The sequence below is a fragment of the Pelodiscus sinensis genome, chromosome 4 (genome assembly GCF_049634645.1).
Source record: "Pelodiscus sinensis isolate JC-2024 chromosome 4, ASM4963464v1, whole genome shotgun sequence".
NCBI lineage: Eukaryota > Metazoa > Chordata > Testudines > Trionychidae > Pelodiscus > Pelodiscus sinensis.
This window is the reverse complement of record NC_134714.1, coordinates 44205893-44327788: the sequence shown is the minus strand read 5'-3', so window position 1 is coordinate 44327788 and position 121896 is coordinate 44205893. Positions and strand designations below refer to the sequence as shown.

The 121896-nt window shown below is 44.7% G+C and overlaps 3 protein-coding genes across 4 annotated transcripts in view; 2 read left to right on the top strand and 1 right to left on the bottom strand.

The window, feature by feature from the left end:
• The first annotated feature begins 216 nt into the window (after positions 1 to 216).
• Positions 217 to 92150, top strand: YLPM1 (YLP motif containing 1). 2 transcript variants are annotated; one of them, XM_014570825.3, is made up of 21 exons: positions 217 to 1415; positions 9314 to 9559; positions 10915 to 11109; positions 19575 to 20464; positions 22866 to 25514; positions 29696 to 29816; positions 33468 to 33930; positions 41214 to 41306; positions 41430 to 41613; positions 42692 to 42837; positions 46064 to 46218; positions 47010 to 47072; positions 47485 to 47604; positions 47929 to 48105; positions 48362 to 48445; positions 48716 to 48799; positions 50359 to 50445; positions 54320 to 54371; positions 59776 to 59906; positions 64586 to 64766; positions 65360 to 92150. In XM_014570825.3, exons 1-20 carry the CDS (start codon positions 417 to 419, stop codon positions 64730 to 64732), a joined length of 7086 nt encoding a protein of 2361 aa, XP_014426311.2. In that variant the 5' UTR covers positions 217 to 416; the 3' UTR covers positions 64733 to 64766; positions 65360 to 92150. The 2 variants fall into 2 exon arrangements, with proteins under 2 accessions (XP_014426311.2, XP_075782982.1); XM_075926867.1 differs by lacking the exons at positions 54320 to 54371; positions 65360 to 92150 and having other exon boundaries at positions 64586 to 64724.
• A 10569-nt stretch (positions 92151 to 102719) lies between these two features.
• On the bottom strand, positions 102720 to 115542 carry PROX2 (prospero homeobox 2). Its single transcript, XM_075926871.1, has 5 exons — positions 115355 to 115542; positions 107926 to 109556; positions 106429 to 106538; positions 105287 to 105481; positions 102720 to 103773 (listed from the first exon to the last, which is right to left on the bottom strand). Exons 2-5 carry the CDS (start codon positions 109397 to 109399, stop codon positions 103588 to 103590), a joined length of 1965 nt encoding a protein of 654 aa, XP_075782986.1. The 5' UTR covers positions 109400 to 109556; positions 115355 to 115542; the 3' UTR covers positions 102720 to 103587.
• Positions 115543 to 120385: 4843 nt separating this feature from the next.
• Positions 120386 to 121896, top strand: part of DLST (dihydrolipoamide S-succinyltransferase) — a 20420-nt gene continuing 18909 nt past the window's right edge. The window contains exon 1 of the mRNA XM_075926865.1: positions 120386 to 120542. Coding sequence (XP_075782980.1) covers positions 120474 to 120542 — 69 coding nt within the window. The 5' untranslated portion in view covers positions 120386 to 120473. The remainder of the gene's footprint in view (positions 120543 to 121896) is intronic.

The window sequence follows — 121896 nt, the reverse complement described above, 5'->3', positions numbered from 1 at the left end:
CTTCCGGCCCACCGCAAAAACAAGATGGAGGCCGATAGCCTTTCTCTGAGCGGCGCTCTAGCTCCCCTTTTCTCCCCTCTTTTGTCCAAGCCGACATGAGAGCAGGAGAGACCACGGTATCAGCGACGCTCTAGTTTCAGACAGTGCTCCTCTCTATGGCCCATGTTTTTCCGCAAGCGTCCGGCCAGTCTATAGCCCTAGATGTCCGGCGGGTGGCGCTCTAACTTCAGCGAGCCCCTCTCCATGGTCCAGGCTGCAGGCACTCTAGCTTTCTACATGCCACTCTTCTATCCTGGAGGTCCAAACGAGCCCCACTACGCAGGCGCCGTGTGTCGCACGCGCTGCTGTCGACGTTCGCCGCGGCCTGTGGAAGCTCCGCTCTCCGCTCGGACTGCCGCCTCAGACCCGGCCCCGCCATGTACCCGGCCTGGGGCATGTACGGGGCGGCGGGGCACTACCCGCCGCCCCCCACCTCGATACCGCCTCCGCCGCTGCCCGTGCCCCCTCCCGTGATGCCCCCCACCGTCCCGCCGCCCAACTACCCGCCCCCGGGGCCCGGCGTGGCCCCCGCGCCTGGCGCCTCGGGCTTCCTTAGCCTGCAAGAGCAGCACCTGGCTCAGCTGCAGCAACTGCAGCAAATGCACCAGAAGCAACTGCAGTCGGTGCTTCTGGGGGGTCCCCCGCCCGGGCCACCACCCCCGGGCCTGCCCCCTCCACCTCTCCCCGGCTCCTTCACCGACTGGCCGCCGCCAGTGCCACCCCCCGTCCGTAGCTACCAGAAGCAATTCAAGCACCGGGAGCCGCCCCCGCCACCCCCACCCCGGGACTCCCAAGTCTGCAAGCCCCCACTTCCCCGAGAGCATGAACCTCTCCAGCCGTCACAGCCCCAGAGCGACTGGGAGCACCTGCCTTCTTCTCCAGTGCCCATGGACATGGAGCTGTCTTCTCCACCACAGTCGCCCGCACCTGCTGACCAGGCCTATCCGACCCCTTCGCAGGCCTATATCCCTCCAGCCCACTCTGAACCCTATATCCCTCTGGCCCAGCCACCACCTTCCCAGTCCTCTCCGTCCCAGTCTTATTTGTCCCATTCTCAGCTTTCTCAGCCACCCCCGCCATCCTTTTTGGAGCCCCCTCCATCAGTCCCTCCGGTCTATTTCCCCCCTTCCCAATCCTATCTGACACATTCTCAGTCTTACTTGTCTCCTTCCCAATCGTCCACTTCCCAACCAGTGCAATCTAGTTTGACCCCATCCATTTCCAAGTCTAAAACTCACTTTACTGCATCCCAGTCGTCCTTACCTCCTGCCACTCCTGCCCAGCAAGAAACAGTGCAGAGTGCTGCCAAGGATACTGGTGATAATTCTGATCAGCACAGCACTCAACAACCAGACCCATCCACTATGACCCCTCAGGTAAGAGCTAAGTGCCCAACGTGAGCATTGCCGCAGAATGTGGCTGCAGATTGGAAAAAGATAGATGGGAACAGATAATTTATGGATATATTGTGAGTTGTAAAGATGCTCAACTAAAGATAGATAAAATAGAGATACCATAAATGAATTATGTTTAAATTAAACAAAATATTTGATTTCAGTTCACAAAAGCCAGGAACGATACAAATAAGATTAAAATTTCATAAAACTTCCACTGAATGTATGTTTTGTGTCCTGTAGGTGTTGTGGTTCAAGAGCCAGCAGATCCCAACCACAATGGGATGCATAAAGAATAAAATTTCAGCCTTGACTGAACCTTATCTGATTGGTGGATTTTTCAGAGTTTCAAAGTTGTGATCTTGCAAATTGTGTTGTGCAGATGAACTACATGGAACTCCACTGAATGAATACTTTGGGCATTCCATATTGATGCAGCAGTCTGCAGGCACATTGCAGGATTGTTTCCTAATTAGTTTAATTTTTTTCAGTTTACCAACAGAAAAGATATAACAGTACCACAGTTGTTGCTTGGCCACACCTGCGGTAGTTAAGGTTACGAAAGTACTTCTGTTAAAGGCCCTAGATGCCTTATTTGTACAGTTTTCAGAATTTGGCCTAAATGTGTTCCGGCTTGATCTTTTCCTAAAGGTGAACTTTTATGAAACACTTGAGGAAAGTCTTTTCAAAAGTTTATGAAGAATATATACTTTTTATTGTTAAAAACATTTATGTCTGTAGGTGGGCAGTCAGGCCCCAAATCTGTAAAAGTTCACATTTCTGAAGCAGTAGCCACTATAGCAAACTAGCCACATTCAATCGGCCAAATAGCCACATGTGGCTGGTGGCTAGCATGTTGGATACCATGGAGTTAAAGATTATTCACTTGCATAATTTTGAAAATGCACATCATAACGTGCCTGGAGCCTTAGATTGTATGTGCAGTTGATTAAGCTCTGTATGAGCCCAAGGGTCAGCCTGCACAGATCCAGTTGTAGATCAGGGGCTAAGTGCACTTCTTAAAAAAACTTGCTGACTTAGTTTTATAATTTAAAATTAACAAGGGGTTGGGTTTTTTTTTAATTTGACTCTTGTGTTCAGAGTTAAAGCCAAATTGGTGGGGAGGGGTGTTAATCTTTGTCTTTGAGGGATGTGAATGTTAAACCAGTTAACTAATAAGCCTCAGCCTCAATGGGTGAGGTTTACCAGAGATGGTTAACTGGTGAGAACTAGAGCAGCTCTCCTGCCATGCTGCTTCAGCCCAACAGAGAGCCTGCAGTGGACAGGGACTGCTCTGCCTGGACAGGCATCCCGACCAGAGCAGCTTCTGTCTGTGGCAGGCCTGGGTGCCCTGCAGGCAGGGACTGCTCCAGCTGGGATGCTGGAGCAGCTCTTGCTTGTGGGGTGCCCTAGTCAGTGCAGCCTCTGCCTGCGGCATGGCGGGGCTGCATCAGCCCAGTAGCGAGCAAGGGGGTCCACTCCAGTTGTGCTGGAGCCGTACTCCTCTTGTTCACCCCTTTCCCTTTAATCGGTTAACTGGTTAAACAATATATTTAATCGATCAACCAGTTAAATGGGATTTTGCATTCCTAGTTAAGTTACATGTGTAAATTAATTATTTTATTATTATTTAGTATTTATTAATCCTTGGGATCATTTTTAATTGGCATACATTTAAAGCATATATTTGCACTTGCATAGCTATTAAAAATTTGTACTTTCCTAACAGACATTAGTTAACCTCTTGTGTGGTGGTGTTCATTGAGTCTACGAACTGCAATTTTATAATGGGATTGACAGACACTACTGGTTGAACCTTTCTAGTCTGGTACCTTTGTACTAGGGGTGTTAAAATGCTGGAAAAATTTCAGCAGTAATGCAGTACAAGCGGGGTGGTATATGTGGGGAGCCAGCTTTTAAGCCAGCTCCCCGTACGTACTCTATTTTGGAGGCAGCAGTGCAAAGCGGCAGGTGGCTCCCTGGGAGCTGGTGTGTGCTAGGAGCCAGCTTTTAGGCCAGCTTCCTGTGAATACCGGGAGCATGCATGTGACTGTGAATGTTATCAGATGTCCACTTATCATGGATATGGCCAAGTTTCCCATGGTCCCATAAAGTTTGGGACCTGAGCTCCCCCTGAACAGAGGCTGCTGGGGGGAGCGGAGGGGAGGCTGCCCTGAAGCATCCTCTCTCTGCAGCAAGCCTAGGCCCACTGTGTGTGGAAGGTGCTTTGCAGCAGCCTCCTCTACTCGCACCCCATGTTGCTTCCTCTGATACAGGCATCAGCGCCGGGGCGGGGGAGCGGCGGGGAGGCAGCACCACAGAACCAGTTCTGGGGGAACTGGCTTTTAAGCCGGCTCCTTCCAGCGCGGGCTTCTGCTTCCTCCCCTTGCTGCCTCTGATACAGAAGCTGCAAGGGGGGTGGGAATGCAAGTAGTTAAGATTAACCAATAAGACTAGGCTTATTGGTTAATTGTATACTACTCACTTACGTCCCTATTTCACACATTCACTTTTTTCAATCAGATTTGGGACATAAAGTAGTTTGAAAGGAATGATTAAATTCAGCTTAGTGCTGTTCTGCATGCATTTTTAAAAGCAGCTCCTAATGTAACAAGGAGCTGAGGGCTGCTGGCAGATCCCATGCTGTATTGATGTTTGTCTTCCACTCATAGCCATGAGATCTTTTCTGTCATATTTTGATCTGAATCCTGATTATGAAAGTTAAGGTCAGTTGTAGGATCTAGAATGGTACCATTGTCTATCATAGACATAAGACCCAAAATGTCATTTGAGAAGCAATTTTCTGAATAGACCTGCTCTTTAAATACTCACCTCACTATTAGAAATAAACCCTTCTAATTCAAGCATAAGGTATGTGAGTAGAGGAAGTTTGTATTGTACATATTTATTTTTTACCTATTTTGAAGATGAATTGGAGACTTTAGATTTGAGGAATCTCATCGAGCACTATTCCCCAATGCTGAATTTATACCTTCAATTTAAAATAATCTGTCACTCCTGTTGGCTTCTCTGCTGTTCTTGTGTTGTCTATTCAGAAGTGGCTCTTCTTGACAGTAATGAACAAGGAAAGATGTGAAAGATGAGGGATAGTCACAGATTCTTAGAAGGCGAGAAATTGCTAATTGAGTTTGTGCTTTCATAGGCTGCACCATTCCATGATCTTTAGGTTAAGCTTTTTCCGTATCCTCCTTTTATGGCTGTCAAATACAGCCCTGTATGTTCCCTGTATGTTGCTAGCATTCTCATAAAAGCTATATACATTCTTTAGATGATTGGGACTTTAGTACACATTCAGTAAACATTTTTTAGTAAATATTCAGAATTTTGAGTCCATAAAGTTAGAATTTAGTTCCTTTTGTATCTTATTTTAAATCTGAGTTCATAGCATTTCATTAAGTTTTTAGTTAGCATGTAGATTATAGAACCATAATCTGTAGGAAATCTTCCAGCTTCATCCTTGATATTTGGGGCAGGGCAGTACAGATCCTGATAAAGTGTAATTATTGAGCTATCTACGATTTTGAAAATCTATAAAAACATTTGAGAGCTGAGCTGTTTCTTGTTATTGTTTTAGCCTGGGGGAGATGTATGCCAATGGGTTACAAAACCTAGAAAAAGGGATTTACAATGGATAATATACAGGCAGTCCCCGAGTTACGCGGATCCGACTTATGTCGGATCCGTACTTACGAACGGGGCTTTTCTCACCCCGGAGGATGCGGGCGGCGGGATCGCCCAGACGCGCCGCGGTCCCGCCGCCCGCGTCCTCCGGGGCGAGAAAAGCGGCTCCACGGCTCCCTGGTCTGCTGGGGGGGGGACCCTCCCCTGCAGACCAGGGAGACGTGGAGCAAAGCCGCGGAGGACGCGGGCAGCGGGACCAACCCAGCAGCACCCCAGTTGCTCTGCCCCGGGCTTCCTGGAATCAGCCACTGATCAGTTTCAGTAGCAGCTGACTTGGGGACACCTGGGGTAAAGCAGCTGGGGTGCTGCCGGGTTGGTCCCCACAGCGCCGAGGTGCGGTGCTGCGGGGACCTACCCGGCAGCGCCCCAGCTGCTCTGTTCCAGGCATCCAGATTCAGCCGCTGTTGAAACTGATCAGCGGCTGATTCCAGGAAGCCCAGGGCAGAGAAACTCTGCCTCCGGCTTCCTGTAGTCAGCCGCTGGTCAGTTTCAGCAGCGGCTGAATCTGGACGCCAGTTCCGACTTACGTACAAATTCAACTTAAGAAGAAACCTACAGTCCCTGTCTTGTACGTAACCCGGGGACTGCCTGTATATCCCTTTGCATTTGACACACTTACCTGGTGTTGTTCAGGTCCTTAACTCAATTTTTTTTTTAAATAAAATGAAAATGTACATGTTCATTTAAATCATTACTATAGAGTGGGGCAGAGGATGAGGGGTTCATTGTTCAGGCTGCCCGAGGGAGAGAGGACTACCCCAGCCCTATCTCACCACAGCAGTTTGGGGCTATGTTAGAAGTTCCTCTCTATGTCTACTGAAGCTCCAGTGTGCATAGCCAAGGGTGAGGTGCATGTCCCCTGGCTGGGGCAGGTTCAAGTTCCTCTGCCCCCTGTGCTTTTCAGCCATAGTGGGGAATGCAGCAAACTGTGCACTTTCCTCTCAGTCTCTAAGGGGAATAGCCAGCAATGTCCCTGTATGAATTGGGGGTGGGAGGCTCCTTTTCAAACCAAAGAGCCAAACTTCGTCAAAATTCAGAACAAGTGGTTAACAAAGAGTTCTATAAGAATGCCCATTTGAATGACTGAAAATATACAACCTAATATTGTTGGTAATTGACATAATGATTAATAATAGCATAAATGAAACATTGTACTCACAGACTTTATTTAATGGGACTTCTGGTGCTGCATCTTTTCACACATTTCTTTAAAAGTTTACATCATAACTGGTCAAATCTAACTTCACTCATGCAGCCAGGCTGTCTTCTGTCAGTCTTTTGGCGGGGGCTGGTGATGTGGTGGTGCAGGAGACTGGGTTGGGATATACAAGGAGCTCAAGGCAGGATATTTTGTGTATGATGACCTCTGGGCACAAGGCTGGGGTGTGTGGAATTGAAAAAGTGTTATGGCAGGAGACTGGGGATGTGATGTATGAGGGGCTCAGAGCAGGGGGTTCAGGTGTGTTATGGATTCAGAGTTGGTGTGTGCGGGAGTGCAGGATTGTTACAATGCTGCAGCCAGATGAGGGTTGGGCCCCAGTGAGAGGGTCTTATTGGCCAGGCTTCACTTTTAAATAAAGTAAAATATTATGTTCAACACAAAAGGTTTCAGCATTGTCTTGATTTATGGCAGGAGTGGGGAACTTTTTTTGGGTCGGGGCCACTGATCCACAGAAAAATCAATCGGGGACCACAGAAGTATGAAACAAAAAAACAAAAAGCCTCCAAAAGCCCCCAAACCTCACTGATGTGACCTCCACCTGAAACACCATGGTGGGGGTAGGGGGCAGGGAGGACTAACGTTTAAGGCCTCAGCCCAGATTTACTTTTCTGGGGTTCCAGGGTTAGTGGATTTTGAGGGGGCCCCCAGGCTCTGGGTTAGGGTAAAAAATGAGGGGTTAAGTGATTGGGTGAGGTTGCGAGGTCTGGCCAGAGGGCAGGAAGCTGGCTGCCTGACCAGGGGGCAGGGAGGATTCTGTGCAGGAGGAAAGGGCAGGGGATGTCTGGCCAGGGGATTGGAGGTAAAGGGGATTTTGGGGAAGGGGGATTCTGGGCAGGGGGGGAAGGCAGAGGGATTCTGGCCTGGGAGGGGGCAGGGAGGATTAAGGGCAGGGGATATCTGGACAGGGGGCTGCAGGTAAGGAGGATTTTGGCCAGAGGTTTTGGGGTGGAGGGTGGGGATTTTGGTCAGGAGGCAGGGGCTGTCTGGCTGGGGAGGTGGAGATCTGGACATTAGGGGGTGGAGGGCACTCACTTGTTTTCGTGCCATATGGCAGACACCATGTAACATGCCTGCTGTTCCCATTCCCCGGAAGCCTCCAGGAAGGATTTACAGGGGAAACCTCCAGGCAAGTATTTCTTGGAGGGATGAAAAAGGGTGGTGTGCCTGGAGCCATTTTGGCTGCTTGTTTCCCGCGTGCGGAGGGAAGCACTGAGATGTTTTTGCTCCACTTGTTCGCTGCATGCTGGCTCTGGCGCGGACCCTCGTGGCTTTCTTCCCCCGTTCCCAGGAAGCTGGTGCTGATGCGCCAGTCTTGCAGGGAGCCCTAAAGTTGTAGCACCAGCACAGGCTCCCTACGGAGGGGGGGCTGAGTTGGGGCTCCAGAAGAGTCATATCTGGCCCCCTAGAGAGCCATAGCTTGCCAGCACCTGCTTTAAGTTATAAGAGGAAGTTGTATACCAAATTTGGGGGTCCTAGCTCTTACAATTTAGGAGTTTTTGAACAGACAGACAAAATCTCTCAAATATGTTGTAGATACAGAGAAAGTGAAGATCTTGGAAAATTTAGAGGAAATTCTCCAGAATTATCCCCTTCAAAGAAGGACTAAATGTCAGACTATTCCATCAGATCTTGTAGAACTATGTCCCAAAGGACACATCTTTCAGCTATAAAACACTTTAAACATATATGACATTGAAGATTTAATGCTAGGAGCTAGTCCATTGCTGGTCTTGTCTTATTTCTGGCATTCCCATCTGGTTACTTGTGCAACTCCCAGATGCCACTGAGGTTGAAAGACAGCTATTTATAATAGGCATATAAGCGACTAATCAAGTATTCAATAAGCAGAAAATCAGATAGTTTACTAGTGATGCGAATAGTTGCTTCCCCCCACATCCCTTGCTGCCTCTATCAGAGTGAGGAAACAAAGGGGGGGGAGTGGGAGTTGGCTTAATAGCCAGTTCCCCCCAGCACTGTCTCCTCAGAGGGCAGGGGAGGTAGAGGCACAGCGGGAAATGGTGTGAGTGGGGACTGAGGCAGTCTCTGCTCATGCTGCTTCTGATGAGAGTCTGCTGGAGCTCTTGCACATTTCAAAAGCAGAAGCCCAGCAGGCAGCCAGTGAGGAACTCCCCCTCTGGCCCTGTGCTCCCTGTAGCTTCTCTGCCTTTGAAATGTACAAAAGCTTGCCAGTACATTTCAAAAGAAAGCCCTGCATTCCCTGTGGGGTTTTTGCAACAGTTCAGAGGCAAAGGCACCCTTATAGACAAATCAAATAGTCAGTGGAAATCCCATCAAGTATTCGATTAGTTAATTAAACTAAATTTAACATCCCTAATTTATAATTTTAACTCAGGGTATTATTTTCTGCCTTATTGGTTGTTTGTCCCAGTCTGCTTCTCTTTCACAGATTCTCTACTGCCATTTTCACTTTTCCTACTCTTCATGGTTCTCTCCATTTGTCTCTTCACTTTCTTTACTCTGTGCATTTCTTCCTTAAATGTCCTTTTGCCCTCTTTTTCTTTTCCCGTGTTCCATGGCTTCAATTAATTCTCCTCATCCAACTTTCCCATTATGCCACCCAATCTGAGCTTAATAATAAACACATATAACTAGTTGTTAATTCAATGTCATTATTTTCTTTAGTCTATTCCCCCAATCCCTTAGCTCACATGTTGAGCACCTTTCTCTCATCCTTTCTCTTTTTTTGCCTTCAGTTTAAGCTCTGTGGAATAGGAATAGGATCTTCCTTCATATCTGTATGCACTTAGGAGTTTTGACCTCTACTGTATCTCAGTAATGATGTGGAGTAAGGAGTTGTTATTATGAACTAGACATAAATGCTCCTCTGGAGACTGTTTTCTCTGACAGATTTCAGTGATTATCTTGGTTGGCTATCTCTTTTGTCTATTAAACCTAGTTGCTACTGTAATTCTCACAAACTTTTTGTGTATTATAGGAACAGCAGCAGTATTGGTACCAGCAACACTTGCTAAGTCTGCAGCAAAGGGCAAAAGCACATGCACAGGGCCAGCAGCAACCAAAGGGTTCAGGAGTAGTGAAGGATGCACCTGAGCAGAGAATACAGCAAGAGGAGGGGAAAGTGACTGCTCCTAATCAGCAGTGTGAACCACCTTCACTGAAAGAGCCCCTACCATCAGCTTCCAAAAAAGAGGAGCTTCCTGTCTTATCTACTGAGCCTAAGGTAGGCTGTGCAGAGATGCTGTGCCATATGTTATGTTTGTTCCTAAACAAATGTTTTCCTCCTGCTTGGGTCTGAATAATAATATCTAGTCCACAGAGGACAAGTGAGGTACCCAAGATCACCCAGCAGACCAGGGATAGCTCTTTTGTGTCCAGTAGACCCCAAATCTCTTGAGTCCAAAACCACTGATCTATTCAGTAGGCCATATTGTCTTCTAATTAATAGATTTTACACCTGGGAAAGAGACTCCAGGACATAACTCCCTGGTCTGGCAAGGTTGGAAACTAGTAAAATCTTTTTCAGTGACAAGCTGCTGCTTCATTTTGTTAGGTAATAAATTGAGTTCCTTTGTGTGATCAAAGTGGGTCTGGAGAGTCCTCGTACTATAGATTTGAAAGTGTTCTGCTCTTGGGATCCACGCTTCCTGCCATTTTGAAGTAAATAGTGTTAAGAGAATCTGAACCAGATGACATATCTCAGAAAAAAGGAATTATTTAAAAGAAAACAGGGATCTTTGAGTGTAAACGACGAACCGTTTAACTGATAAGCAGATGCTTAGTGATTAATGGTATTGATTACGCTCAGCAGAGCTGCCTCCCCGAGAGTCAGTTGGGCAAGGGTAGCTGGTTCTGCTCCTTGGGAGGAAGCTTTGCTACCAGCAAAGGCTTATTTTGTATTTAATCTAGAGTGTGTATCCCAAAGACTTTGTGGAGGTTCATATTCAGATATGCATCTGAACCTAATAGCTCAGGCCTGAACCAGAATACTAAATTCAAACACACCTACATTTTGGAATAGTTTGGATTTTGATTTAACCTTGTTTGGTATGCATATTACTTTCCTGTTATGTACAGGCAAAGGAAAGTGGTGCTCTTTCCTCCTCCTGCTCTAGATTTTGGAAATAATGGTTCTTTTGTTAAAGACTGGGGTCTTAATCTGTGCCTGATAATCAAGAAGTTTTGCCTACATATCTTTCTGCCCATGTGCTTAGTGATAATTTTTGGATTGAACTGTTCATCTTATTGAACAAGGTAAACAAGATAATTTATTCTGATAGTCAGGGCTCGACAAATGGCTGAATCTACTCGCCTGTGGCGAGAAGATTTCGGTCGGTTGCTCCATGTGCCCCATTCACCTGTGCTTCGCGCATGTGCAGTGCAGGGCTGGCAATTAGCTCTTGCCAGGGTTTGTCAAGCCCTGCTGATAGTGTCATGGAAAGTCAGAACACCAAAATGCAGGGTCACAGAATTAACAACTGCCATGAAACTTTTATTTATTAGGTTGTTTTTGTTTAGGTGTTGTGCTTGAAAGGGTTTTGCCTTAATAATAATAATAATAATTACATTTATTTTTAGCTGAAGCTTGAACCTCCTGAGGACTCTGAGGAAGATTTGAGGTTGCAGCAGTTGCAGGTGGCAGCAGCTCAGTGGCAGCAGCATCCACACCATCGAGTTGGTTTTCAGTATCAGAGAATAATGCAGAAGCATGCCCAACTGCAAAAGATCCTACAGCAGTACCAACAGATCATTCAGCAGCCACCGTCCCCACAGGTTAGTTGCTGAGGAACTGGTGTTTGGTATAGCTCTTCGATGATGCAATACTCATGGTCTGATAAGATGTGTGTACTGTGATCATTTCTTCTGGCTATCTTGTTTGCCTTGCTCTCTTTTTAATCTTTGTTCATAGGTAAAGACTTTTAGCTTCTTCTGCCTTTAGAAGTTACTCTCCATTTTCATTTGAAGATTAGCAAGAATATCTGGAGCAGTTTTCATATGAGGAGTAATTAAAAAGGCTATTTATTAACATGGGATACAATTCTCAAAATCATGAGGAGCAAGTTAGGCTCTTAAGAGTCTGTTTTTCATTGAGTGGTGTCCCTGCGGGTGCTCCACTTAGGTCTCGGTGTATCCCTACACCGCCGATTGGAGATTTTTGGTGAGCAGTGTCCCTCACGCTGTGCCTGCGCTCTTAGGATCTCGCGCCCCTGCCATTTGTCGATAATGTGTGCAGTGCGAGCCCCGTCACTTCCTTTTCTACCATCCTTGGCTGAAGATGGAGTCAGAGCAGTGCTCGTCTTCCTGACAGGATAAACAAGATTATTAGAATTAGTTTAGACTTTCCCTCATAGTTTAGTCAGTTATTGTTAGTTTCAATGTTTGTTATAAAAAATAAAATTTTAAAGTGCCACCACCTCGGCTTTTTTTCTTCAACATGCCGGCTTTAAAAGATGCCACTCATGCCAAGACTCGATGCCTATTTCTGATGGCCATGCCTCCTATGTTAAATGCCTGAGAGAGTCTCACGGAGCACATAAGTGCCCTCACTGTCAGAACATGACAGCCAAAGCCAAAAAAGACTGCAAAATGTGGCTCAAAAACCTCTTCTGGGAGAAGTCCCTACAACCTCCATGGGACAAACCTGAGGACACATGGGGACAGCAGAAGCCCACTGACAGGGCTGCTTCACCACCCCACAAAGACTCACAAGCCTTGTGGGCTTCCCCGGCACGCTCATTACCGGAGCTGCCCAGAGCCTCTCATTCCCCGGTGCCATCAGTCTCAGGCACTGCAGAGAAACACAAGTCTGCACCAGCCGAGAGAGCTGAGTCAGAACCCAAGCACACCGCACCGTTCAGTGCTGCAGAGGCAGCGGCACCCACGAAGCCGCATATGCCACCACCATCACCAGTTCCCACAAGCACCTCTATGGTGCCTGAACAGACTGGTCAGACCAAACTTGACTGCACTCCAGCACCGGAGCATAAGAAAGCTTTGCACATGATGAGGCATTTACAAAAATCTCCTCAGCCAGGCACACCACTGAGATCAGGAGCTTGTTCACCACACTCCTCAGTGGTGTATTATACCCAGGGGCACACTCATATGCCTCCCCACTCTCCTATGCTGCTCTAACCAAGAACTGACTAGGGCAGGAGCAGATTTTCATCATGCCATTCATCCCCGTCTGGATCAATAGCTTTCTGGCATTCATATCGGGATCATTCCATACAACAAAATCCCATGTGGCCCAACCAGCCATGGATGTGTCCTCCACAACAGTTCCAGCCTCAGTGGGCCCTTGGGAACCATGGCAAGAGTATCGACCACTTTCCTCCATGCCTCCCACTCGAGATACAGCTCCTACTTCATAACAGCGCATGTCTATACTTTCCCCAACCATATCTGCGCATTCTTCACCGTCTTACCTGCCCTCAGTAATAATACAAGCGGGTTCCAATGATAACAATAACTTATCTCATTCAGACTCAGAGAGTTCCTCACACGATCCCAGATCCAGTACACTAGATGAGGCAGTCTTCCAGATATCACCCTCTCCACCGGCAGATGATCTAAAACAATTTCAGGAACCATTTAAGCGGGTAGCTCAATCACAAGACATACCCCAAGAGATATAAGACAAATTACTGATGATACTACAACCCATGGCATCCTCGAAGATACTTCTACCCGTCAACAAAGCTATCCTGGAACCATCAGACGCGCTGTGGCAAAATCCAGTCTCTGTTCCCACAACAAACCGCAAAAGATATGGACTTCCTCTTCACACATCCCCAGCTGAACTCACTGGTCGTAGACTCGGTTAATCACAAGGCTAAGAACCCACAATTTAAGTCTATGCCCCGTGACAGAGCATAAGCGGCTAGACACCTTTGGCTGCAAGGTGTACCCTTCATTTCATGATATCAAATTATACAGCCCTCCTGGCCAACTACGATCATGTCAACTATGCTAAACTACAGGACCTGTTGCAAGACCTTCCTGACATTAAGAGACCACACCTCCAGTCCATCATTGAGAAGGGTTTATCTATAGCAGAAATAGCCCTCCAGGCCGCAATGGATGTCACTGACACGGCGGCTAGAGCCACAGCCATCATAATGCATAGGGCCTCATGGCTGCAGTCATCCCAAAAGAATTACAGTTGAAGGTGGATGCACCTCCCCTTTGATAGAAAACAGCTATTCGCCACTAAGACAGATGAGGTCCCACACTCGGGGGATGTACTCCCCACCTAATAAAAAATGCAAGTATAGCCCCCGTACCAAAGGCCAAGGGACTAGAATTATAACTATTACAGGCAATACCAAAGGCCATACGACAACAGGCCTAAGCAATGTCCTAACAGCAGGAGGACGCAGCAAAATTAGTCCTCCACCGCTCAATCGACCTCACATAAACAACAAATATGAAGCCTTGGTCAGGGGTCTGAGCGACCACCCCACAGCTCCACTGTATTCCAATGCCACTTTCCATCACCGCCTGAGACCCTTCTACCAACAGTGGGCCCAAATCCCTACAGAGAAATGGGTTCTGGAAATGATCAAATCGGGTTATACAGTCCCCTTCACTTGCATGCCCCCTACCCTGTCCCTCTTCAGGGACCAATTTCACGCACCCCTATTACGAGCAGAGGTACAAAAGTTACTCACCCTAGGGACAATAGAACCTGTTCCCACAGAATATCGAGGAAGAGGGTTCACTCCAGCTACTTCCTAACAGTAAAAAAACAGGGGGATGGAGACCAATCCTGGATTTCAGGAAATTCAAGTTCATCCTCAACACAAAATTCAGGTTGGTGACCCTGGCAACTATCATACCTGCACTGGACAAAGGGAACTGGTTCTCAGCTCTTGACCTTCAAGACGCATATTTTCATGTAACCATCCACCTGATCCACAGGAGATTTCTCAGATTCATCGTAGGTCAAGACCATTACCAATACAGGGTCCTCCCCTTTGGTCTTTCTACGGCCCCTCGAGTGTTCTCCTTCCTCAGAAGACAGAACGTCATCATCTTCCCTTATCTCAACGATTGTCTTATAAAGGACTCCACTTGTCAACAAACTATAACGATGACAACCTCTACTAGGGAATGTTTTTCCCATCTTGGCCTGCTTATCAATATATAAAAGTCCACCATACAGCCCACACAAAAGATAGAATGTATTGGGGCACTCCTAGACTCGGTGACAGCAAGAGCCTACCTGCCACCACAAAGATTCAAGGCAACCTGCAACTTCATTCAGTGGATCAAGCAGACTCTTTTTTCTACGGTCTGGACATGCCTCCAACTATTGGGGCACATGGCAGCTATAATCTTCGTGATCCTATTCGCGAGACTACACATGCGCTGCCTACAGCATTGGTTCACAACCACCTACATCCCAACCTGACGCAGCCTCATGAAGTGCCTCACGCTTCCTCTGCCAGTACTGAAATCTCTCGACTGGTGACCTCTTCAACCAACATACTTTCAGGTATGCCCTTCAACTGCCCAGATCTGTTAGTAACTATAACTACAGATGCATTGCTTATGGGCTGGAGTGCCCATGTGGCGCAAGGTCAATACAGGGCACTTGGTCCCAATGGGAAAGACACTTCCATATCAACATCCTGGAGCTCAGGGCCATTCACAATGCATGCGCCCATTTCCTTCCCCTGATAAAGGGCAGAACCATTTGTGTCCTCACGGACAACACACCCTCTATGTTCTACGTCAGCCGACGGGTGCCCGATCACACTCACCATGTGCAGAAGCAGTCAGATTTTGGAACTGGTGTATCAGAAACCACATAACTCCAGCCACCACATATATAATGGGACAGCAGAACGTGAGGGCCGACAAACTGAGCAGACGCTTCTCAGACCAACACGAGTGGGAGATCAATACCAATATTCTCCTCTCTGTTTTTTGCAAATGGGGTTTCCCAGCTATTAGACCTTTTTGCAACACCACTCAACTGCAGATGCCACAAATTCTGCTCCCTTGCAGGACTGGGCAAGAGATTGGAGGGGGATGCCTTCACCATTCACTGGATGGTTCCCCTATGCTACACCTTTTCACCAATTCCTCTTCTCGCCAGGGTGATCAACAAGATCTGATCTGACTAGGCCATAGTAATTTTAATAACCACCGCCTGGCCAAGACAACTCTGGTTCCCTTATCTACACTACCTATTGATAGATCAACCCATTCCTCTCCCTGCGGTGCTGAACCTCTTGATGCAGACCTATGGCAGGATATGCCATCTGAACATCAAAACTCTGAAATTCACGGCATGGCTCCTCCATGGTTCCAGAATAAAGAACTTACTGTTCGGACAGTGTCAAACACATCCTACTGAACAGTCGACAGCCTTCCATGAGAAGCACCTACCAAAACAAATGGACATGCTTTCAATAATGGTGCACAACACGCAATTTATATCCCAATAGCGCCCCTATACCTACAGTGCTGGAGTATCTCATGGACTTCAGCGACACGGGTCTCTCCATCAGCTCTATCCGTGTCCACCTGATGGTGGTCATGGCATTCCACGAACCTGTGGATGACATCTCTCTCTTTGCACATCCCATGATGAAGTGATTTCTTACAGGCCCGCAGAAAACACGCGCAACCCTGCACCCCCCTGGTGCCACCGTGGGACTTGAACTTGGTTCTCGACATGCTCACCAGGCCACCCTTTGAGCCACTAGCCACTACATCATCACAATACTTATCCATGAAGGTGGCCGCCTTAGTGGCAATAACATCAGCAAGTCAGGAGAAATTACAGCCCTCATGGCAGACCCACCTTTCACTACCTTTACCAGGGATAAAGTGCCTCACCTGAAGTTCCTCCCTAAGATCATATCAGACTTCCACTTAAATGAACCCATTTACTTACCTACTTATTTTCCTAAACCTCATACCTCCTCCAAGGAGGCCATATTGCACACGTTAGATGCAAGACGAGCGACTGTGTTCTACCTGGATAGAACCAAGGGAACCAGAAAACCGGACAGCCTCTTTGTCGCGTGGTCTACTCTAGACCACATACAGGAACAGCTGTCTTGGCACAGCATCTATCCAAATGGATTGCCAGCTGCATACATACAGTTTATGAACTTCATGGCAAGCAGCCACCACAGATTATCGGGGCTCACTCCACATGTGTGTCGGCCACAACAACGGCCTTTCTAAACAATGTACCATTAGTGGACATTTGTAGAGCAGTCACATGGTCCTCCCATCACACTTTTGCACAGCATTACATCCTGAAGAAGGGGCCAATACCCTCCACATCTCTGGCAGATGCGGTCCTTCCTTCCTCTACATAAATGACTCCAATGCCCACCACCACCTGACGGGTACTGCTACTGAGTCACCTGAGTGGAGCACCCACAGGGACACCACTCGATGAAGAAGAAGTTACTCACCTGGTGCAGTAATGATGGTTCTTTGAGATGTGTCCTTCTGTGGGTGCTCCACTATCCTCCCATCCTCCCCTCTGCTTGGAGTCTTAGGGGACTTCAGGTAGAAAAGGAACAGACAGGGCTTGCACCACGTGCCCACTCAACAAATGGCAGGGGTGTGAGATTCGGGGTGCGCAGGCATGGCGCGAGGGGCACTGCTCACCAAAAATCTCTGATTGGAGGTGCGTTGACACACCGAGACCTGAATGGAGCACCCACAGGGACACACATCTCGAAGAAACATCATTACTGCACCAGGTCAGTAACTTCTTATTTTTGAAAATGGGACTTGTGTGTCTTCGAAAATTTTACAATGAGGATAGCTTAGTTTAGAAATGAAAAGGTTACTTTAAATGGCAGGAATAGAAACAGCTGAATGTGTGCCCTGATTTACTGTGTCCTCTAATACAATAAAAAGTATATTAAAAAAGACAATGAAAAAGTCAAAATAAAATAAATATTTAGGTAAAGCATAACTAATTGTAGAACTTATTGCCTAAAGATATTATTGATATAAATAGATTAGTACGATAAAGTATAAAATTATTGCTCTCTGGGGTCAATAGGATGGTACTGGGTAATTAAGTGGATTGTTGGTGGTTAGAGGAGAGCCTTACACCTTTCCAGTTTCTTTGTGAGAGGGGCTTTGTTCTCCCTTAAAAAAAAACCCTCAGATTATCATGTTAGCGCTTAGAGACTCCAGCTAAGATTGAGCCCCCATTATGCTAGGAATGGTACATACCCATAGGATGTGTCTAGACCTCAGGGTTTTTTTTTCCAAAAAAAGTTGCCTTTTTTCCAAAAAAAATTCTCCTGCATCTAGACTGCCGCCACATTCTTTCGATATTAAATTGAAAGAACGCAGAGGGTTTTTTTTGACTGCGGTAAACCTAATTTTACAAGGAAGAATGCCTTTTTTCAAAAAGTGCTCTTTTGAAAAAAGGTGTTCTTGAATGCAAACGGCTTTTTCGAAAGAGAGCATCCAGACTGGATGCTCTTTAGAAAAAGTGGCTCGCTTTTTTGAAAGAAGTGGTTGCAATCGTCTATAGACCATTGTTTCTTAAACCGGTGTGCCACGAGGCAGTTGGAGGTGTGCCACGGAGAACAAAATAGTTCAAAATGGCTGCCCTTAAAGGGGCAGGTGGCCTTTTTTTATTTTGCTCAATAACTTCTCCCAACCCTTCTTCCCCCCCCAATAACTCCCCCCCCCCCCAACCTTGTTTGTTGTTCAACAAAAAATCCTTGGTGTTCTCCATAAAAAAAAAAATGGTTTGGTGTTCCTTGATCTTAAAAAGTTTAAGAAACACTGGTCTAGATGTTCTCTTTCGAAAGAGGCTTGAAAGAATTTACAATCTAAACAGACAAGACAGACCAGACAAAGGGTAAGCAGCAAAACAGGCACTGAGAGGTGAAGTAACTTATTCAAGGTCACATAACAGGTTTGTGAGAGAGTGGGGAACAGAATTCTGTTCTCCTAAATCACAGTCCAGTGCTCCACCAAGAGGACCTTAGTGTCTCTTTTGTGGATGTGGGTCTGGCTGCAATCATGGAGTCCCAAATCCAATCCTGATTGGATTCTCTGGTCATTTCCACAATGCAAATAATACATAACAATGCATCCTTGCTCATTCTCAGACACAAAATACATGGCTAGAGGGGCAACTGGTTTGCTCAACTGTTTCAGACTTGACTACATTGAATTGGCTGGACCATTGATATAGCATTTTTATACTCTCTTGACCAATTATAACAGTAGTCAAATGGGAGATATGAAAAAAGATAATTCAGCCTTCACATTTTTTTTCTTGTGCAGCTCTTAGTGAATTCTTTATTGATTCATATTTTATGCATAATATACCATGGTTTAATACTTTTTCATTTCATTTTGCAATAGTATGTGTCTGCATGAATAATATGAAGCATGTGGTTATATGCTACCTCTAGCACTCAAGGATTTGAAAGTCATCAGGAAAAGTATATTAGAGCCAGTAGTGCCCAGGTGAAGGAGACAAGTAAAATAATCATCATGGTTCCTAGAGTAGTACATTTGCATGATTTTACAAGGCAGGGTTAAGGAGACTTGCACTTTGGCCACAGCAATTGAGATACAGATGTGGTATAGATAAAATATAGTAAATTTTTAGTGACTCTTGTAGGTTAACAACTGTTATTACAAGCTTAATGACAGATTGTTCACTGAGTTTGCTTTGTTAGACAATCAAGTTAGGTAAAATCAAACTTGGAGGACTACTGCAGTTTACTCAAAATAAGCTTGGTTTAGTGGTCCATGTGGTACTCTGGAATGTGACGGAAAGGATATTTAAATTGAATTGGTATGTGGTTGGAGCAAAAAATTAAAGATTCTAGGAAACAAGGCTAATTGCTACCTATATTAAATTATTTGTGAATTGATTTGTGATTTAGTAGGGATGGAGGATGTTACCTAGTAATACCTCCAAATAGTTTGGTTGTGTGCAGAAGTAATCTTCCCGCCACAGCATCTTCCCTTCACCTTGAGTGATGGGGACTTTTCGAATGCAAGTGTTTGTACTTATCTGTCACTAAAATGTATAGGTTGGAGAAACACTAGACAGGATATGTCTATCAGACAGGATGTTTTTATTTCTGTTTCTTTGTAACTCTTCTGTCAAACTTCTGCATAAGCTGAAGGTTGTGACAGAGGTTGATATTCAAGCATGTGGATTCAGAAGGAACTTAAAATGTATTTTGCAGCATTTCTATCTTTTTTTTTTCTTCCAGACAATGTCAGTGGATATGCAGTTGCAGCATTATGAGACACAGCAGAAACAGTTTCAACAACTTTACAAAGAATGGGAGCGTGAATTCCAAGGATGGCAGGATCAGCTTCAGACCTATCCTCATAAAGACCAGCTTCAGGAATATGAAAAACAGTGGAAGACATGGCAGGGACAGATGAAAGCTACTCATTCCCATCTGCAGGAGAAAGTGAACTCGCTTCGAAACATGAAGAATCAATATACTGGAAAAGTTGCTTTACCACCTCCTTTTGTTCCATACTCTCAAACTTCTCAAGAAAGCATGCCTGTTATGCCTTCATCTTTGCCTTCAGCCACCCCTTCACAGGCTCCCCCACCTCTGTCTTCTGATCCTCAGTTGTCTAACTCATCTGAACTCCCACCATCTAGTCCTCAGGTTTTCCAGACTTCTAAGACAACCAGGCCAGCTCTGCTTCCTATCCCTGAATCTTTTGTATTTAAAATAGCTGATGCATCTGAAGCTTTACCTTGTCATTCTGAAATATCTTCATCTGCTGACTCTTCAGACCAAGGAAACACTCAAGTTCATCTGGGCAAGCAAGCTGCACCATTTGTTTCTGTCTCATCTGAACCAGCATCTGAAGAATTGAAAATCTCTTCTACAGTGTCTTCAACCTACGTACCCCCCGCCACTACAATATCTACAACCTACGTAACCCCTGCCACTACAGTGTCTTCAACCTACGTACCCCCCGCCACTACAATATCTACAACCTACGTAACCCCTGCCTCTACAATATCTTCAACCTATATACCCCCTGCCACCAACATTCAGGATAAACCAGTGCGATCAGGTGGATTGCTTCCAGACCCACCCAGAGCCACATATGTAGAAGGACCAAGAGGTCCTAGGTAGGTCTTTTTCCTTTAGTTTGCACGCATTCTCGTTTATACAGATTCTTATACTATTCTCATCACTGTAGTGTCTATAATGCCAGTTGTGAATTGAGCAGTGTAAAAAAAATCGGTCATGTACAGGCAGTCCCCGGGTTACGTACAAGATAGGGACTGTAGGTTTGTTCTTAAGCTGAATTTGTATGTAAGTTGGAACTGGTACATATTGTAGGGGAAACTCTAGCCAAACATTTCTCCAGAGCTCAGTTTTATTCTCCCACACCTCACTTCCCTCAGTCCTTTATTCTCAAGCTGAGGTGTCTGCTGAGAAAAGCCGCTCCACGTCTCCCTGGTCTGCGGGGGCGGGGGGGGCGCTGGCTTCGCGTCTCCCTGGTCTGCTGGGGGGAAGCAGCTAGTGCGGGGTTGCCTCACCCCGTTTGTAAGTAGGGATCCGATGTAAGTCGGATCCATGTAACCCGGGGACTGCCTGTTTTTCATTCTTTGTCATCTCTTTCCAAGGGAAATTTTGTGTGCAGCATAGTGGATTTTATTTTGTGGCTTTTTAAAATTAAATTCTGTGCACTATGTTGATCTGGTCTACACTTAACATAATCATAATCTACCTTGAGGGCTAGGTCTACTGAATTACAGTGCTCAGGGGTATGAATTTTTTACACCCTTCAGTGTCAATCTAAATGTTAACAGAATTTTTTTTCCCATGGACTACTATTTGTTGGGGAAGTAGATTGCCTAAACAAATGGAAAAACTTTTTCTATTAGTGGGGCAAATATCCACACAGTGGCTCTCTCTCCTTTAGTACACATAATGTAGACATGTCCTCAGTGAAAGCAGAATCAGAGACATGAGCCTTGTACATGGGTATTAACTAGATAGGTTACATCTTTCTTGTGAGATTGTCTTGTGTACCCCACGTTTCCCTTGTAAAACACAAAGCATGCCTTTTACATCTGCAACAATTTCTCAAATGGAAAAGAGAAAAAAAAATTTCCTGGACTTTTAGTTTATTTTAATTCAAATTATCTGGAAACTTAGCGAAAAGCCAGCATTGAATGACAAGCATCACTCTTAAATCCCTAGCAAATACTACACTAACCATCTGTCTTGGAGAACAGTTTGGAAACATCTGTTTCAGAAATGTTTAAAGTTATCTGTAGGCACAATCACAGATAGGGAAGTTAAAATGCAGGTAATTGTATCAGAGGCAGCAGAATGAGTAGCATGTACTGGCTCCCGGGAAGCTTGCTGCGGGTGCGTGTAACCACAGATTTTCTTTCAGTCCAGGAGCGAGCAGGGTGGCACCTGCGTGTAACTGTAAACATTAACCAATAAGCCTAAGCTTATCAGTTAAATATTTACACAGTTATAAGTTCACATCCCTAATGCATACAAATAAAATATATGAGTTCAGCAAATTACAACTTTTCAAATGATACACATGTATCATTTGCATAAAGCATTTTCCAGTTTTGCATATCGATATTAAGAAGGATATTTTAATAAAGAATATGAAATGCACCATCACAACTTGATTTCCAGCTAAGATTTTAAGTCAACATCTCTTCCGGAACTAGTCCTCATGAGTGAAATTTACACTTTCAGCCACTGCTATGTATAAAAGAATGGTTCAAATGCTGCTGCTCTCACAGAAGCAGGGGGGAATTTTCCATTATGTGTGTATGAATTAGGGATGTTAAATATCAGTTAACTGAATAGTGGATTAACCTCATGAATTCTTACCTGTTCCTCGACTATTCTATAGTTCCCGGGGGTGGGGCCAGCAGCCAGTGCACTCCAGCCCTACTCCTGAGGAGCCCCCTGCTGCTGTCCAGGGCGCCAGGGGTGTCTAAGCTCCCGGACCCAGTGCAAGCTGGAATTGAGCCGGGCTGCCTGCCCACCTGACTCCTAATACACTTTAAATACAGAGCCACACTGGGGTATGTCCCAGACCTAGCACAAGCCAGGACTGAGCCAGGCTGAAGGCCAGCCTGCTAAAAAATTTACTTGGGCGGCGGGGATTCATGTCATCTATAGCATTAACCTATAAGGTTTTGCTTATCAGTTCATCAACCATACTATTACGTCCGTATTATGAACAGTGCCTCAAATAATATGAGACAGTAAGAGACATGTTACATTAGAGCATGATACTGATTATTTTGTGGCTCCTCGTCTAGCTTTATTACCTAGAGGTTGCTGAGTCTGCAAGTGGCTTATGTCTGTCTCAGTTGTTCATTGTGATATTGAAGCACATATTTCTGTATTTTTGAACTGATTCAATGGGTTTTGCAGAGGCCTACAGAGACCTATGTATGAAAGTGTTTTTATAAAGTGAAAATGTCTTCTAGAGAATTCTCACTAAATTTGATTATTTGAATAAGTTTCTTGTTTTACTTGTAGGTTTGATGGACCTCAGGGAAAAGGCTTTGACAGATTTGAAGGGCCAAAACAGAAAGGGCCTTGTTTTGAAGGCCAGCGCCTGGAAGGGCCAAGGCCAAGATTTGAAGGTCAAAATTCAGATAGACGGTCTACAAGCAAATGGGGGACTATTCCCAGGGGGCCAGCAGCACAGTTTTATATTTCCCCAAATACATCACAGATGCACAGTTCCCGACCAAGTGGGCCACAGTGGAGGGGGCCCAGACCTCCTTTAGGACAGCAGCAGTCTCAAACAGAATCCCGAACAGAAAACAGAGAACCTTTTGCTGATGTGAATGTCAACCAGCAGTTGGTAAATAGAACCCAACCTGCTTCAGTTGCCTTTGATACAGATACAAAGAATTCTGGTCCAGTCAAGCCAGCTGAGGACCTGACAAAAGCTCCGCAGGAACCACTCAAAACTGAAGTCAAAGAAGTTATTCCAGCACCTAAAAAGTGGACTTGGAGTTCTCATGATCCTGCACTGCAGTTAGAAGAGACAAAACCAGCTACTCAACCTCCACCCATTCAGAATAAAAAAACAGTACCACTTCCCAGTACGCCTGTAACTGTGCAGTCTACTATTCCTCCAAGAACAGGAGGAACAGCAGCCTTACTTCCAACCCCTGTAACAGGAAATAAAGACTTGAAATCTACAGATAGTAAATTGCCCGTTTCAGAAAATAGTCAGAGTAAAGGACTAGCTGGGTCAGAAAATAACCAGGGTAAAGGGCTGGTTCAACCAGAAGACAATAATGGCAATTTACTATTAGGCAGAGGCCAGGGGCAGAGCGGACTGGACGACGGCCGAGGCCGGGGGCAAGGCAGACTGGATCGAGGCCGGGGCTGGGGGCAGGGCAGGCTGGATGACGGTCGAGGCCGGGGGCAGGGCAGGCTGGACGACGGCCGAGGCCGGGGGCAGGGCAGGCTGGACGACGGCAGAGGCCGGGGGCAGAGCAGGCTGGACGACGGCCGAGGCCGGGGGCAGGGCAGGCTGGACGACGGCCGAGGCCGGGGGCAGGGCAGGCTGGACGACGGCCGAGGCCGGGGGCAGGGCAGGCTGGACGACGGCCGAGGCCGGGGGCAGGGCAGGCTGGAAGACGGCCGAGGCCGGGGGCAGGGCAGGCTGGACGACGGCCGAGGCCGGGGGCAGGGCAGGCTGGACGACGGTCGAGGCCGAGGGGAGGGCAGGCTGGATGACGGCCGAGGCTGGGGGCAAGGCAGGCTGGACGATGGCCGAGGCTGGGGGCAGGGCAGACTGGATGATAGCCAAGACAGGGGGCAGGGCAGATTGGAAGACTTCCGAGGCAGAGGGCTAACAAACAGAGGTAGAGGGTTACCCAGACAGGCAGCCACCCGAGGCCGGGGGATGGTACAGAGAGTTAGTAGTTGGGAGGAGCAGCTAGACAGGCGGTCAGATAGCAGGGAAAACTTGCCAGATGGGCGCTCAGACAGCTGGGATATAGGACCAGTTGGGCAGTCAGGTAGCCGGGAGAGAGTATTGTCTAGCCAAGAAACAGAATCAGCTGGCCGGGCAGGCAGCAGGGATAGGGGGCAGTCAGGAAGCTGGGAGAGGGGTCCTATCATGCGGGCTGGAAGCCGGGAGAGAGGTCCTGTCATGCGGGCTGAAAACTGGGAAAGAGGTCCTGTCAGGCGAGCAGGGAGTCGGGAGAGGGGTCCTGTCAGGCATGCAGGTAGCCGGGAGAGGGAAATGGGTAGGCCTGAGACAAGCAGTCTTGATAAACCAATCCGTCTAGGAGACAACGCTGAGAAATTATCATTATATCATCGAGAGGAACCAACAAGGGCTCCGTGGAGTCACAAAGAGGAGAGAATGCAAGAGGAGCCTTCATTAGATAGGCGAGATGCCCGTTCTTTAGAGCGCGAACAATTAGATGATTGGGAAAGAGATCGATATTGGAGAAAGCATGACACAGATTTTCGAGATGATCCCCTGGATCCATATGATAGAGATGATAGGTTTCTTTCATTGCCTCCACTATCCCCTCCTCCTCTACCTCCTTTGTCTTCTGATTTTGACAGGCGAGATACTTGGTGGGATGACTGGGAAAGGCCAAGGGAGAGGGAATTGGATAGAGATCTGGACAGGATTGGAAGACCCTTGGATATTTATGATCGAGAATTAGATAGAGAATGGGACAGAGATTACTTGAGACCTCTGGATGACAGAGATACAACAAGTCGTGACCTGGATATTCCCCCTCTTCCACCTTTGCCACCACTTCCACCTTTGGACAGGTATCGTGAGGACCGGTGGAGGGAGGAGAGAGACAGGGATCTCTACAACAGAGACCTCCGAGATAGGGGGGAGTTGAGGATCCGAGAGTATCCAGAGAGGCGTGATACATCAAGGGAGAAGCGAGAGTACCTCCCTGAAAGGACTGATTGGGAGAGGGAACGGTTGTCTGATAGGTGGTATTCAGATGAAGTAGAGCGACTACGACCTTTGGAGGATCAGCTTGATCCACCCCTTCCACCATCACGTTCATCTGACATTCTGGGAGAAGAGCCAAACCTAGACCCTGAACAGTCACTTGGAGGAGTAATGGTCCTTAGTCAAAGGCAGCATGAAATAATCTTGAAGGCTGCCCAGGAGCTGAAAATGCTTCGGTGAGTTGGCTAACCTTGTAATTTCTTTAGGGAAAAAGGTTGCTGGTTTATCTGAACTAATCCATAGAATTATATTAAATACTGTCAAGTAGGCTCACAGGGTTTGCTTTATCAGTTTAGATAATTATTGCTTCTGTTTTGACATTATGCCTCTCTCAGTTGTCAATACATGATGCTTCAATGAAGTGCCCCAGGCTAGCTGACCTTTTAAGCCCAAAAGCCTCAGAGAAATATCTGTGTTAGTCTGTAACGTAAACATTTTTTAAAATGAGTGGTACTGTAGCTCCTTAGAGGCTAACAAAAATTTTATATAGTGTCTTCAGTTTTGTGGGCACAACCCACTTCTTCAAATGAGTGGAGCAAGAGGCGCAGAGAGGTACAAAAATCCTAAATTTTAAGCAGAAAAAGGGGGGAGAAAGGGAGTAGAACGAAGAAAAAAAAACCTGTTGATTATAGTGTCTGTGCTAAATGAGGCTAATAGAATGGGCTGTAAGTGTCCAATACTTAGCTTTTGATGTCATTTGGGTGTTGAATATAATGGCCAAGCCCTGCATGAAGGTGTTAAATTTGCAAATGAAGTTGACTAAAACAACTTCCCCTTGTCCACATGTTTGTTGATCCCGTCAAAGAACTCTAGTAGATTAGTACGGCATGATTTCCTTTTACAGAAACCATGTTTACTTTTCCCCAACAAATTATGTTCATCTATGTGTCTGATGATTTTATTCCTTACTATAGTTTCAACTAATTTGCTCTGTACTGACGTCAGACTTACTGGACTGTAATTGCCAGGATCACCTCTAGATCCCTTTTTAAATGTTGGTGTCATATTAGCTATCTTCCAGTCTTTAGGTACAGAAGCTGATTTAAAGGATAGGTAACCAACCACAGTTAATAGTTCCACAATTTCCCATTTGAGTTCTTTCAGAACTCTTGGGTAAGTGCCATCTGGTCCCTGTGACTTAAGTTTATCACTTGCTTCCAAAGCCTCCTGTAATGGCACCTCAGTCTGGGGCAATTCCTCAGATTTATCACCTTAAAAGTGAAATGTTGCCGTGGCGTTTCAAAGGGACACTGTTGCAGGGAGCCCCGGGATCACCTGCGGACTGCCCAGCGTTGCATGGCTCAGATATGGGAACGTCCCCAACATCCTCAGTCATGAAGACCAAAGCAAAGAATTCATTTAGTTTCTTCACAATAACTTTATCGTCGTTAAGTGCTATTTTGACCTCTCGATCGTCCAGGGGCCCCACTGGTTATTTAGCAGGCTTCCTTCTTCTGAAGTACTTAAAAAACATTTTGCTATTACTTTTTTGATTTTTGGTAGCTGTTCTATAAACTCCTTTTTGGCTTTCTTATTATATTTTTACACTTAATTTTACAGAGTTTATGTTCCTTTCTATTTTCCTCACTAGGATTTAACTTCCACTTTTTAAACAATGCCTTTTTACCTCTCACTGCTTCTTTTACTTGGTTGTTAAACCACTGTGGCACTTTTTTGGTTCTCTTACTGTGTTTTTTAATTTGGAGTATACATTTAAGTTGGGCCTTAATTATGGTATCTTTGAAAAGTTTCCATGCATCTTGCAGGGATTTTACTTTTGTCATTGTACCTTTTAATTTCTGTTTAACTAATCTTCTCATTTTTGTATAGTTCCCCTTTCTGAAATGAAATGCCACAGTATTGGGCTGCTGATGTGTTTTTCCCACCACAGGGATGTTAAATTGTATTACATTAAGGTCACTATTTCCAAACGGTCCAGTTATATTTACCTCTTGGACCAGATCCTGTGCTCCACTTAGGACTAAATCAAGAATAGCCTTCCCCCTTGAAGGTTCCAGTACCAGCTTCTCTAAGAAGCAGTCATTTAAGGTACCAAGAAATTGTGTATCTGCATCCCGTCCTGAGGTGATGGGTATACAGTTAATACGGGGATAGTTGAAATCCTCCACTATTATCAAGTTTTTTATTTTGATAGCCTCTGTAATTTTCCTTAGCATTTCATAGTCACTATTACTATCTCGGTCAGGTGGTTGATAATATATTACTACTGCTATATTCTTTATTAGAGCATGGTATTACTACGCATAGATATTCTAAAGAACATTTTGGTTTATTTAAGATTTTTACTTCATTTGTTTCTACATTTTTTTCGCATATAGTGCCAATCCCCCACCAGGATGACCTGTTCTGTCCTTCTGATGTGTTTTGTGCCCTGGTATGACTGTCCTTTTGATATATTTTGTACCCATTGATTGTCCTTATTCCACCAAGTTTCTGTGATGCCTAATATATCAACATCTTCCTTTAATATGAGGCACTGGCAAGCCTCATTGTGTACTTCAAAAAGAGCAAATCCTAAGGCCCTGCAAATCCATATCTGCATGTATCTGCGTCCTTTGATATGGATGCAGATATTCATGCCTCATTTTTACATATACGGAGGTGGATGCGGGGACAAATGTTGTGTCTAGAACCCTACAGATTTGTGAATATCCCTGGCTCATTTCTGCAGATGTAGAGGTGGATGCGGATACAAATTTTGTATCCACACAGGACTCTACTAAGAAGAACAATGTAGTGAAAGTGGCTTGACATTGGTAAGACTCCTCTGGTGATGCTTTGTGACAGAAGCAATAGTAGAAATATAGAGAATATCTTTTCTTAAATTCAGGTCTCTTCAACTAGATCTCTTCTCCGTGTATCTGACAAGTCTAGTATCAATTAGATACTTGACAGCCAATTGACAGCCAATGCATTTTTCCAAAGCCAGGTGTTAGTAACATTTGGATATTAGAGTATAGCCAATTAACTGTTTAACCACTAAGCTGATGCTTATCAGTTAATGGTATTGGTTACACTCAGCCAGCTCACAGAGAGGTGGCTTTGCTGCAGTAGGGCAGTAAAGCCACCTCTCCAGAAGCCAGGCGGGCAAGGGCTGGTGGCCCCACTCCTGCGAAGGCTCCACTTAGGCTCTGCGGTATAAAACTTTATACTGCAGAGCCCACAGCGTGGGTAACTCTGTAACTGCTGAGATTTTTAGTGGTTACACAGTTACCCTATTACATGATTTTAACAACCCTAAGTAACACTGGATGTTAGGGGAGCTTGCAGTTGCTGCTGCTGTCATCATTTATTCTTTGTACTGAGATGGCACTTAAGGGTCTCAGTCACAGACCAGTACCCCATTTTGTCAGGTACCTGCAAATACACAACAAAAAGATGATTCCTGCATCAAAGAACTTAGGGGGCCCTGGGGCCAGATTACATTAGCTGGCTAGGGCTAGACTGCTGAACCCAGGCAACAGTGGCTGGATGAGATGCCGGGCCAGGATTGCTGCAGCTGGATCGTGGCCTCCTCTCCTACCCATGCCCACAGCTGGAGGAGGGCCCACCGTCAGCCCTTTCTATGGTCAAATGAGGGCTGGACTGTAGAGCCTGCTCTTGGATTTGGAGCTGGGGACAGGATGCTGCAGCCAGATCGGGACTGGGCCCCAATGGGGCCTTGTTGGCCAGGTAGTTGCAGCCGGAGGCCAGGCCAGGCCAGGTCACTGCTGCCAGGCTATTGCAGCAGTCGTGAGGCTGCAGGATCTGTCCCAGGAGAATGGCAGCTGGGGACAGACTGCGGCAGTCAGATGAGGGCTGGAGCCAGGTTGCTGTGGCCAGATGGAGGCATCTGCTGCCACCAGACCCTCTTACTATCCCGTCTGGGAGTGTACACATGTTCCCTACAGTGTGCCCTCAGCCAGCCCTTTAAACGAGCTGAGTGCTCCAGCCAGCACCTGCCACAGCTCAGCCAATTCTTACCAAGGTGAACTGCCTTGCTTTCACATCTGGTTAAAGGTGAAATAGACCCAAAAAAAGATTATATTGACATGAGTAATTATGCACTTCTAAAATTTTGAATTAATTTTTCACTTTAATTTAAAAAGTTGCCTGTATTTTGGGAATGACAAAAGAGCCATATGTTGCTAACCCCTGTTCTAAGCTTTCTCTTCTGATATGCTGGCTGTTGGGTTGCTACCAGCTGCTTATGTCCTAGCTTATCCCAGCAGTAAACTCAGTAGTGAATATTGATTCTTAATAGTGCTAATGTTTTGTTGGTGTAAGTATTGATTCCTTTATTTTTTAATAGTTCATTTGTCATAGAATGGTAAGAGTGTTTGTGATTGATGTGCAGGGAACAAAAAGAACAGATGCAGAAGTTGAAAGAGTTTGTACCTGATACCCAGCTGCCTGAACTGGCATCACAAGAAACTTCTAGATCACAAAGCACCACTACAAGGCCACGTGCTTTTCAGGTAAAATAAATCTGTGCTAAAGGAATTAAATGCTGATGAAAATTCAGATGGGGTGCCTACATTAGTTAAAATCAGAAATCTTGCCGGGAAAGATATTTCCTGGCTTCAGACAATGTAGCTAAGAACATTTAGGTATGTAACTCGTAAAATAATACTTTGAACCTAGTTAAACCTCTCAAACTGTACTTTGGTAATGTACAAACTCATATGGAAAAATAACTTTTGAGCTTGTATTTTATTAGAATAAGCCAGTGAGATTCTGTTTCTGTGTTGGGGACAAGAATGATGTGTCTTATGACACACTTCTTACAGACCAAGGGGAAGTAAGACATGCATTTTCCAGTATAATAGCAGCAGATCAATTTCTAGCATGCCCCATGGATTTAAATAATCCCCTGACAAAGGAGTAATGTGTTTATCATTGTCTGATGGTGCTGGTGCTCTTTCCTAGCGCTCATTAGATCATAAACCTCACTTACCTGCACTAGAAGAAGATACCTTGATTATACTTTTTTTAGAAATTAAACTAAGTTGTTCTGTGCCTGTTACCCAGATCGCTCTGTTTGCACACTATATAGCTTTCCCCTGTCCTTCATCTCTTTGTCTTTTTAAATTATCAATTCTTCGGGGCAGGGACTATGTCCTCCTTTGTGTTTGAAAAGCACCCAGCACAATGCGGGTATAACAACATACTACTTAAATCACAGATATTGCTTTTACTGTTTAAATCACTTTACAAACATGACTGAATGCTATCCGTACCTCTATGAATTAGGTAAATAAATAAATGACACTGGCAGGAGAATGTGAATTCCTCTGACCCATTTTATTCTAGGTTGGTTGTTTTCCAAATATTGAAGCAACTCTGCTTCTGTGTTTTTAGCCACTCTGTGGCAAAGGATCTGTGCAGAAATCTAAAAAAGTAATTTTTTTCTTCAATTTGCACAAACTACTTTCCATGTAGTAGGCCTGACTTGATATGAATAATTGGACATGGGCGAGGCCTAATTTCTTGAGAATCAGGATTAGAGAGGTAAATGAATCAGCAGGCTGGAAACAGAATATCTGTACTAAATAAGGTAAAAGGGAGCACCCAGTAAACTATTTAGGAGAGGAAGCTTTATTTATAGTAGGAAATGTACGAGTTGCTGGCAGAGAGTGTTGCTGAAAACAGTTTAATTACAAGTATAAAATGGCCAAACGATGATCACAGCTTTTTCTGAGCAGTCCTTGATTAGGGTTTGTGAGAGAGTGCAGAACATGGTTTACTCCTGTGTATAGTTGTGATTTAAGTCATTTTCAGCATTGGTTCAGCTGGACCCATTGTCAGCAGTAGATACATTTCCTCCTGTAGACGTGGTTTTAGACCTGCTGCTGTTTAGTGGCAGTTCTTCAGGTATCTTGAACATGGAACTTGGTTAATATAAACATACTGGAAGAATACTCTTGGGCAAATATTGCACCAAAAAATAAAAAATCCTGTGCACAATTTTTTAAAATTCTGTTTATAATTGCACCAGTTTCAAATATTTTAGTAGTATATTTCAAAATTCCTGTCAGCAAGTATATCTGTAACAATACAGATGATAAAAAAGATTCAGAAAATGCTTTTTGACAAATAGATTCCTTACTTTACATATTAATACAGAATTTTGAGTAATAATAATTTAAACTACAATACAGAACTGTATTTCCCATCCCACTCAGAAGCAGTGGAAAGGCTTAGCAGAGTCAGGGTTACTGGAGGAGCTGAGAGAGAGAGAGAGAAGTAGTTATTGGGAAGGAGACTGGGTGTGAACTTAAAGTGGTATTGGATGTGGGTGGGAAAAGTATGATACGGTTTTTTTGTGGGGCGAGGAGGGATGGTTAGGGAACTTCCTCCATGTAGACCCTGGCTAACCTAGCCTGTCCCATTCCATCCGGTATATCTGCCACTGTCCCCCTAGGTCACTCCACCCCCACTCAGACACCCAGTCCCCCCATCCCCGTGTCTCTGCACCCCATCAGCCAGCCCTGTTCCCATGTATCCCCTCATACAGCCCCCATCCCCGCACACTTCCCCCCAGCCCATGTGTCTGTGTCTGTCTGTCTACAGTCAACTACTCCCTTTCTGTTATATGGCCTTGCAGCCCATCCCCAATGTGACCCTGTACCTTCACTCCAATTCAACCCCTGCCCCAGTCTGTCCTCCAGAGCCTCAGTCTGATGCGCGCGCGCTTGCGCGCGCGCGCACACACACACACACACACACACACACACACACACACACACACACACACACACACACACACACACACACACACACACACACCCCCCCCCCCCCCCCCCCCCAAGCCTGTGCTGTTTGTTTCACCACCTGATTTGATAGGACAAGTGCAGTGAAGAAGTCTGATTCTTTCTCTTCCCTAGCTGTCCGGTGAGCTGCTGCTCTGCTCTTTCACAACAGTACCAGCTGGTGGGGAAAAGCTGGTATTGTAGCTGCTTTCTGACAGTTTTCTGTGTAAAAAAATTAAATATACACACAGCACATTGATTGTGCATACACACAGCGATGCAGAATTCCTCCGGGGTAGAAACTGCTTTGGTTAAAGAGGAAGCTTAATTTGGAACGGTCATTTTGGATAAGAACAATTACAGTAAGCCTTCATTCATATTTGATGGAATAGATTTAGAGGTTTTAAATAGTGAGCACACACCAATCCACCCTCAATGGCTATTCTTTTTGGGATATCAGCATGGAGTTGTGCCCTCCTATGAGAGAGTCTGAAAATGCTAATGGTTAGGAATACAGTAAAACCTGTGTTATCCGGCACGCTTGGGGATTAGGGCATTCCAGTTATCTAAAAAATCTGGTTATTTGAGGATCCCATCAACTTGGGAAAAACTAATGGACAATAATAGTAAAACTCAAATTTTTAATATTGGTAGTTTTGTAGTGTGAGGCAGTTGGTCTCACATTTCTATTTTGAGTTAATTAGTAGTACTTAAATAAACAATTGTTAAGACAGTCATGGTAAATCAAACCAGGCCTGTGCGCCTGAAGATGTGACAGTATTGTGGCTGGGGGCAATGCCAGTTAACAAAGTTTTCTGGTTAACAGAGTGCCGGATAACTAAGGTTTCACTGTATATGTATTAGAGTGTCATGAAAGCATCCTTCTTGGCTGGGACTACGGGTCTACTCAGGGCTAATTTTATCTCCACTGCATTGTCCTGGATGGCCTCCCTGCTCCTGGTGCTCATGGTCAGTCTCCAGCCCCTTCTGCTCATGGGATTGATCCGGTAGCAGTTGTGTACTCCACTTCTACCAGTTACCCACTAACATGCTGTTCTGTGTGTGCTGAGGAATAAGAGGCAATGTTAGCAGGCTTGCAAGTCACTCCCTAGAACATGCAGTGCAGCAAGATTGCAACACCCAACAAGAGCAGGACATGCATCCATCTTCATGGAGCCAGTCCCACAGGCAGGAGGAAGTGATCAGAGCTGACCTGACCTGAATCCCGACATTTGTAGTTGGGTCCTGTTATGTTTGGGTCGGGTTGCAAAGCTCTAGCAGGGGCACAAGTTATTCAGAGGGCTTTGTTTACTGTTTTCACATGGGGTGAGGGAAGCTGTTTACAAATCCTTATTCAAACATGTTTCCCATGTCTAGGCGTCTTCTCAGCTGTCATCTGAGACACCAATAGAATCTCAACCCATCAAATCTTCTCCTGCTGTTATTATAAAGCCACCAGTATTGTTCAGGCAGCCCACCCCGGTAACGAGGCCAGGTGCCCCGGTGACAAAACCAGGTGCCCCAGTGACGAGGCCAGTTGCGCCGATTCCTGTGACAACTGCAACCCCAAGTCAGACTCCAGCTATAAAGCCAACATCTGGTGCTGTGAAGCAAGAACGTTGGGATGAGGATTCTTTTCATGGACTCTGGGATAGCAGTGAAGCTAAAGGAGCAAATTTGGAGTATGCATTTTGTAAAACAGAGTCAGGGCTGCCACCCACAATGTCATCTTCTGTGAACATACCTCCTTCGGTTCATACTTCCATTTCATCGTCTGTACCTGCATCGATTTCTAAGCCACCTCTAATTCAACAGACTGTGGATTATGGCCATGGACGGGGTAAGTAATGGAAAAAATAATTTTACCTCTAGTACAGGGCCCTTTAAGCAAAACTTTTTCTTTCTTAAGGGATATGCTCTGAGTGCTATTTACACAAATCTTAACAGAGAATCATTGCATTGTGCAAATTCTGTACATCATTATGTAGTGCCATATATCTCTGAAGTGATATTTCAGACTAGAGAATGGGATCTAGGATCCTGCAAAGTGGGAGGGGTCCCGGAGCTAAACACCTTAAGGAAGGAAATATATTGCCTTGGAAAATGACCTCCCAGTTCAGTTTTAAAACCATTTGTACTCTTAAAGGGTTTTTTATTAGTCTGTTTCTGGCTGTTTTATAACCTATTAGCTAGGACAGTAGATAAAATGGGGCTCAGTCTCCTCACTTATATAATTAGCATGCACTTATGAGTAGGGCCCTACCAAATTCATGATCCCATTTTGGCCAATTTCACAGTCATGGGATTTATTTCATGGTTTCAGATATTTAAATGTGAAGTTTCACAGTGTTGTAACCTGTGGGGTCCCAACCCGTAATAGGATTGTGGAGGAATCACAAGGCTATTGTAAGGAAGTTGTGGTATAACTATTCTTCTGCGCAGCTGCTGGCTGGCATCTCAAGTCTGAAGGCAGCACTCTTGCCAGCAGCACAGAAGTAAGGGTGGCAATAACATATCGTGCCACCCTCACTTTTGTACTGTTGCTGGCAACAGTTCTGCCTTCTGAGGTGGGCGGTCAGCCAGCAACTGCAGAAATTCCTGCAACCAGGGCAGGTTTCCAGAGGTGGTTCTGGATCTGACCATGAGATCAGCCTTTTTAGGGGAAATGGATCTCCCCCTCTCCTCCCTCCCCCCAGCTTGGCCAGAACTAGCAGCTGGCCCCATGTCCACCATAGCAACCCCACAGCTGGGGCATTCCCTGCCCTGCTTCTCCTCATTTCCAGGCTCAGCACTTGAGGGCTAAAGGGACCTTGAGCAGCAGGGGTGGAGGAACATAGTATGTGATCACAGCGCCCTAGCCTGTTGCTTACGGGAAGGCTAGTCCTGCCCAACCTCCACTCTCTGAGTGATGAGTTTCTTCTCCCCCTGATACCATGCCATTCTCACTCCTGAGTTTTTGCTGGCAATGGAGATGCCTTCAGAGCTGGGCTGCCTGGCCAGAAGCCACTGTATTGTAACTAGTGTAATACAGATACTCTGCATTAAACCAGGACTTTTTAGCTGATTATTAGATCATCTATAATAAAATGAACCACTCTTTGAACCTTTAGAGTAGAACATGTAATGTTATTGTTCTTTTTTTATTTGTCTGTGTATTGCCTAAAGTATATGATGTCTTCTGCAAGCAAGAATGAAGACAAATTCCTTTCCCTCAAGAGTTTACAACTTAGATAGTGAATTGACTTCTGTAGAATGATGGGTGGGGTTCAGATTTAATACTGATTTTCCTAATGTTAAAATTTGATATGGAGCTTTTAGTGAGCGTTTATTTCCCCGGTTTTACCCAACTTTAAAAAGAGAGATTCTGCTATAAATGCAGTTACCATTGCAATGAGTGTTGTGGGCTATCTGTCATTATTGTCTCTGCAACTTATCAATACTTATTTGGAGCTGACAGGATCCCATAATTTCAACATTTTATTAAAAACAACTTGAAAAGTGACTGGAGTCTAAACTGGCTATTTTAGTTACAGTTGTCTGGATGCAGATATCTCTGACACAAGTATAGAGTATGGCTACACTGCAATTAAAAATCCACACCTGAGCTGGCTAAGGGGCTTTCTAATGGTGTAGATCAGCATTTCTTAAACGGTGTTCCGCGGCACAGGCAGTCGGAGGTATGCCGTGGAGAACAACAGAATTCAAAATGTCCTCCCTTAAAAGGGCAGGAGACCTTTTTTTTTTCTCAATAACTTTCCCCCTGACCTTTTATTCCTCAACAAAAAATTCTTGGTGTTCCCCATTTAAAAAAAGCACTGTTTGGTGTTCCTTGGTCTTAAAAAGTTTAAGAAACACTGGTGTAGATGTTCAAACTCAGACTGGAGCATGGAATGTAGGACCCTGCAAAGTGGGAGGCATCCCAGATCTAAACTGGGAAATACATTGCCTTGGGAAAATGACCCACCAGTTCAGTTTTAAAACAATTTGTACTTTTATGGAGGGGAGTGAGTGAGTGGAAGGGAGAGAGGGAGGGAGGGGGTTTGTTTGTTTGTGGGAGAAAGGGGTTTGTTTGGTTTTTTTTTTTAATTAGGCTATAAAACATCCAGAAACAGGCTATTAGCTATGACAATAAATAAAATGGGGCCATTTAAAAAAAGAAAAGAAAAAAAGATCCCTTTATTGTCTGTGCCCTAACCGACTACTTCCCACAGTCCCAATCTGTGCCTGCCTGTTTGTGGTTTAGGCTTCTCCAAAACTGTAAACTTCTAGTTTGTGCTGCTGTCCGTAGTTTCTTCAGCCAGAAATCATTACTGAGAAAGAAAGAGAAGATGTATGTGTGTCATTATTCCCCCAGCAGCTGTCCCTGTTTGAATCACTTCCTCCTTTCTTTCCATTGGCATGTACAGTGTACAATATATTTCAGCTTTTGATGGTTAAACTCCCTTTCCTATAATTTCAGCTGAAGTAAGAGATGTTTCAATTAATTTCAGTTAGAACACTTGACTATTTACTTCTACTTACAAAACTTTCAGTCTTGAAACAACTAGCTTTTTAAGAAAAACGTAACTTTTAAAAATCACAGCTGCTGTGAATTATACAAATTCTATAAAGACCTGCTGTATTTGAAGTTTCATGGATATAAAACATTTAGCAGACAAAGTAAAAATATTTTTAATTAAAAATTTGAAAATACACCGTTCTGAGATGAAATTTTGTGTTGTATTTGAGCCACGAACATTTAAACTCTCCTAGGAACTCAGGTTTCTGGTGCACTATATTTTTCTGCAAAATAGTCAGATTCTATTCTAATAATAGAACAACATAAAAAGAACTTCACTGCAGATCTGTTTTTCTCCAATGGCCTTCAGTGGCATACACCTAGAAACAGAAATGTAGACATCAACTTAACTGTAATATAGCTAGGGAGTACCTTTTAGTCTGTACATACTGGATAATAATCATTGATGTACCTATCTTCCATTAATGTATCTAGTTCTTTTTTGAACCCTGTTACAGTCTTGGCCTTTACAATATCCTCTGGCAAATAATTCCACAGGTTGATTGAATTGTATGAAGAAATGCTTCTTTTGTTTATTTTCAATCTGCTGCCTTTTAATTTCACTTGGTGACCCTTTGTTCTTGTGTTATGAGGGATAAACAAAACTCCTTATTTACTTTCTCTACACTCTTCATGCTTTTTCTAGACCTTTATTATATCTTCCCTTAGTGGTTTTTTTTTTCAACCTATAGAAAGTCCCCATCTCATTGAAATGGAAACTCTTCCATTCCCCTAATCATTTTTGTTCCCCTTTTCTGAAACTTTTACCGCCAATTTATCTTTTTTGAGCTGGGGTGACCTTATCTGTACACAGTATTCAATGTGTGAATGTACCATGGATTTATATAGGGACAGTATGATATTTTCTGTCTTATGTATCCCTTTCTTAATGATTCCCAACATTCTGTTTGCTTTTTTACTGCTGGTGTACATTGAGTGAATGTTTTCAGAGAACTATCACAGTGACTATCAGAACTTTATTCAGTGATAACAGCTAATTTAGACCATAATTTTATATGTATAATTGGGATTATGTTTGCCCATGAGTATTACTTTGCATGTCATCTGCCATTTTGTTGCCTAGTCACTCAGTTTTGTGATAACTATTTGTAACTCTTGGCAGTCTGCTTTGGATTAACTACCTTGAATAATTTGTATTATCTTCAGATTTTGCCACCTCATTCTTTACCCTTCTTTTCCAGATCATTTATGAATATGTTAAATAATACGGTTCCTAGTACAGATCCCTATGGGCAGGGCTCGCCAAGCCGGGGCAAGCCCCACTCGCCAGCTGCGCTGTCTGGCGATCAGTGCATGCGCAGATTGTTCTGTGCATGCACAGATCGCCTGAACCCGGCTCTTCTGGGTTGTAATCTACTTGCCATGGGCAAGTAGATTGCATACATTGTCGAGCCCTGCCTATGGGACATACTTTTTTACTTCTCTGCATTCTGAAAACTGATTATTTATTTCTGCCCTTTGTTTCCTATCTTTTAACCAGTTAGCAGTCCATGAGAGGACTTTCCCTCTTATTCCATGACAGCTTACTTTATATAAGAGTCATTGGTGAGCAACTTTATCAAAGGCTTTCTGAAAATCTAAGGAGACTATTTCCTCTGGATCTGTCTTGTCCACCTAGTTGTTGACTCCCTTAAAGAATTACAGTAGATTTGTGGGGCATGATTTCCCTTTACAAAAGCCACATTGACTCTTCGCATTAACATAACAAATTATTCAGAAGCTTCAGGGGGTAGCCGAGTTAGTCTGTACAGAAAAAAATAAAAAATGGTCTGGTAGCACTTTATGAACTAACAAAACATGTAGATGGTGGTATGAGCTTTCCTGGGCACAGCCCACTTCTTCAGCTGTTCCCACAAAAGCTCATGATACCATCTACATGTTTTGTTAGTCTATAAAGTGCTACCAGACCATTTGTTATACATATTATGTTAATCTATATGTCTGTCAATTCTGTTCTTTACTGTAGTTTCAACCAGTTTACCCCATATTGGAATAAGGCTTACTGGTCTGTAATTGGTAGGGTTAGCTCTAGAACTGTTTTTAAAAATTAGTATCACAGTAGCCATCCTCTAATTAGGGTGGATTGATTTAAATAATGGATTTAAATTACAGTTTAAATCATCAAAACTATTGATTTAAATTAAGTTTCTTATTGATACCTATTTACGTATTTCTTTAAACAGTGGTGCAAATCTCATCTCTAAAACATCTTCATTTACAGATCAATACACCATTTTACAATATCTAAGAAGGTATGGTTTGTCGCCTTTTTTAGATAACTTGATTTTTATTAATTTAGGGAGTAGTATATAATATTCATTACCTGTTTCAAGCTGCAGATGCAGCAGCAGTACATCAGTAATGGTAAGAACTAAATTATACACACAAATACACTAGCACTTATATTTTATTATATTAAATGTCACATAAATGTTCCACATTTCCAATTGCAGCAGTCTCATGAATTGCTGGCTGACAGCTGTCCTTAAAACCTTTTTTTTTTTTTATTTCAAATTTGATTAACTAACAGACAAGTCCTCAGAACACTAACTGTATGGTGTTCTTAAGACTTCTACAACTTGCTCTTGTCTTCCCCATTCCCAGTGCCATTTTGATGCAGATCTGGTTCCAAGGTCCCAAAAAAGATAAGACTGACTGTGTTTAGAGTGCTCTTAATTTTGGAGTAAGCCCATTGAAAACAATATAGTATGGGGTTCCTTTGGGAAAACTGAGTTACGCTGAAGTAAAATAGGGAACAGACTTGTGGCATCACCATTATGGTCTGTGACCATGATGTTCCAAAATCAGAGGCATGTATTTATGTAATATACAATTTAAAAATGACAGAGTAGGAACTCTGTATTTCTCTTTCTGCAGCTTTCTCATTGTATACTTGGGTGATGGATTCTAAACCTAGTTAACTAATTAAACAAGCCATAAACATCAGCTAAACTTTTTTCTAGTGACATAGTAAGCAGCGTGGAAATTTTATTGTTAAATCACACTTGTACTAAAAGTCATAGAGAGAGTCTCAAAGAATGATGCATTACAAAGTTGATATGCACAGTTCTTCAGACATAGCCATATCTTCATCCACATAATTTTCTCCCAATAAGCAGTTTTTTCTTATGGCGTTTCATTCTTGCAGGTAAACCCTGCATTATATTCTTGCACTGCTTACACTTGACACTTTTTCCTTTTTTACCCTGGGAACAAATGTATTCAAAATATTCCCAGATAGGGTCTCTCTTATGCCCAGAAGCCATGTGGCAAAAGTGTAGGGGCATATGAGAAGCTGTGTGTGTGCTGAATAATGTTTTCCCTTTTTCTTTCCAGTCCACTCCACTGTTCTTTTCTGTGCTGCCTCCATCCTTTCCTATATATTGTGTGTCTGTCTTTAGACAGTGTCTTAACTAACTCTGCTGTGCTTGGCCCAGGTCCACCACCACTACATAAGTACAGAAAAAAATAGTCCTATCCCATCTGTGTCTGTCTTTGTACATGTTAGTCTGTTTAGAAGCAGGAATTGAAAGCCCAGAACTTTCAAGAAAAAAGAGCTGGTTGTTAGGGCTGCACAGACTAGATCCATTAATTTATTTTTATGAGACGCTAAGTGTAGGTATAGAATGTTTGTGATAAAATTTAACTGTAACTATTACTTTTAAATGAGAAATTTAGTATTTTGATGACTACATAATAAAAAATCTGATTTAAATTTTAAAATATTTTCATAATTTTTTAAAAATAATTTATTTTTATCCCCCGTCTCCAGTCATTTAGTACAGAAGCCGATTGAAATGATAGGCTACAAACTGCAGTTAATAATTCTGCAATTTCACATTTAAGTTCCTTTATAACTTGTGGGTGAATATCATCTAGTTCTGGTGATTTATTATTGTTTATCAATTTGTTCCAAAACCACCTCTAATGAAACCTCAGTCTGGAACAGTTCCTCAAATTTGTCATTTAAAAATTAACTAGCTTTTTCTCATGTGAGTTGTTTGTTTCTCTCAGTGCTATTCAGTTAACATTAATGTAGCACAAACATTTCTCATGTGGCATTCACTAAAACAGTAAACTTCCGATAATCTGGCACCTTTAGGACCCAGGGGGTGCCGGATTATCAGATATGACGGACTATTGGAAGGGGGGGGCTCTGAGGGTTCTGGGGTGGGGTGGAAGGGATTGGGGGGCGGTGCTGCGAGACCAACGTGGCAGCATCTCAGCTGCTCTGCCCCAGGCGTCCCCAAGTCAGCCTCTGCTGAAACTGACCAGCGGCTGACTCGGGGAAGCCTGGGGCAGAGCAGCTCCAATTGTCCGGCTGCCTGGAGCACTTGCAGGTTCCAGGTGGTACTGGACTATCAGGAGTGCCGGACCACTGGATGCCGGAGAACTGGAGTTTTACTGTATATACTTAGGCCCAGTTAGCCTCTAATAATTTTGAATGCTACTATGTTATTGCTGTTAATTAGGGATGGAGGTGGATGATGGATGCAATTAGCGACAATGTCCTTAATTATTTTCTTGTCAAATTTCTTTACCAGATATAACTACCAGTAAAGTTGAACAAATCCCCTATGGGGAGAGAATAACTCTGCGTCCAGAACCTCTTCCTGAGAGACAGCCATTTCCAAAAGGTAGATATACTCCTTGGCTAATTTTGATATCCTTTGAGAAAGGTAGGCATGCATCTTTTGGATAGCTGAGACCACTAGACTATTGTTCCATGCTGGAGAGAGTGTGCTGATTTCTCTTTTCAGAACATCCAGGCCAGCGAGATCGTTACAGTAGAGAGAGGGATCGTGAGTCTTACTTTGAGCGTCAAAGCAATACAAACACAGATTACCGAGATTTTAAAAGGGAGCGGGAACCACACAGAGACCGAGGCTCAGGTGACTATGATCGAGAGAGATTTGAGAAAGAACGCCATCTTCGAGAGGACAGGTATGAAATACAGGACAAGCTGAAATGGCGTACCAAGATTTAACTCTCCTACCCTGGGCCACGCCACTCTCATGGGAAGGGCTCTCTCCACCACACACCCTGCTTGGTCTCCTGCCCTAGGCTACGCTCTAGCTTTTTCCATGGGGAGGGAAGGGGAGGAGAGGGGAGGGGAGGGAGCAGCACATGCGCACTTCCCTGGAAACTGGATGTGTCGCAGAGCTTGGGGGCTCCCTCCACCCCCTGCAGGAAGCCAGTGCTGACTCCAATCTTGTGGGGGCATGATACTGGATTGCCAGCATGGGCTGGGGTCAGGGTGGTGTGGGCGGATGGAGTGTTCAGGAAAATGGGTGAGGCAGGGTGGCTGAGGAGAGGACCCTGGGGTGTTCTACCCTGATAGGAGCGGGGTCCATGGAGCCCTCACCTTTCTGCCAGGTGCCCAGGGGCCAACACGGATTTGGGGCAGGGCACATTTTCCTCTCCCCCTCAGCGGCCACTGCCGCCCAGCCCTGGAGCTGCAGCCTAGGCAGCTCTCACCCTCACTCACCCAGAGTAAGCTCCCCTCCTCCCCATGGCCACCATATCCCAGCCCGGCTCTAGCCTACCCCTGGCAGCTGGCTCAGGATGCCCCACTCCCCCATGCCGCCTAGCTGTTCCCAGAACAGCCCCACTCTGCCATATGGCCCAGCCACCCCCTGAAGCAGCTGTTGGCCACATAGTCCTGCTGGTTGAGTCATAAGAGTGCTGCAGAGCAGGAACTGGGTCCATGATGAGACTGCCCCGGCGGAGACAGCCTTGCCACGACCCGGCTCTAACCACAGCACACAGGGCAGCTGCTAGCCATGCAGCCCCGCAGGCTGGGCCACGTGCCAGTCATAATCGTCTCATACGCCACGTATGGCATGCGTGCATACATTGCCAACCCCTGAGCTGTATCATTGTTACATCCGCTTTGTTTGATGCTGTATTAAGTGCTATTAATTGTCAGTTTTTCTGGAAGGACATACTGATTGTGAATTCAGAACACTGCTTCTATAGTTGAAATCCTAGAGCTTATACAAAATGCGCTCTCTTCTGGCAGGGCACCTCCAACTGGACCTTCAAGGACTCAGTCTTACCGTGACAAAAAAGATCATCCCTCTTCAAGGCGAGGGGGCTTTGAAAGACCATCATACGAACGAAAGCCTGATCGCCCAACTTATGATCATGGACCTTCCATGTTTGGAGGTATAGTTCTTTAGCCCCAAAGTAATATAAGTATGTAGGGAAAATGGAACCAGGAAGATAGAATACAAGAAGAGGAGCTTTATACAGTAAAACTCCAATTGTCCGGCATCCAGTGGTCCAGCACTCCCGATAGTCCGGCACCAACCGGAACCCGGAAGTGCTCCGGTCAGCCGGACAATTGGAGCTGCTTCGCGCCGCTTTCCCAAGTCCGCTGCTGTCGCTGCTGAAACTGACCAGAAGCGGACTTGGGGAAGAGGCACAGAGCAGAGCAGCCGGTGTGCTGCTGGGTTGGTCCCACAGCGCCGTCCCTCACCCCCCTGCTCAGCGCCCAGCAGTACCCCAACTGCTCTGCTCCACGCCGCTACCGCTGCTGAAACTGACAAGTGGCAGACTTGGGGAAGCTGTGGAGCAGAGCAGCTGGGGTGAGCGATGGTGCTGCGGGACCAACCAGACAGCACCCCTGCTGCTCTGCCCGCCATTTCCCCAAGTCCGCCGCTCAACAGTTTCAGCAGCGGCAGACTTGGGGAAACCAGGGGGCAGGGCAGCACCCCAGCTGCTCTGCCCCACCGCTTCCCCAAGTCGCCGCTACCGCTTGCAGCCCCAGCTGGCCTGTTGTCGGCAGCTGCACGGGACTTTCCCCGCCTCCCTGCAAAACGGCGGAGGGTTCTCCCCACATCGCGCTGTTCCCTACCGACCCCTCCTCCCCCAGACCCTTCACAGCCCCCTTCTGGAGTACCTCCTGATACTCCAGCATATCTGATAATCCGGCACCCCCTGGATCCCAAAGGTGCTGGATTATTGGAAGTTTACTGTAGTTGTACTAGCTGGACTTACCCGACGTCCGGAGGAACAAAATTTAGAAAAACAGAAGGTGGTCCTGACAGCTTCCAGCCACACCGCAGCTGCCAGTGCCTGACATATGGACATTATGGTAGACCCTCATGCTTTTCTACTACAGCATAAAGAAAAATCTCGGACTCAAAAAAGAGGCATTGCAATGTTGAGAATCAGAGCTATTTGACTTGGCAAACTTAGATACAAAAGTCACAATAGAAACTATGTCTCTGTTTTCTTCCCATGTCATGAGTCTTGGAGCCATTAAAAGCACAGTGGAAGGGAGAGCCCTCAAATCACTATGGCTTGTTTCCCCACCATTGCTGGAAGCATATGGAGGCCCCTCTTCAATAGTGCAATGTTTTGCTTCCTATCAGATGGTATTTTTGCTCATTATCCTTGTAGAAGCTAATGGTTTTTTGGTAGGGAAGTAGGGGGATAGGCATGCTGGGTCTGCAAATTCTCTGCCAACAGCTGATATAGGGGTGCCTCAATCAATGGGGCTGAATCTGAGAGATTTCAGGGTGACACCTCAAACTCTTCTCCCATCTTTTTTGATGAAACTATGAGTCAACTACCTGAGCCTGCTGGCACCTCTATAGTCCCTCCTCCAGCACCACCCCCTTGACCAGCTGCCCCTCCCATGGACTGCATCTCTCACCCCCTCCCCCCACCTTGGATTAATTTCTTACCCACCAAGCATCATCCAGTGCTGCCCCTTGGGCAGGTGACCCTCAAAGGAGACACCCCCCTCACCCCCGCCATGGGCTTCATTTCTCACTCACTCCCTGCACGATTGTCCAGCCCCACTTTCTTCATCCCCCTGTAATCCTGCCCTCCCTCCACTTGCCCCAATGGTCCACTCCCCCCCACCTACAATCCTGCCTTCCCCCCACTCGCCCCCAACGGTCCAGCCTCCCCTCCCCACAATCCTGCCATCCCCCAACTCGTTCCCAACAGTCCAACCTCCCCCCAATGATCCAGCCTCCTCATCTTGATCACCCAATCCTGCCCCCCCACGTGCTCCCCCCAACGGTCCAGCTCTCCCCAATCCTCCCCTACCACCCACTTGCCCCCAATGGTCCAGCCCCCCCAGACCAACCCCCCCATTCATTCCCTTGCCCCCCTGCTCTTACCTCCGGGTCCCCGATGCACCTCCTTCCGGACATTTTTTCAAAGTGGCAGCTGAGCGGTAACACCAGCTCCGCCCCCTCCACCTAAAGCGAGCCACAGCAGCAACCTGCCCGCCAATTGGTCAGCTGCCGGGCCCCAAGCCAATTACAATATTGAAGAGGGGCCTTCATATGCTTCCAGCAATGGCAGGGAAGCTGCTTCTCATCGCACTGCCAAGCTCTGTGCAGACCCAGGGAGAGGCATCAGTCGCTCATCTCTTCCCTCCCACAGTATCTTAAGACCTTCTCCTGGAGGAAAGGTTATCCCATGGATATCACTTCATATTGATATCTGTAAAGTCTGACTCTTGACACTAAAAGTGCATCACTATTTCAAGCCTCTGTATGTAACATGCAGTAATCAGGATTCTTTGGGCTCTGCTGATTTGATTTCAGCTCTCAGGAGTCAAAGGGAGGGGATTATGAGATTCCACACCTCTCATAAGCAAGAATTCTACAGATCAGTTTAATTTATTAAGAATGACAAACTGTTCATCTTGCCTTACAGTAAACTCAGTGCAGTGGTATCTGAGCACCTGAATGGTAGGCAGAACTGAACTGTTGGAACCACCTGGGAAGCTTTGTGAATTTATTATACCATTATGTAGTATGGATTAAAAAAAAAAGATTTCTTATGGTATTCCTAATTGCATCTAACTTTTTCCCTGTTTTGCGGGATTATGAATTTCATAGACCAGTGTATGCTTGATCACAGAAATTACAAAGACCAGTCAATTTTCCTTATTTATATGGACTGACTAAAGATGCTTAGCACTTATATAGGGGATTTACATATTCAGAGCATTTTATAATATCAATTAAACCTCAGAACTTCCCTGGAATGTAGATAAGTGTTTGTAAACTGTAAAATGGGGATAATAAGTGATTTTACCGAGGCCACAGAGGAAATTGCTGGCAAAAAAAAGCTGAGACTTGATCTAAAATATTGTATTGCAGTCTAGCTTTTCTTTGACTAGGCCATTCTACCTCTTAAAAATATGGTCATATTTCTGTCAGTCCAGATTTTCTGTTTTTATAGCATTGGTTAAATGGGACTGTCTGTCTTCTCCTCTATCAATCAGACCTTATATTGAGGCTAAAGCAAACTGTCTTGGAAATCACTGAGGTCTTTTAGAATCCTGTGAACTGAGATTTCTGATTAATATTTTTTATTTCAGTGAGCCAAGAAAATAATTATATGCAATTACTGAAATTTGTAGGTGATAGGAGAAATTACCCTGAGGAGAGGATGCCTATTTCTGCTCCATCAGTACCCCGCCAGCCACCACCTGCTCCCCGGGTGGAGAGGAAACCAGAGTCTAAGAATGTGGATGATATCTTGAAGCCACCAGGACGGGACAGCAGGCCAGAAAGAGTAAGTAGCATGGAGATGCTATCCATTCTGAAGGCAACAAGCAATGTTAAGGGACTATATTGTGAAATATTTCCCACATATGAAGTATACATGTTTATGAAGCAAACCCCTGGCCCATCTAAAGCTGTTGAATAATTTGCAAATCCCCAAATGGGGGAGCAGATTGAACATCTAAAATGTACCTTGTTAATGTTGGTGTTCACATAGACCAAGTAAAGATTGCAGGAAAGATATTGGGGGAAAAAATCTTGGGGGAAATTTTGGGGGAGCTCCAAGAAGGCTTTGGTGATTGTACAAATGGAATAATACAACACAATCAGATGGAATACAACTGAGATTTAAACCTTTGGGAATGTGAGAGTAGAATTCCTATTAACTAACAATATTTATCTGTTTCAGAAGTTTTTCTGGGAGTAGTGCTTAACTTTATGGTATCCGGGTGGGTACAGTTCATATACTGTACTGTATAGGGAGGGGAAGAAAAAGTTGGTGTACATATGTCAGCAGAGGATTGTATAGTTATGGTAGGCTCATACAACTAACTTTATTTAAACAAATTCTCTTCAATCTTTTGTTATAGGGCCAGATTTTCAACAGGTGTCTTCTGATCACTGAGGAGACTAAAAACAATTTAAGGAATATGTCATACTGCTGGCTCAGTTTTGTGATTCTGTACCTAATGAGTATAGAAGATTGTGAGCCAGAGCACACTGGTTGATAGATATGCTGCTTAGGGGTTCTGTTGAATGCAGCCCAACAATTATCTTTCTCTTATACTGTCTTTATATCAGATTGTCATCATAATGAGAGGATTACCTGGCAGTGGAAAGACACATGTAGCAAAGCTCATCCGGGTAAGTACATAACTAGCTCCTTTCCTGTATGTTGCCAGACTCTCAACTATAAAACATCAGCATGTCTCTAGGCATGTGCCTTTATATGGACACTTCTTCTCTCTTTTCCTTTCTATTTGTCCAGGGCACAAGGGGAGATCATATTAAGTCAGTCCTTTGGAAGAAGCAATCTTGGATCTGGTCTCTAATTACTTTAAATTATAGGTCTTCAGGTGGTTGGGTATCCCCTTACAGAACTAGCGGGAAAGGCAGGGGGATGACTGAGATAAGAAAAAAGGTATTAAATTTCAGGTGATAGTAAAATCTTCTTTCTCTTACTGAATGTGGATCAGGTTTCTGGAGTGTGCCCCGAGCATACTAAGAGCCCACATGGTGGAATGGAAATTGTATTTGTTGGTTGTTTCCTTCCCAGGACAAAGAAGTTGAGTGTGGAGGGCCTGCACCCAGAGTTCTCAGCCTAGATGACTATTTCATCACTGAAGTGGAGAAAGAGGAGAGAGACCCAGATACAGGGAAAAAAGTGAAAAAGAAGGTATACTCAGTTCATGTCTGTTAGCTTAGGTTTTTGCTTAAGAAAGGAAGAAAAAGTGTATTTTTAAATTAGTTACAAGGGAATTAAATTACTGTGAGAGCTGAAACCGCTGTTTTGATGCAGCGGTGGTATTTTGAACAAACCATTTCTATGTGTAACCAAATTAGAGATCATCTGTGAGTGAGTTCTTCAGAAATCTACTTGCATAGGGAAGTTTGCTTTTTCTGCTTATATGCTCAGTGATTGTAATATCAGGAGTTGAACTAAAACTAGTTTAGAACTTGTTTTGCTTTTTTCCTGACGTGCTTTTTGTCCTGGACCTAGGTGATGGAGTATGAATATGAAGCTGACATGGAAGAGACCTACCGCACCAGTATGTTTAAGACTTTCAAAAAGACCTTGGATGATGGCTTCTTCCCTTTCATTATCCTGGATGCCATCAATGACAGGGTGCGGCATTTTGAGCAGTTTTGGAGTGCAGCAAAAACCAAGGGTTTTGAGGTAATGATGTCAGAAGTTGTTCACACTCACTAGTACCTCTAAAACAATAAACCCTCCTTCAGGAAAATGAAACTAAATGGAACCTCCTGTCAGTCCTGCTGGTGATTAGTATTAAATGCTCAGTCATGTATCAGTGTATACATCTTCTGTGCATGCAACTCACATGTAGATTCACACTGTGGAAAACTGCTTTAGATATTAACATTAATTTTCTATAAACTTATGGTATCTAATTCTGATTTTTTTTTCTTTCTAGGTATATTTAGCTGAGATGAGTGCCGATAACCAGACTTGTTCCAAGAGGAATATCCATGGCCGCAAGCTAAAAGAAATCAATAGGGTAACTATATATAGAAGTGGTGTCACAAGGTTACTGAAGTTACATTTCTTTGGGCTTTCAGGTCCATTGATGTTGGTGAACCCTCATTTTCATTTAGAACAAATATATCCCTGCTTCTTTTGAAGATGGATCCATATTCCCTATGATTATTTCAGTAGGATAGTTACAGTATAACTATATTCAAGAAATAAGTGTTCACTGCTGATCAAAGACCCAATTTTTCAGTGTAATCTATTGTAGGAAGTGCTTTATGTGTATGTTTCTTGTTAGATGTCTGATCACTGGGAGACTGCACCACGTCACATGATGCGCTTGGACATTCGTTCTCTGTTACAGGATGCTGCTATAGAAGAGGTGAGTGTCATTCTATTTGAATGAAGTGGAGTGTGTATGCATTTGTGTTTTATATTGAAAATGTAAATTGCAAAAGAGAAATGTGGTTATTATTTATTAAGTACCAACAGTATATTTAGCACTGTACAAACAAAACATGGTTAAAGCTCACCCAGGGACAAGAATAACTTGAGGGATTTTACTGCTGCATTTGTGGAGACCAGGCTCACAGTTCTTAAGAGACAAGTGAAAGCTATTGTATCTTCCACTGACTGTTGACTACCAGTTATAGAGTACCTTTATCTTCTCTGAAGAAACTGAGCATTCCTGCAGAATTTTTGTAACTGTGCAACTGATTTAATTAGTGGGCTTATAAGTTTGAAAAACGTTGTGGGCTTGCTAAAACCCCATTGATTTCTTCAAGCCCTGACTTTGGGAAGTCCAGAGACCATCACAGAAAACAAATGTCTGGATCCATACTATATGGCTAAAGAGGAGTGTTTTGAGAGAAAAGCATGTTCTCTGTGTTTCAAGGGGAAATTTCTTTGTCATGCATCCTTGGCATTTTAGCTTGCTGTATTGCTGTAATCTTGTTAGTCAGATATTTTCGTGAGTCTTGAAATCTGGGCCTAGATTGGTGCACAGATCATTACATTTTGAGTACAGCTCACTGTATGCTGATGTCAGAGCAGCTTTCATAGTGGACTTAGAAATTCCTGAATTGTGAAAGTAGGAAAACAGAATTTATTCTTTGCAATTTGTCTACTCAAGGTTCCTTACAAACTGTAAGGTCAACAGTTATTTTTCAGTATAAAAATAATAATGCTCTTGAAACTAGTAATCTCAAAAAAGAAGAGCAAAAGCCTGAGCTGTCAAGAAGAGAGACTGTGAGCATAGACTCGGGATTGAATGTGGGCGTTCAACTTCCATTAATGGCTGTATGCCCACTGAAAGGGTTTTATATTTCTTAATGTATATGTGAACATCAGCAAAGAGATGGATCCCAAAAAATAATCAATTATATGAGCAAGATTGAATATGTGCATAAATTATTCCTGCATGTGATAATACTTCCTGTGTGTTTTTTCCAAGGTATCTGTCATTTACTCTGTTACTCTAAGGTAAAGGCTGAGTAGAAACATGTTGGCAAGTAGAGAGGGCATTTTCCAGTGGTATATAAGTTGCATGCTTGGGATCCTATGGGAGACTTCAGGTTTTTATATGAATTTGTGTGTGTGTAAAATGAGAGAATACCTTACTATTACAGGCTCCAGTAGCACAAAAGCATATCTGTAGAGGAGAAGGTCATGACTTCTGCTCACCAAATTACCCATTCTTTTCTGTGGCAAGAATAGAATCTGAAATGAAACCTTTTTTTTTTAGGGAAGAAAAATGGAGTCAGTCTCAGTATTTTGCATCCGTATATTTTCTGAATGAATCCCCTCATTCTATTCATTCTCTCTCTCTCTCTCTCTCTCTCTCTCAGTGTTTGTCATCTATGCTGCACTCTTTGGATAAGCAAGTAATATTTATAAGTCAAACAGCGTAGCATAATTCCGTGTGTGTGTGTTTTGGACTAGGTGGAAATGGAGGATTTTGATGCTAATATTGAAGATCAGAAAGAGGAATCCAAGAAAGATACAGCAGAGGAAGAAGAAAGCGAACTGGTAGGAGACACCTCATCCATCTCCATCAAAGTGTACTTTATTGAAATAACTAAGATAGAGTCTAACTATTATAAATCCCAAAACTCTCCACTCCCAGGAATGTAATACTAATACATACGTTATTCCTGATTGGTTTCTTATGCATGACTGAGAGGATTTTAGTATTAAATCTTGATCTGTTTTTCTTAATTGGTTTTTAAAAATCCATGACTATATTTACTATGAATAGGAATAGTATTCTCAACAGAGCATGATACTATACTCCAAGCACTCATCTATAACCTACAATCCACTGGAGCCTGATTTTGTAGACAATTCAAGTTTGAGAATTCTCGGGGGGGCGGGAGGGAGAAAAAGCATGTGTACTGTTATATACGGAATACTCTGTGTAAGTATGAAGACCTGCAGAAACAATGTGATGGGAACAGGATTTATTGTAGTTTAGCTTACTTAAAATTGCACTTGTCTTACGAACTCTTCTTGACTTAAGTAATGTCTGACACCATTTAATGGTATACTTACCTCTTAGAAAGGTTAGGGAAGAAGCATATTATTTTTGCCAAAGTGCACTGTCTTTAGTTGCTAATAATAGCTGATTACTCACTCTTGAGAAGATATATCATTCAAATAACTGAAACCTGGAGAGTGGGCTTTAAGCTTAGCTATTATTTAAAATAAGCTTAGCTAAATATTTAAAAGGCCATGATGATTTATTAAATAAATGTAACTTCTTGGAGCTGTATCTACTCAATGCTTGATGAGAATTGTACATGCCAAATCCTGTCTTCCATTAACAAAGAGAAAAATTGCAATAAAGAAAAAGGTAACAGTGATTCTGAGCAACACTGAGGCCTTTTTCCTGATGACATGGGGGCAACACTAATGGACTCTAGAAGGGAAAGGAAATATAAAAGTTAAAGAAAAAATCTGCTTAGGCAGAGTAGATATTAATAAACTTTTTTTCCTATTGATATGACTCATTTATTCTCTTTATTAAGTTATCCTGTGGCAGGGAGAATAAGTCTGAATAAAGTGTGATCAAGATTTCCATCTAAAGACACTGTTTGCAAGAACAGTGCCTGGATTGCCTGGAAATGGGCCATACCTAAAACAAACAGTAGTGCCTTTAGTTTTCTGTAGCATCTTGTAAAAAGTGTATGTGTGTGTTTCTATTTTGCAGTACAAATAATGACAGATTTGAGTTGTATAAATCAAGGAAAAAGCCTGGAGATGTTAAAATTGAACAAATTATTAATTAAAAGCAGTCCACATATAAATATATCTTTCATTCAGAAACACAAGAGAAAAAGCAGCCAAGAGTTATCTACTATAGTTCATTGTGGCTACTCTGAGGTGGCCAATGTCAGAGAGGCATGCCAGACTAATACAAAAAGGTGGAACAGTGCACTGTCTTTGACATCTGTTGTCTTTTTGAAAGCAGTTGGTGGGAGTTCTTGCATTCATTTGTTACACCTCCATTTTGCCCTTGGAGAAGGAGGGGTCAGAAACTCCTACCAACTGGCAAATGTCCCTAAGAGAGTGTTTTGCACCAAAAGGTTACATCTGAATCATCTTTTATCCTAAGTAAAGGAGGAGGATATGGTACAGATTCAGTACACAGGACATTTAAATCACCATCATATAGAGTCCCCCAATTTTATATGGATGGTCTGATATTTGGGACTTTTGTTTTATATAGGTGCCTATTATCTCCCTCCCTGTCCTGTTTTTTCACACTTACTAGTTGGTCACCCTTCAGTCATAGTCACTCATATGTTGATATATTGATTCTATTGGATTCTTTGTATAGTTCAGAAAAAAAAACTATTTTGTGTGCTTGATGGTATGAAGTATTGACATATTTAATTCAGTGTTCTCAGTGTATTAGTAAAATTAATGCAATTAGCAGAGTGTTCTAAAAAATGCAATGTTCTAGTAGTAGATACGTTTTGGAACAGGTTTTAATGCACAACTCAGTAAAATTTTTTGATGTAAGTATACGTGTTCATTACAGTATAATATTATAACATAGATGACTTAGTTCCTACTAAATATATATTTGATTAAAAAAACTACTTGCAAGTTAAAGTACGTAATCTGTAGTTAAACTAAAAATCATTCTGAAAATGTTGAAACTACTACTGGATACAATTTAGAATTATATACAAACATTGGAAGAGTCATGATGTGGTGTAAATACAATATATACAACAGCAACATGTCTCTCAGGAATTATATACTCTAATACAGTAGTCAGCCTGTATAGTGCCAGTATACCAAGGGTGGGTAATAATTTTTTAAATGGTTACGGGCTGTCTTGGAAAGGGTGGGGCCTTGGATGGAAGGGGAGGGGCCTTGAATGGAAGGGGCGGATCTTTTAATAGCAGGAATTGAAAGGGCTTGCGCCTCCCCTGCAGCTCCCAGGCATCACATTAGCAGGAGATGGGAGCCAAGAGCCCTTTCAGTTACTACTATTTAAAGGGCTTGCTGCTCCTGGCCTTCCTGCAAGAGCGTTGCCTGGGAAACTGGGATGCTATGCTAGAGCCCTTTCAATTGCTTCCATTTAAAGGACTCATGCCTTCCCTGGGCATGTCGGGCAACAAGTTGCCTGGCAGCCGTGGGGAAGACGCAAGCCCTTTAAATAGAAACTGTTGAAAGGGCTTGCGTGTCTCTGGGTCCCAGGAAATGCACTAGGAGGGCGGAGTCTGGAACTGCTTTGTGGACTGGATCAAAGCCCTCGGCAGGCCAGATCCAGCCCACTGAGAGGCTTTTGCCCACCCCTGCAGCAAACCCTAATATCTATAGAGAATGCCTATAAAGAGAGTAGAAGTGGAGTTAGTGTAATGAAATTGATCCAAGGATTGAGGCTAATCTCTTGCTGAAATCTGTTCATAGGGGTGCTTACTCCTTTCTAGAGAGAATAATACTTATAACTAGTTTCTTATACAAGATCTGTTTCAATATGTTGGTTTTTAATATGACTGCATAGAATCATTAGTGTAGCAACAATTTAAGCAGCTGAAATTGGAATATATGAGAGAGCATAGACAAATAATATAACTAAATCATCACTAAGCAAGTGCTGTAAAATGGAAATATCATAAGAGAATAATCAAGTGGATACTTGCATAATTTAATATAGAATAATGTGTAATAAAGTAGATGAATATTGTTTTACATATAAAGTTTCTTTTCATTATGGATGCAATAGTTATATTTTATTATAAGTAATGTTTGAACTATGATAAATTTGCTGTTTTTCAATGAGCAACTTTTTTAGTGTTTCTATCTCATGATTCAACAAAATCTAACTAGTTTAAACTAGCAAACTTTTTTATAAAAGTATTCACCATTTAATGTCCGAGCCCATTCTAAGTTGACTTAGCATAGTAAATGCTTTTGTTCATTCCTTTAATAAGAATATTTAGTGTGAAGTCTGGTTGTGGTGACTTGTTCTGGAAACACATTCTTAAGCGCATATCAAATTTTTATTTGCAGTTGTATTTGTAGTGCATTGAATATTCTCAACACCTGATAATTGATGTTACAGAACATATGCCACTTAGGACAATATAATGTAGTAACTTTGCACACAGTTTAAGGACTATTGTTATCTGTTAAATTTGTTCTGTGTTTGCAGAAGCAGCACTCTTATAGCAGTGCACGAGAGCTGATAAAAGCACTGAATATTAAAATGGATATAGAAATTCTGAAGTATATAGTAATTTGGTTTCCCATAGTTGCTAACTGTGAATTGCACTATACCAAAAGAAATGTTTTAAGCTCCCATTATAATGCTTTTTCCAGTTCAAAAGTGATATGCGTGTGTGTGTGTGTCTCTAATCCTTCGAGCTTCTCTCTGTGTATGATTTAGGGTTACATTCCGAAAAGCAAATGGGAGATGGACACTTCTGAGGCAAAGCTAGGTGGGTATCTCTTTTTTCCTGTTTTCTATATTTGGTATCTGATGGTATGTATAGAACTTTAATTTGCTTATTTGTGCTGTGCCTCCCTGCCAAAGACCAAATGGCTTGTAATGATTTCATAAATGTGTATGTGAATCTACAAGACATTTCTCTTTCAAGTAAAAAGATATTAGATATTCTAATGTTCCTAACCATGGCGGTTTTATACACTTTGACAGGGAGCACACATTTCCATACTAATGCTCATCCACATGTTCAAAGAAAGTAGTTTGTTTAATAAGAAAAAAATGCAATGTTTCATTCTTCCTCTATATTGTAAACAGGCAACAGAATCCATTCACATTATACTACATTTATTTGTGCTGCATAAATTTTTTATTAAGTCTAAATTTTCAACTCAAAAAGTGTCTGTCTTGTAAACATGGGTGTCATGCTGGCTGAAGGAACGGTTGGTGTATCCTAATTCTTGTGTGTTCATTCAGTTTTATTAAGGCATCATAGAGGGGTTACAAACATAAATATTTTACCTTCTTTTATTATATGCTTCTTTTTTATGTGTACTTTTTTTTTGAGCCTACAGGAGAATATGGTGAATTTAATAATCAGGGAGAGACTGTTTTTTCTTACAGAAATGTTTAGTTGGGAACAGTGCTGGATAGCCTTCCAAAACTGTAATGTGACTAGGTAGCATAAGCTCTGTGCTCTGAACCTGGTTCTCAATGATCCAGTCATAATCACTTCCTTTAAAAGATCTCTATATATAAATTAATGTTAGCTGTTCAAATGAAAATCCTTGGGAGTTGTGCGACACTTTTCATAGGATTCATAATGGACCTTTCTGGAATAGAAGGAGATTATTTTAACTCCTCCATTCTCATTAATGTTGTTGTGTTGCAAGATGTTATCTGTTATATCCAGTATTTTCATATAACCAATATTTCCATCAAAATCAGCAGTGGTATTAAAATAGGATCTTTGAATTAACATGGGTATAAGTATCACTTTCAGTCACTTTTATGATAATATATATCTGAAAGGGGATATGTAGTATACATTTCAAAGAAAAAGTTCACTACATATAACTGCCTAACCGTCTGAACTGTGAGTCTGAGTATGGGATATATTCCTTTATATTCTTGTTTTCAAACTCTGACTGTAACGTGGAACTGGCACTATTTACATAAATGGAATTTTGTCTTGTGCTGTTCAACTGCTTTGCTGCAGCATCTCTTCTGCTACCATGTTCTGTTGCTCAGCCATTGAAATCCTGATGGAACACTGAGACTTCCTTGTACACTCAGCACTGCTGAATGAGCCTTTCACCAATATCTGTGGCCCATCAAATAGCTAAGCAGATAAACAAGAAGCTCGTTCTGAGGTTGTATGGGCTCTTGCTGTAGAGTTCACTACTGTGGTCCGTTGTTAAGCTTATTTCTTAGGGCTTGCCATGGTAAGTTTTAAGAAATGTAGCTTTGGAAATAATAGTGTAAAATACTCTATTGTTAAAAAAATTCAAAGCTGTTGGTTATTGTCTTATACTCTAAATAACTATTGTTTTTCATTAAATGTGCATAAGAGGAACAGAAGTGTCACGTTACACGTAACTAACATTTTTACCCCCCCAAAAGTCCTCAGTTACACACATTTTACACGTATCAAACACAAAAGTCCAAAATATGATGATACATAGAACAATTAAACTCTTTTAAATATATAACATTCTTTGTGTAGCATTCCTAGCAAAACTGTGTATGGCTGCAGCAGAAATGAACAAAGAGAACTTTTAAAATCTCCCCCTTAATTGTTAAATCTCAATAATTAAAATAGAAGCAAAATAATTTTTTATAATATGCTTTCTGAGTCATAAAGCCAAACTATAAAAGTCATATAGGATCATCTGCATTTAACCCATATATATACAAATAAATGTATAATAAAATGCAGAGTTAAATTCCTAACAAAATGTCTGTATTAGCCGTTGATCTTGACATCAGCTATACATATTTCTTGTAACTAGCTCTCATCAGGAACTCGGCTAACAGACAGGACACCAATATTTACATAATCACCACGTCAGGTTGCTAAAGAGGTTTCACTGCGGAAACAGATTGAATTTATCCCTGTTTTGATTTAACTATCCCCTCTACTAATAAATCGGAATTTTACAAAAGCTGTAGAATAAACAAAATGGACTTAAAACAGGTATCCAGTTTCTACAAAGAGCTCTAAATCTTATTGCAGTGGATGCTGTTTCTTAGAAGATTGCTTTATAAATGCAGACATTGTCAGTTAAAACTGTGATTAAAAACATTGCATTTTGGGCCTTAAGAATGTTATATCTGATGTATCCTAGGATTTCCAGGGTAATGCTTGGTGAGCCTTCTGCATGAAGCTCCACCCCCTCTACCGTAAGCTTTGCCCCTTCCACCGAAAGCTCCGCCCCTTCCACCGAAAGCTCCACCCCTTCCAGGGCACAGAGCCTCTCCCCTGATCCGTAGGGGCCCAGTGAATCTGTCAGCCCAACTGCCTTGGTAGCTACAAATTCTGTTGTGCTTTCTATCTTTATTTATAAATTTTGTTACAGGTAAGGTACAACAGAATTTTACTGGCTGCAATGTGTCATGAAGAATGTTTGAAATGTTGAGCTTTTCCTGAACATACTTGTGACAGTCACTAAGCATATAAAAATTGCCTTGCCTCTGAGTTCCTGCTCTAGTTAATATTTATTCTGGGAGGGATGGTACATTTGTCTTCTGAATATTGAGAGTCTGCATACCGCTGCCCATTTTTCATACATTTAAAATATAACTACTATGTCAATTTGCTCTACTGTATTTGTGCAGCAAGTTCTTCCATTTACAGCTTACAGAAATGGGCTAATGCTTGTTGTCTTGACTGAAGTATAATTTTTAAAAGCATGGTGAAATAGTGCAAAGTTCAGACCTCACAGAAGAAGAAACTATCTTCACAATCTCTGAAGTTTAATCTGCACTGGAAAGCTTTATTCTAAAATGCAAATAACATTTCACTCAGGCTACGATCAGTTATGTAAAAATGTGAAAACTATGACTTTTTTGAAGGTGAAGTGTGCCAGTGTTGAAAAACAAAAAGTTCTTAGTTTAATTACAGGTGTTGTTAAAATTAAAGTAATAAAGGTGAGTTTTTAAGAAGTTTCACAGATTTTAACGATACTGCTACTTTGAAATTTTTAAAACTCTAAATGGTAGAATTATTAACACTTGAGAATTGGATGCTAAATAACCATTTCCTTCAATAATTACCATTGTGTGCTCCGTATTACAAAGTGAAACTTTGTCTCATAATAAGAAACTCTTCTGTGTTTGTGCTGAGGAATAGTGCAATATGACTTTGAAAATGCTTCATGGTGTGTCTTCTCTGGGGCATTTCTGGACATACTTTGAAGTACTATGTAATGAATGGAAGCAAATCTCCCTGGAAGGGCAGCCAACTTCAAACATAAAAGGGGATTACATTTTAAAACATACTCTATACTGAGATAATGTAGTCCTTAAACAAAGGATAATTCAAACTGATGTTGCAGTCCTTAACTCACCTTTTAACATTTGAGTATTGAAAAACTTTCATTTGCCAATTTGTGACTCACGGTCATACACAGGCAAAGTGTGAGAATTATTGCTTTCATGCTGGTGATCAGGTGTGCTTGCTACTCACACTTTGAATCAGAACATCCTGATTCGCAGTGGGAAAGTATTGATATGATTGCCTTATCACCGGGGTCCTGGACATCTCCATTAATCCAGCTTTTATATACTCTTAAATATGTGCACTGCTCTCTTTTTCAGTGCCTTTTATTCTTTAGACCCTTATGATAGCAGTGTCTGTGTTGTATAGTTTGTGAATAATACTAGATGGGCTTGGGAAGTACCTTTACTGCTGGAGCAATATAAAGGAATTTCCCATGCCTAGTGTCTCTTCTGAAAGGAGATGGTAAGTCTCTATGGCATTATAATCACAAATTTGACATATTTGGCTTCTTTTATTCTGAGTAACTATTAGCAATCCAAGAAAGCAGATTACAGCTATTTTGTGTTAATTTTTAACTGTAGTGTCATTAGGGAGGGAATTTGAAAATGCTTTGCTTGTGCAGATGAAAGATTTGACTCTGTCCTAAGTAAATGTGACATATGGATTCTTGAAAATTCTAGATTTGAATGAGAAAGGGATTACTTTGTCCATTTATCATGTTAAGTTTTACTGAAGTCTACACAAGTCACCATTGTTTTTGATCATACATGATCTCCAGTACTATTCTGCTTTTTGCCATTTTAAATAAAATTCATCTACATACTGAAATTCTTTGGATGAACATTTTTAGACTATCCTTTTCTGTTGCCAAGCAAATAGGCTGCTTTGTATTTGATTAATTTCAAAGATCTCCCCTTGGCTAATTTCATAATAATGGTGGCTTCTGAGCTAGTTTCAGTGGCATCACTGGCAACAGTTCGCGGAGAACACTAAATAACTAAAAAATCACTCTACATATACTATGTGGCAGTGATTGTAGAAACTGTTTAAAATATAGGGCAGAAAACTTAACTACATGACATTATGAACCAGTGAGTAAACACCAATGGAAGAAACAGTAGTAGAATTAGTTTTAGCTCTGTAAAGCCAGTTTCATATCTTAACACCTGCTAATCCTTAACCTTTTACTTTGATTACTACTAACAATCTGCTTTGAATAAGTGGCCAAAAAGAGGAAGTTCTTATAACTCAATAAATGTCCTCTTGTTTCACCTCCTCTCTCAGCCTGGTCACTCTGGTTCAGCAAGCAACAGAAGAAAAAAGTGACTTTTGGACAAACTTCTAGTGTGACCTCTCACACCATGAATAATAAATTCCAAGTCTTTCTGCAGTCTTGGGATTTTCTGTTCAGTAGAAACCGTTCTTCAAAAACTGCTTTATGTACAGTCCATAATAGGTTTAACAATGATGGACACTAAATTCCTGATATTGCATATTATGCTATGTTTGACACAGTATTAAACCCAATGCTGGAAGATAATGTGTGGCATTACTATTGTGTTAAACTGCAGAATAGATGGGACTGCCATTCTGCCAACAGCCATTCTGTTATTGACTGCTGAGCATGGACACTAAATCTTGTGAACTTCCAGGAAGATACATTTTCCTCCCTTATACAAACAATACTGAGTGTTACTGATATGAAAAATTAATATGAAAGATGGAAATCTGTGTCAGTCGTTAGAAGTTGAAACACACTAGAGGTCATTCCACTCCTCAACAGAATCTGGATGTGTAACACACTCATTCTTTTGAAAGCATTCCCCTTCTCATCTTGTGTGTGTGCTTATTACACAAGTTTTCTCCTTTAATGCTGAGGCTCTGTGTTTGTTCTCAGACAAGTTGGATGGCCTGCGGACAGGCACAAAGAGGAAACGTGACTGGGAAGCAATTGCCAGCAGAATGGAGGATTATCTTCAGCTTCCAGATGACTATGATACACGAGCTTCGGAACCGGGCAAGAAGAGGGTAATAAACTCCACTGTTGCTTACTATCTCTAAGGGACTCCTATATCATTCTCTCTGTGGAACATAATTTGAACCATTCAGTTTGCCTGCATACATGGTGAACTTACTATTCCATTTCATTATCCCATTAGATACCAGAGCAAACTATTCTTGAGAATATGGTCTTCCAGACACATGCAGATTTGATATGCCTTCAATATGAGGCATTGAAGATAGTAAAGATTAACAGCGTAAATCACAGATTTTGATATTTAGGAAAATGATACACTGTTTTTAAGGAAATGGTCTGTTATGCAGATTTTCAAAGGATACTATAGAGATAAATATTCTGTGGGCATGTTTTGTGAAGGGACAAATGGTATAGTATATAGTGCAGGTTCTGAGAAAATAGGCTACAAAGTTTGTACTGTGTATTGTATATGAGAAAAGAGGAAAATAAAATGGGTTTTATCTGTATGATTTATATTCGATTAAATGGGATAGAAGAGATAACTTCATGTGTCCTAAAATTCAGGGCTGGTTCAATTTGAGTAATTTTCTTTGGAAAAGTAGAATATATATAAATAAAAATGTATCCTTTATCTGCTGCTTGAAATACTGCTGTGAATGGAAAATAAAAATTCATGGAGACAAAAATGTACCAATTGGCATTTTGAGCATCACTTAAAATAATAATCTACCATTACATTGGGTATGTTAGAGCTAAAGTTTCTTAATTACATTTAGACTGTCACTAAAAATCGAGGAAACCGCCAGAAAAGTCATTTACATCTATATTCAACCAGCTTGTCTTACCCCCTAAACATCAATAGATTATAGTTTGAGTCCTCCACTCCATAACAGACTCTCTTTTATTCCAACATACATTCAATAACCCAAACTCTAATCTCTGCAATAGTCATCTAAATTCCCAATAATGTGTAATCCAGGCATGTCCAAAATCCGGCCCGCAGGCCAATTGCGGCCCGTGTTCCGATTTAATACGGCCCCACAGGTAATTTGGCAATATCTATCTTTTATGGCCCCCAACGAATCCATATGTATTGAGATGAATACATTGTAAAATCTCAGTTAATGTCAGTTGGTCTAAATCAGTTATAAATATATTTGGACACAACATGTATACTTGGTGTTATGTTCCTGTTCATATTTTTTGAACTTAAAAGTTGACAGACAACCTTTATTACCAATAATATGTAATGTACTTTACAATGTTCCTGACATATATTTCAGCTTCTTGGATTTTTTTTTCATCTGGCCTTCAGATATGAAAGGCAGAGTGATTTAACACCTGTTTAGATTTGTCATCCATGTGACGAAATGAAAAGTATGCGGTTTGCAATAAACTTTGCATAAAATAGTTAATTTGCATTTAATTTTAATGGTTCAAAGAATGTCAGGCAAAATGGTCGGCCCTCACGCATGTTCACTTCATCAAATCTGGCCCTCTTTGAAAAAAGTTTGGACACCCCTGGTGTAATCATAATGGATTAATTGTGCACGGAAAATAAGAGGTTGAGGTGCAGGTTGTGCAGTTCAGAGGAAATGGGAGGAACCAGTTGTGTATGCTGTTGTATGTTAAAACTGAAAGGCTACGTCTACACCGGCATGATTTTCTGGAAATGCTTAAAACGGAAGTTTTCCGTTATAAATATTTCCGAAAAAAGCGTGTCTACATTGGCAGGATGCTTTTCCGGAAAAGCGTCCGTGTCAATGTAGACGCGCTTTTCCGCAAAAAAGCCCCGATCGTCATTTTTGCAATCGGGGCTTTTTTGCGGAAAAGAAATCTGTGCTGTCTACACTGGCCCTTTTCCGGAACAGTTTTCTGGAAAAGGACTTTGCCCGAACGGGAGCAGCATAGTTTTTCCAGAAAAGCACTGATGATTTTACAGTAGATCGTCAGTGCTTTTCCAGAAATTCAAGGGGCCAGTGTAAACAGCTGGCAAGTTATTCCGGAAAAGCGGCTGATTTTCCGGAATAAGTGGCCAGTGTAGACACAGCCAAAGAGTTTGTAATGGTGTTGGATGATAAGATGTAAGATGAGGTTGGTGTGGATGTTAACTTTGACCTTTCTAGCAATATCCTTAATTTTTAAAGATCATGTTAATAGAAAATGCAATTAAGCAACCTTTACTCTGAGCTAATTTTTGTGGAGAGTGTCTTTGATTTTTTTTTTAAGTGTTGATAGACAGATGGAGGGGATTAGTTTTGGCTAGTGCACCTGGAGGAGTGGGAGTATTACGGAGTTTTTGGCAGGAAGATAACAGTGGTTGATGGCCAGTGAGAATGGGGAGATATGGGATAGTTAGTTTGTGGTTGTGAACCAGGTTAGCAGGAGAGTGGTACTCAGTGTAGGTTTGTGCAGAGGAAAAAAAAGATTGGAGAAGAGGAACCGAGGTTTATTTTGTTGTATGTCCTATGGTCTAACACAGTGGTTCCCAATCTTTTTGATACTGGGGACCAGTAAATCCATTCACAAACTTTTGGAGGACTTGATAACATGTATTTGCATATTTGCATATTCCTTAAGCAAATAATGAATATGCAAATAAATTGTCACTGGCCCTACTTGTCTGGAGGGTTGTGTGTGTGTGGTCCTCCTCTCCCCCGCTTTATTGGCTGGTGCTGGCTCGCCTGGCTGCATCTGGCACAAGGCATTCTGCGTTGGTGCACACTGCTCCCGGTGGGTTGTTCTGCCCCTCCCCTCGCCCCCAATCCTGGCCGCTTTATCAGCCAGTACCGGCTCCCTCAGCTGCGTCCGGCACCAGGTGTTCTGTGTCAGTGTGCATGGTGCCCGGCCTTCTCCTGGGTCCTAGCGCCTGCCGGATCTAGCCCCGCTGCCCAGGAGCATGCGCAGCAGAGACGCCACAGCGCCGGGGTCTCTCCCAAGAGGGCCACGCTGCCGCACTCAGCAGTGCGGGGTGCAGCTACCCCGTCACACAAATTAATAGGATTGTGCGCAATAATTTTTCTAAGGATCGGTATTTTTTTTTTCTAAGGACCAGTACTGGGCCACAGACCACACTTTGGAAAACGCTGGTCTAACAGACAACAGCTCTATTCCAGTAGACCACCTGCTCATAAACTATAAGTGATCTACGGAGGTTAATAGGATTTGACTATGGCTGACTCATCGCTCTCCCTGGGGCCCCTACTTACTTACTAAGCTTTTTTTTTAACAATTATTAACATTATATTTTTCTAAATATAAACATTCATACAAAATTAGTGGTAATAGAAATAAATATAAAATTCTTCACTGGAACATTGGGTTAGCAGAATGAGGATATTAAACTAAGTAGGTTGGGAAACTGGGCTAGTAAGTGAGGCATAGTCATTGGGGACCAATGAGCCTGCAGGAACTGGGATCAGAGGGTAGGGTGGAGAAACTATTTGTTCCTGAAGTTATGTCTGCACAGCAAAGAAAAATCCAAGGCTAGCCTGTGTTAATTGACATGGGATTATGGGGCTCAGGCTATGTTACTATTACATTGCTTTGTAGATTTTTCGGCTCAGGAGTTCTGGGACCCTCTCACCTTGCAGGATACTAGAGTTTGGGATTCATCCCAACCTGGAAGTGAAAAACAGTAGTGAAACAGCCCTGCAGCCCAAGCCCTGCAAGCTCAAGTCACCTAGCTTGGGGATGTGTAATTACCTTGTGAACATACCCTGAGTTGCCTGCAGATACTGTTTCTCTTGCCTTCTCATCACTCTTCCTACCTGATTCCATGGTTACAACCCTTCAATTAATTGCTTTTATGACCTCTTCCTCATTTCCATCCCCATTCCATTTATACACGTATGTGTGGATAAGAAGGTGACTGCAGAGGTCTGAACAAAGGTGAGGAATGTGAGTGACATTAAGAAGTCTTGGAGGAGGAAGTTGCAGTTGTCAGGGTGGGACAGAACATAAATGCATTTATGGTCAACTTAGCACAGTAAGTGAAATAGTGCAAAGGTTCATCCAGGAATGTGCCATAAAAGCTAAAGATAGAAAATAACTATTTATTGTGACTCTCCTTCAGACAGTGCAGGAATGTTTCCTACTGTAGTTTGTCAGTCTAGTTTTAAATGTCTCTAATATGTAATGAAGTTTACAAGGTAGATGTAGAGAAAGATTTTAAAATGGTAGCTCAACATTGTAGTACTGTGTTCTCATTTCCACTTCATTTGGGACTAAGAGAATACTGATTTGCATACACTACAGTACTAAACATTGAGAAGTAAGTCTATGTAATCCTTCCTTCCAGAATCACTTTGTGTTTTGTGGCTTTCCTCTGGTATCGCTTAGTCCTTCTACACAGAATACTTTCTAGTGGTCTCTTATCTTCCTCTTGTTTTCTATGAGCATTAGGCATCCAGCCATACTCTTCCTCTTCTAAGCCTTAGAAAGGGGAATAAATGCAGCTACTATGCTCTGAATCACAGAATTATTAGTGTTAAAAAGGAAAAGGCTTAAACATCTCACTTATCTTCCAGTCAGGGCAAAATTCTTCCCCACTTTTAAATGATGTAATTGGTGGGCCTTCTGTTGTTTCCCTTCAGAGAATGATCTTTAGTCTTCAATTTTAGACTGCAAATGAAGATTTTTCCTTGTATGCTAGTCTGTGAGAAAGACATACATGTATTCAAGTGTTTATTCTTGAATGGCTGTCCTATTGATACTATGTTTTTCATAGGTGAGGTGGGCAGACCTAGAAGAAAAGAAAGATGCAGATAGGAAAAGGGCCATTGGTTTTGTGGTTGGACAAACTGATTGGGAAAAGATCACAGATGAAAGCGGTCATCTTGCTGAGAGAGCCCTCAACCGCACCAAATATATTTGAGACAATTATTATATGGAATTTTTGTACCTTTAAGGTAAGTGTTCCACCACTGTACAAATTTAGTCTCACTGATTTTAAGACTCAGAGGGGTAGCTGTGTTAGTCTATACCTTTAAAAACAACACGCAGTCTTGTGGCCCCTTACAGAATAACAAATGTATCACGAGATTTCATGGGTGAAGTGAGTTTTAGCCACAAAAGCTCATGATATAATATATTTGTTGGTCTCTAATGTGCCACAGGACTGCTCGTGGTATTTTTTGTTTGTGTGTTTGTTTGCTTTTGTTTGAGTTGAGGGTGAGATTAAAGCACACACGTTGGTAGGATTCTCTCTCCAGATATTCTTGTTTGGGGCCTGGAATGTTAGGTGGATTTGCCAGATGTGCATGTGTAATAGGTGTGTAATCTCCTGTGTAAAGTGTGAAGATTGAAGGCAAGTGAGTATCAGCCTTCAAAATCTCCAAGCATCGTCAGTAATAAGAGTAAAAGTGCTCATTATAAGGACAACTGGAATATGTCAGCTGGGTACCTAGTTCTTCCAGCTCCAGATTCTGCACTATTGTATTTGAATTCTGATAATTTTTACTGATACATTTCTCAGTGTAACAAACTTTTCTTTTCTTAACAGGCCATTTACTTTGAGGAGAACTAAACCCGTCGTGGCATGAGTATCCTACGTGGATCACGTCACTCCCCCATCTTCATAGATTTTTGTTTTGTTTTGTTGTTTTTAGTTTCTGAAAGTTCCTTGAAATATTTGCAGGTGATAACCAGTGTCCTCAAAAGACATAAAATCCTGCTGCACCTAAGCGAGAGAGTTTTCATTTTAGTATTTTTTTTGAGGGGAGAGGGAGGGTCAGTAGTTTTAGCTGCTATGCGTGGGGTAGGGTGGAAAAAATAGGCAGAGAATGTTTCCTCCACTGTACTGTAACAGAATGTCTGTATCACCTTTGCTTTGTGGCCGTTCTCGTTTTATACTGTACGTACCTTGTAGCTTATTATACTAGGAAACAGAACAATAAACTTTCACTATAAACCCAGTGAGTTTGGTGGGCCATACAGCATGGGCCTTTTTCTTGGTGTTTGTTTTACCTTTTAAATGTGATCTGTCTTCATGTGCTGACAGAATATTCAAAATCGCCGTTATCTAGAAGAGGCATCAGGCTTCTGAGTTCACATCCTACCTGGGGTCTCCAGGAACACCTGTGATCCTCTTTATAGCCAGCTTTTTTTAGGCCTTGGTTTTTGTTGGACTGCAGTAATTTTGCATCTTCTCTTTCATGCTGAAGTGCAGCTGTTTTTTAAAGTGTTTTCTGGATTGTTAGTTTCTCAGCTGTTACATTTCCATTGCTACCTGCGAGTTTGAGTTTAATTCTGTAGTACTGAAATATTCTCAGTAGTAATGTGGGGTGTGAAAAATGCTTCTTTGTTGCTGAGTTTAAAATTAAAGCAAGTAATAGAAAACTGTGAATGTGGGAAGCCCTCTTGGTGGGAGCCCAGAAAGATCCTCTGGTCACAATAGGTCATGTCTGTTTGACTTCCCATTAATGCATATTCATTCCCTTCACAAAATTTGATTTCACTTAAAAAGAACCAGAAAATTCCAGCCAAGTAAAGGGCTTACCTTGATGTAAAAGATAGATATATAATTGTCCACATTGAGAACAATGGGGTTGGGGTTTTATGTACAACATCATTTGTCTCACCACTGATACATAGTATTACAGATTTACTAATGAGCAAATTGAATAGATCATTTTTGTCCTTTCAGGGTTTCCATGTTAAGAGTTTTACGGAAGGAGAAGGTGCTAGATTATATTTTAAATGCTACAAATATTTTAGTTCATGGTGAATTATTTGAAATTGCTGCTTTGTACACTTTGAAGAAAATGAAATTCTGAAAGCTTCTTCTATGTTCCTTCTGCTGGGTAATTACATTGCAGATTGCTTCTACGTTTATTAACCGGTTAGCACTGATGAGGACATTGTTTAGTAAATTAAAAGAGAGCCATTGTTTGTAATATTGAATGGTTTTTGTTTATCAGTCTAATACATTTCTGTTTACTTGACATTTCTCAGCCTGATTTATTGTGTGTGATTGAAAGCTCTTTCTCAGGTGAACAACAGATTATCTGAATTTCTGTCCTGAATATATATTTATATATAAGAAAATGAAGCTTCTTGAATTCAATACTGTTATACCAGAAAGTAACAAATGCTGATTTGTGTGTATACATCCCATAATACAGCAGTTTTTACTTTTTAAATATTTCAAAGTACTCTCCTTGAATTCTCAGTCGTCATTGCCAGTAGATAACAAAGTAGTAATTGCCAACAACCTCAAGAAATCAGAGGATTTTCGTGAGTTTGTGGAGATCAGGCAAGGTTTGTCTCATAAGAGTTTTTCTCATTTCTCTGCCTAATGGCTATTAGAAGAATTCTGAGGCTATGAACTGGATTCTTTTGGCCATTACAAATCTGGCTTACTAATGGTATTTCCTGAATCCATTTTGACTTCTTGTGCCATTTTGGTGGGATAGTTCTTTCTTCAGATGCTAAGAGTTGATGTTTTCACTGTATCCTTCATAATAAATCTGCATCAAGTTTGAACACTTTTTCTTCCTAGGATAAAATATATTTCTTCGAGTGATATCTTATGTCTGTTCCAATAGGCGTGTGCCTGCATTGCAGTCGTCGGAAGATTTTTCCCTAGTGGAACCCAACAAGACAACTGTGGAGCTACCTAGAGTGGCACCTTCATGGCAGATTATAGTAGGTCCCTGATCACCCACAGCCTGCTCAGTTCCTTCTTACTGCCAGTGACAGACATTGGAGCAGCTCAGTTTCTTGCATTCACAAGTGCCTATCTAGCTGGTTCCCTTTTAGTCAGTTTTAAATAGTTTTAATGGTTTTTGTAGTTCAGTACTTGCCGTTTCAGTGGTTAGTTTAGCAGTAAATTTACCTTGCCTCCTCTCCCCCCCCAAATTTCTCCCAGAGGCCAGGGCATGCCTTGGTCTCGAGATTAAGTCATGTGAGAGGTATGAGAACTCTGTGCCAAGAAGGGAGCCTCATGCTGCTTTTCTTATGTGTCTGGGAGAGGGTCATCAGGCACAAAAGAGTTTGCTTTGCAGAAACTTTAAGCTCAGGATTAAGGAGGAGGACTATTGTCTAAAGCGCCTCTTAATGGAGTCGACCCTATGACACCGGCAGCATCGACAGTGCAGTGGCCTCAGTACAGGACACTTGAACACCAAGGAAGGACTCATCCAAGGAGCATCGACACTGCGTCCCAGCTCAGAAAGCCAATTCAAGCACATGGCTCCCAGTGCCACATAAGAAGAAGGCGGCAGAGAGGGGTCCTTCCCCTCCAAGAAGCTGCGAGTGGATACCAGTGGGGTGTATCCTATGTTGGGGCACCAGAATTTGATGTTCAGGTCCCAGCACCATTGACTCCAGCCCTGAGGGGAGGTCTGGTGCTAGTAGACTCCCCAATTCAGGGGGAATTGGAGGAAAAACTTGATCTCCCCTCCATGCCAAAGACCTTTGAGGCTGCCTAGGACATTATTGCCATGATGGCACAGTCCCTGACCTGCAGTCGCAAGCTCTGGCACCCATGTACCAACAACAACAACACTGTCTGCAACATCCATGGTGGCACAGCCGGAGGCACTGCAGCACTGATTGTGGCACCCTGCCTTTCCCGTTCAGCAGTGGGGCAATCCCACAATGGTGCGGCACCACTCTCCATCTCCATGCTACTACTCCCCTGTGTCATCTGTGTCCGTCTCACTGTGGTTTAGCTCAGAGTACTCTGAGTTGGAGGCTGAATGCTTTGTGCCCTGACGCAGCTGGTACTGTTTACATTCCTGGTACTCATCTTGGCACCATGGAGTGGAATGCTCTTCGGTACCAGTGGTACCCTGGCCACCCCTGTGTCAGGGCCTAGTAAAATGGCCCTTTTGGACACCTTAGGCCAATCAACAGTCTTAGGGACAGGGTTCCAGAGGCATGTTAGTGGTGTCCATGGCTAGTGTTCTCCTGTTGGCTACATTGGTGTCGTGACACACCCCCAAGGCTCCTGAGGATCACTGCCAATGAGCCTTTGCACATAGGTGCAGCTTTAGAGCTAGCACCATCCATGGTGCAGGTGCCAGCTCTGGTCACGTGAGATACCAATGTACCTGAGCCAGCCTCCTTCAGGGAGTCTGAGAATTAGGAAGAGCCAGGCCTACCTCAATCCACCTTCTCACTGGACAAAGCAGTGGTGGGGAACACCATTACACTCTCTGTGATAGACACAAAGGTGCACCAGGACCTTCTCAGGAGGATGACCCAAAAACTAATTTGCCTGGTGGAGGAGGTCACAGAGGACTTCGTTGCCCTTGAAAATCCCTTAACAGGTAGACTTATAAAAACTATCCAGAATATCACAAAGGTGGTCTGGTGGACACTGGCCTTGATATCACCCATCTGTGGAGAGGAGGTATTTTGTGCTACAAAGGGGATATGAACATCTCTTTACCCACCCTTAATCTGGTACTCTAGGGGTGGATGTGGCGAATCGTAAAGAGTTGCAGGAATAACCAGGATCCCTGCTCTCAAATCAAGAGAAGCTAAAAAATTGGACCGTTTTAGCTGGTAGGTCTACTCACCCAGAGGGCTCCAGCTTCAAATAGCCAACAGGGAAGCGGTTATTCAACAGCTATGCTTTTAATTCCTGGAACTCATTAGCAAAATTCCAGAACTTGATCCTGGCTGACTTGTGCCCAGAGTTTCTGGTGGTTCTACAGGAGGGCAGATTGGCATCCAGGACCTCCCTCTAGGCCACTTTAGACTTGGTGGCTCATACTATGGCCACCACCATTACAATGAAGTGTAGCACATGTCTACACGGCTACACGTTTCAGGGCTGCCTCTTGAAGTCCAGAACACCATGCAGGGCCTGCTGTTTGTGCAGACTTGTTTGCTGATAAAACAGACTCCCGTCTCCATGGTGTTAAGAATTCATGGGCAAGCCTTAAGTCTTTGGGGATCCACATACCACCCTAAAGAAAGCCATTAAGCCTCAGCCCCCTTTCTGCTTCATTTCCAGACCTCCAAAGTAGAACTCTACCAGGTGGCAGGGCAGGAATAATAGGAGGAGTCTGTTGCAGTTCTCAGGCCAATGCTAGGGGGTTTTCCAAACAGCTTCCCTAGCCTGAAGCTGAACTTTTAAAGGTGTGCTCAAGGATGGTGCATCAGTACCAAACTCTCATCCTCCCTCCCCCACTTTGTGAATCGACTATCCTACTTCTACCCTGCTTGGTCCCAGATTACCTCAGATCACTGAGTCCTGAGCATGGTAGGATGGGATATCAGATTCTGTTCCTTCACAGCCCCCTTCTCCCTGTCTCTTCCTACAGGAGGTGCAATCGCTTCTCACTCTAGGGGTCATAGAGAGGGGTTCCTTAGGAGTTTGGGGCAAGAGGTTCTACTCCCGATATTTACTCATACCCAAGGCCAAAGTTGGGCTCAGGCCTGTCATATATCTGTGAGATCTCAACTAATTCATAAAGAAAGTGGAGTTTCACATGGTCTCCCTGGTATGCCTCAGCTTGAAAGATGGGTACTTCCTTATCTCTGTTAACCTGGCCCACAGATGGTTTTTCAGTTTGTGGTTAGTGACCAGCACTACCAGTTCATGGTGCTCCTTTTTGGGCTCTCAGCACACTCTCAGGCATTTATGAAGTGCGTAGCAGTTGTGGCAGCATCTGCAAACGTCAGGTACAAGTCTTCCTGTATCTGAATGACTGACTTGTCAAGGACAAGATGCAGGCACAAGTTGTGGAACATCTCTGGCTTATGCTACCTTTTTCAGATTGGACCTCATACTGATAGTGCCCAAAGCGACACTAGCCTGACTCGGAGAATAGAATTCATAGGATCTCTCTTGGACTCCACGTAAGCCAGGGCACCTCTGCCCTCATTTCACTTCTAAGCCCACAGGAGTATCATCGAGAATCTCCTTTAGATCCCAACAATGATGGCCAGACATTGCATGAAATTGCTGGGACTTCTGGTGCCTTGCACATATGTAGTCCAAAATCCAGATTATGACTTTGTCCCCTGCAGGAGTGGTTGGTGAAGGTGTACTGGTCCTTCCAGGACCCTATAGACAAGATAGTTACCCACCTGCCTTGAATTCTCAGTTCCTTTTTTGACTGCAGTCGCAGGTGGTCTGTATAGCAATACCCTTTGCCAAGCCACAGCCGACGCTATCACTAGTGACTGACACCTGAGTGCTGGATTGAGGAGCGCACCTGAGCAATACCAGAATGCAAGGCCTTTGGTCCCAGGCAAAACTGTTGCAGCACATCAATATCAGGAAGTCAAGGGCAGTTTGTCTGGCATGCCAAATGTTCCAGGCCCACTTCCTGGACAAATGTGTATTAGTGCTGATGAACAACACCATAGTAATGTTGTATATAAACAAACAGGATGGGGGTCACTCCTATCCCCTGTGTCAGAAAGTTCTCAAGTTTTTCTAATGCATCTAATAATGCATCTAATAATGTCATACCTTCCAAGAGGGCAGAATGCCTTAGCCACTCATTCCATGGTCATGAATGGTCCCACAGGGACTTGCAACTTTCCAAAGGTGGGACTTTCCCCTTGTAGACCTGTTCATGACACAGGGGAACAGGAAGTGCCAGCGGTTTTGCTCCTTTCTGTACCACAGCTCCAGCTCCATCACAGGTGCTTTTCACCTCTCATGGACATCACCTGCTATTCGTATTTCCACCCTTCTCTCTCATACACAAAGTCCTCTTCAGAGTCTGGGCTTCATTGATTCTCATAATGCCAACATGGCCCCACTAGTACAGGTTCACCATGCTGTTGAATCCATCAGTGGACAGACCAATGATCCTTCCCTTGTGCCCAGACCTTATCATGCAGGGCCATGGCAGTTACAACACTCCAAAATGGAGTCCCTCCACCTCATGACATGGAAACTCCAAGGTTGAACTTGCTGGAACTCCAGTGTTCAAACTCAGTTAAGGAAGTTCATCTTCAACGAGTGTCCCTATGGGTGCTCCACTGTAGTTGTCTAGGCACCCCTATGCCTATAATCGGAACTTTTTAGAAGCAGTATTCTCCCCCAGGTGCTGGCATGCATGCACGGCACTGCCTGCAGTGAAGCGAGCATGCCAATGCACGCATGCTGTCAACTGTCCCCTCAGTTCTTTTTCAATCACTCCTGGCGTGGTTGGAACACTGCAGCACTCTGTGTTTGAATTAGAGCAGTATTAGTTGTTAGTTCTTAGCAGTAGAGTTTTAAGTAATTTATTCACAGTTACCACCCCCCCCCACACACACCAGTAGCGAGGTCCTTGAAGGTGAGGGAACTCCAACTCAAACTCTTCTCCATGGAGAAGGTAGAGAGGCCAGCTTCAGAACTGGAGTCTTCCACATACCTCGCCAACAGCTGTTTCAGACCAGGGACCAGCACTAAGGGATGAGCCTGCAAAGAAAACAGCAAAAAAGCATTCTTCACCATCGGGTGATAGGCCAACAAAGAAGACATCTCCTCAGCACAAGCCCTCTTCACCCAGGGCAAAAGCTTTGGGGGAAGTGAAGGTACCGGGGAAGTCTGATATGGACAAACCCAGAGGAGCTGTCTCCTCAAAAGACGCATGCCCTGCCGTCTTGGTGCTGAAACAGAAGTCCGCTTCTGTGCCGTCAGTACTGAAGGTTCCAGTACCAATGAAATCAGTGCCCAAACCGCCATCGCAAACTCTGATGTAAGGGCGACTGGATCCAGCTTGGAAGGCACCCTTGAAGTCAGTACTGACTATGCATACTGAGACCTCCCTAGCACTGTTGACCTCCAAGGCATGCAACAACATGGTACCTCAGCACTCTCATACCTCAGTGCCATTGGGGCTGGCCTTCCTGCCATCTAGATTGCTTACTATGCAACAGGAATTAGCAGTTGCGTCGGTACCAGACATGCTGCTCTTTGGTACTGACGCTATGCCTTCATCAGCGGGGCTAAGTAGACTTGGCCACCTCTGGAAGCTCAGTTCTGCCTTTTTCTAGCAACATACCCTTCTCGCCCTGCCCTCGCCCAAACTGACTCCACAGCTCTACCAGAAACAACAGATTGTGCTGACACAAGTGTGGAAGCCCTTCCCATTGCTCTGTCCCATCACACTCTCACAGCATTGGCAGGGATTGGACTCATGGAGCACTGTTAAGGCCTAAATACCACTACCTGTGATGCCTAGATCTCAAGTGACACCCTACCCCCCTGTGTCTGCAACTTCAGAAATTATGCAGGAGAACATTGAGGACCTGGACAAAACCGAAGAGGAGAGGACACTACCTCTGTCCCATATTTTTTCGTCCTCTCCGGACGAATCCATAATGCCCCCCCTGCCTATGACGGGTGATGACTTCAAGTCCTTGTATGACTTGTACAAGGGCATGGCTGTTTCCCTTGACATATCACTGGTTGAGGTCCCAGACATTCAGCATAAGTTAATGGACATATTACAGGCCTTCCCTTCGGCTAAAATAGCATTGTCTGTTAGTGAGGCCATCCTTGATCTGGTGAAGATATTATGGTACACCTCAGCTTCTATCCCACTCACTTCTAAGAGGGCAGATAGAAAATACTGCATTCCAAGTAAAGGGGCCAACTTCCTCTTTACACACCCGGCCTGTAATTTGCTGATTGTCAATGCTGCAGATAATAAGGGCAAACAGACCAAGTTCAAATCGACCCCATACGACAAGAACTGGAAAAGGCTGGACCTGCTAGGGAGGAAATCATACTCCTCAGCATCTCTTTTTATTAGCATTGCGAACTATTCAGCATTGCTGGCAAAATATACTTACAACCATTTAAAAAAATGAGACCATTTATTGTCAAATTACAGGATGAGGACAAGGCAACATTTAAGTCCAGTATGGACGAGGGTATCCTAATAGTGAAAACAGCACTCCAGGCTTCCCTTGATAGGGCTGACATGGCTTCAAGATCTCTTGAAACATCAGTCATCATGTGTCATATCTCCTGGCTGCACCTCTCTGGCTTCCCTAGGGAGGTACAGAACATGGTTGAAGACCTTCCATTTGAGGGCCAGAAATTATTCACAGCTAATATAGACACATTCCTACATTCCCTAAAAGACTCAAGGGCAACCCTGAAAACGTTGGGGATGTACATCTTTCAACCAAAGAAGAAGGTTAACTGTATGTACATGCCACGGGGCAGAACAATATCCTACCCATCTCAGAGAGCCTATGATCTGAGAAGCGGTCAGAGATGGCAAAAACATGGGCAACCACAAGACATGCAAACAACAACCCAGTCCACCAACGGCAGGCAGATGTTTTGAACCATTCGTTGAGGGTTCAATGTCGTTTCCACCAGTCAACCATTACAAATTCAGTCTGCAGCCATTTTACCACGAGTGGTCCAACATAACAAGACAAGTGGGATCAGGAGGTTTTAGCCAAAGGCCTAGTAATTCCATTTCTCAAGGTTCCCCCAAACCAAACCGCTTTCCCCATCCCTCCGCAGGGACCCGCTTAGGAGTCCCTGTTACAACAAGAGATAAACAAGCTCTTGCAGATGGGGGCAATGGGGATCATCCCAGAACACCACAGAGAAAAGGGGTTTTACTCCAGATACTTCCTGACACCAAAAGAGTTGGGAGGATGAAGACCCATATTGGACTTGCGCAGACTGAACAAATACCTAAAAACCAAATCACCATGGTAATGCTGGGAAAAATAATTCCTGCACTAGGAAAAGGAAGCTGGATTTTGTCCGTCGACCTTCAGGACGCATACTTTCACATAGCAATAAGACCATCCCACAGAAAGTTTTTCAGATTCACACTAACGGATCAACATTACCAGTACTGAGTCCTAGTGCTTGGCCTCTTAGCAGCACCCAAGGCCTTTTCCAAAGTTGTGGCAGTGGCACATTTAAGAAAATCAGGCATAATAACCTGCCCATACCTGGACAATTGCCTGATAATTGCTCCAACAGAACAGCAGGCCAAAAAATCTACCGAGGCTACGATTAAACTCTTTACAAAGTTGGAGCTACAAATAAACACACAAGTCAAATCTGACCCTGTCTCAAGAGATTGAGTTCATAGCTTCCACTCTTGACTACATATGAGCACAGACTTAGCTACCTCTACCAAGGTTATACGTGCTGGCTGAATTAGCAAAAACAGTCATAAACAGCCCCCCAATATCCACCAGGCAATGCCTGTAATTGATAGGTCACATATTGGCAACAACATACGTACTTCCTTGCATAAGGTTACACATACAAACTCAGCAAGCGTGGCTACACGTGGTCTTCCACCTTCACAGGCACTCATTGCACAAGATGCTCAGCCTACAAGCAAAGTCAGGGAATCCCTCACATGGTGGCTGCACCACGACAACCTACTCTCAGGGCTTCCTTTCCACCAGCCAACCTCGTCCATCTTCTTCCAGCAAGGCATCGGTCGTTATGTATAGGGAGCAGACACAGAGGGACACACTACCTGAAGGAGATGGTCTCCCGCGGAGTTGAGCATGCATATCAATGTACTTGAGTTACGAGCAGTAAGAAGAGCATATGAGCACTTTCTTCCCTTAATTCAGGGCAAGACAGTCAGGGTATACAGAGACAACACCGCCTGCATGTTCTACATAAATTCATAAGGCTGGGCCAGATCATACCATTTTTGCAAGAAGGCCACTGCAAAATGGACATAGTGCATCCTGCATCATATCAGCATATCGGAGGTACACCTCCCAGGCAAACAGAGGACCAACTCAGTTTCCTTTTCCACCAGAAGCATGAATGGGAGATGCACCTTCAAGCCCTGAATTCTGTTTTCTGCAGAAACAGACTTGTTTGCAACATAATTCAACTCCAAATGCCCCAAGTACTATTCCAGGGTGTGCTTGGGAAAGAACTCCATGGGTGACGCCACGGTCAGCAACTGACCTCACAGCCTACTGTATGCCTTTCCCCTCTTTCTCTACTGGGGAAGTTCATACACAAGTTAAAGCATGACCGGGCCATAGTAATCTTAATAGCACCTCCCTGGCCCAGGCAGACCTGGGCCCCTTACCTGTCACAGATGTCAGTTGCTCCTCCAATCCCTGATCCTCCATTGCTGGACATGGTATACCAGGACTAGGGCTGAGTTCTACATCCAGAGGCACACAAGTTTCATCTCATGCTCCTTCAGGATTAACGTTAGGTATGTAAGAGATGAGTCAACTAGTCGAATGCCCGATAAGCAAATGATTATCAGGTAGTTGAGTAGGAACTTGACTAGTCATGTCCCCCTCTCCTCTTGCTGCTTCTATCAGAGAGAGTGGGGGAGCAAGTAGGGAAGCATGAACTGGTGCTGGGGGGATCCAGATTAAAAGCCAGTCCCCCCCCCCCAGCACTCTCTCTGGGAGGCAAGGAGCAGCGGGGAAACAGCACGAATGGGGATTGAAACAGTCCTACTCGGTCCGGTCCTACTGCTGTTTTCTCCCTTTGGAATGTACAAGAACTGTCTGTGGGGACTGCTTTGCTCCCTGCTGGCGCGAATTCCCACTGCCTTTCTCCCTTTGAAATGTTCAGGAGCTGCTGCAGCTCTCTGCCTTTGAAATATATAAGAGCTGCTGCCTCTCTGCCCTTGAACTATACGAGAGCTACGGGCAGCTCTTGCACATTACAAAAGGAGAGGCGCAGTACAATAGAGAGTGCCCCTCTTATCAACTAATCGATTAGTTGATGGAAATTCCATCAATTACTCAAATAGCTGATTAATCAAAATTTAAAATCTCTAGTTAACAGTGCAACTTCTCACTTGCGCGAACGAGATACATAGGATAATCCTTAACTGTCACAAACAGAACACAAGAAAAACTTACCTGTACAAATGGCGACACTTCTCCTTGTGGGCCAACTACAGAACCATTTCATCCTCAGTCAACACAGCTCACAACGGTCTTGGAGTATCCCCTAGTACTCAAAGTGCAAAACTTATCTAACACATCCATTAAGGTGCATCTGGTAGCCATATCAAGTGAACATGACATGGTGGATGGACAATCTCTTTTTTCTCACCTGACCACCAGGAAATTCATGAAAGTCCTCAACACCATCCCTCCAATAGAGCTGATAGTCCCATCGTGGGATCTCAACTGAGTCCTAAACACATTGACTCACCCTCCATTGGAGTCCATGGAGCCATGCCCCGTGGCGCACCTTTCCATGAAAGTGGCATTCTTGATAGTAATCACAACAGCCAGAAGGGTCAATGAGCTAGCCGCCCTCATGGCTGACCTGCTGTTTACAATTTTCCATAGAGACAAAGTCATACTAAGGCCACATCTGAAATTCCTTCCAAAAGTAGTTTGATGTTTCTGCATCAACGAGCCTATATACTCATAATCTTCTGACAGAAACCTCATCCAGATGCTGATGCAGCAAGGCTCCACCCCTTCGATGTCAAACATGCTATTGTCTTTTACCTAGATAGAATGAAACAATTTAGACAATCACACAGGCTATTTGTCTCAATAGCAGACCACTCTAAAGGGCAAGCAGAATCCAAAGACTTTCCAAATGGATAGTGAACTGCATTCGAGAGTACAATAACATTAACAAAGTCGCATTGCCTGCATATTTACGGGCATATTCCACTAGAACAGTGGCCACATGGATGGCCTTCCTACACAATGTGCTCATCAGAGACATTTGCAGGGCAGCAAAATGGGCTTCCCCGCATACCTTCAAAAAGCATTATGCAATAGTTATTTACCCTTCGCAATGTACTACATTTGGGACAGCAGTCCTCTCAGCAGTCCACCAGCGAGGTCTGAAGCCCCTCCTTCCTGAAAGCTAAGGGTATTGCTCCACAGTTACCTACAGTGGAGCTTCCACAGGGACACTCCTCAAAGAAGAAAAGAGAGGTTACTCACCTAGTGCAGTAACTGGTGTTCTTCGAGATGGATGTCCCTGCGGGTGCTCCACAACACACCTTAGCACTGTTCTTTGGAGCATGGATCCTCACTTGGGCACCAACCCTCGCCTTGGTATTCCTGGCACTGGTCCTGATCCCAGCACCATTCACTCTCTAGGCAATGTCCATGTTCTGGGCACTCAGCCTCTTCTTGTCGATTCTCAAGGTCTCCACCAGTGTTCTCTCTAAGCTGCATGGTAGCACAGCTTCACAGGTGATTAATCAGCCCCTCCCAGTCAGAAGCTCAGGGCTTGGACCAGAGTGCTGACTGACTGGGTGGGGCTGATTAATCACGTGTGAAGCTGTGCTGCCACAAACACTGGTATTCATCCAGTCAAGATCATCATCTCTCAGGCAGCCCAGGTCTTGTCACTTGTTCCGTCCCTTCAGACCAGTTTGGCCCCACCGTTTCCCTACCATTCCACCAAACATTGGTGGTTTGGGGTCAGTTTATTACAGCAGCCCCTCATCTGCCTAAAGACCTGGAACTCTGCAGTGGTTGGCACAGTGACAGTTTTGGACACCATGTTCATTCCACCAAGCCCAGGGCACAATACTGATGGGCCCTCCACTGCCCCCTTCAGAAGCAACGATTAGCCACCTGCCACCACAAGATGTGGTGCCACCCATCTTGTCACCGTCCATTACCCAGGAGGGCTCTCTGGGTCTAGCTCTACTACTGTTGGAGGGTGTTCAAGATTTGGTCCAGCTTCTGGCCTCTTTGTCATTTTCTCTTGACAAAGTGGTGGTGAGCACATCCATCACTGGTGCGCCTCTCTTGGACTACAGGGAATTGCAAAACCTTCTGAGCAATGTTGCCCTGAGCCTCAACAGGATGTGGATGAACAGGTTGACCCCATGGTCGATATCCTAGCTCCCAAGAGCCCTTCCAGGATGATGCTCCCCATCATAAAGACCATCCAGCCAGTGTTCCCTCTAAGCTGCACGGCAGCACAGTTTCATGCGGTGAGATTCATCACCAGTGAAGCTGTGCTTCCGTGCAGCTTAGAGGAAACACTGAATCTAGTCTTCGGCCAGAGCCCTCTGGCAAACCCTGGCATCCATCTCCTCCACAGCCGAGGGGTGAAGAGGAAATACTTTGTCACAGTCAGGGGGTTTGAATACTTATTCACCCCACCTCCCACTGTGCTCTCTCATGGTGTAGGTGGGGAATGAGGTGGAAAGGAAGGCCCATCTGGCGCCAGAGCCTAGGTCAAGGGACTCTGAATGCCTTCACTTATTTGGAAGCAAGAACTGTTCCACATGGGGGCCTGCTACTCAGGATAGTGAATCAACAAGCTATCCCGAGTCTCTATGATTGTAACTCCTGGAGCGGGTCTCACCTCATATTCAAGGACTGTTGCCCCAGGAGTTATGGGAAGAGTTTTCTGTCCTGGTCCAGGATGGCAAAGCAGTGGTCCAGAGCCCTCTCCAGGCGTCTTTGAATGTAGTAGATTCATTTGATGCGTGTTATCTTGTCTGGGGTCACTATTCATTGAAATGCCTGACTCCAACCCCGTGAGGTCCAACCAACTATTCAGGGCCCCAATCATTAGGGTGGGACTTTGCACAGAGCAGACTTAACTTTTACCTGCATAGCCTCAAGAACTCTTGGATCACTATGAAGTCCTTGGGCATGCACGCCCCAGTGACAGTGTAAGGCCTTTAGGCCACAGTCTTCCCAGAGGTCCTTTTCTTCTCGAGCCAAATCCGATTTCTCCTGTCATCATTCTTGACACTCCTGCAGGAAGTCGTCTTGATCCCAGCTGAGCAGTAACTAGGAACAGGTGTAGTTCTCTCTGGGATCCAAGCAGCCTTTTTGAAGTGCACCCAAGAATGGAGTACCAACAGTCCTGTTCTGCTCCCTCCTGTATCCTGTCCCCACCTGCCTGTCCCTTTTCACAAGTTGCTTCTGCTTCAGGAGGTGCAAATGCTCCTGGACCTTGGGGTAGTGGAAGAGATTCCTTGGAAATTCAAGGGCGGGCACTTCTACTCCCACAACTTCCTTACTCCAAAAGCAAAGGGAGACTTCAGACCTATTCTGGACCTCAGGGACTCAAGTTTGTCTCCAACCACAAGTTTTGTATGGCCTCCCGGAGTTCCATCATTCTCTCCTTCAATTCAGGGGATTGGTATGCTTCTGTCAGTTTTAACAACACCTACTTCCACATTGCAGTTAAGCCTTTGTACAGAAGGTATCTTCATTTTTGGTTGGGGGAAGCTCACTTTCAGTTGACATCCGTACCATTTGACCCATCCACCATGTCCAGAGTGTTTACCAAATGTATGGCAGTGGTGGCAGCCTTCCTCTGGCGTCTCACAGTCCTGGTTTACTTTTATGTGGAAATTTAGGTCCTACAGGGTTGTTCCTACCAACAGGTGGAAGCTGACACAGTCCTTACCTGGACCTTAAGCCCAAGAATACAGACCTCTTATCCACAAAAAGGCTCAAGTTCATCGGGGCAGCTCTGGACACCACCAAGGTTTGGGTGTTTCTGCCAGAACAGCACTTCACCACATCAACTCAGCTGTTGTGCTCTGTGACCAGGGCCAGGATGTGTCTCAAGTTTCAAGACCACATGGCAGCTTGAAATGTACATCCTCTTGTTTGCCAGGCTGTGCCTTGAGGTCCTCAGTCTTGACTCATGTAAATGTGTCACCTGGGCCACAGCAGAATTGACACAGCAGCATTGATGTCTCCCACCACATGCTCTGGTTGTGGCTGGACCCACAGTCCATGATGTTTCATGCTCTACCACCCATGGTGGTCCTTGTCATGGACACATCCACTTCAGGCTGTGGGGCTCATATCTGAGATTTCACCACTCACGCGATATGGATGGTGGAGAAGTTGTCTTTCCACATCATAGTTCATGAACTCTGAGCAGTCTGCCTCACATGTCTCCTGTTTCTGCGTCACCTTCAAGGATGTTGTCATGATAGACAAAACAACTGCTAGGTACTATATGAACAAACATGGTGGAGTCCAATCATCCCCTCTCTGTCTGGAAGCCCTTTGGTTATGGGAGTTTTGCCTTGCCCACTCCATTTACCTGGAGGCATCCTATCTTCCAGAGGTCCAAGCGAGTGGACCATCTCAGCGAGCATTTCTTCGCCCACGAATGTTGGATACAGGCAGATGTCATCCACACTGTTTTCCAGAAGTGGAGGATTTCCCAATTAGACCTCTTTGCTATTGGTCCACACTTCTGCTTATTCTGGAATCTCAGTTCGGGGTCATTTGTGGACATATTCCTGATCCTGAGGTGATCCAGTCTGATGTATGCTTTACCTCTGGTCCACAAAGTGCTCCTCTAACTACACAGGGACAAGGCAGATATTATCTTGGCAGCCATGGCCTGGGCCCATCACTGCTGGACATGCAGTGCAACCGCCCATTCCGCTACCCCTCCTCTTGGACTTCACCATACACGACCATGGATGCCTCCACTGCCTGGACCTGCATTCCCTCCCTCTGACAGTGTAGAGACTGCATTTGTTGAACCCTCTTGAGCAGGCATGCTCAGAAAAGTCTGACGTACTCATTAGTAGGAAGCCCTCTACTAGACTTTAACGTACTTAGCCAAATGGAACCAGTTTTCATACTGGTGCTCTCAAGACAGCCCGGCTCCCACATCCACCTCTATCCTCCAGGGGCTTGAATATCTCATGTCCCTTAAGACAACAAGGTCTGGCAGTGACTTCGTTGAAGATGCACCTGGTGGTTATATTGGCATTCCACCTAGGAAAGGCAGGTCAGCTCTGTCTTTGAGAGTCCCCTGGTTGGATGCTTCCTTAAGGGTATGGAAAGACTCCAACTACTGGTCCAGCAACCTGTCCCTATGTGGGATCTCAACTAGGTCCTCACTGTGCTTATGATCTCTCCCTTGGAACCCTTGGCCACATGCTCCTGTACCTCTTAAGGAAATTGGCCTTTCTAGTAGTCATCACTTCTGTGAGGCAGGCATTGGAGCTCCATGCTCAAATGTCGGAACCTCCTTACACTCTTTTTCATAAGGACATGGTTCAGTTTAGACCTCATCAGGCTTTCTTTCTGAAAGTGATTTCCAGCTTCCATACCGGTCAGGATATATTCCCGTTAGTTTTTTACCCAAAGCCCCACAAGAGCTTAAGGGAGCAGAAGTTACACATCCTTGATGTCAGATTGACCACACCAAGCCTTTTCACAGCTATTTGTGGCAGCGGCTGACCACATGAAGAGGTTGCTTGAATTATCTCAGTGTATCTCTCCCTGGATCACAGCATGTATTTAGATATACTATAACTTAGCCAAGGTTTCCCTCTCCCCACTTTTCATGGCACACTCCACATGAGCACAGGCCTTCTCACCTGCTTTCCTGGCTCAGGTACTTCTCCAAGGGTATGTCTACACTGCAAAGTTAATTCAAAATAACAGCCGTTATTTCAAATTACCTTTAATAGCATCTATACAGGCAAGCCGCTATTTTGAAATTAATTCGAAATAGAGGAGCGCTTAACTTGAATTTGGTAAACCTCATTCTACGAGGAGTAATGCCAAATTCGAAATAGCTATTTCAAATTAAGTGCTGTGTAGACACTTCATTCGAAATAGGAGCCTCCAGCCCTTCCCAGGGAGCCCTGGTGGCCACTCTGGGCACAACCAGAAAACTTACTCTCCTCTCCCCCAGCTCCAGAGCCATTAAAGGGGTAGACCCCACGAGACGCACCGGCGTGCCTAGGGGTAGCTCTGGCTCCATGTGGCCGAGTGCTGTGGTGTCCCAAGTGCAGGCACTCAGGGCACTCCAAGACGGGACTGCTTTTCTGTCCATCATCAACGTAGACAAGCAAGTGGGAAACCCTGAGAACTGTCTGTCCAGGGTGGGGGTAGGGTCCCTTTAAGCACGGAGCTCAGTTAGCCTCAGGCAGCAGCCCCACACACTAAGTCCTAACCTGATGCCCTGCTGGCACTGATTCCAGCCAGCCTTAACTTCGGTTCAGGGTCCACTCAATGTGGGCGCGCTATTTCGAAATAGCAAAACACTATTTCGAAATAGGTTCTGTGTGTAAATGCGTTAATTCGAATTAACTTAATTCGAAGTAGTTAATTTGAATTAAGCTAACTCGAATTAACGCTGTAGTGTAGATGTACCCCCGGAGATCTGTAGGGCTGCAATCTGGTGCTCCATTCATACCTTCACATTGCACTGTGCATCAGTCCAAACAAGATGCAGCATTTGACATGGCTGTGTTTGAGTCAGCAACTCATTGACTCCAACCCCTTCTCCTGGGTAAAGTTTGTGAATCACTTAGTTGGAATTGATAGGAACACCTTTGTAACTATTGTTCTTCAAAATGTGTTGCTCATAACTATTCCATATCCACCTTTCTTCCCCTCTGTTGGAGTAGCCAGCAAGAAAGAACTGAGGAGTAGTCAGGTTGGCAGGATCATCTGTGGTGTGCTACACCAGCATCTCTCAAAGGTGCTCCACAGCTGACTCAACAGGTAGTCACTAGGGTAAAACTTTCCAACAGCAATGTGCACACACCTAATTGGAATAAATCAACATATATCAAAGATTTCTCCCTACAATTACAAGAGAAAAATTACATCTTAGTTCTTCATATCTCTCTCTCTCTGCTTTTATTTGGCATTTATTGGATTTGCTCCAATCAGCTATAATGAATCTTGTTCATCAGCTATTAATTGACTCCTGTGGCCTTTTGAGATATCTGCACAGCCATTTGGAATCATTGGAGAAGATTTCAGTTTCTGTTGAAGAAGGGTCTAAAAGATGGAGCGTCTCTGTTATAATGACATAATGAAACTTACTAAGCAAACCGTAAAATATATTTATATAAATGCATTTGCTTTTCATAGGGCAAATCTCAAAGGCAAGTGTCTGATACTAAATTGGAGTATTGAAGTTATTTTACTGGATCAGAGCAGCGATACATCTATTCCTCTATAGCCTGTCTTCAGCAGTGACCAATACCAGATGTCCCAAGATTAAAGAAACCCCAAAGTGGGTATTTATGGATCATAACAGATTTTTTCACACTCTCTCTCTCTCTCTCTCTCTCTCTCTCTCTCTCTCTCTCTCATATTATTCATATAAATGTCTAGACCTTTTTGAATCCTGCAAAACACTTGATTTCAATGATGTCTTGTGGCAATGAGTTCTATAGGATAGTTCTTCTTCAAATGATTGCTCATGTGCAGTCCAATAGGTGTGTGCACATACTGCATACATGATTGTCAAAGAATTTTTCCCGTTAGTGGTATCTGTCAGGTCAGCTGTGGAGTCCCTTGGCAAGGGAACTTCAAGGCTTATTATATAGAACACTGCTTATCCCACTCCACCCCCACATACACACACCTTCTCAGTTCCCTCTTACCACCAGTAATGGTTGTTGGAGCTTCTTGGCCTCTTCCATTAGAAGCACTTCAGAAGCTGTTGATAGTTTAGATGTTAGAGTAATTCAGTTCTAGTTAGAGTTGTTAGTCTGGAGCAGTTTCCCCCTCCACCTTACAGTTCCCCTGGCGGAGGCATGCCATGGTCTCAGGAGTGCAATGCATGCAAGGACGGTGGGAAGCCCATGCCCAAAGGTGATCTTCATTCTTCCTGCCTGAAGTGCCTTGGTGAGGGCCATCAAACAGATACATTTCCTATTTGCAGGAGATTTAGGCCTCGCACTAAAAAGGAAAGAGACCACCCATCAGCCCCATTCTTCGCTCTAAGTAAGGGCAAGTTTGTGGCACTATTTCCCCCTCCCTGGTGCTGTATAAGAAGAGACGGACAGGTAGAGGTTAAACTCCAGGGAAGCATCCTCATAAGGACGCCAGTAGGGTGCATCATAAAACTGGGCACCCAAAAGCCATGGCACTGTTGACTCTGGCCCCACTGTGGTGCTTGTCAAGTCTGATGTTCCTTGTCTCTCCAGGTTGAGAGTAGTAGACAGAGGAGTTGAACTCACCTTCCACTCCTAATATCTATGAAGCCGCCAGAGACTTGATAGCTATGATGGCGCAGTCCCCAACTCGGCAAGACTCATTTGTGGCACCGATGGCACTAGTGCTGGACCTGGCACTGACATAGCCTTAATTGGGGACCCCAGCTCTGGCACAGCAACTGTCACCATCCCCAGCAGCCTCTTTGGTTGTGTCTGCACTAAGAGTGGGCCAGCACTGGGACAAGCCTGTGATGATGCAGCACAGTCAGTTTTGCCATGGTCCCATTCTCCAGCACAATCTGCCTCAACACGTCTGTCATCGAGATCTGATTGCTCATCAGACTCTGGAGAGGAGTCCTCGATGTCTAGGTGAAACCAGCACTGCTCTCACTCCTGGCACTGCAGCCCTCAGTAAACACCACCAGTGCCATTCTGGTAGCATCATACCAACTGCCAGTCAAGAGGCCTTTTTGGACCCTGTGGGCCTAATACCACTCCTAGGGATACTCCTCTAGGGATACGTCAGTGGTGTCAGCATCGCAAGTCCTGCCATTGGCTACCCCCAACAGATGTTGTTCTCCAGGGGACTGTGAGTACCCACTCACTCGCGCAGAACTGACCTTGGCACCGGCACCACAGGTTTTGAAGTATCAAGCAGCTTCAGACTTTCCTTCTGGGGAGCTATAGACCCAGGAAGTCTCTATCCTGCAGACCTCCTTGTCCTCATCCCCAAGTGAGGCTGTGGACACTATCACAACTTCCAAGCTCATTGCCTTGGACATCCAGGGTCACCAGGATGACTTAAGGCATATGACTCAGAACCTCAGATTACAGGCAGAGGAGATTATTGAACATCCTTGCCCCTGAGGTCCTGAGCACAGTTGAGGTAGGATACTCTATCCTGCCCCACTCCCTCTGATTTCCCACTCCCCTTCTCCATCCCTATTCAGGGGCCCTTCTCATGAGCACCTTCTCATACAAGAGGTGCATACGTCCCTTGCATTGGGTGCTGTAGAAGAGGCCCCTCCAAGGAGTTCAGGGGCAAGGGGTTTTACTCCTGTTATTTCCTGATCCCCCAAGACCAAAGACAGGCTCAGGCCCGTTCTGGACCTACTGAACCTAAATGGCTTTATCAGGAAGTTCAAGATTCATATGATCTCCTTAGCTGTCGTCATATCCTACCTGGATCCAATGGGACTGGTATGTTGCCCTTGATTTGAAGGGCACATACTTCCCTATCTCTGTTATCCAGCTCACAGACAGTTTCTGGCCAAAGACTGCCACTGTCATTTGCAGTGCTCCTGTTTGGCTTCTCCACGGACCGCTATCAAAAAAAAAAAATGCCTGGTAGTCGTAGCAGCCTTCCTCAGGAATCTCAGGCTGCATGTGTATCCATATCTGGATGACTGACTTATTAGGGGCAGATCCACGGAACAGGTTCTGACACACGTCACCCTGGCCTGGGCTTTCTTTGCAGACCTGGATCTCCTCCTGAACAAGCCCAAGTCCACCCAGGTTCTAACCCAAAGAATAGAGTTGATTGAGGCTCTGTTGAATTCTGCCATGACGACAGCCTCCCAGATCAAAGGGCTGCTTCCAGGCCATATCATACCTCGTCTCGCCCTTTACATTTCCCTACCACCACAGCACAGACCTGCATGCGACTCTTGGGTCACGTGGCAGCCTGCTGTATGTGATCCAACATGCAGGCTGTGATTACACCAGCTGCTTTCATGGCTGGTAGGGGTCTACAGGACTGGCAGACACTCCATAGACAGATTGGTAACCTTTCCACACCACCTCCTGCAATTCTTATCCTGGTGGCTGCAGTCTCCTCTGGTGCAAGAAGGATGCCTTTTCACCAGCCACAGCCCATGCTCACCCTCCACCACGGATACTGCAGAAATGGGATGGGGAGCACACTTATGTATGCACAAGATTCAGGGCAGGTGCTCTGAGGCAGGGCTATACCTTCACATCAATGTCAGGGAGCTGCCGGCGGAGCCCCTATCATGCCAAGTGTTTGTCTCAGTACTAACAGACAACACTACAGTGATGTTCTATATAAACAAACAGGGTGGTGTTTACTTCTCTCCCCTGTGCCATGAAGTCCTGCTCCTGTGGGACTTTTGCATATCCCATCACATCCACCTGTACACTTCCTATCTACCTGGGATACAGAATACTGAGCAGACTTCCTCGGTTGCTCGTTCCATGAATGGTTGCTCTGGGCAAACATTACCCTGTCCATCTTTTGCAAGTAGTGTTCTCTGTAGGTGGACTTATTCGTGTCCAGGAAAAACTGCAAGTGCCACCTATTCTGCTCCTTTCAAAATCACGGCCTGGGGTCCCTGGCAGATGCATTTCACCTATCCTTGTCAGGTCACCCCGTATGCCTTCCTCCCCTTCCTCATCATACATAGGCTCCTTCTCAACGTTCAGCAGGACATGGTGTTCCTCATACTGGTGGCTCCAGGATGGCTCAGGAAGCACCGGTTCACCACACTCCTGACCCTGTTGGTGGGCAAGCTGCTAGAGTTGCCTCTCCTGCCAGACTTGATCATTCATGAATATAGCTGCCTTTAGCACCCTAACATGCAGTCACTCCACCTCATGGTGTAGATGCTCCATGGTTGACCCCACTCGAGCGGCAGTGCTCAGACCCAGTCTGTGAGATCCTCTCGGGTAGCCGTAAGCAATGTTCCCTCTAATTTTTTCCATCTATGTGTAAAAAAGGGGGGGGGGGGAGGGATAGCTCAGCAGTTTGAGCATTGGCCTGCTAAACCCAGGGTTATGAGTTCAGTCCTTGAGGAGGCCATTTAGGGATTTGGGGCAAAAATTGTCAGGGATGGTACTTGGTCCTGCTGTGAAGGCAGGGGACTGGACTCAATGACCTTTCAAGGTCCCTTCCAGTTCTAGGAGATAGGCAATCTCCATTAATTAATTAATTAAAATTGTGTCATGGGCACCGAGGCATGTGCAGATGTGCACCACCAATAGAAACACATGCTGCTGGCTGTGGATGCTCTGCTGGGGCAACACCTGAATCTCTCCTGGCTGGCCACACAAGCACTCAGCTTACAGGGAACACTGACTGTAAGCCTCCTACCCAGGCAACACACATGGTGAAGTGGAAACATTTTTCACTCCAGTTTACTCAATGGGAGGTCCTCCCTCAGTAAGCCCCTACCCCATTAGTGCTTGACCTTCTGCTCCTGAAGCACCAAGGCTTAGCTGTCTTTTGTATTAGAGTCCACCTTCCAACCTGCCCCTTATATCTCTCCTGGAAGGTGGCCTTTCTGATGGCCATAACCGCAGCCAGGAGGATCTCTGAGCTCTAGGCTCTCACTTCAGAACCACCATACATTGTATTCTTCAAAGGCAAAGCACAATAACACTTTCACCTGGCATTTCTGCCTATGGTGGTTTCCCACTTTCGTATGAACCAGGACATACCTTTACCAGTGTTCTTTCCTAAATCCCATGCCAACGATAAGGAAAGGGCCCTTCACTTGCTGGATGTCAGATGTGTCCTAGCGTTTTACACTGAACACATGAAACCATTTCGTAAATCAATGCAAATCTTTATTGCAATAGTGGAGAAGATGAAAGGCCTCCCCATATCAACCCAGTGCCTTTCATCGTGGATCACGTCCTGCATCAGGGTATGCTACAACCTAGCCATGGTCCCACCACCAACTATTAACAGCCCATTCCATGAAGGTACAGGCATCTGCAGTGTTTCTCACATAAATCCCTATCGAGAACATCTGTAGGGCAGCCACATGGTTGTCCATTAACACCTTCAAATCTCTGTATGCCAACACCCAATAGATACAAGACTATGTGGTTTTCAGTAGAGCAGTCCTGTAGTCGGCAGCCAGGTGATCTCTGACCTCTCCTCTGGGGAAACTTGCTGGTGAGTCCCCTATAGGAAAGCACATGAGGAATCTCTCTTGAAGAAAAAAATGGTTACCTACCTTTTGTAACTGTTGTGCTTTGAGAGATGTTGCCCACATCCATTCCAAGTCCCTCCCACCTCCCCTCTGTTGGAATAACATGGCAAGAAGGAACTGAAAATGGGGAGTCAGCAGTGTGCTATATACCACACCTTAAAGGTACCATGCCAGTGAGCTCCACAGCCAATCCAACAGGTACTACTAAGGGAAAAATTTTCAGTGTGCATATGGTGCACGTGCACACCTATATAATTGAAATGCAACTTCTTGCAGGGTGGTTCTTCACAGCGAAAATGATAGCTATATACAAGTACAAAACAGGCAAAGTAAGTCTTATCCAGCTGAAACTGTGAAATGTACTTATTTATTTTCATGCAACAATTACTATTATGTACTACTAGAGCAGATCAGGTCTTCATATGTCCTCTTTTAAAGATACTTGAGCAACACAGCAGCCCATAGCATCATGCTATGGCATTAATGCTCTGTTTAGCTGGACTCCCCAATATCACTTCCTTAGTGGTAGCTCTAGGGTTGCCTGTAACACCCCTTTGAATGTTGCACTCAGGTATTAATATACCAAGCATATGTCCTCTCAGTTCCTTCTTACCACCTGTGATTGTTAGTTGGAGCACCTTGTCTTACATCACAAGAGCATTAGGCGTTCATACAGTCTGTTGTTTTGTCTCATTTTTAGTCCATAGGTACTTATTTAGACCATTGGGTTAAATGTTAAGAGTAGTAGTTTACAAGTTAGAATCCCAGCTGAGACTTCTTTCAATACAAGGCATGCCCCATTCCCCAGGCCTTAAGCCATGCTCCCTGTGCTAATGACTGTTAATGACCCCCATGATAGCTGTTTAAAGTGTTTGGGGGAGTCCCACAGATTGGACAAGTATGGGGTCTGCAAAAACTTTTGCCCTTGAACTCAAAAAGTACAGGATATCTGCTTGAGAGCCCTCTTTAGGAGGCTGTGCTTCATCCTACTTCTGGGGCGCCACACCCAGCACCATTCTCCCTCCCCAGTGCCTAAAAAGTGGTCAAAGTCAACAGGCCCACTAGCACTGCAGAAAAAGGGGACTTCAGGCAGAGGATCTGTGTCAGGCTACATGTCCACCTTGGCAGGCCCTCTAACTTGGCCAGGCACGCATCACCAACTCCTGGGAGCAGCTGGGGTTCTCGTCCCCTAGTAGGATCAACTATTTTCAAAGTGGACCTGATGGCCAAAGAGCAGGTAGGCCAGCACCACCACATATACCAAGCCAGATGATATACCTGGCTACGGCCCAGGTATCTGCGGGAGCTTGGTCCGCAGGCATTGAACCTCATAACCGATGTTCCCTCTAATCTTTTACATTCATGTGTGGAATAATTTTTTTGTTCACTGAAGCATGTGCAAATGTGCACCAAGAGTAGAAACACAAAACCTAGCCGGGGGCATTTTGCTGGGTGACGCATGAATTTTTCCTGAGCAGCCCTAAAATCTCAAAGCTTACAGGGAACACTGCTCATAGCTAGGGTCTTGGTTCCCAGCACTGCAGCCTCAGGCCCTCAATTAGAAAGTGCAGGTCCCTGACACCATAGTCACCATCACTGGGGCACAGGATACGTGAAGCACAACGCCCATACCCACAGTACCATCAAGTGTTCCACCAGAGTTCACCCCAACACAGATTATCATCTCCTAGGTAGTCTCCTAGGTGTCAGTGCCCTTCTTCCCCCCAGGGAAGGGTTCGTGGCTTTGGTCTCTCAGATTCCCTAGTAGCACTCTTCATGCAGGCACCAGTCTTCATCTTCTCCTTACTGGTTGCCGACAAAGGTTAGTTGGCAAACTCAAGCATCTACAGCTTTCCCTTGTCACCTGAAGGCCTACTGTCTGAGTCTGAAGGAGAGTTCAGCCTCTCACCCATAAAAGGCAAATTGCCATGAGTACGAGACCCTCCTCCACTTTGGCATGGACACCATTGTCTGTCCACCCAGACAGTTGCTTAAAAATTGCTAAGTCAGTTTGGCAGACTCCCTCTACCGTTCACCTACCTGCAAGAAGGTGGAAAAGAAGTACTATGTCCCAGCAAAGGGATTTGAGTAGCATGGTAGCCACCATCCAGAGGTGTCTCTGGTCATGTCCACCATCAATAAAAAGGGCAGGCAGATATCACATCAAAAAATAAACATGCCAAGAGGCTGGACTTGTTTGGCAGGAAAATTTATTGGACAGCCAGCCTTCAATTTCAGGTGTCTAACATCAGGCCATGTTAGGCTGGTACAACTTCAACTGTGGGACTCCATCAGCCATTTTACGGAAGGCCTTCCATAAAACTGTGCCCAGGAGTTCACCGTGTTGATAAAAGAAGGCAAAGTAGTGATGAAAGGGCCCTTCAGATTGTCTGGGACACTGGACTTGACAGCCAGCCCGTTGCTTCTGCAGTGGTCATGAGATGCAATTCCTGGTTACAGTCCTCCGGGCTGTCCTAGGAGATACAGACTGCCCTTCAAGTCCTCTCCTCTGAGGGAGCAGGGCTTTTTTTAGAATGGACTGATGCCCAGCTCCACAGTCTTAAAAACTTCCATGCCACCTTCCATTCCTACACATTCTTTAGTGGGCTAGAAAGCAGTTCTGCCCCCTGCTGAGGTCCTGAGATGTCCTCTGATCCAGCTCGTACAGGAAGGACAGACACAAAAATGTATATGGCTTCACTTCTTCGAGTGATTGCTCATGTGCATTCCAGTATAGGTGTGCACGTGCAACGTGCATGTGTCGTCGGAAGATTTTCCCTCAGCAGTATCCTTAGAGCCAGCAGAGAGCCCCCTACAGTGGCGCCGGTATATCAGTGCATATATACCCTGCTGGCTCTCTCCCCACTCCAGTTCCTTCTTACCACAGTGACGGTCGTTGGATCAACCTCAGCTCTCCTCCAGTTGTGCTTTCACTTGCTAATTCACTTATCTTCATATTGCAGTCAAGTACTTGTGAACTCTCCTTAAAGACTCTCTGTTGTCCTCTCCACCCAGCTGCTGCGCTTCAAGCGCTTGTGGCAGGCCATGCCCAGCCATCAGGGCTTCAAACTCTGTAAGAAGTGTGGTAAGCCCATGTCCTGCAGTGACCCACACTCCTCCTGTCTGAAGTGCTTGAGGGAATCGCACATAACATCAGCATGCAAAATCTGCAAGGCCTTCAAGCCCAGGACTAAGTGAGATCGTGAGTCTCGCTTCCGGACACTCCTAATGGAGTCACCTCTACGACCGGCACTAGCCCTGGCATGGGAAGCGCACCGGCCTCAGTGTGGGACACGTCAACGTGTCGCCCTTCCCTGGCACCGCACAGGGCTCGGTACCGATTCCACTCGCCGGCACCGCCTAGGAAGAGGCAAATGGACAGGGGCTGCGCTCTGATTGGGCACATGCCCTCCGTGCGCTCCTCGGTGGGGCACCTGAGAGCCCGCGTCCTGGGCCCTCAAGGTCGGACGCTTATTTGTCCCAGCGGAGAGTTGATAGCTCCCCGGAGGACTTGCCGGACCCATCCACCCCAGAGGTGGTAGAGGCGGCTAGGATCCTCATCGAGTCGTCCCCATCGCCTCCCCCCATGGCAACACCGCCTAGACAGCACGGGGACTCCTGGCACCACTCACCTCGGGGGCCTCGGGAGCAGCAACAGGCACATTGCTTGGACCTGCAGTCAGCATTGCCCCCAGCACTGGGCCCGGAGATTACGCCGGCGCCGATGTCGGCACCGGTGTCGATTGAGCCCCACGCCCTTGGCCCCGTGGCCCCTATTCAGCCTGAGGAGTTGGCACCGGTCATTCCCCCTCCTCCTCCACCACCCCGATGCTGTGGCAAACCCGAGGCAATGTCCCACCATGCTCCGTCGCACTCAATGTCTGCACCTCTGTGGTCCGCATCGGACTACTTTTCCAACTCTGATGCGGCATCTGTGTGGTCATCCAGGGGTCCCAGGTCACGCTCCCAGCACCGATCATGCTCCTGGCACCGGTCCTGATCACGGCACCGTTCCTGATCGCGGTACCACTCCGGGCACCAGTCTCCTTCACAACAGCATTGGGGGCAGCCGATCTTGGTACCAATGCTGCAACAGACATGGCCTCTCCAACCATCTGGGCAATGGCCTTTCTGGACCCCCTGAGCTTACCACCAGAGCCAGGACCCCACGCCGACCAGACCACCCTCGTCTGTACTAGGGCCTCGGGCTCCCCCGTCGGCTACACCACTGGTCTGGTCCCCCACCTCAATACGCTCCCTGCCTCCGGGTCAGTCATCCCCGGGTCCGGGAGAGAGTACTGGCCAGTCGAGCCAACCCAGTCCTCCTCCTCCCTCAGTAACTACCTCTGAGAGTTAAGGACATGGGGATGTCCCCATGGGGGAGATTCCAAAGGGGTCATCGTCCTCCTCCCCGGACGAGGTGCTGGCTGATGCGGCGCCCTCCATGGATGCCAGGGCTCATCAGGACATCCTCCGCCGACTGGCCCAAAATGTGGGGGTCCAGGCGGATAAAGTGGTCAAAGATGCTGACCCCACTGTTGACATCCTTCAAGCCAACACTGCTAGAGTGGCACTGCCCATAAATAAGACCGTTGCCAAGATCTTGTCCACCCTTTGGCAAATGCAGGCCTCTATCCCACCTACTGATAAGAGGGCTTTATGCCCCCAGAAGGTAACGAGCATCTGTTCCCACACACCCCTCCGGGCTCCATGGTGGTCCAGGTGGTCAATCAGAGGGAAAGGCAGGGGCAACCAGCAGCCACCCTCAAAAGTAAAGACACCAAAAAGGCTGATCTACTGGGGAGAAAGGTTTATGCATCCAGGGGAATCCAGTACCGGATTGCTAACCAGCAGGTCCTCCTCTCCCGGTATGGCTACAATATCTAGGTGTAGATGGCCAAGTTTGCCAACCTGCTCCCCCGGGAGTCCCGGGCGGAGTTTAAAGCCCTGCAGGAAGAGGGCTGGACCATCTCTCAGGCGGCCTTGCAAGCAGCGCTCAACGTGGCCGACTCTGCCTCCAGGGTTATGACTACAGGGATCGTATTGCGCCGCAGCTCCTGGTTTCAGGGTTCTGGGGTACCGTCCGAGGTCCAGAATACCTTCCAGGATCCTCCTTTTGAGGGCACCTCGCTCTTTTCGGAGCAAACAGACCAGCGCCTTCATGGGCTAAAAGACAAGAGGGCCACGCTTAAATCGCTGGGCCTGCACACCCCTGCCACACAAAGGCGTTCCTTCGTGGGTAGGAGTGCCATTAGGGTGCCTTCCCAAGGCCCGCGGCCTGATTTCTCATGCTGCCGGGGTAGGGGCAATAACATCAGAAACAACTGCCGTCGTTTCTCGTCCCCATTCTGACTCCGGCCAGGGGCCCTCCAATAAGCCACCTGGACCCCGTCAGGAATTTTGACGGGATGCTCGAGGGCTTCGTAACAGTCTCCCTGTTCCCATTCAGGGACAGCCTGTCCCATTTTACCCAGGCCTGGAGGGCAATTACGTCAGACCACTCGGTCCTAAAAGTCGTGGAGTCCGGTTATTCCATTCCCTTCATTTCGCCCCCTCCCTCACAACCCTCCACCCCGTCCCTTTTCAGGGACCCATCTCATGAGTCCCTATTGCAGGAGGAAGTGAACCACCTCCTTGAACTGGGGGCGGTGGAACCCGTCCCCCTTCAACACCGGGGCAGGGGTTTCTATTCCCAGTACTTCCTGGTCCCAAAAGCAAATGGGGGCCTTCGCCTGATCCTGGACCTCAGGGCCCTGAACTGCTTCATTGCAAAGAGAAAGTTCAAGATGGTCACCGTGGCGGCTGTTATCCCTTCCCTGGCGCCCAGAGACTGGTATGCCGCCCTCGACCTAAAAGACACTTATTTCCACGTCTCAATTACCCTTCCCACTGCAGATTTCTACACTTTGTGGTGGGTCGGGACCATTACCAATTTACAGCCCTCCTGTTTGGCATATGTACGTCCCCCTGGGTCTTTACCAAATGCATGGCGGTGGTGGCCGCAGAACTCAGAAGACGGGGTATCCAAGTATTCCCCTGGATTTCGCTGCAGAAATTTCCAATGACTACCGCTCGGACTTGCATGCACCTGCTCGGACTCATGGCCGCCTGCACTTACGTAGTGCAACACGCCTGGCTATGCATGCGCCCCCTGCAGATGTGGCTGGCAAGGGCACACGGGCCAACCGCCCACTCTTGGGACAGAGTAGTGTCCGTCCCCCCTGAGTGTTCTCCGCACATTGCAGTGGTGGACGCACCGAGAAGTGGTTTGCTCCGGAGTTCCGTTCTCCAGGCCGGTCCCATCACTCCGACTCGTAATGGATGCATCGGACACAGGTTGGGGAGCCCACCTTGTGTGTAGGTTGGGGACCTACACACCCAAGGTATGTGGTCCCCGTGCAAAGCCTCCCTGCATATCAATATCAGGGAACTCAGAGTAGTCCAGCTTGCCTGTGCAGTTTTCCTTCCCCCCTGAGGGGCAAGTCGATCCTCATTCTGTCGGACAACAAAACAGCTGTAGCTTACATAAACAAACAGGGCGGGACCCGCTACCCTCACCTGTGCTCCGAGGCACTTCACCTCTGGGAGCTCTGCATCGGGGCGGATATCCACCCGACAGCCTCGTACCTCCCGGGCTCCCAGGACGTCCTGGCAGACAGACTGAGCCTATCATTTGCAGGTCACGAGTGGTCTCTAAGGTGGGTCGTAGCCCAATCCGTCTTCCACACGTGGGGGTTTCCCCACCTGGAACTTTTTGCCACACCCCAGAATGCCAAGTGTCCCCAGTACTGTTCCCTCTTGGGACAGGGACAGGTGTTCCTAGGGGATGCTCTCCTTATTCATTGGCCGCAGGGCCTGCTGTATGCATTCCCGCCGTTCCCTCTGGTCAACTGGGTACTGCTGAAGGTAAGGGAATTCGGATCCCTCATTCTAATTGCCCTAGCATGACCGCGTCAGCACTGGTACTCAACGCTCCTCAGCCTCTCCTGCGAGAGGCCCATGGCCCTCCCGTTAGTCCCCAACCTTATATCACAGGACTCCGTGGCTAACGGCTCAGGAGCTCCAGTGCTCTCAATGGGTTCAGGAGGTCCTCCTAAGCAGCAGGAAACTGTCCACTAGATCCACTTACCTGGCTAAATGGAAACGCTTCTGTTCCTGAGCGTCTCAACAGGGGGTGCACCCAAGATAGGTATCAGTCCCCAGGATCCTGGACTATTTGCTAGACCTTAGGCTCCAGCACCTGTCTTCCTCGTCCATTAAGATCCACCTGGCAGCCATATTGGCTTTCCACCCAGGGGAAGGGGGCAAAACACTGTTTGCTAACCCGATGGTGAACAGATTCTTAAAAGGTCTGGATAGACTCTACCCACAGGTACAGGCCCCCATCCCTCAGTGGGACTTAAACCTGGTACTCTCTAAGCTTATGGGACCCCCTTTTGAGCCAATGGCTACCTGTTCGCTCCATCACCTGTCGTATAAGGTTTCTCTGCTGGTAGCAATCACATTTGCGAGGCGGGTATCCGAGCTTAGGGCACTCACGTGTGAGCCCCCTTACACGGTATTCTTTAAGGATAAAGTCAGACTCCGCCCCCATCCGGCTTTTCTGCCGAAGGTGGTCTCCTCTTTCCACAGTTCCCAAGATATTTTTCTCCCGGTTTTCTTCCCTAAACTGCACGCATCTGGGAAAGAACAGGTCCTTCACACGTTAGACATTCGAAGGGCGTTAGCCTTTTATTTAGATAGGACTAAACCATTCCGCAAGTCACAGCAGCTTTTTATAGCCATTGTGGAACACATGAAGGGCCAGCCCGTATCCATATAGAGAATTGCTTCGTGGATTACCTCCTGCATTAGAGAGTGTTACTCGTTAGCAGGCATGCCAGCCCCGCCCCTTGGGCGCCCTCCACAAGGGCGATGGCAGTGTCCACCGCCTTCGCCACGCAGGTTCCCATCTCAGACATCTGCAGGGCTGCCATGTGGTCTTCAGTCCACACATTCGCTAACCGCTATGCCCTTCCGCAGCAGGCCAGAGAGGATGCTGCCCTAGGTAGGGAGGTCCTTAGCTCAGGCGAATCCTTTCGCCGGCTCCCCGCCTAATTAGAATCTGCTTTGGAATCACCTGTATTGGAATGCACATGAGCAATCACTCGAAGAAGAAAGAACGGTTACTTACTTCATAACTGTGATTCTTCGAGATGTGTTGCTCATGTCCATTCCAAATCCCCACCCACCCCCCTTCTTTGCTGGTTCCATACTGGTAAGAAGGAACTGGAGTGGGGAGGGAACCAGCAGGGTATATATGCACTGATATATCGGCTCCACTGTAGGGGGCTCCCCCTACTGGCTCGAAGGGTGCTGCTGAAGGAAAATCTTCCGACGATGCATGCATGCTGTGCGCGCACACCTATATTGGAATGGACGTGAGCAACACATCTCGAAGAATCACAGTTATGAGGTAAGTAACAGTTCTTTTTCCATTCATCTGCACAGCCTGGTTCTTCTAGGCTAAGGAAGCCAGAAGCAGGCATATTGAGGAAGTGCCTGAGGACAGTGCCCTAGTCACTTTTCAGGATCCACCCCTCAGTCCTTTCCTCAACCTCCTGTGCCCCTTTCAGTCGGTCTGGCTATGGCTGACCTTAGTCTGTTAGGTTCTCGACAACTTTTTCGGGCTACACCAATGGTAACTGCCCACTGAACCAGGGCACAAGTCTCTTCAGCAGTTTTCCTAGTCCAGGTGACTGTTCTGGGCATCCGTAGGGCATGCAGTTACCCAATAGGACGGGGATGATGCTGGCTTTGGTAGAGCAGATCTGCAAGCTGCCGGACTGTTAACTCCAAGCCTACCTCGGGATACTGCCTCCCTCCTGTTATTGCCTGTTGTAGCATAAAACAAACTACTGTTATGGAATATGAATGGTTGCTTCCCTTTTCATGTTTACAATTATGTATGTTATGTAACATTCAATAAATGAGTGTGTAGTGTTGAAGTCAGTTGTCTTTATGCTGTTTTTCCAGCTGGATCTGTCCAGCCCAATATGGCATCTAGATCTTTCAACTGTGTTTTTTCTGTTTCATTACGTACTTTGATTTTCTCAATGCATTTTCTCAATGAAATTGAATGGACATGGAGAGCATTGTGTTCAATAAGGCGGAGTACAGGTGGGCTGCCTTAAAGCAAATCAAAGTACTATAAGAACTTTGTGCCCTAATTAGTTGACCTTCTATAATGCGTAAGTAGCACGTTCCACTATTATTGGACTTGTTGTTCCTTAACCTTGATGTATGAATTTTTCTCTCAAAAAGAAAAAGCCTCCTGAATATACTTGCTTTGCTAGAACTTAATTAAGGTTTGTTTAAGTAGTTGCAGTCACAAACGGCTTAATATATTTACAAATATGTCCTAGTCTCCAGCTCTGCCACAAAGGTAATTTCAATAAGACAATCCCTAACTACCAGCAAAATGAAGAATGGGAAGTGTTAAAATGGACATGAAAAATTGCAGCACCATGAATAGCAGTCTCGCAAAGAATAGTCTGGTTACATTTCTGCTAAGGATAATTTTACTTAATTGAGATAAGGACTTGTGTTTTGAAAATGGGTGAATTTTTAAAATGTCATTTGTCAGTAGTCTCATGAAAGAAAAATGCACAGTTGTAGTTAGCCTATGTTGTGAAAAACCCAGCCTTGTCTTATGATTTATAGTTGCAAAATCTTTTTACTGCTGTCTCTGCTTATTGATAAACTGCCTTTGAGCCTGATTTATTTAGAAAAATACTTGCTGCTTCCCATGTAGCAATCACTTTGGATTTATCAAGCCTTGAATCACACAAAGGAACTCTTTCCAACATTGACCTTCATGGTATTTTAACAGGATGCAGACGTGCCCTGCACTCATGGAGGAGAGATCACAAGGATAAGTGTCTTCAGTGATGCTTACCACAGATCAAACTTAAATTGTATCTGCAAGGTGTGTTGTACCTAAAAATTCTGATCTTCATTAAAACTCTCATTCCCATCTTCATGTTCCACATGGAATAAAAGACTCTGTCTTAAAACCATAGATGCCTGAATACAGTTAAGGTTAATATTCAGTGTGTTGTCTCGTTGGGGCCATTTATCAGCCAAAGCCACGCTGTGACTGGGCATCTGGGTTGATAATACATCTATGTTCTAAATCTCAGTAGCATCTGAGAGTTTGAGACTTTTTTTTAAATACTAATGAAGAAACCCTTTAACAATAGTCAAAGTTGAACTCAACTTTAAGATATTAAAATAAGGAAAATAAGAAAAGCTTAACTTCATAGAGTAGTGAGGGGCAACCTAGGCTAGTGAGTGGGCTACAAGAGTGGCCCACCTTCATCTCAGTGGATCACAAGATTGTTGTAACCAAGATGGTTTTCTGGGATAGGGCAGTTTTGTTAACTGTGCTGGAATTTACATGGTGTGCTGATTGAACTGTATCAGCACTTTGATTGGATGCGGAGGCAGCACACAGCTCTCACAGTCAATGTGTGCAATCAGCATGCACCTTATTTTACATGCTTTTGCTTTATGTACATGTCACTTTAAAAATAATGGTAGAAAAAAAAGCAGATGGAAACCAGCAGAATCTGGCAACCCTGCATGTGGGCAATAGTAAGCAAAATGTCTTGTGGGCCACACAGAACCCCGATGGGCCACTTACATACAGGTTACACCTCTAATTGTAAGGAAAAACAGAAGCTGACACCTAAACATTAGATGAAACTGACATCTGACACTATCAACTGAAAAGACAGAAGAGGAACATAAAGAAAAGAAAAACATTAACCACAATATGTGATCAGCCACACAAAGTTGAAGAAAGTGACTGGCCACTGATCTCATCAGTACAGCTTTAAGGACTTCCATGAGCCAATTTATAAATGTGCATTTGTGTCATACTAAGTTTGTCTCTAGTATGAAATAAGACACAAAATTTATTTTATAAAAGAGTGGATCTCTTAATAAAATAAATGGAAACAGTTGATCTCCTAAAGAAGTGGACAGAGTACTGGAAAATATGCTGAGTCCTAGAGATACATTAAATGACAGATTCCAATAGTTTTTAGTGTCTTCTGTCCTGAAGGACTGTACTCGGAAGTGTTTTATAAACTTTATTTCATCTACAAACTTTACAAATTAATCACTTTATTTTTCATTGAAAGGCAGGCATCCTGAAAAGGAATGTGGCATTTGTCTTTCAGAGTTAAACAGCTTTGCATACCAAGAGCAAAATGCTAAATCTAATTGTGTTGGAAATCTTTTGGAGTGGCATGTTCAGTGCAAACACATCTTATTATCTGAAGTAAACAAAAATAGAAAAGCTCTCCTATTTGAGAGTTCCTTTCAAGCTATTGCATAGCACCAAATTGGATGCATGGATTCTCTTGCCTCAGAAGAACCTTACCAAGCTCAGATTAGCTGTATCCACAGGATATATCTATAACACTGGCTTAGGCTATGTCTACACTACCAGGTTTTTTTCGGAAAAATATATGCAAATTGTGAACCACAATTTGTGTATTTTTTTCCGCTTATTTTTTCGGAAGAGGCTTTTCCAACATGTTGGAAAAACCTCCACTTTCAGAACATCCTGGATGCCAAAAGAACGTGCCTGATTTTTTGGAGACTGTTCCTAAAAAGCAGACACGTTCCCTGGTCATGGCAGAGTTTTTCAGGTTACCTCCAGTATCCCAGAAAAACTCTGCAGTCTACACATAGCATGTGTTCATATCTCCCTGTTTTGACTGCCATCAAAATCATTATAATAGCCTGGAGTTACACGTTGGGGGTTTGGCTGGTGGGTTCCTGCTGTTTGGCTGTTATGTCCAGAGAGGTGGTAACACTTTTGTCATAAATACAATTAAGATGTATCTTAATTGTCATGATCAGGCTGAAGAATTGTTCCCAGTGTTTTTTGTGTGTCCTGTATTTAATTTATGTAATAGCTATGGTTGGAATAAATGCAAAAATAAAATAATTGTTTAATAATTCTTATGACGTGTCTGGATTTAATCTGTCTAGAAGTGGGTGGGTGAGGAGTGAGTTTTCTTTCTGGAAGCAAGGTGTGTAGGGGAAGTGTCTAATCTTTTATTTTTTATCTTAAATTCTGGTTTTGAAGGAAACAAGGCAACAGTAGACTCATCTCAAGTGATGGTTATCTCTTTTTGCTTATACTTGTGTAAATGCCACAGATATTTGTATGTTGTGTAAAATTGATTTTAATAAAGAAAATGTACAATTAGCATGTCTATGTGAGTGTCTTCTCCAGAATGTTTTCCTGCTGGATTAATTACAAAGCAATGAAATATCTAATGTAACTAAACAAATGGGTCACTAACCCTGTTCACTTTATTTGTATGTCATACCCCTTTCCTATACACTTTGATGGTGTTTCTTTTTAGTTAGAAAGCTCTTTGAGACAGGATTCTTTCTTGTCCTGTGTTTGGAAAAGATCTAGCACATTGTGGGCACTGCCAGAATATACATAATTAAACTGGGAAAGATCAGGATCACGCTATAAAGAGTTGTATGCTTTGTGGGTCTTTGCGTCACTCAGGCCAGCCCAAGAGTGTACAAATGGTGTCACCAACAGTACCAAAACAGTTTACCCGGACACTCAGACACACTCATTAATCTGAAGCGAAAGCTTTCCTATTCTTACACAACTTTCATCATTGTAGTATCTGAAGCTACATAACATATTCAGGTACATAAATACCTTTGAGGGTCTCTGCCTGAGTGTCTGTCCAGTAGTACATTAAGCAACATGACTATGCATATGTCACATATTCTGTCATCCTCTTCCCAGGAAGAGAAGTGTGTGCAGGGGGATGTTTTTGTTTTGGAATGTGCTTATTGACACATTGGTAGCTATATGTTCCCTGCCTCACAGCACAGGCCAGAAAGATGATAAAGTCATAGCAGAGAAGCTAAATGAATTCTTTGCTTCAGTCTTCATGGCTGAGGATATCGGGGAGATTCCCAAACCTGAGCCATTCTTTTTAGGTGACAAATCTGAGGAATTGTCCCAGATTGAGGTGTCCGTTAGGGAAGTTTTGGAACAAATTAATAAACTTAATAACAAATCACACTGCTTCAGTCCAAATATGTGGGTGTTTAGTCATAGTCAGATTGTCCATCATCCACTTCCCTTTGTGTGAGTATCTAAAAAAGGCATAATTCATTTAAGGCGGAGCATTTTATTCCAGCAAATATGACAGGGAAGGGGAAGCTCAGTACTAGGAATACATGGGTTAGATTGTTTTTGTTCTTACCTTCAAGCAAAATGAGACTTCTTACCTTCAAGCAAAGTGCAATCTGGTGAAGCAAGCAAGGGAGCCAGCACATAGAACGTTGCCTCCTGAGGCATGGCAGGCTGGGACCATTGCACATCATTTGGGAGCTGGGGAACCTCTTGGCTTTGGTTGTGAGTTACCAATCTGTTTTTATGACGTGGGTGGAGGGGTATGCACCTGAGAGAGGTGAAGTTATCAGTGGGGAAGTGTAAAATGATTGGTATGGGGAAAAGGCTTTCAAGGAGCATTCTCTGTGACAACAAAGGGCAGAGTAGGCTGATGTGGATGAACTCATGATAGACTGGGATGGATTCAGAGGGGTACTTCAACCTTTGCCAAATTCCAAGTATGTGCATAGTCCCAATGACTTCAGATTAGTCACATGCTAAATTCCTTCCAGACTGGGGGCTATGATCACTCAGAATATGAGATACCAGTGTTTTTCTACAGACTCCATTTGCCATCCCAGCGAGCCAGATCTAGATCAAGATTCTGTGAATATTTGTTTGACTCCATGTATGTTTAATGTGGCAGAGTGAGCTGGATTTTTAATAGTTTTAAATACTTTTTATTGCAAAATAAAGAATAAGTTCTCAAAATGACCTTTTGACATTTTCCTTTCATTGATTTGTTGGCTTGATAAACCAACAGCCTTAATTATCTTTTGACTTTGGAGACTGCTCTAGAAAGGGGAACCACTTCCTCTACCTGCTCCATTGTAGGAATTATTGTTTTGCATGTGTCACATGGTGATTGTCCTGTTGATGCTAGTCCTGAGGCCTGACATTTTGAAACTAATTATTATAGTATTAAAAAGTTACCATATTACCGTACCTCCAAACAGATGGAAAAAACAGAATTGCTATTGAGTGTAGAACCTCACTTCACTTGGCCGAGAAGTCTTTTCCCTTTATTAAGACCCTCCATCAAGGACCTCTGTGATTAATAAACAGGAATGATATTAGCCCTGTTTTACAGATGAGGATACCAAAGCAAGAAGGGACTTGCCCAAAGTCACACAGCATGTAGGGCAGTGCTGGGAATAGAACTTAGATCTTCCAGACAGATGATGTATGTATGTCCTTCTTCCCTGTAGAACCAAGGCATGAGGCCTCACTGGGTTTGAGCTACAGAGTATAACACTGAGGTCTCCCAACTGTGGGGAGCATACAGGAACATTCTGGGTGGGAAGAGAATGCTGCTGGGGACCAGGCCAGACTCTACATGATGTGAAGAGGGAACACCACATAGCTCCAGTCCTGATCCTAGGTGCTGGCCCTGCATATGAGGCTGTACTCCTGGCTCCACACCCAGGTCCCTAGCTGCCAACTGTATGCCCACTGCTCTGCTCCCAGCTGCCAGCCCTGTGAAGCAAAATGTTTGGTGACCACTGGTAGAATGAGTGACATAAAATACTGGAAGTTCAAATATGGAATAGATAGGCCTCACTAGGAGGGAGGTCATGCCTCAGGCCAGATTAGAAATAATCATAACAAATGATGCTATTGCTGTTTTTTTGCTAGTACTATTACCCACAATGTAAGCCAGACCCAACAGCTACATAGCTTAGGCCAGCCTCTCTGATCAAGATGCAGCATGACATTGTCTTAGACCCCTTGCCATGCAGATTTAATTCTGGAGTAGTTCTTGGAGGCAGCTGGAAGATTTAAATACATCTGGGATGTCACGGTCCAGTTTTGAAATGATTTTGTAAATGGGTTTCTTCCAGGAGGGGTCAGAATCCTTCCCTGCTCTGACAGCACTAAAGAACTCCTGCAGAGTCACATTAGCAACCTCCAGGAAGTGATCAGGGACCTGCAGACAGAGAGAGAGAAACTTATGAACTGTGTGTGCTGTGCTGGGAGTCCCAGGAGGATGGGCTGGGCTGCTGATCATCCTGCCAAACGTACACGGGGGGGTTCTGGCCTCCCTCTAGCAGTAACAGGTAGTGGCAATCTTCCTGGCCCCTGAGGGGTGGGGTACCCAGCTCCTCAGCAGCTGTATTTTTCTCCAGTCTTCCTCCCAGACAAGTGGTCCAGCTGCTCATTCAGAATAGCAGGGTTGTTGATTCCCCCAAATAACCTCCACTACTTTCCCAGATAGTGCTTCCCACCAGGATATTATTTCATCCTCCGACCACAAGAGCAGAAATCTGCTGTAGTTCCTCCATTTAGGGAAGAAGCTCTGTTTAGCTCTGCCCTACAGGATGGTGAGTAAGCACTCATAATGTTCCCATATAAAGAGCCCATGATTCAGACTAAGCAGACATTCAGCTCAGACCGCCCCCTCCACATGCATGGTGATATTCCCATGAGGGCCACAAGAAGGCAAATTGTCCCAGAATACCCAAGGCACTGCCCAATCCTGGGCAGTTAAGACTTGGACATTTGAGGTACTTCTACACAGCCGGGCTAAAGTCGAATTAAGCTACAGTCGAATTAATTCAAAATAGCTTAACTTGGCTTTTGGCGCGGTCTACACTGCAGGAGGAAGTTGAAGAAAGAACACTTCCTTCGACTTCCCTTACTCCTTGGGAAATGAGGGTTACAGGAGTCAAAGTAAGAAGTCTTCAGCTCGACATTATTTCAAAATAAAGGCTTGTAGTCTAGACGTGCACAGTATTATTTCAGAGTAACATCAGTTATTCCGAAAGAACGCTGCTGTGTAGATGCACTGTTGGTGACTCGGGAGATGGGCACTGGATAAGAATACAGACAGTCAAATAGTGAGGTCTGATCAAGCAGCATAAGCACAGGACTGGGAACCAGGAAGTTCCATTCCCAGCTGTGACAACTCCCAGTCTGCGGCCTGGGGCAAGTCACCTGTGCTATATGTTGGATTCCCCATCTCTATAATGGGGTTAATTCCTCAATCACATTCTTGGAACCTGTGAGGAGCAACCTGTCAATATCTGTAAAGTGTTTTGAAGATGACAAGTGTGAAGTATGCCTGGGCTGATTTCCTAGCAGGCATTGCAACCAATAAGATTTGCAGGTTCCCAGGGCCTGTGAAATGACTTGCCCATAATGACTTGCCTGCACTTGTCTTTTTACCATCAAGCCCCTAAGCCAAACCATTATAAGCATTTCTGAGCACAAACTCAGCTGATTCTGTTACGTGTGCTAGAGTGATGCCAGAATTATGGCTGCAGGCCCTTGGGCCTGTTTTTTCTATACTTTGTAATTATGATCAAAATCTGTTTCCCCCTCTCTCCCTTTGTTCTGTGATGGGAGCTAAGGGATGGCATTGGTCCCAACTTGCAAACCTGTTGGCTTAGATACCTTCTGGGGCACCTCAAAGATTCCATCCTGGCTGAACATAGTTTTACCTCAAAGTCATTCCCCTTGTTATAGTGCATGTTGAGAGCCCTGAAGAGCTCAGAGTCCCGGGAAACCATCAGATGCTTGGAATCTGTAACTTCTTCCAAGATAGCTTGTCTGGCAAACTTCTCCATCTGGATGTAATAAAACTCACGGAAGTTGCTGAACCACTTGATGAGCTGCGAAGTGATGCAGCGGTTAAACTGTAAAAGGACATGCACCAGAGGAGCAAGGATGGGTTAAACATAGGCTTGTTCCCATTGGAGCCATGAGAAGGAACTAGATTTCAGCAAAGAAACTAAAGGTAGACATCTTAGACCCCAAAAATGTGAAAGAATGAACCCATTCCAGCTTCCTCAAAAGCTGTAATTCCCTGGTGTGGATGCTGTGGGCATGAACTAAAAGGTACCTAGTTTGCCTTCTATAATCTTGTTCAAAGAGGATTGTTAACACAAACCTTGCACCTTTTAGATTGCATCTGCAGCATTCACATGGGGCAGTTTTGCACAGCTCTTTTATGCAAGCAGTGGTTCACACTCTCAGTCTGCACTGCATGGCTCATGAAGACAGATTTTTAGAACCACTGCTCTCCAGTCCTTGTCTCTCTGCTATCCCCAGGTGGCTACTACTGAGGCACATGTGCAGGTGGGCCAAATCAGCCTCCCTCAGCCAGCAGAAGCCATGTGGCCCATACACCTTTAAGAACAGTCCTGCTGGTAGTTGCAAAGGAGTTTCCTTTTAGCCAAAGTGACCAGATAATCAAGTGTGAAAAGATCAGGACCCTTTTTGTTAATGGAAGGGAATTGCTTATTTAAAGACAAAGCCCATCCAATAGGGATGGGTCCTGATAATATCAGTGCATCTGGTCATCCTGCTTTTGGCTGTGGTATTCCTCCAGTCAGACAGAGAGGCAGCAATAGGATAGAAACCCAGAAGTGTCCCGGGTTCACGTGAGCAGCAGCAGCAGCTGCTGCCCTACCGTGTTGCCAATTATGATTTCTTTTTAAATGGCAGAAATTGGGGAGTTTGGAACCAAATTGTCATTGAGTGACTGTTGTTTTTGCTGATCATGTGTGAAAAGTAGCCCATGAAGCCGGCAGTGCTGCCAGTTAGGCCTGGTGAGCAGCAGAGTGGGGTGAAGCAGCTGTACCTGGACATCAAGGAAGTAGGTTTTCAACAGAGTGGAGCTGGGGTAACGAGTGAAGAAGAACATCAGCTTGGCCTTCTTCAGGTGGCCAGGGGTCAGAGCCTCCTGGATTTACCCTGGAGTCAAGGAAAAGATGTTTCCTGTTTGCATGGGTAACCCACACATCTAGTGACTGTGGGTCACAGTCCTATGTAGTGGCACTTAGACCATTTACAGTGAGAGATAAGAACAAGGGAGTTCTACAGCCTAAGCTGAGAGTCAGCTGGCTTTATAGCTCAAGCTGTAGAGGTGTCTACACTAAGCTCCAGAGGTCCCAGATTCACATCCACGTTATGGTGGTTACATGTGCACACACAAAGCATTGAATTTGTACAAAGCCATGTACTCCTGACAATGCCTCTGGTGATCTTCTCTTTACCTGTGATGTCTCCTCTGCACAGACACACCATTCTCTGTACTCCTGGGGAATTCCTATCTGAGGAGGCCCTTTAACTGACCCCCAATAATAAAGACTCCTTCAATGAGCACACCTCCCCGTGACAGTCCCAGAAGAGTAGCAACCAGCAGGAACCCCCTTCCTGGCTGATGGTAATGTGGCTGCCAAGACTGAAGAGATGGCCTGAGACTGGGATTGGGAGCCAGGAATGCCTGGGTTCCATTTCCATCTTTGTTGCTGACACCCACTTGGCCTGAGGAAAGTTACTCCATATGTGCACTTCAGTAGCCCCATGGGTCAAATAAAGGCACTGACACCCATGTACTCTACCTTTGAAGGGAGAGGGATAATATGTTAGTGGGTATAAAGTGCGTTTGAATGTGAGGTCTATTGGATGTGCTGAGCTTTAGCACCAAAATGGTCCTTTTGCTAGTCCACTGGACTGCTTGCTGAAAATCCAATGTGTTCACTATAAGTGTGCAGAAAATGTCAGTCCATGGGCCTGTCTTGGGGAACACTGGTCACTAATGAGGGCCCTGCTAAGGTCAGATGGGGGGCAAGGGAGTTCCTGAAAGCTGAGCACTCAGATTCTACTGCAGTGTCATTTCCTTTCGACAAGTCTCAGAGGGGTAGTTAGTCTGTATCTGCAAAAATGAGAAGTCCTGTGGGACTTTAAAGATGTCTTTAAGGTGGCACAGGCTTCCATGTGGATTTCCGTTTGTCTTTAAGATGAGCAGTGTTAGCTACTAGCGCCACCTTCTGGTCAACCAGGAATAGTAAAAAGTGAGCTCTGAACCAAGCTCAGTAAAGCCTTCCTGAATGAAAGAGCTTATGTGCTAGGCCTTCAGGAGAGCTCAGATTGAATTAGCTGATCCCTCTGCCAATACAGTGTGAGAGGGGAGCATGATGGCATGTTTTGTCACAGTAATGGATGATACTCTGTTAGCCGGTCAGTCCCTATGCTATTTCTATTTCATGCATGTAGGTGAGGGGCAACCATAGGAGTAGCTACTGGTGCTTGAGACTCTTAACTACTGATCTTTGAGGATTAATAAAGGATATAGGGACTGAGGAGAAAGGCATCCCATCCATCATCGCGTGCAGCTCTCCACATTCTACCTTCTTGGTTGGAAGAAGAGCCAGACTTTCCCTTTCGGTGGAGTTAAGGGACATTGGATATTGCTGGTGTCTTGTGACTGATGACTTTAATTTAACTGCCCTCCAAGGTAAATCTAGGGACTCTCGAGAAGACCTGTCTGGGGAAGAAGCAGTTCTGTGAGGGCTGCTGTTCCAATGGCTATTTTGACTGTATTCTAGTAGCTGGCTAAGAATCTGTTTTTCTTGAACATGAGAAGTCATGACCAAGGGCTGATTCATCTTAGGTACATGGCAGGGTTTTCTAGCCATTCTTGAAGTGATCGGGTGAGCATGAAAGTCTGGAGACTGCTCCATGACTAGTGACAAGGCCTCTGTCTGGGCTTCAGTCAGTGAGTTTAGCAAATGTTGGGAGGAAGCCCCAGCAAACCATTTTCTGCGGGAGAATTCTTCAGTGGCAAAATTGTCTCTTTTGCTGTCTGGCACTGTGACTGGGAGGCTGTTGTACAGCTGAGCCAGATGGCCTGGTGGCTTAGGCGATATTTTTTGGAAAACAGTGTCCACAGCCTGAGATATCACTCTGGCTAGCTCATGTTTTAATGTCTCAGAAAAGGTTCTTTCTTCAGAGGAAAATTCACCCATTCTCCTTTCTTCCTCTGACACAGTGTGACCTTCCATCTCTGAGATGTGCCTCCAAAACAGAGCTCTGTGTTGGTCACTAGTTGCCCCATGCCTATCTCCATGCTCCCCCTTCAATAAGTGCATAGTATTCACTATCCCTTCTTGGCTTTGATCTGAATCACCAAACTCATAAACCTGCAAAAATTTCTCTTGAAGCTGCTTCAGCTGCTGCTGCAAAACTTGAAGCTGTCCCTTCAGCTGGTGGCACTCCTCTGCCTTGGTGCTGGAGCTGCTCCTGCCTCTTCCTCCCAGCTGTGCTACATGTGGGCTTTGCTGCTGGGGAAGCTTTTGCTTTCTCTTGTTCTCCCTATGGTTGTCACTTCTTTTCTCCACAGGGCATTCTCTGTCTCTTTCTTCATTGGTACCGAGTGTGGTGGGGTTTGGTGAGACACTCATACCTTGTATAATGCTTTCTACTCTTGCCCTCTTAGCTTGTAAGTGTTCATTATAGAACTGGTCGGTGTCACCAAAACTGAAGAGTGGAGTATAGCATAAAGGGGAGGCCAGGGTTTGTGTCCCTTCCCTAAAAGATGTGCAGTCCCGGGCTTCCTGGGGTGATTGCGTTGTCGGCAAGGAAGGGAAAAGGAGGTTTGGATCCAGTCCCCTGTTAGCTATTGTCTGGGTGAGGAGTTGTGATATGATGGACACACTGGGAGAAGAGAACAAAGAGTCTCTTTGGAGACGGGGCTCTTCTTTCTGCCCACCTGACAGTCCTGAACTCGAGTTGCCTCCATCCTGCTCAGCGATGCAGCTCCCATTCATAGTTTTTTCCTTATTCTTGAAGAGGAAGAGCTGACACTGAACAGTTGCCACTCAGCAGTTGTTTTGATTATGGTACTTGTTATACTTGAACACCTGAGGACCTGGAAACTGCTGATGTGCCAGGTGCTTTATGTTCCCGATGGCCAAAGATCTGGAGCTGAGAAAAGACAAGAAATGTTACCCAGTGAACTCTGTCAACTCTCCATTTGTGTGGGAACAGTTCTTCCTCGCTGATTCTCTCTGACTTCCCTGCCCACCAGTGCTGAAAAGACTCCAGCCACTTCAAAATGCGTGAGCTTACCTGCTATGCAACACAGGACAGCACAAGCATACCTCCCTGGTACTCAGGACAGTGTAAGGGCTTCCCATTCAATATCTGGTCATTCATGGGTCTGGTCTTAATCTTCAAACAGGTTGGGCTCAGGTTCTCTCTGCAGCCACAGTGTATTGGCTGCATCCCCAGGAACAGTGGTACTATCAGCTACAAGAGACAGAGCTTTCTATGCAGTCACCCTATAGCTTTGGATTATTCTTCCACAAAGGTTAAAATGATCCCAAATCTCATTGTTGTCTTCAGGGCAAAACAAGCTTTAGTTCCTTGCCCAAGCTTCCCAATACATAGTAATATTAAATGTGTTATAAACTTCATCTGTGCCCCCCATCCAGCAGAAGAGAAGCCTAGACATTGGGTGCAATGTAAATGCCTAGAGATAGAAAACAGACAGAACCACAGACCACATTGATTAGATTACATAGTGTATCAATGGAACCCCCTATGGCATTCAGATTGCAGTGGTGATGAATGGTATAAATACCCACATATCAGATCCAAGGTCTGTTTCAACTAAGCTTCAACCTTGCTAGAGTTTCTCTGAAGTGCCCCTTAGTTTACAAAGGGGAACTGAGAGCTGCATCCTAGAAGCTCCTCATCTTGAGCTGGGTATTGTAAAAGGTGGCACTTACAGGTGCACTTCAGCACAGACTATCCTGGCTTAATCCCATTGCAGAAAACCCCTTTGGACTCTGAACGAGAAATCTGACTGCTCCTCAGGAACCCTGCATCTTTGTGTTTCTATGCTCACTTATGCTGTTGAATGCATTCAACATTCTGTGTCTCTCTAATCTCACAAGGCTTTCCCATGTGTGTGGTTGTGGCCATAGACATACACCTCATCTCTATGTGGTGGCCTCACTACATCCTTCCCAGGGCCTGGATACATGAACACTCATGTTCAGAAAGTGACTGAGGATTTTACATCCACACAGTGTAGGTCAGGGGACTCTGACTCTGCCTGAAACATAAAGGTATCAAACCTTTCACTCAACTCAGGACTAGCCAGCTCTGCAGTACAGTGATTAGTAGCATGTTATATATCTGAGGCTGGGCACAGATGGCACCAGGTTCTGCCAGCATTGGGCATCTGAATGCACACACAAAAGAAGGCACAGCTAGTTCCTGAGTAAGATGCCTGTCAGAACTGGGCACCTCAGCATAGGGGTACAAACATTCAAGCAGGACTTGTGCTTTAGTAAGAGGGACCTGACACACACAGCATCAGGCTCCGTGGAGCTGTAGCTATCCAAAGGTTTCAGTGATCCAGAAGCAGTAACATTCTTTAATATTGCCTCCAATTATTAATGTACAGTCAAACTATGGAGCTAAAACAACATTTTGCATTTATTTCTACGTGCTGTATTTAAAAAGGCAAAGGAAAGGAGTGAGCTAGGAGGAATTAGATGAACAGAGCCTGAGTCATTGATTTGGCAGTTAAGAGTATAAGAATTGCCATACCTGATTACCCTGTCTTTGAGCATGGCCAGTACCAGATGGGTTAGAGAAAGACGCAAGAAACGTTGTAGTTGATAATTACAGAATAATCCACTGATAGAGCTTTTTCCTTTTAACCCTCATCAGCTCGTGGCTGGATTACATGGCTGTAAACCCAGTCAGCAGTCTTATTACCCTAAAAAACATCTGATCCTTTTTTGGAATAATACTAATCTCTTCTTCTCAATGCTATCTTGTGGCCATGGGTCCCACAGGTTAATTATGCATTGTGTTAAATAGATGTTCTTTAATCAGTTTCCAGATGGTTGCCTTTCAATTTCTCTGAACATTCCTTTACTCTTATCTGATGAGAAAAGGTAAGTAGGAGTGCTAGATTTGCCTTCTCTAGATTCTCCATTATTTTGCACACTTCTAAGCATGTTGTCTCTCTAAACTGAACAGTCCTGTCTTTTCAGTCTCTTTTGACACAGAACTCTTTGCCACTCATCATTTTGGTCACCCATTTCTGAACCCATTCTACTTCTGCTATATCCCTTTGAGACAGGGTGAGCAAAACTGAGCAGCACTCCAGGGAAGGGCACACTAGTGATTTATGTGCCATTCTTTTGCAGCCTAACATTCTGTTTGCTTGTTAACTGCCTACACAAACACCTTGGGCTTTTTCCTGGGTGTTTACAGTTCATGTAGAATCTACCAGTGTGTGAGTAATTCAGATTGTTACTTCCTGTGCCAAAAGTGAGTTTTGTTTGCCATCATGCTACTCAGTCACTCAACTGTGTTAGGTTGCTCTGAAGTTTCTTGCTGTCTTCTCTAGACTTGACTCACTTAAATATCTTAGGGGATGTCCATGCTGGAGCTGAAAGCAAGCCCACCAGCCCCAGGAGACAGTCTCATGCTATCTGGGCTTGAATTAGCATGCTATAAATTGTCACAGGGGCACGGGATGCCACCCAGACTTGGACTGTGGGTAGCTGGAGCCCCAGTAAGGTGAGTTTGTCTGCCCAAGCAGGGAGACAAGCTCTCAGCTGCAGTGAAGACACACCCTTTGTCTTACTGATAAACGTTGCCACTCCTCTGTTCTCCCTCTTTTCCACATCATTAATAAATATAACCACCAACATTGGGAGACTTTTTATCCTGCTGCAAATTGACCATTTAGTCCTACTCTTTGGCTACGTCTACACGGCCAGCTTTGCCAGCAGAGCCTATGAAAATGAAGCGCGGATGAGTATTTTGCCACGCTTCATTTGCATAATTTAGTCAAGCCATTTGTGTGCAAGGGGTTTTTGCGCAAAAACAACCAGTGTGGATGGGATTTTTTGTGCAAAAAAACCTATCCACGCTGCTTGTTTTTGCACAAAAACCCCTTGCACAAAAACGGCTTGACTAAATTATGCAACTGAAGCATGGCAAAATGCTAATCTGTGCTACATTTGCTTAGGCTCTGCCGGCAAAGCCAGCAGTGTAGACAAAGCGTAAGGTTCCTGTCTCTGAACCCATTTCTAATCCATGAAAACGCTTTGCCTGTCACCCAATGACTGCTTAGTTTTATTAACCTCTTGTAAATGGCTTGGTCAAAGCTTTTTTTTTTTTTTTTTTTTTTTTAAAAAAGGTCTTCGTAAGCTATCGCATCATTTCTTTTTTCTCCCTAGCTGTTTTATTGACATGCACAAATATCTGTGTGGCTTTACAGATGCCCTGATATTTTATCTCTACCATATGCTCATCTAGGCATATTATCATTCTGTCTTTAATAAGAATGTAAAAACGGCCATACTGGGTCAGACCAAAGGTCCACCTAGCCCAATATCCTGTTTTCCAACAGTGGCCAATGCCTGGTGCTTAAGAGGGAATGAACAGAGCAGGCAATTATCAAGTGATCCATTCCCCATTATTCATTCCCATGATTATTTCAGTTTATTTACTTGGGACTGAAGTAAGGGTTACTGGCCTGTAATTCCCCAGATTACTCCTATTAACATTTTTAAAGATTTGCAACCATCTCCAGTCCTCTAGTATAGGAGCTGATTTTAATAAAGCCATATATAATTCTTATATTTGCATATTTCAGCCACTTCTTTCTTGAGCTCTCTCAGACCGCTTGGCTATATGGCATATGTACTGAATACTGGTCCTTTAATGTACCAGTTTATTGCAGAACATCCTTCTTTTGGCACTTCATCCTCTCACGGTGCCTTATCTTTTTTTTAACATGAAAAGGTAAAGTCAAAGATTCCTTAAACTGAAGCTTTCTTGTTTTAGACAACAAAGTGATAGGCTCCCTGTAAGTAACAATAGATAGCTATTGAACTGGTTATAATCTTTTAACTTGTCTAACAATATTTAGAACCAGCTTTTTCCATTAATCTGAGCTGCTAGAGAGTGGCACATAAACCCTCAGTTTCAATCTATTTTTCTCCCTCCTGAAAAGCTCCTTACACCTCCTTGTCTTCCTTGGAATGAGGGGTTCTGTAAATGCACTTGCCTGGTATCAGAGAACCAACTGATGGAGCAGGGCTGCACTCAAGAGTCCCCTCTGCATGCGAGGAGTGCTAGCTAGGGTTACTGAGCATTTGCTGATTGGTCTTGAAAGGGCCTTTTTAGCTTAATTTTCACAAGACTGCTGGAACAATTTTCATAGTGGAGGTGGTGATGATGGAAATCATGTCTTTGGTATTTTTTATTACTACTTTGAATCAAGGGGTATGGCAGCACCTGCAGCAGCCCAGTTTCAGCATCATTGGATTTTCTTGGTTTTCTTTACTTTTTTGAAAAGTAAGGAGTGAGCACTGGCCTGTGAGGAGTTTGGCACAAACAGAAAGTGCCCTGTGCACCAGCAGCCATTCCCCAATGAGCTATTCAGAACCAAAAAAAATCAGCCTCAGAAAGAGCAGCATTGGAGAGATGAGGTCTGGGGCTGCAAGTCTGCGGCCAGACAGAATCCTGCTGTTCACCCTCATCAGGGACCCAGGGGACAAACTGAAAATTTTCAGATCCCTCCCTCCAAAGCATCTGCTTTTAGAAGCAGAATGTACACCCTGTCCTCCATAGCAGATGGAGACATTTTGCTCACTCCCTTTTCATTCTGACACACTGGATTTTTCTGCAAGGAATGCCTCTTCTCCTGGGCCCACAGCAACTGCGTGCACACGGGTCTCATCCACGGCTGCTATGGATAGCCCCAGATCACTGACCTACACTGAACACACCAGGGCTACGTCTACACTGGCCACAATTTCCGGAAAAGCCATGCAAATCAGGTAAGTCAGGATAGGGAAATCCGCGGGGGATATTTAAATCCCCCGCGGATTTCCCTGTCCTGACTTACCTGATTTGCATGGCTTTTCCGGAAATTGTGGCCAGTGTAGACGTAGCCCAGCTTTTTTCAGTCTCTATAACATAGGCAACCTCAGCTACTGGGGGACAACCAAAATGTTTTGGAGGGGACTAGTGGAGAAGGAAAGAGATCACAGGTCAATGCATGTTAATGCCCTAGAGTTCAGGTTTGATCTAGGTCAGTGTTTATGGTAATGGAGGTCCTGCCCCTACTTGTATATTTGCTCTTTAGTGAATAGTCTCTGCCATTTTGCTGGCTGAGCCTTCAGCTCTTTCATCAGATTAATTAGTGAAATGTTTGTAAAGCACTCCACACATATGCTGAGTGTTACTATTAGCAACCCAGGCTCCTTTATAAGAAGACAAAGGGGAGAAAAAACCCAAAATGAGGCTACTCAGCCTCTGGTCACCACCCCAAGAACAGACACTCCAAATGTCCTGACACATCAAACCTCTTTAATAACAAATATCACAAGTGTCCAGACACCCCAAACCTCCCTGAGAACAAACACCACAAGTGTCTGGACACCCCACATGCTTCCCCAAGAGCAGACACCCCAAACAGCCAGATGTCCCCAAGCAGACATCCCAAATGTCCAGACACCCCCAAACCTCTCCGAGAATAGACACCCCAAATAGCCAGGATACCCTCAACACCTCCAGAAAATACACTCTCTTAACCTTCCTCAACAATCACTGCAAACCTCAGAAGAGTCATGTTCTGCAAGCCCTCTGCATGGAGACACTCCCCAAAATTGTTAGATTTCAATAAAAATCTTGAACAGGAACCAACTTAATTTCTCTCCTCCCCAAGGAGAAGGTGCACTCACCTTGATCTCTCTTTGGGTTTGAGGGTGGTAGGTGCCAGCAGGGTACCTGGTGTTCCCAGAGAGTGCCTGGAAACTGGCAAATGAGAAGAAGCACAGAAGCACTGGCAGGGGCATTGAGGAAACCTCTGAGCTTTGTCCCTGCTAAAGAAAGGGATGGGAAAGCCAATAGCAGCCAACCAGCTTCAAGTGCTTCTGAATATGCAAATGAGAGAAGAAGAGGTCAGGTTCAGACAGAGCCTGGGATCAGGGAGGGAGACCTTGTATCTGCAGCTGGGCCACTGGGGACCACAGAAAGTCAGCTGTTCAGAGAGTCTTTAATATGTGAAGTCTGCTTTTCAGATAGGACCATAAAGATAGTGCATAAAGAGCTCTGTGCATTAGCTTCTAGGTTCTAACTTGTTACAGGTCAGGATATCTATGCATTGACAGAGCTATGTCTGAGGCAGCTAAGACAGGAGGAACACGAGCTGCCATAGATCAAGATAGAATGGTACAGGAGCAGATCGTTGGGGCAGGGATGAGCAGTGAGAGCAGGAATGGAACAAGGGCTTCCCCGCATCTTAGCTCAGCCCTGAATGGCACAGTCCCTAATACCACAATCTGTAATTTTCACTCAGAATTTCACCTCTGCTATGCCAGTTCACACCAACAATTCCTCTAGACTAGTATGACACCTGCTGTGTTTCAGCAGAAGATGAAATCTCCTATATTGTACCTGGTGAGGAATGCACTGCTGCACATGAGAGCAATGCCTTTCTGATTGTGATAATTCTCTAGACACCATCTTAGAGAGAGTTCAGAAGGTTTCAGGAGCTCTGTGACAATATTGAGGCTGGCTGACAGCATCTCTCTTGGGCCATATGAGAATGGGGGGGGGGGGCAAAAAAGAGGGCACCTCTGTGTCAGAAGAGTCCTAATAGAGAAGATTTTGTTCTCCTGCAAAGCTAAACAAAACAGGATTGCACTGCAATATAAAAACATAGAAATAATGAAGATGGGAAGACAGCAACATCTTAGAGGATTTTGGAGCTTGAACCTGGTCTGGTAACATGAAATACACGGCAGAATGCAGGTAAAATAGAGCAAGAGACATAGAATTCTCCCCAAAGTGTTCAGTCACAAATTTAATTAATACTTTTTTTAACAATTGCCATCAGCCTAAAAGTATGCCCTCTGGAAGGGTAGCCAAAGCATGAAAGGGGTGTATGAATGTTTTGCATCTCTGGCATGTAAATAGCTTGCAAAGCTAGCTACAAAAGTGCCATGCAAACACCTGTTCTCACTTTCAGGTGACATGGTAAATAGAGGTGGGCAGCACTATCTCCCATATAAATGTAAACAAACGTATTTGTCTTAGTGATTGGCTAAACAAGAATTAGGACTGAGTGGACTTGTAGGTGTTAAAGTTTTACATTGTTTTGATTTTGCTTGCAGTTACGTGTCAAAAAAAATTACATTTGCAACTTGCACTTTCACAATAAAGAGATTGCCCTATAATACTTTTAAGAGGTGAATTGATAAATAAAATGTATTTTGTTTATCTTTTTACATGAAAATATTTATAATAAAAATGATAATATTAAGTATACTTTGTATTCTGTATTGTAAATGAAATCAATATATTTGAAAATGTAGAAAAGCATCCAAAATATTTACATAAATTATATTCTATTATTAACAGCACAATTAATCAGTTAATTTTGTAATCTCATGATTAATCATGATTAATTTTTAAATCACTTGACAAACCCTAGTAACAAATAATTGTACTTAGTATTTTACATTTTTAAAGCACTTTGCAAACAGTAACTTTAGAAATTTGAACCAGTAGTCCACAGTAGCTTGTAAGTTTCTTCCTGCTCTCAGAACTGGAAGTAAGTATTCTGTGGGAAATAATCTACCTTTCCTCAGGAATGGATAGCAAAGAGTGACTAAAGAGTCTTTCACCTCTCCTTAATGGAACAATGTGATTAACCAATGAAAGCTTGTTTAGATGATGTCATCTTTGTAACTAGCTATCTTGATGGACGGCTCTGCTGAGGATGGATTTTCCCTGGAACCAGACTGAATTCACCTGCTCAGCTGAATTAATCAACTCTAAGTAAATTTTTTATTTTTCTAATTTCCCTCCAGATACTTAGAGAGATGTTTAATGAAAGCCTACCATGCATATTTTTTTCCTGTTAGGCAGGAATCTTTTGTTAAGGACAGCTGTTTTCCAGTGTCTTGCTCAAGGACAGCAGCATTCCAGTGAAGAATAACTGAAAAAGTTCTAGATTTGGCACTTTACAAGATCTTAGGGATATAAATGACTAGTCGACTATCTGCTAAGCAAAAGCTTATTGGGTAGTCAACTAGTCCCTCAACTAGTTGCTTTCCCCCCACTTGCTGCCTCTGATAGAGGCAGCAAGAGGGGCAGACCTAGGGCTGGGGGGAGCTGGTTTAAAAGCTGGTTCCCCCCAGCACTGTCTCTGCAAGGGGCAGGGGAAGCAGGGGGATAGTGGGGACCGGGTGCTGTGCCTCTGCTTTTTAAATGTATTAAGAGCCACCTGGCTCTTCATACTTTAAAAATCAGAAGTGCAGCAGCGGGGATCCAGCGCAAGCCCGACCAGCTGATTGTCAGCTTGTGCCAGGTCCCCTGCTGAGCTCCAGCCTTTTAAATGTATTAAGAGCCGGTAGGGAGGGCTCTTAAATGTATTAAGACACGGGAGGGGACCCAGCACGAACCGGGAATCAGCTGTCCCAGCTCACGCAGGGTCCCCCCTGCTGCACTTCAGTCTTTTAAATGTATTAAGAGCCAAGAGGCTCTTAATACATTTAAAAGGCAGAGCTGCAGAGGGGTTAGTTTCCAGGGCAGGGAGCTAACCCCACTGCTGCTCCCCCACTTATTGACTAATCAATGGAAAATCTATCGACTAGTTGATTAGTTGATTAAACTAAATTTAACATCCCTAGGGCTCTATTTCCTTTTTGTTTACATGCCAGCAGAGTTTCAAAGTATTGGAGAATGTCTCTTATTGATTTTTCTAATATTTTTCCTTTAAAAAATTCCTAGGAAATTCCCTGCAAAATTCTTTGCAGAGTATTATGGTTACATAGATGCTCAAAAGTTATGAAAAGCCTTAATTATGGATGTACACTCAATCTTTACTTTCCCTTTTGGAACAGATGCCTCATTACAATGCAGTTTTTAATTACAGGATCACAGACTATTGCAGGTTTAGTACAGAGTTTCTTAAACTTTGTAGTAGCATTCACCTCATGTTAAGAGGAAGCTGTTTCATGCTCCTTTCTTGCCATTTCCAGTTGTGCAGGTGACCTCCTATTTCTATCCAGGTAACATGCCTGTGGCAACTGAAACATTTATTTATATCAAATGTAATGTCCAGAAAGTAATTTACTGTAGCTGTCACTAGTGTGATTTTAGCAGGAGAAAACAAAGAGGATTATAGCAACTTTAATCAGCCTGCTTTGGGGGGGGGGGGGGGGGAGCCCTGAGCCTCAGGAGCCAGATACAGGTAAGCTGGTTGCCTTAGGTTTCCCACTCCTTCTGTAAGTGGTCTCAGTACCACTAAGTGGGACAGTACACCAAACCTAGCAGGTGTGTGAGTTACATCAGCAGAGTGACTAGCATCAGTCATGTGTGGATCTTTCTCTTTCCCACAGCCTATGAGCTATAGTATGTGAGAATGATGGGCACAGGGTATTTCTGTTTAAAGAATATTGTAAGAACTTGGAATGAAAGGTGGTGAGGTTTGTGGGGGTCTCAATCCTGAGAGTATGTACTATACTCTTGGGCTACGTCTACACTGGCATGATTTTCCAGAAATGCTTTTAACGGAAACGTTTTCCGTTAAAAGCATTTTCGGAAAAGCGTGTCTAGATTGGCAGGATGCTTTTCCGCAAAAGCACTTTTTCCGGAAAAGCGTCCGTGGCCAATCTAGACGCGGTTTTCCGCAAAAAAGCCCCAATCGCCATTTTCACGATCGAGGCTTTTTTTGCGGAAAACAGGACTATGCTGTCTACACTGGCCCTTTTGGGCAAAAGTCTTTCGGAAAAAGACTTTTGCCCGAATGGGAGCAGCATAGTATTTCCGGAAAAGCACTGATGATTTTACATGACATCGTCAGTGCTTTTCCGGAAATTCAAGTGGCCAGTGTAGACAGCTGGCAAGTTTTTCCAGAAAAGCTGCTGATTTTCTGGAAAAACTTGCCAGTCTAGACACAGCCTTGGATTGGCCCCTGCGAATACTCTGTCTTCTGAACAGATGAGCTTTACCCTTACTTCGTTCAGTTCTGTGACTCCCTTATCTCCCATCCTCCTAGCCATAACTTCATCTTCTCTGACACCCATATTGCATCCTCTGGTCCATTCAAATTACAAGTGCCAAGATCACCTTCATGGCCAGTCACTGACCACAGAATCCATCTCTGCACCCTTGTAAGGGCTCCCCCACTGTCATTCCTCATCAGGTTCCAATTCCTTGTTCTCATCTGAATAGCTTCTCTGCCCTTCCTTGATTCACCCTCCCAGCCCTCTACTCTACCAACCATGCCAGCGCATCTGCCTGCTTCTCGCACAACGGCTCATTATATACTGGCCCCGCCTCCTCCATCAAACCCTCCTCCTATCCCACTGCCGACACCAGCCTTGTGAGTACTGAGCCGGAGCGAGACGTCTGGACTGGGGCAGGGTGGGGCACGTTTTCCGCTCGGTGCACCCTGCGGGTGTCACGCCGCTTCCGGGTGTTCTCTGAGGTCCTGTCCTGAGCGCGGCTCTGCCCCCACTGCCATGCAACAGGGCGGTTCAGCCCCACTTCATGAGACCCCACGGGGTGGTTCAGTCCTCACGCCCCCCCCCATCGCCTCGGGGTGGTTCATTCCTTCCGCCATTCCCTTCTGCTCCCACCAGCTTTGCTCTTCGGGTGCACTCGTGCTGCTCCTTAGGAGAATTCACTGTCTGCGTCCCCAGCCCCGTGGTTGGTACGATCCCCTGTGACACACCCCCCCCCCCGCATATGCGCCCGAGGTTGGTCCGCCCCGGCCCGCTTCCGCCCTGTGCCGGGCCTGGTTCCGGTGTCCGCCCTCCGGCTGCTCCTGCCGTCGCTGCCGCCGCCGCGATGCTGCTATTGTCCCGGTCCCGCTGTCTGAGCGGGGCGCTTGGCCGCTCACTCTGCGCGCTCCGGCAGGTACCGCCCGGGGCGGGGGCGGGGGCGGGAGCGGAAGGGACGAACGGGCAGCAGCGCCAAGGGCACCGGGACGCGGTGTCACGTCCCCGTTCTGGGCCGACTCCTGGAGAAACTCCTGCGCCCGGTCCCCCGCGGGCCGCTCCCTCGTGGGACCCCCATTGCGCACCCGCCGTGCGCACCGCGAGCCTCAGGGGAACGTGTCCCACAAGCCGTGCCCCAAGCTGGGGCCCCGGCGAACAGGGCGCTGCCTCAGATCCTCCCCTCCCCCCCCTCGGAGCAAATCCCTTGTGAGGTCTGTCCGTGGACCGGCCTGGCGTGGGGAGTGGCAGCTGAGGGAAACCCCGCGCCCCAAGGATACGCCTGCCAGTCTAAAGCCGGAGTCCCGAATGGCGAGGGCTATTTGAGTCCAGACCCTGCAGGATGGGGCTGATGGAATAGGTCCTGAGCATAGCCAGAGACAGCACCGGTTGGGCAAGCAGGGCCGCCTCAACTGCAGCCTGATAGCCTGCCCAGCATTTGCCCTCAGAACTCCCTAATACCATCCTTGTGGCTCTTATTCTTGGGCAGGCAACTGTTGCAAGCTGTGTGCTGGAGCCCTCCTGAGGAGGAGTTACAAGGACAGCCTATTGTCAGCTCTACTATCAGGAGGTCATCCTACATGGAATAAACAGAAAGACAGCTATGCCACCGTAAACATCTTTGTAGCTGTCTGATACCAGGATTTTTTTATACCCACTCATATTCTGCTCTCCTAATATGTATCTCCTAAAACACAGTCTCTTTGGTACACATATACCATCCTTGTGACAGCTTTCTATCTGGTTTATGCGACTTGCATTGGTATTGTTAATCTAGAGAAGCAAGTAATTTTGACAGCACCTTAAGTGTTCATAAAACTTTACAGGCACCTAAAGAATGATCTCTGTTTCAAAAACTGTATTGTGGGAAGCTTTGTTATGGGGAGAAATTGGCAAAATATAAATGGAAATGTAGCAGAAGACTGGGGATTCGTCTAGACTGGCATGATTTTCCACAAATGCTTTTAACTGCAAAGTTTTCCATTTGAAAGCATTTGCGGAAAAGAGTGTCTAGATTGGCACGGACGCTTTTTGCGGAAAAGGGTCTGTGGCAGTCTAGACGCGCTTTTGCGCAAAAAAGCCCCAGTCGCCATTTTTGCGATCGGGGCTTTTTTGTGCAAAACAAATCTGAGCTGTCTACACTGGCCCTTTTGCGCAGAAGGACTTTTGTCGGAACGGGAGCAGCATAGTATTTCCGCAAGAAGCACTGATTTCTTACATGAGATTGTCAGTGTTCTTGCAGAAATTCAAGCGGCCAGTGTAGACAGCTAGCAAGC

Excerpts from the sequence above, each read along its gene's own strand:
- YLPM1 (XM_014570825.3), top strand. The coding sequence starts at position 417 with ATGTACCCGGCCTGGGGCATGTACGGGGCGGCGGGGCACTACCCGCCG. Across the intron at positions 25,515-29,695 it reads CAGGAGCTGAAAATGCTTCG|GGAACAAAAAGAACAGATGC; the intron begins GTGAGTTGGCTA and ends ATTGATGTGCAG. Across the intron at positions 47,605-47,928 it reads GGAAAAAAGTGAAAAAGAAG|GTGATGGAGTATGAATATGA; the intron begins GTATACTCAGTT and ends TCCTGGACCTAG.
- PROX2 (XM_075926871.1), bottom strand. The coding sequence starts at position 109,399 with ATGAATGGGAGCTGCATCGCTGAGCAGGATGGAGGCAACTCGAGTTCA. Across the intron at positions 106,539-107,925 it reads GATGCCTTTCTCCTCAGTCC|AAATCCAGGAGGCTCTGACC; the intron begins CTATATCCTTTA and ends TGACTCCAGGGT. Across the intron at positions 105,482-106,428 it reads CCTACTTCCTTGATGTCCAG|TTTAACCGCTGCATCACTTC; the intron begins GTACAGCTGCTT and ends GTCCTTTTACAG.